The sequence below is a fragment of the Saccopteryx bilineata genome, chromosome 7 (genome assembly GCF_036850765.1).
Source record: "Saccopteryx bilineata isolate mSacBil1 chromosome 7, mSacBil1_pri_phased_curated, whole genome shotgun sequence".
Classification (NCBI taxonomy): domain Eukaryota; kingdom Metazoa; phylum Chordata; class Mammalia; order Chiroptera; family Emballonuridae; genus Saccopteryx; species Saccopteryx bilineata.
The window spans coordinates 105,505,281-105,648,681 of NC_089496.1; the positions used below are offsets into that span (position 1 = coordinate 105,505,281).

Genomic DNA, 143,401 nt, shown 5'->3' on the forward strand with positions numbered 1-143,401 from the left:
TGAAAATTGATGATCTATAGGACTCTTGTTATAATGGAACCTTATGACTTTGAGTCAATTACATGAGATGATGTCCATAAAGGGTTCATTGCAGCACTTGGCCTTGACGAGGGCTTGTTGTAAGTTACCAACTTCATCAACTATATTCTCAGCATCTCCATCCATGCTCAAACCTACTTACTGGTGCTCTCTCTGGTGTAACCTGAAAAAGCTTACTGATGAAGTATGGTAATTTATTTATTAATATATTATTTCTGTCTTCATCCTTTTCCTCCACTTTCCCCCACCCAAGCAGAATAGGAATCAGAAATATCCCCATTATATTCTCCCCTCCACTGATTTTAAAAGAGAAAAAAAGTTGTCCTAGTTTAAGGATGCAAATGGCATAGCATTGGAAGGATACTCCGAGCCCATTGGGCATGGGGTGAAATGGTAGTTTTTTAGATGTCGGAGCATTTGGTTCTTTCCAATCAAAGAGAGTCATTGTCCAGTGTGTTCAATATTCTGTATTCCACATGGTCCACAACAGATGCTTCAGAGAAGACCATACAATCCATCCACATACTTAATTCATATTCTTGTACCATGGGAGACATACTGCTGTCCCAATCCCAACTAGTCATCCATCCTTGCCTTGAATATGAAACATCCATGTCCTCCTGGTAGCTTACAGATCTAAACTAAGTGACCCCTCTTCTTCCAGGAGGGTCACCTTCTGTCCTTCTGCTTCTGGGAGCCCCTGCAATGACTCCTCATTGTGCCTGGTGGACTTTATGCTTATGGCCATTTAAAACTCCTACACCATCAATCATTTAATCATTTATTGAGGACCAGAAAGGGTGGTAGATATTAGGGACAAAGGAAGTTTGGTTTTATTATTATTATTATTCTGACAGAGGTTCTAAGCCTCCTACAGTATTTATTCTCCTATATTAAAGTTGCGTAAAAATGTGTAGGTCTCCCCTGCTAGGCAGGCATATCTTCAAATAACAATAATGCAAATATTGAAATAGCACAGAACAGCACAGAAGAGTGATTTCTTAAAGGTTATACTACATGACACTTCCACTTACATCTGATTGGTCAGAATTTAGTCTCATGGTCTGATCTAGTTGGGAGGGAAGCTGGGATATGGATTTATTTAACAGAGTGACAATGTGCCCCAATACAATTGTGGTTATGTTCTGATGAAAGAAGGGGAGAATGAATTTTGGGAGCCAATCAGCAATCTTTGTCACAAGAGGCATCAAAGAACTTTACTAAGGGCGTATTGAATTTAGATCTACGGTTATGAGCAGCTCTGGCGGCCCCAAAAGCATCGTAGGGAAGGATATGGTGCAGGGAAGGTCGGACAGCAAGGGCAAGAAAGCAGCCACACTGTAGTTGCCAGAGAACAACAGAGAGCCAAAACACGTCCATTGGATGTCACAACTAAGTGGGTATTGCAGGTGACCTTTGAGAAAGCTCTTTTATAAGTGATAAAGTGGACACTGTAAGGTCGGTGGATAATTGGGAAAGGTCAGACCCGGGAACTTTGGCTAGGACCGCCCACAACCAAGCGAGCCAAAAGAAACTTCCCAGGAGCCCTTTGGAAAAAAGCAACCGTCTGCCAGCTAGTGAGATTTCACCACTGTCATATTAGCTCGACCACCCTAGGGACCCTTTAAATATCTCCCACGGGTCACCACTTGCGACTTCCTTGGCCTCCATCTTTCCTCGGGGTCAGGGAACCTCCTCAGACGGGATGTGCACTCTGTACTCAATAAAGCCTTTTACTATTCCACACTTCGTGGCTCTGGCCCCTTCCTTCCTTCTTGGCGGGGAAAAATACCTTACAGACACAAAGATCTGGGATGACAAAATTACCAGTATTTTGTCCCTTTTGTTGATCAAGGAACTAAATGTGTTAGAGAAAAATAGATATCTGCAAAAATCAGTTGGAAAGTGCTTGTAGCAAAGGGTAGGAATCGCAGAGAACAGGGGAGGTTGAGTCTGACTAGGAGAGCCGCAGAGGAGAAACTGCAAATTGTAGATGACAATAGGCAGACAAACCGGCACATGGCCTCAAGAAAAACATTCCCCAAGCAGTTCCAATACCAGACATGGAGTGTTCTCCACTGCAGGGAAAACAGCTGTGGTTATGCTTGCTTGCCTGTTTCCCGGCTGCAAGCACTTTGCAAGATTAGTGCGGGAGCACGTGGCAGAAAGCCACCTGTGTGTAGCCCATACTACCAGATAGGTTGCTTTTAATGCTGCTGCCAGGGTCGATTTTCCCGTTTGCTTGGCCACCACGCGGAGAAGCGGGTCTCCAAGAATCCAATAAACTGCAATGGCCCAACGCCCTTTGGTTCCGCGGTTCTTCTGTGGTGTGCCGCAGTCCAACACGAACCTGCCTGGCCTCCACCACCCGCATTACAACCATACTTGGAAATCTTCCTATTAGAGCCGTGAATCTCATTCACTCTCTCCATTTCATCCACTTATTTCCATTCATGCATTGACTCTATAAACTGCGTGTGAGCGGAGACTGTCTTCACCAAGGCAACACCGGCGCATGCAACAGGGCCTGGCGTTGGTGATTGCCCTAAGTTAACTGACCAGAGGCAGAAAGGCTAAATCGGACTTTCTAGCTCTTCTTTCACCATTTCCAGCAAGGTACAGAGGCCTACGAAGTCTCCATCTGAAAAAACAAAAAACAAAAACCAGACTTGACAGAAGGAGGCGCAACACTTCCTCCAAGGTACAGCCCAGGCTTATGCACAGCGGCGGAACCTGGAAGAAAGCGGAACCAGGAGTGGCGGAACAAGGTCAGGGAAATCAAGAATGAAACCTACGTTCGGGCGGAACTAAACGGCGGCGCGGGTGGTTCCACCCGGACTACATTTGGAACGGAAGTGCCCGAGGCCACCGCTTCCGGAACGCCGGTGGGCTCCGAGATCTTGGTGGACTGCCGTGATGTTTCCTTTCACGGTGAATTTCAAGGTGTCGGCCCGCACCCTCACCGGAGCCCTCAACGCCCACAACAAGGCGGCAGTGGACTGGTGAGGGCGCCGGGTGTCGAGGCGGCCGGGCTTGGCCAAAAGTGTGTGAAGGGAAGGGGAAGTCTGTGAAAGGAACAAGAGCTTGCCCCGACTGATTAGTTTGGCCTCGCCAGGACTGGGTGCCGCCTTCCTATGCTAGAGATTTTCTTTTAAATGCTGGATTTTTGTTGTTGCTGTAAAAGGAGTAAATGCCCCGTGTGGGAACTTACCGTGTGCATTTTTGCCCTCTTCCCTGGGTCTTTGTTTCTCGCTGCTCTTTCTCCCGCACCTTCAAACATCCATTTCGCTCCCTACCTCTCCTGCGGTTTCCTTCCTCCACGCCCAGTGCCCCCGACCACTGTCTTCCTAGTGCTGCCCTCTTCTTCAGTTATCCCCGACCCTTCCCTTCCTTCACCCAGCGATGCGCCCTCCTGTCCTAGGCACCTGCTCTCACCTGTCCTTCGCTTCACGTTTACCTTTTTACTGGAAAATAACACTGTAGCTCTGAAAATCAGTAAGTAGACTAATATAAAGCCAAAGTCTAGATAGAGCGGAGGCTGCTGGACATTTTGATCCCAGCATTTGGGAGGCGCTCAGGGTTCGAAGTGGAGTAAGACAAGCAGGATGTCCTCAAAGACAACTAGAGGCGTGGGGTAGCTTTCTACTTTCTCACTGGCTCCATATGCAAATCTCTTAGAACCTTTCTTACCCCAATGAAAACCAAATTTCATTAAGCATTTTTGAGCTTAGCTGAACCTTTTATTTAAATGAGGTCATGTAAAAGGCCGACCTTTGGGCTTCAATAATAATTTTACTAATGGTATTACTTATTAGTTAGACTTATCATTTTTCTAGGATGTCTTTTGGCAAGAGGCCTCTTGCTTTGTTTTACTTAAATTTTAACGTTACTGTTTTGTTAGGGGCTGGCAAGGTCTCATTGCTTATGGATGTCATTCGCTGGTGGTAGTGATTGATTCCAATACTGCCCAAACGCTTCAAGTTTTAGAAAAACACAAAGCTGATGTTGTCAAGGTAAGTCAGATTCCACTTGGGTCCTGTAACATATTGTCTGTTCTGAAGTTTTTAATGTTAGGATCTCAGTAAGTTGTATGTATAAATGTTGAATGATTTTCCTATTTAATAATCTGTTTGGGGTTAACCTAGTATATATTTCCATGCATTTGGTTTAATGTCGATCCAGGGTGAGTTATTAAATGCTAGTTCTTAGGTCACTTTAAAGCTGATGGAAAATACCATTTCTGCCATTTGGTGGACAATGCACTCATTATTAGTTTTGAGCACTTAGCATGTGCTAAGGAGAGAAGAAGGCAAGCCCTCTCGCAGTTCATGGTCTAGTAAGGAAGGATGAAAACACACATACAGTGTGACAAGTGAGACTTGGGTAGTATGCTGTGGGAAGACATGTTACCTAGTTGTAGGGAACTGGGGAGGATCACTGAAGTCCTCATTTTAGGGACCAGTAAACTGAGGGAGGAGCAATTCAGGAAAAAAGAAGAATATACCCAGGGAAACCACTTGCGAAGGGTCACTAAAACATGGGATACACACATAGGGGTGATGGAGGGGGCGGCCAGACATTCACCTGCCCTGCAAGTGTCATAAGATCATGAAAAAAAATCGGATTTCTAAGTAGGAGGCTGATATGATCATATTTGCATTTTAGAAAGACTTCCTCTGGCAGGAGAGGAGGGTCTGTTGGAGAAAGGCAAGACGAGGCAGTGAGATGAGACTTTTGCAGCAATTTCAGCAGAAAATTCTAAGGGCCTGAAAGAAAGCTGAGGCAAGAAGGAGTCTTGTTTAGGAGCTGATTAAGAGGTAAACTTGATAGTTTTATTAGAGTAACCAACTTTAAGGGAGGGTCAGACTAGAATGATTCCAAAGTTCCTGAGTGACCAGATGACAGCCTTACAATAAGCTGAGTTTGTGGGAAGTCAGTGGGTTTAAAGTTGCAACACCCAAAATTTGCACCGCCTCAGGCAATTGCCTTATGGTCATCTGAAATTTTTGGAGAGAGTGGAGGTAGAGATTCAAGGTCTTTTATTTATTTATTTGATAGCAGCTTTGAGATACTCTGATCATAAAGTTCACCAATGTAAAGTGTAGCATTCTGTGGTTTTTAGTACAGTCACAGAGTTGGGCAGCCATGACCACAATCTCCTAACTCCAAAAAGAAACCCTGTAGCCATTAACGGTCACCCCCCCCCCCACCTTTTCCCATCCCCCTCATCCTAAGGCGATCACTAATCTTTCTATCCTGTAGATCAGGGGTCTTAAACTCGTGGCCCGTGGGCTGCGAGTTTGAGACCCCTGCTGTAGATGCACCTACTCTGGACATTTCGTGTAAATAAAATCTGTCCAGTTCTTTCACCTGGCATAATATTTTCAAGATTCATGCATGTTGTATCAGTGTTAGTACTTTGTTACTTTTTTTTATTGAATAATGTGCCACTTTATGGATAAACCACGTTTATGTATTGATGGGCTTTTTGGGTATTATGAGTAATGCTGTTATGAACATTTCTGTCCTTTTTTGTGTGTGTGAACCTGTGTTTTCATTTCTCTCGAATATATGCCTAGTAATAGAATTACTGATTCCTATGGTAACTGGTATATTTAACTTTTGAGGAACTGCCAGACTTTTCCAGAGAGGCTGCGCTGTTTTACATTCCTATTAGCTGTGTGTGAAGATTCTGATTTGTCTATACCCTCACCAACACTTGTTAATATCTATCCTTGAACTATAGTCATCCTAGTGGCTTTGGAGTGGTTCTTGTTGTGGTTTTTGTTTGCATTTTACTGATGGCTAATGATACTGAGCATCTGTTCATGTGCTCATTCGTCATTTGTATATGTTTTTGAGAAATGTCTTGTTAGTCCTTCACCCGTTTTTAAATTGTATTGTCTTATTATTGAGTTGTAAGAGTTCATGTTTTCTAGATACAAGTTCCTTATCAAATGTATGGTTGGAAGATATTTTCTTTCATTCTGTCAGTTGTCTTTCACTTTTTTGCCTATGTCCTATTGGAGCACAAAAGTTTTTAATTTTGTTATAGTTCATTTTATCTAGTTTTTTTGCTTTGTTTAAGAAACCATTGCTTTTTTCAGTGTCAGAAAGGTTTACACCTTTGTTTTCTTCTAAGAATTTTATAGTTTTAGCTCTTACATTAAGGTTCTTGATCCATTTTGAGGAAATTTTTTAATATATATAATGTGAGCTAGGAAAAAATACTATTGATTTTTGTATGTTGACCTGTGTCCTGAGATCTTGTTAAACTCATTAGCTATAGTGGATTGGGGAGGAATTTTTCATATAAAATCATGTGATCTGCCAGTAACAGTTTAGTTTTTCATTGATAATGTGTCCTTTCTTTTGCCATACTGCATTGTCTGGGCCTCTACAAAGGTGATAGGAGTGGTGAGCGGATGTTTTGTCCTGTTCCTGAGCCTAGCAGGAAACACGCAGCTTTTCCCTGTTAAGTCTGATGTTAGGTATAGGCGGTTTGATTGTTTGTTTGTGAAAAATATCTTTTATATACTCTCTCTCCTTTTCTCTCTCCCCCTTCTTCCCGCCCTCTGCCCCTCCCTCCTGTCTTTTTGGCATTTCTGCAGTTTTCATTTGTGTAGATCTAAGTTTCAGCCTGTTACTATATTCCCGCTGCCTGAAAAAGATGCTTCAAGTTCTTGAGGTATTATATCTAATATTGGTTGATTCTCTCAGTTTTTATTTGCCTGAGGATGTATGTCACCAGCTGTTTTCCTGTAGTACTTGAAAGGCATTACTCCACTGTCCTCCTGGTCGTGTAGTTTCTGATGAGGACCTCTTTGTTTCTCTGCGGTGTGTCTTTAGTCATCTGGCTGCCTGCAAGACTCTCCTTATCCTTGGGTTTCACAATTTGACTATGATGTGTCTAGGTGATTTAAAATACACACACACACACACACACACACTGCTTGGAATTTGTCTAGATGGAATTCAAGTGCTACATGTATATGTACGTATCAACCTTCTTGACGTTGGAGAAAGCAGTGTCTTTTTTTAATTATTATTACAGAGAGAGGGATAGATAGGGACAGACAGATAGGAATGAAGAAAGATGAGAAGCATCAATCATCAGTTTTTCGTTGCGACACCTTAGTTCATTGATTGCTTTCTCATATGTGCCTTGACTGCGGGCCTTCAGCAGACTAAGTAACCCCTTGCTCGAACCAGTGACCTTGGGTCCACGCTGGTGAGCTTTGCTCAAACCAGATGAGTCCGCGCTCAAGCTGGCGACCTCAGGGTCTCAAACCTGGGTCCGCATCCTAGTCCGACGCTCTATCCACTATGCCACCGTCTGGTCAGGCAGCAGTTTCTTGAGTAAAGCAGAAAAAGAAAAAATAAATTGGACTACGTCAAAATGTAAAACTGTGCTTCACAGGATACCACGAGCAAAGTGGACGATTGGGAATTGCAGTGTAAACACGGTTCTCCCCTGTGGAGCTAGTTTATAGTTCATGAGTTGGTGATAGGTTAAAACAAACTAAATAAAAGAATTACGAATTGGCATGTGGTAAATGCTCTGAAGAAAACAAGCAAGATACTGAGCTAGAGGAGAGGGGGCGGGTTGTGGCCCGGGAAAGCCGCGGCTCAGAATGAGGGCGGTTTCATTCCTGACTGTCTGAATTTGATGTCAGGATGAATCTGATTTGCACTGGAAATTTTAAGGTCTTTATTTTGAAAATTCTGTTCTCACAATATTGCTAGAAGTATAAAAAGCCTATGTTTTGTTTTAGAAAAAAACACCTGTTAACATTTCCCCCCATTTTATGAAAGAGGGACAGCCAGAGTTGTTTTATTTTTCTCTGCCAGGTTATTACATCTCTAAGTCTCCTTTTAATTAGGAGACTAGAGAACGGAAAAGCATTCTACTTAGCAATTTGGGGCTTTAGCTGTTCTGTCGCAATTAGGTTTCATGATTGTAACATTTGATAATTAGAATGCCCAAATGGCGTACCAGTGATTATTAGCATTTTATGATAAGCTGTTTTACCTGAAGTTCCCAGAATACTAAGGCTATGCATCATTTTTCATATTTTAAAGGCAGGAACATGGTGATGTTTTCAAAAATATTTTAGTTGCAACCTTAAAAATATCATAAATAATAAAAATGTCTAACTTTCAAGATGGAAACCAGGTTCCTGTTTAATCTTTCTAAATATTTTTGTAATACAGGTGTTGAATATAGTGTGGGTTTGGGTGGATGCTCTTTGAAAATTATGTTTAAGTTCATCCAGTACAAGTATTTACTTATTTTTATTTCTTTTTGATACTAGGTTAAGTGGGCCAGAGAAAATTATCACCATAACATCGGCTCGCCGTATTCCTTGCGCCTCGCTTCTGCTGATGTCAGTGGAAAGATCATTGTCTGGGATGTGGCAGCAGGCGTGGCTCAGTGTGAGATCCAGGAACACGCCAAGCCTATTCAGGGTGAGGAAAGTCTGTGCTCTGTCAGGTGTTTATATTTATCCACTTCCCTTCAGCGTGGTTTTTTTCCATTCATTCCATTTCGTCACTTCCCCCACTTAAGTAAGTGGATTATGTTTAGTGTATTCTACCAGTCTTGAAGCTAGTTTTTTTTTATCCTTATCAGGGTACTTCTGGACATATTTCCTCAAATCTCAGCTGGTTTTGGTTTTAGTAAAATGCATTAATTTCAACATCAGTCTCAGTCAAGCTTGGTGAGAAAAGTCAACCTGCTGTAAACAACCTTGTAAATGAAGATATAGTTTAAGTAAACTTGGCCAAACTGCTATTTTGTATTAGCCCTCATCACTTACTTTCTATTAATGGAGGTGATCAAAATTTTATTTTCATTTTTGTATAGATCATTTGTTTGCTTGTTTGTTGATTGATCTAAAACCAATACACTATTCTTTGGATTCAAGGCTTTGACTAAGTGGCTGTTTTGAATGAATAAATTTTTAAAATGACTGTTTAAAGATATTTATTGAGTACGTTTGTGCTACATACTGAACTAGATCTTTATCCTATTTATTTTTGTGAAAAATAACTCAAACTGCTAAGTTCTATTGAGAAATTCCACAAAAACATGAGAGTCTGACGTTAATGATAATGCCTGGGACAGTCTAAGTATCGATTGCTGCAAAGAGCCTTATATTTTCTTTAAAGTAATATTTTAGATTCCTTGAAAATTTTGATCTTGAGATTCTAATGTCCACACAGTTCGTTTTTTTTTCCCCCATTTTTTATTTTTTTGTGTGTGACAGAGAGAGACAGAGATGGACAGACAGACAGGAAGGGAGAGAGATGAGAAGCATCAATTCTTCGTTGCAGCACCTTAGTTGTTCATTGATTGCTTTCTCATATGTGCCTTGATCAGGAGGCTACAGCAGACCGAGTGACCCCTGGCTTGAGCCAGTGATCTTGGGCTCAAGCCAGTGACCTTGGGGTCTTGAACCTGGGTTCTCCGCATCCTAGTCTGATGCTCTGTCCACTGTGCCACCGCCTGGTCAGGCCACACAGCTCATTTTTATGTAAAAGAACCTTTCCTCTGTAGTCTTGACACATATACATACACACTGGTGGCAGAGGGAAAGTTAAGAGTTTAAGGATTAGTAAAAAGAAAGATCTGAATATCAAGGCCATGTTATCCAGGTCTTTCTGAAGGACGATGTCTGAGTTTCGCCTCTGTCTGGTCTTGGCAGATGTTCAGTGGTTATGGAGTCAGGATGCTTCCCGGGATTTGCTGCTTGCCATCCACCCGCCAAATTACATAGCGCTCTGGAACGCAGACACGGGCACCAAACTGTGGAAGAAGAGCTATGCCGATAATATCCTGTCTTTTTCTTTTGACCCTTTTGATCCTTCACATTTGACTTGTGAGTAATAGTTTTGTGTGGCAAGTGAGTTGAGGTATTTATTTATAATACCATTAATGCTATTCGCATAAGTTACACACACGTCGTGTATCTGAAATGTTAAAACAACTGAGCGGAGTGGAGAGGCACATCTCTAAGGTCCTATTCAGCCCCTGCAGCTCCTAATACAGCTACTAAATCATAGCGCATAGCACGGGCAAGGATTTTGATACTTAGAAATTTGAATCAGCAAGTTTGACCTTCCCGGTGTGGAACCTGTGAGTAGAATTAGATTAGCCGGGAGAGAGAGTTGCTGTGCCGTTCTAACTCAAACTTCATTAACTTTGTTTCTCTGGAACAAAGGACCTAAGTTAAAGGCTTCATTTAATCTGCCAGACTCAGTTCTTCCTTTAAAAAGCCAGCTGTCGTAATTCATGCCGTGTGTGTTGAGTGCCATAACCAGATGCGTGTGGGGAACAGAAGAGCCAAGGGGAGTTTTCCTTGCAGAGCTTTTTTTGTGCCAATGTGCTTTAGACCCTTTACTGAGCTCCTCATCCAAACTAGGTTTGTTTTTAGGCAGACATTTTTAGGACTAAATTATTTAGAAAATGGTTTATTCGATTATCCAACAGATATTTCTTGAGCTGTTACTATATGTCAGGCCTTTTCTGGGACCTAGAACATGTCGGTGGAACATGACAAGAATTCCTGCCCTCGTCACGTTTGCATTCTAGTGAGAGGGTCAGAGCCTAGACTCGGAGCATAAGGAGTTAATAAAGGCTAGTATAGTAAGAGGTTGTTAGTAGCATGACAAAAGGAAGACAGGGTAAAGGGAATGGGAGAATGGGGTGCGGGAGAGTGAGCGGGTTGTTGTGTTAGGTCGTGGACCTCTGTTGGCACTCTGCCTTTACTCTAGATACAATGAGGAGGAAAGACTGTACTTTCAGGGATCATTTCTATAGTTTGTTACTAGAGAAGAAGACACTTTATACATCCCACGGTTCAACCTGGTGCTCCAGAAGAAAGAGGAAATGTATTTAAACTGAGTAGCTCATGATGATCATAAAAAATTTGTACCATCAAATCAAATATTTGAACTTAGCTGAATGAGCTATGCAGAGCCTCTGTGTAATATATGGGGGTTTTCTTCTGTAGATTTTATATTCAAAAGAGCGTTTAGATTTTGAAGTTAGGGGATATAACAAGGGAAGGTTTTTATTGAAAATCTGTGCACTGAATTATTTGGAAGAACAAACATTTGTTCTTTCTGCCAGTAACCTTCTGGTATATTTTAATACAAAACATGAATTTAGAATGCTGATAGTGGGGCCTCTGACAAATTATAATGGACCACTGTTTCACTTCAACTGGAAGAACATTTCTGCTCTGTGGTGATTACACAACACTTCCCATTCTATGTTATTAACATTATCATTACCTTGCTCTCAGAATTGGAAACACTGTGCTAAACGTGATTGACCTTGAATCAGCGGTCTGCTTCTCTATGTCTAGTGCTCGCCAGCGAGGGCATTGTGTTCATCTCAGACTTCTCCCCGTCCAAGCCTCCGGCAGGCCCTGGGAAAAAAGTCTACATCTCCAGCCCACACTCGAGCCCAGCTCATAACAAGCTGGCTGCAGCCACGGGGGCTAAGAAGGCTCTTCATAAAGTCAAAATCTTGATCACTCAGGAGAAACCTAGGTCAGTTACAGTGTAAAACTAGCAACAACATTCGCCTGTTTATCATTTGTTCTTGCAAAAGTCAATTTTGAACCGTATTAAGATTGATTTTCTTCTTCATCCCTTCCTTTCATTTCCACTTATGAACTTACAAAAGGAAAATATTTTTTGTCTCCTTTCCTAAGAGGAGACTTGGCATTTAACGCGGCTCCTTTCTTTCCACTAATGGAGCCAGATTCCACCCACTGATATTTTACAGATTAAAATTTTGACTTCCAATTTTTACTTTTGAAAATATGAGATGAATATTCTAATATCGTGGGTATTGAATATATTTGAAATTTGAAGATAAAATCTGAATTTTCATTTTAAATACATTTTTCTGACTTCTATCCCATTAGCTGTAAAATATGGGTATTTTTCTTTTGCATATAAAGATGTTCTCATCCTGGTTAAGGGCCAGGATTCTAGAGGAGATTATAGATATATGACTCTGAAGATTGTTTAATTTTGCTCAAATTTCTCTCTCCCAGTCTCTAAAATTGTGTTTAAAAGGAGTTCACAGGGTTGCTGTAAGGATTAATACACACAATAACTTAATAATTAACATAGTGGCTGATACTTAGCATTAGTTTGGTAAAAGCTAGCTATTATTGTTCATGTCAGAAATTGCAACTGAATATTTATTTTAAGTAACTGATTTTATGAATTAGAAATACAGTGTGTCCATAAAAGCATGGTGCACTTTTGACCGGTCACAGGAAAGCAACAAAAGATGATAGAAGTATGAAATCTACACCAAATAAAAGGAAAACTCTCCCAGTTTCATACCTATTCAGTGCAGATCGATGTGGGCTCACGCACAGATTTTTTAGGGTTCCTTAGGTAGCTATCCCGTATAGCCTCTACAGACTCATCACTGACTAATGGCCTACCAGAACAGGGTTTCTCCACCAAACTGCCAGTTTCCTTCAACTGCTTATCCCACCGAGTAATGTTATTCCTATGTGGTGGCACTTCGTTATAAACGCACCAATATTCACGTTGCACTTTGGTCACAGATTCAAATTTATCGAGCCACAGAACACACTGAACTTTCCTCTGTACTGTCCACATCTCGACTGGCATGGCGGTGTGCTGCTCCGCTGTCTACATGGTGTTGCGTCATCATCTGCACATGCGCACATGCTGCCACATCATTCTACAGAAACTGGGAGGGTTTTCCTTTTATTTGGTGCAGATTTCACATTTCTATCGTCTTTTGTTGTTTTCCTGTGACCGGGTCAAAAGTGCACCATGACTTTACGGACACACTGTAGATTTCTGTCTTTTTACTAAAGTTATTCTTATATTTTTATTTTTCTGGTAGTTTTTTTGGCATTTGTTTTAAAAGAGTCTCATGTTTAATATGCTAATATTATTCTATCTAGACTTTGTGGGTAATCACCTGAAAAATATATGGTAAAATACAAGTTGCTCTACAAATACCTTTTGAATTTATATGCAAATATAATTTTTTACATGTTAAACCGTAGGCTGGTTAAGTTTACTCATTTATTCTTCACCCTGTGCCAAAATAATTTAAGATTGCTCCTTAAGTATCTTTAGAGAACTTTCCATTTATTCTTTTATTCTGTCTCAAATAAATTATTGTGTAATCAGAGTGGTTTTATACGTTGTGATATGTTGCATTTTATGTCATCTGAATCATATGTTCATCCTGAGTTTTAGGGAAATGAGTTCTTTTTCCCTTCAATTAGAAGTGCTCTGGGTGTTTTCACATACATTATTACATATACTCTTACTACAGTCCTGTGTAGTAGCACTGTTCCCATTTTATAAATTCAGAAATTGTGTCTCCCATGGTTTTGAATGTTACTCAGCTCATTGAAACAAGAAATGGCAGAGCCAGATTCTGATGCAGTCCATATCCCTCTCTCTAGTCCTCTAATCTTTATTTTAAATTTCAGAACCTTTTAATAACATTATGTAAAAATTAGAACACAACTGTATGTCTATTCCTATTGAAATATATTTTCTATAAGAAGGTTTTGTTGACATATACGTAATAATCACAAATTACTAAAATTATTTTTGAGACTTTTATAATCTTTGTATAATTTTATATATTATTTACACAGAAGAAAGTTCTGTTAGTAAAATACACTTTGTTTCAGCAAGATTTAGGACAGCGTAAATTAGGAAGGAAAGCAGAGTAGAGGAAGGACTTGTCCATTTCACAGATGACCCCTGCGCCAGTGGCCCTAATCACCCTGTCAGTTTTATTCCTGAGTCTTGATTTCAGCAATCTGGTTAGTACTTCTAATTGTAAACTAAAACTACTATCTTATGAATGCCTAATATATCATAGACTTTTCAGATCATCTTATAGACTTAATATTACTACTTTAAACACATCTCAACCTATGTGGTATTATTGTCATAATTTGGATTGTGGCCCATTAAGTTTTAGGTACTAGCCCTGTTGATCATTCCATGAACAATTGAACATTCTCATTGATAGTTTTTATGTGAAAAGTACAAAATTCAAGCCCTGGCCAGTTGGCTCAGTGTGGATGTCCCAGGTTTGATTCCCGGCCAAGGCACACAGGAGAAGTACCCATCTGCTTCTCTACCCTTCCCCCTCTCCTTTCTCTCTCTCTCTTCCCTTCCCGCAGCCAAGGCTCCATTGGAGCAAAGTTGGCCCCAGGCGCTGAGGATGGCTCCATGGCCTCCGCCTCAGGCACTAGAATGGCTCTGGTTGCAACGGAGCAACGCCCCCTAGTGGGCATGGTGGGTGTATCCCAGTCGGGCGCATGCAGGAATCTGTCTCTCTACCTCCCCGCTTCTCACTTCAGAAATATACCCCCCAAAAAAGTTCAAAATTCAATTCTTTATTAGCTTTTTCTGATAGGAATAAAGTCTTGGACTCATATCTGAATGCCTAAAGTAAACGTTTGCTTTTTTCAGTGCTGAATTCATGACACTCAATGATTGCCTTCAGTTGTCATATCTGCCTTCCAAAAGGAATCACATGTTGTTACTCTATCCTCGAGAGATTTTAATCCTTGACCTTGAGGTGAATCAAACAGTGGGTGTGATTGCAATAGAACGAACAGGAGTTCCATTTCTGCAGGTATCAACAGTTCATAAATTACCTCTCTTGATGTTGATTGTGAATGTTCTATAGAGAAAAACCAGAATCATAAAAGTTCTTCATTAGGCTTTCTCTTTTCTATTTATTTAAAAATTAACAGTGTTATGTTACATTTCCTTTTTTTTTCCCACTTTTGATTGGTTTGATTTACCCTAGAAAGTCGACTGATCTGCAAATATTTATTGAACTATTTAAGTTACATGGATAAAGACACATTTTTTATGATTATAAATGGATTTTTTAAAATGTTCATTTAGTTTTAAAACTTCAGGATTACGTGGTATATTTTTATTTCTCTGTTTTGTTTTGTTTTTTTTGCCAATACTCTCTAAATAAGATTATGAGTTTCAGAGCATATACTCTTTAATCTATTGTGTTTTAAAAATAAATGGATCATTTATTTAAAGGTAATACCCTGCTTTCAACGTGATGGCTTATTTTGCCTGCATGAAAACGGTTGTATAACTTTACGTGTTCGGAGATCTTACAATAGTATTTTCACCAATTCAAATGAGGAACCAGGTAAGTTGATATCTCACAATAATTTTAATCATATTTTCTTCAGTATTATTTTATAAAGCAAGTAACAGCCAAATCATAGAGTTCATGGTAATCCTGGCCTTGAGAAAGAATATGGTTGTACTATGGGGCATGAAAATGAAACACAAGGCCAAGAGTAATCTCTTGGTGTTACAGTAGTGCCTGTCTAGTGTACAATAAAGAAAGTAATATTTTGTAATTCCTTCTTGATCGTTTCCAGAGGCCAAGTAGATATTATCTTTTGTGAATTTTTTCTTTAGTACAAGCCCAACCTTGTATATGTACGTTTGTTATTGCACTGCTTTGACTTTTCCTCCGCTTTAGGACATGGGTGAAGAAGTCTCCGGGCCATTCAGTTGTCAGTTTCAGTCTTAACCTGGGGAATAGAAATCATGTTTTGTGAAATAATGGACTACATAATATTGAAAGTGACTTTAACATCTTTTGTAAAGTACAATTATTTTTAGGCTTATAGACCACTGTAAATTACGATGGTCTAAAGTGCACTTTATTATTTCATATGTCACTGTTCAAAGCATTTTCATTTAGAAGTATTTAAAAACAAGCTATCATGATTTATAGATATTTTGGAAATTAAACTTGGTGTATATAATCATTAAGGTAATTAGTTATCTTTATATTCTGAATAAATTAGTAATAATCATAGGGAAGCCATTTTTGACAAGTTTTCCATTAGTGAAGGAATGATAACCTTTTTAGTTGAGGTTTTATTCAGAGAAGAAGAAATACTAGTGGTAGTGACATGGATGCTTTCTGATGTTGAAAAGAAAACAATGTTGTGGTGTTAAGATCCAGATCCTGTCCAGGAGCTGACCTATGATTTACGAAGCCAGTGTGATGCGATCAGGGTGACCAAAACTGTCCGTCCCTTCAGTATGGTGTGTTGTCCGGTCAATGAGAACGCGGCCGCGCTCATCGTGAGTGACGGGAGGGTCATGATATGGGAGCTGAAGTCCGCCGTTTGCAATCGGAACTCACGGAGCAGGTAAACAAAGCACTGGGCTCGTCTCTTTGTGTTCTGTGTTTTTAAAAGTTACCAGAATCATAAAAAAATAGAAGGGACCTTTTAAAATAATAAAAATATTTTAAAATGGACACTTCGATTAATAGGGAATTATGTAAACCTGCTAGAGCTATTTTAGCTATGGGTAAGAAAAAGAGGTGGAATGCCGTGATCTGCAATTAGTAGTTTGTTACAATCACTATCATATGATGCACAGTGTAAGTGTGTAAAATCTGTAATTATTATGTCTTTGCAGTAGCTCTGGTGTGTCACCTCTGTATTCACCAGTGTCCTTCTGTGGGATTCCTGTGGGCGCGCTGCAGAACAAGCTCCCAGACCTCTCCCTGGACAACATGATCGGTGAGCTTTGCTTCCTTCTCTGGCTTTCGTGTTAGGTATTCTTTTTGAAGGGCAAAATGAATAGTCGCTGATTTGCAATTATTATAAAGTCAAAGTTAATACCCGAGAAACTAAAATTTAGAGAGCAGAGTCTCATACATTCTAGAAATGCAGTAAATATTTATTGAGGAGTAATAAAGTAACTGAGCAGAATTAGAAAAAATTATACCTTTTCAATGTACATATACCTTTTTTTCTTTACATGTTGGTGATTCTTACTTTCAACAAATTTTTTTTTTTTTCTGTATTTTTCTGAAGCTGGAAACGGGGAGAGACAGTCAGACAGACTCCCGCATGCGCCCGACCGGGATCCACCCGGCACGCCCACCAGGGGCGATGCTCTGCCCACCAGGGGGCGATGCTCTGCCCCTCCGGGGCGTCGCTCTGCCACGACCAGAGCCACTCTAGTGCCTGGGGCAGAGGCCAAGGAGCCATCCCCAGCACCTGGGCCATCTTTGCTCCAATGGAGCCTTGGCTGCGGGAGGGGAAGAGAGAGACAGAGAGGAAGGAGGGGGGGGTGGAGAAGCAAATGGGCATGTCTCCTGTGTGCCCTGGCTGGGAATCAAACCCGGGTCCCCCTCACGCCAGGCCGACACTCTACCACTGAGCCAACCGGCCAGGGCACTTTCAACAAATATTTATTTGAAGTTGAAATACTGCTTCCAACTTATTATTTATTTATTTGTACTTTTCTGAAGTTGGAAACAGGGAGGCAGTCAGACTCCCGCATGCGCCGACCGGGATCCACCCAGCATGCCCACCAAGGGGCAATGCTCTGCCCACCTGGGGCTTCGCTCTGCTGCAACCAGAGCCATTCCAGTGCCTGAGGCAGAGGCCACAGAGCCATCCTCAGCACCCGGGCCAACTCTGCTCCAATGGAGCCCTGGCTGCGGGAGAAGAAGCGAGAAACAGAGAGGAAGGAGAGGGGGAGGGGTGGAGAAGCAGATGGGGGCTTCTCCTGTGTGCCCTGGCCTGGAATCGAACCTGGGACTTCTTCACGCCAGGCTGACACTCTACCACTGAGACAACTGGCCAGGGCTAACAACTTATTTAATTATTATAGGGCTAGTATATATTAAAGGAAGAATGAAGATTTGTGATTTCAAATGTTCTACAACTAGAAATTATAAATATGCCAAGCCATGTTGATGCTTAATTCTTTTAAAATTGTGGCTGTTGTTTATAAAGGATTTTCTGTGTCATTATTTGTTCTTCTATAACTTAATTGAAAATTGATATTACTTAGTAGGTTGTTTTGTTTAAATGCTTGATAGGTGATCTGCAAGAAAGAGCATTACTTTATTAATATTTTTAATTAGAGATGACATTTATGAGGTGCCTATTACTATGGTAAGTGCTGTGCTAAATGCTCTGTATATTACCCTGAACAATCCTGCAAGGTTGGTAATATTATTTCCACTTGATGTGGAAACTGAGACCCAGAGAGATTTAAAACTCTTGCTCAGAAGCACACACTCAGTAAGTGGAAAAGCCAAAACGTGACCCTGTTCACCTTGGACTGGAGCCTGCCCCGTGGCCATGGCCTCCAGTCCAGGCTGCTCCACTGTGATCTTAGGCGGGACCTGACCTTACAGGACTCCTTATGATTCCTGTAAGTTGTAAAGTCTTTGTGCTCGATGACACTAACTTCTGTATTTAAAATTCTTTACCTTCCAGACATAAATCCATATTAGGAAGTTTAGATACATACTTGTTTTGCAAAATGCATTTTATCAGTAACACAATTTTCTTAGTTAATTGCCCTTGTCTGCACTTGATAAAAACATTAAATTGAAAAGAATTATAAACACACACATGCACAGAACTAATCAGTTAAATGAAAGATCTTGAAATTTTATGCTGTTTAAGTATCTAAGTGTTATAAATTACATTTTTTAAGAGACAAGGATAGATTGCATGACAGTTCTTGGCAGTGTAGTTCATTTAAAAGTATTAAATAAAGCTTTGTTACTGGAAAACATTTTAATTAAAACTTTTAATTAAACTTAATTTGAAATTCACTGTGTACTTAGTGATAATTGAAAGCAATTCAGCTAAATACAGAGGCCTGATTTATATTCATTGGGTAAAGGCTGATGCTTGTTAAGGCCTGACCTGCCCTACCTTGTGAATTGCCTCTGTGGAAGATGCTGGAACAGAAATATGAGTTCTCAGGAGCCGACCTCAAGATACTGAGGGTTGGTAAACATGTACCCACCTGTTGAACTTTCCATCCCTTTACACCCCGTCTTTTGTAATCAAAGATTGATATTAATTATAGGAGTGATCCTAAGAGGTCATATTATTTGCATTAAATTGATGGCCATTCTTTTTTGTGTATCTTCTGGATTTTGAAATAACGTTATTATTAAAATAACTTTATGGCCTCAAAAGATTGAGTCCCATTACCCACTCTTAGTAATTATTTACATTTTTTCCTTTCACAGTTTATATTGTGTGTATATACATAAGTACACTCATGTATTCTTTATTATGTATTTTTGACAGTGTAATCCCAGTGGTCAGTGGTGACTTAGAAAGAAAAGTTGTTTACCCTTGTTAGTAAGTGGTACTGATTTTGTTGTACTATTGATATTCACATTTTGTTACACTGGTTTTTATTGTAGCCATACTTTTAGTTTGAGATTGATAACCTAAGTATGAATATTATATCTGGAAGTTACTGCATTTAATATTTAACTCTCGATAGTTATAGGTTATATGCAATATATATTATTTTACATATAGTGTATTTAATTATAAAGCTTAAATTTTGTGATTGTATGGAAAGAGTAAGATTTGTTATTAGAAAGAGTTCTTGAATCTGTTGTTTGTGATTACTGATTTTCTGTGCACTTTTAGAAGTGCATTGATTGAAATTAACCCTTTAGAAAGTGCTACAAGGTTTCACTCTACGTAAGCTGTCCTCTCACCCAAGTCTCTTGACTTGCATTTGGTGCCCTAATACCAGGAGTTCTGGCTGAAACAGTGTTCTTAGAAGACAGAGAGGAGCAGTTCTGGATAGGGATACTCGGGAGTGCTGTACCCTTTGAGCTGTCAGCCGATGCAGTCAGTCCCGTAGCCAGGTACAGCGCCGTTGTGTAGTACAGCCCTAGGGTGCTGTCTTGTACCTTCCGGACCTGAATGTTTTTTTCTAGGCACGAAGAGTATTTCCAGTGAAATTTTTTAGACTTTGAAGATCAGCATGCCTTATAGTTACTGTATTGGTGGTTTGATTACCATCCAGGGCAGAGCGCCATTGCTGGGGAAGAGCATCCCAAAGGCTCGGCGCTGCAGGAGGTGCAGCTCAAGTTCCTGCTCACAGGGCTGCTCTCGGGGCTGCCCTCGCCGCAGTTCACGGTCCGCATGTGCCCGCCGCTGACCACCAAAAACATCAAGATGTACCAGCCTCTGCTTGCCGTTGGTAGGTAGTGGGCCTGTTTTCTTTTTCCGTTCTTCGTGCACGTTTTACATTTATGAGACAGGTGACTTTGCTAGTTACTAGAAAATCCTTTTTTATCTTTGAGACTAAAGAGGAAGAAGCTAAGTGAAATCATGTAAAATACTCACCTTAAAATATATTTCTTTCTTTCTGTCCTTTGAAGTCACCCATGGTGTTATTTATTTTTAATCACAGTGGTAATCTATCCACCAGACACAGAACGGTAGAGACCCTGGCACTAGGATCCCTTTCTGAAAGGTCGGGAGGATAGTCCTTGTGTGGTGCTGAGTCCGGACTCCTTGTCTTCCCTTGGACCATCCCAGGGTCTCTCTGTGCCTGTCATTATGTATTGGCTGACTGATTAATGTAGTCACAGTTAATAGTTAAATTTTAACAGCAGTGTTCCTTTGCTACAATTGTATATTAGAAGTTGTTTAAGGTGTCTATGGGCTCTGTAAACAAAAGATTTGCCTGTTGGATTGAAATTGCATATTTTTGTGTTGTAGACAGAAAAAATGGTCTGGGTTTCTACTTGCTGTCACATTAATTTCAGAGTAATGTGAATAATTTCCTTTAGAGAAAAAATAAACATTTTAATTTGCCATTAAAATACAAGGTTCAAATGCATTTCTCAAATATCAAAAAGTAATATATTGTTTAAAATTTTTGTAAAGATGCTGTTTGTTGGCTTCTGGCTTTCTCCCCAGGTCTGTAAACTGGTTTGTGATTTTTTTTCCCCCTGAAATGAAACCCTGACCACATTTATTTTGTTGCTGGTATGTCTGAGTTATGCTGGTATGTCAGCTCAGTGGCTGGCTTGTGAGGATTGAAGGCTCATTGGAGTATTATTATTTGGCAGTATTGTTTTTATTCCATTTTTTCATTACTATCTTCTGCAAGCAACTTGAATTTTAAGGTTCAGTAGTCCATGACCAGATTTATATAAATGCAGTAAATGCTTAATTTTTGCTTTAGAAGCTACTGATAGTAAAATCCCATAGAAATTTAATAGGATTTGTCAGTGTACAATGTATGTAGTAGGTCAGTATGCTTAATTTGTCAGGATTTTTTGCGTTACTTGAAGGAAATTATTTCTTGGGACAGCTCGATGATAAGAGCTAAGTCAGGGCCTGAGGCCTCTCTTGTAGAATAAGCTCTGTTGTACTGGTTTATGAGTATCAAGTTGTTTACTGAACTCAGTATAATGAAATAAAAGCAAAAATATAAACTAAGTGCCTCAGTGTTTGCAGATCACTAGAGAAGATGAATACTAGAAAGTGTGGCGTAGGTGATAAATGGAAACAAGTATAATACTATATTTTTCTAGAACAGTTTTACAAAATATTTCTGAAGCTTTATTCAGCCCAGTAAGCTAAAATTGAAAGTAGCCTGCCATTTTTACCTCCATTTTATTATCATTATATTCTATTGTTGTTTCTGCATTTATTGCTTTGTATGAATTCATTAATCCCTTTAAGTCATGTGCAGTGAGAAAGTGATTGTTTGACCAATGATACTGTTCACTTCTCTTGCTTAACTTATAAAAGCAGTTTGAGGATTGAAATATTACTTTCTCAAGTATGGCTGTGTCCCTTTTAATTAAATTTTAGACATTCTACCCGAGATCATAAGCTTCAGACAAAACAACTATGAACCATAATTACAGTAATAGAAATAGCAACAATCATATGCTTGCTTTGTGTCAGGCACTGTTCTAAGTGTTTTATATATGTGTTCTCATTTAATGTCCAGAAAACAGGTTATCTGTTATACACCCTGTTAAAGGGATGGAAACACATGTAGTGTGGGCAGGTAGGTGGTCAGCGTTCAGGGCCGAGTCAGGGCTTGACCTCAGGCTCTTTTGACTGCAGAATCCAGTTAACTATCTTTACCATCTCTTTGTGATGTATTTAATATAAATGACAAAACAAAAACAAAATTCTTCCAAACAAAAAATAGAACTGGTCAATGAGTTCTACTAGGAGCCCTTTTTGAAGACTAGCTATAATAAACATTCCAAATTTCAAAAAGTGTAATCTCCATGTGTAAGAAAGCTTAAAGTGCTTCTTCAAATTTTATGTGTGGCAGTAGGTTTTGAAATCTGTGAAAATCGATCCTTTGACTTAGGTAAGAGTTCAGAGCATGTGAGATTAGGCCCATTTTTGATAAGAAGGACAAAAAATTGCTGTCTTTTTTTTATCACATACCTTTGGTCCCTTTTATAAAAGATAAATGTAAAATCTTGAGAAAAGACTTGTGTTGAAAAGTTCTGGAACTCCCCCTCAATAAAGACTCTTCTGTGACCACGTCATTTTTGTAGGTACAGGTAATGGCTCTGTCCTGGTGTACCATCTCACCAGTGGGCTTCTGCACAAGGAGCTGAGCGTCCACTCCTGTGAAGTCAGGTGAGTGTCATGGTGTCGTTGACCTCACAGACACATGGGACTCCAGCAGGGGGTTCTCATCACTCCTCTCCACCGAGACTCTGCCGTGGTGATTATTTGACTGTGCACACTTGGGGTAATAAATATTCATGTCCAGCTAATGGCTATGCTAATCAAGGATGAGTACTAATTGTCTGCTTTTTGTAAAGGGCATTATGCAGTGGAGATTTCTCTCTTTTTGCTGTGCCTTGTTTCTCTTAAGGTTCAGGCTGTTTTCTTAGTGGAACTCACCATTTCCTTGCTCAGGTTTATTTAGTTTGTTTTTCATTTCTATAAGCTGCTTATGAAAATTTGCATAAAGTCATTTTAATAATCTCATTTATTTTTTTGTTTAAGCACCATCAGAAAAGGACTGCGTAACATTTATTCTTTCGTTTCGAGATGTGTGAGCTGTCGTATGAGTATGCAGACATTGTGAGGGAGGGCTAAAAGGGTCTCGGTGGCTTGTTGGCTGATTTAATGGCTGTTTTCCTTTTTATGCCTGAGTAAGGATGGAATGTGAAGTTATACATGTATGATGTAAAGTTATTAAATTACCAGTATTTTCTGATGATCTTTAACAAAAGTATTAGAAAGGCCATTTTCTGTCCTATGTACATTATATAAACATAGGTCCCATATATAGGTTAAAATTCTTAGTGATCCCCTTAAACCAGTGGTCAGCAAACCACGGCTCGCAAGCCACATGTGGCTCTTTGACCCCTTGAGTGTGGCTCTTCCACAAAATACCACATGTGGGTGCAAAGGCCAACTTAGGAGTACCCTAATTAAGTTAATAACAATGTACCTACCTATATAGTTTAAGTTTAAAAAATTTGGCTCTCAAAAGAAATATCAATCGTTGTACTGTTGATCTTTGGCTCTATTGACTAATGAGTTTGCAGACCAGTGCTAAACAATGCATTCTCCTGAGACAGTGAGTTTTCTGAATGTGCAGGGGTTAACCCAGGGGTCCCCAAACTTTTTACACAGGGGGCCAGTTCACTGTCCCTCAGACCATTGGAGGGCCGGACTATAAAAAAAACTATGAACAAATCCCTATACAGACTACACATATCTTATTTTAAAGTAAAACAAAACGGGAACAAATGCAATATTTAAAATAAAGAACAAGTAAATTTAAATCAACAAACTGACCAATATTTCAATGGGAACTTTGCTCCTCTCACTGACCACCAATGAAAGGTGCCCCTTCCAGAAGTGTGGCGGTGGCCGGATAAATGGCCTCAGCGGGCCGTAGTTTGGGGACCCCTGGGTTAACCCTTTAGGCATGGCAGCTGCGGACTGGGCTGGGCGTGTCTGGAAGGGTACAAGGTATCCTTCAATGCTCTTCCTTCAGTGCACTGTCTCCTGTGCAGCCTGGTGACTCTCTCCCCCTTGTGCGCTGCCCTTTCCGTGTCTCACTAAAGCATTGTGCTTTTGAGGTACAGCAACACAGGCTGTTCATTTTCTCCTTCCAGGAGTCCCTGCCGCCACTGCTGCTGACTTCTCTTTCTTTCCTGCTAACTTTCTTCTCTTGAATTTCCTTCTCTTGCCTTTAGTGTGGCGTTTCCTCTTGTGGCTAACACCAACCAGTCAAAGCTCTCCTTTTAATCAGCACTTGTTCTAAGGATTGGGTGAAGTATTAACACTTTGCATGCATCATTTCATTGACTCTCCACTACAGTTCAATGCAGTGGGCACTGTTATTATCCCAAGTTGACAGTGGAGGAACCAGTACTGTTGAGGAATCGGTGAGAAGTTAGATGGAATTCAGCTAAGGTTTCTCGGCTTCAGGATTGAGCTCCTATACTTACGGCATATGTGCATAGAGTAGCAGGAAATATTTTGACAATAAGCTGAAAATTTTACTGAGCCAGGATTCATGTTAGGAATTTGATACATACTTTCAGAAAATAAAGCACATTTTAATTATTTTTTTTCTGAAATTTTTAATAAAGACCTAGTAGTTAGTTTATCGGTAAGCTATTCATTTTTTAAAGTGAGATTCGTTATCCTGGGTCAGTTAGGTCATAGATGTCACTAATTACATGACTTAACACATGCTATGATAATACTTATTATTGAATAACAATGAAAGTACTTATAAATTGTTACTTGGCAGCCCTGGCCGGTTGGCTCAGTGGTTGAGCGTTGGCCTTTTTTTTTTTTTTTTTTTTTTTTCATTTTTCTGAAGCTGGAAACAGGGAGAGACAGTCAGACAGACTCCCGCATGCGCCCGACCGGGATCCACCCGGCCCGCCCACCAGGGGCGGTGCTCTGCCCCCCAGGGGGCGATGCTCTGCCCATCCTGGGCGTCGCCATATTGCGACCAGAGCCACTCTAGCGCCTGAGGCAGAGGCCACAGAGCCATGCCCAGCGCCCGGGCCATCTCTGCTCCAATGGAGCCTTGGCTGCGGGAGGGGAAGAGAGAGACAGAGAGGAAAGCGCGGCGGAGGGGTGGAGAAGCAAATGGGCGCTTCTCCTGTGTGCCCTGGCCGGGAATCGAACCCGGGTCCTCCGCACGCTAGGCCGACGCTCTACCGCTGAGCCAACCGGCCAGGGCGAGCGTTGGCCTTTTGTGCAGAAGTCCTGGGTTCAATTCCCAGCCAGGGCACACAGGAGAAGCACCCATCTGCTTCTCCACCCCTCCCCCTCTCCTTCCTCTCTGTCTCTCTCTTCCCCTCCCGCAGCCGAGGCTCCATTGGAGCAAAGATGGCCCGGGCGCTGGGGATGGCTCCTTGGCCACTGCCCCAGGCGCTTGAGTGGCTCTGGTCGCAACAGAGCGACGCCCCCTGGGGGGCAGAGCGTCGCCCCTGGTGGACATGCCGGGTGGATCCTGGTCGGGCGCATGCGGGAGTCTGTCTGACTGTCTCTCCCCGTTTCCAGCTTCAGAAAAATACAAAAAAAAATTGTTACTTGGTGTATCAAATAACTCTAAGGGCTACACTCCGCAGACAGGCTGGTATGAATGATTGCATGAATCTTCTCCTTTTTTAATACGAATTTACCCCCTTAATTGACACTTTGAAGATAATTCACCTTTTATATTCAGAGATGGTACCCAAGAAGATGCTAAAATCCTGGTTGTCTTTGTATTTCAATTAATACAATTTTAGTATAATAATTAAAAGAATGAAAAGCCATTATGAAAATTTCACGGATATGTTATAAAAACTGCTGAACCTATTAGCAGTAAACGCACTACCTTCTAGATCAGCGGTCAGGAACCTTTTTGGCTGAGAGAGCCATGAACGCCACATATTTTAAAATGTAATTCCATGAGAGCCATACAACAACCGTGTACGTTATGCATTATCCAATAAAAATTTGGTGTTGTCCCGGAGGACAGCTGTGATTGGCTCCAGCCACCCACAACCATGATCATGAGCAGTAGGAAGTGAATGGATTGTAATACATGAGAATGTTTTATATTTTTAACATTTTTTTTATTAAAGATTTGTCTGTGAGCCAGATGCAGCCATCAAAAGAGCCACATCTGGCTCGCGAGCCGTAGGTTCCCGACCCATTCTAGATAGTCACATGCAAATTAAAGGCCAACTTTTAGAAAGTTGTTTTTCTACTTTATACTCAGTGTGTTGTTTAAAACGACTTAATCTTAAGTACTTGAATCTTATGTATTCACATGGCCAGTGACTGCTAACTGCAAATAGTTGGAGCTGTCTAGTTTTTTTAAATGATGCTGTTTACTCAGGTATGCTTTAGTGAGCGGCTCTGTGTGCCTGCAGACAGGCGTCTTTGAGGCTTGTAGTCTGTGGGGAGATACCTAGAAGTAGCTGAAATGGACGGATACGTGTAGGTGTTTTTAGATGATTAGTTTGTGTCTTTGTCTACTAGACTAGATTTATAATTATAATGGCCCAGTGCTATTTTCAATATCGGGAATTATAGAACAGGAGTTTATATGGGTATCAGAACATCGATTGACTCAGTGTTGCTTGGAGTAAATTGAGTGATTTGTGGAAAGTAAAACGATCTCTGTTTTGTCTGTCCATGAATTTGCAGAAGTTAGTTTTATATAAACCTAGAATCAAGGCCTTTCAGGAAGTGTGTGCTCCCCCCCCCCCCCCCAGGGTGGAGAGGCAGACTCTAGCATCCCCAGTAGAGGTCAGCAGGCCCAGCTTGGGAACTTACAGGAGTCAGAGCCCCAGGTACCCACAGCTAGGCTTACAATTGTTCTGTAGTTAAGAATCCTACAAAACAAACCTAGGCTGACTCAGAAAATGAGCTGCTGTTCTTATTATTTTTAAAAATAAGGAATAAAGAATGGGAGGACTGGAATTGTTAGTGTCTGTTGCAAATATTGACAACTATCTTGTTATTTGGAGATAAAGTTCTAACTAGTAATAATTTCAGGTATATTGGAAATACATGGTTATATGGTTTCAAATAGAAGCTCATACTAATAGTACTTCTTAGTTAACTTGTATAATAAAATTTAGGTCAAACAAAAAGGGATTGGACTGATCTTTGCTTAATTTCTCATTATAGAGGTATTGAATGGACAAGTTTGACTGGTTTTCTTTCTTTTGCTACCTCAACACCAAACAACATGGGATTAGTGAGAAATGAACTTCAGCTGGTTGATCTCCCAACAGGTCTGTGAATTTAGACTGTTGAAAGATTCAAAGTGGTAGTCATACTGATCAAAGATACTGTCATTTATTAACATGTTCTAGAGTAATTCATTTCACCTTGGAGTTTTTTCTTATATTCTGTGCTCACGTATTTATAGCTTGTTGTTCTGTAATAGTTGTCTAGGAAAGACTCGCCACTGTTTGTATGCAAATTGTGATAACACAAGTTTGTGGTAACATGGAGTGCCATTGGCCCGAGGAGACAGTAATAAATAAATATTTCAGTTCTTTTATGTGCGTTGTTATAGATAACCAAAAGTACAGTTTTAAAATAAATCTTTGTAGTTTAGCTTTATTAGATTCTATTTCAAAATTTTGGATTTTACAGAAAACCCTTAAAAAATTTACAGGTAAGGATTGTTTTTAAAATGCTCAAATTTAAAACTTTTAATAGGCTGACTGAATGGGGAAATTTAATTTGGGAGTTCAAAGACTTTATAATAGGAAACTTCTGGTAAAGTAACTTGTTCAGAATTGTTAAAAACCTACAACCCAAAGAGTTTTAAAATGAAAAACTTGAAAATAGAATGAGGATTTCAAATTATTTTATAGCACATGGATTTCAAATAATTTTTTAAAATAAAAACGTGGTTTCTTCAGAATGGCATAGTAGTATGACTGTACGTAGATGGTTCTAACCAATGAGATGTGTGTGTAATAAAGCAGGTACATTGTTGCTCCCTTGTAGTCTCAATATGTATTTCCAGGATATAGTTGAGAACAACTACCATTGGTATCAGAGTATGCCACTAGACCTCAAGCACCCGGCTCCACCGTTAGACAGCAGACCGGCACTGTTGCATGGTCTCCCTTGTTGCATGGTAGCCCAGGGACAAAATGGTGTTTTCTAGTATCGTTTACTAAAAAAAAAAAAAGAAAAGAAAAGCCCTGTTCATTTTTTTTAGTCAGCTCAAAGTTCAGGGCTTTTAGATAACTTAAAATCTCTTTTACAATATATTTTTGAGGAACAAATTTCTAAGTAATAGACTTTTTAAAGTGAGACAGGAGTTCCTAGTTTATAGGCTCTTACAGCCTTGTCCTCCCAGGAGGGCAGCCGACCAGCAGGGAGTCAGGCAGACAGGGAACAAACACGCAGTGAATGGCGATCGTGAGATTCCCCTGATGGCACTGAAGAGTGGGGAGGCTAGTGGGCGTGCAGCTGTCTTTAAATTGAGTATGTTCTCTCTTTTGTTTAATATAAATCTCAGAAAATATATTAAAATTTATTTGTTTTGATGTAAGTTGGAATTTGCACTTTTTAACTAAAAAAATCATTTCGCTTCTTTGGCAGTTAACTAAATCTTATCATTCCCCAGTTTTAGTTTGTAGAGAAATTTTGATAGGAATATGTCACAATATTTCAGTTGAGTATTTTGCATATGGGACAAGAAATCTTAAATATCTGTAATGTTTTCCCTACTGGTTAGTATTTGTAATCATGGGACTGTTTATATTACTTTAAATAGACCAGTAGTTTTTACAGTGACAATTGCTCTTCCATGAATACACTCAAACTTTAGAAATTGATATTCCTTAGTTTCTTAAATTATTTGAAAGAAATCACAGAGGAAATTCAAGAAACTCTATAACAAGTGAAAATATCTTTTTTTCCTTTATTTAGTGAGAGGCAGAGACAGACTCCCACATGTGCCCTGACCAGGATCCACCTAGCAAGCCCACTGAGGGATGATGCTCTGCCCATCTGGGGCATGGCTCCGTTGCTCAGCAACTGAGCTCTTCTTAGCGCCTGAGCTGGAGACCATAGAACCATCCTCAGGCCAGGGAACAACTCACTCCAGTTGAGCCATGGCTGCAGGAGGTGAAGAGAGAGAGAGACAGAGAGAAGTGAGATGGGGAGGGGTGGAGAAGCAGATGGGCACTTTTCCTGTGTGCCCTGACTGGGAATCGAACCCAGGACATCCACACGCCAGGCCCATGCTCTATCATTGAGCCAACCAGCCAGGGCCAAAAATATCTTTTTATAAAATAGATATTTGAATATCAGTAATATATTTCTTTACAAGTCTTTAACTTATTTTTGAGAATACTTCTGCATTTTGATTATTAGGAACAGAAGCAAGCAGAAGAGTGAATGGGAAAATAGGGAGTTGCACAGATCAGATTACATTGGTGTGGCTTCTTGTTTCTTTCATGTCTTATGTGCATTTTCTGTACTGTTTACAATTCAAGGTCGGAGTACGGCTTTTCGAGGTGAACGAGGCAGTGATGAACCACCCATTGAAATGATTAAAGTGTCTCATTTGAAGTAAGTGTCAACCTAAAAAAATTTTGATATTACCACAGTAGAATCTCAAGGATTCTTTCTTTATCTTTAAGAAAGTGAGAATTTGCTAAAATCCATATAGAAATCTTAATGTTAGCAAATTATGACATACCACCATATAAGGAAAATAATTTGATCACAAAACTATGTTGCTGTCTTCATTAATTCTCCACTCGAAAAAGATGAGGTAACTTTCGTGTAAATCATATTCTTTAGATGGGTATATATGGCTGTATTGATATAAATCCTGTCACCCACTAAGAAAATTATGTTCGTTAAATGATGAAATTCTCATGTAATTCCACCTCAGCATGGGTTTATTTATTAAGTGAAAGAAAGCATTTTCTTTATTTACAGTTTATACCCATTTTAATACCAGTGAGTTTTTGAGTTTTTTGTTCCAAGGGAATAGACATGAAAGGCAGGATTATTAAAAATGAAGACTCAATGAAAACTAATCAAAAGACAAAAGAAAGTAGTAGTAAGCTTTCTAAAATAGTTTTCAAAATTTTATCTTTTCTAGCATCTTTACATTTCCATATAAAATTTAGAATCAGTTTATCAGTTTAACAAAAGAGCTGCCTGTGATTTTGATGGGGATTGCATTGAATCTGTAGGTCAGTGTGGAAGAATGGGCATCTTAAGTCTCTTGATTTATAAACATGGTGCATCACTCTACTTACTCAGATCTTCTTTAGTTTCAGAAATCTTTATAGTTTTCAAGTGTATAGATCTTATAAATCAGATCGTGTAGTTTGCAATAAAGACACTTTTGTGTCTTTCTTTTTTGGTCTATAGGCCTTTTGTTCTTTGCTGTACTGACTAGGACCTCCAGTACAGTGCTGAACACAAGTGATGAGAATTGCCATCTTTGCTCTGTTGCTGGATATTAGGGAAAAAGAATTTATTTATTTATTGTATTTTTCTGAAGTGAGAAGCAGGGAGGCAGAGAGACAGACTCCTGCATGTGCCTGATCGGGATCCACCCGGCATGCCCACTAGGAGGCAGTGCTCTGTGCATCTGGAGTGTTGTGCCTTTGCAACCAGATCCATTCTAGTGGAGCCATCCTAGCGCCTGAGGCAGAGGCCGGGGAGCCATTCTCAGCCCCCCCGGCCCCAGGGGCCAGCTTTGCTCCAGTGGAGCCTTGGCTGGGGGGGAGGGGCGGGGACAGAGAAGGAGAGGGGGAAGGGTGGAGAAGCAGATGGGCGCTTCTCCTATGTGCCCTGGCTGGGAATCAAACCCGGGACATCCACACGCTGGGCCAACATTCCACCACTGAGCCAACTGGCCAGGGCTAATAGGGAGAAAGCATTTAGCCTTTCAACACTAAATGACGTATTAGCTATAGATTTTTCATATATACCCTTTTGAAATTGAGGAAGTTTTCTATTCCTTGCTTATTGGAACTCTGTATCATTGAATAGGCATTGAATTTTGCCAGATTCTTTTCTGCATTTAGGGACATCATCGTGTCTGCTTTTCTATTACTAAGAGATAGATAAGTGCTGACATTTTGAACTTCGTGGATTTCTCTCTTAAGGCTCTGTTATTAGGTACATATATATTTAAACTTGTTATATCCTTTCGCATAATTGGCTTATTTATCATTGTGAAGCGTCCTTTTTGGTTTTGGTGATATTCTTTGCTCAGTAGTTCTGATTTGTCTGTTAAGTGTAGCCACTCTGGCTTTCTTTTGATTAGTGTTTACATGGTACATCTTTTCCTACCTTTTACTTGTAACTCACTTGTATGGTTAAAATTGACTTTTTGTAGACAGCATATAATTGGGGCTTGTTTTTCTGTTTGCTCTGACAGTCTGTTTCTAATTGTAGTATTTAAGTTACTTATATTAAATGTTATCCATGTAGCTTATATTTAAATCAACCATCTTGCTAGTTTCTTTTTTTTCATTTAAAATGAATTAATGCGGTTATTAATAGGCTTAATTTCTAATATGCAAAACATGAATTGTTAAAATGCACATAAAATTCTTTGAGAGAGGTCCTTAATAATTTTTAAAAATGTAAAGGAGTCCCCAGACTAAAATGTTTGAAACTTGCTCAGATGAACTGTTTGGACTCTGGTCTCTTCCATTCCGGTCAGTCTCGACTCTGCACATGTCTGCTAAATTAATAACCCTAAAAAACCAACTGATCACATTATCCCCTACTTTAAAATCTTCAGAAATCCACTGTTCTCTGCAGAATAAATTTCTGCATACCATAGCATGGCATTTTAGGTATTTTAGGTCTTTTATAATGCGATTCAGATTCAGACTTTTCTTTTTTCTTTTTTGTATTTTTCTGAAACCAGAAACGGGGAGAGACAGTCAGACAGACTCCTGCATGCATCCGACCGGGATCCACCCGGCATGCCCACCAGGGGGCGACGCTCTGCCCACCAGGAGGCCATGCTCTGCCCATCCGGGGCGTCGCTATGTTGCGACCAGAGCCACTCTAGCACCTGAGGCAGAGGCCACAGAGCCATCCCCAGCGCCCGGGCCATCTTTGCTCCAATGGAGCCTTGGCTGCGGGAGGGGAAGAGAGAGACAGAGAGGAAGGAGAGGGGGAGGGGTGGAGAAGCAAATGGGCGCTTCTCCTGTGTGCCCTGGCTGGGAATCGAACCCGGGACTTCTGCACGCCAGTCCGAGGCTCTACCACTGAGCCAACCGGCCAGGGCCTAGATTCAGACTTTAATGTTCTTTCTCAGGATGATTGCTCTCACATACTCTGCATTTCAGGTAGCGGGTTTCCCCCAAACATCCTGTGTCCTTACCTGTCTTTTGTCACTTGTAACTCTGCTTAGAATACCACTTCCCTATTGTCAAAATAAATCTTCTTTTTCATAATGAACCTTTATAGCATTTACCAGATTCTGTCTTACATTATTTACATACAAGCCTTTAGATGCTTTAATACTAGGTAATAATAAAAATGTAGCATTGCATCTATATCAGCGGTCCCCAACCCCTGGGCCGCGGACCTGTACCAGTCCGTGGGCCATTTGGTACCGGTCCACAGAGAAAGAATAAATAACTTACATTATTTCCGTTTTATTTATATTTAAGTCTGAATAATGTTTTATTTTTATTTTTTATTTTTTCATTTTTCTGGAGCTGGAAACAGGGAGAGACAGTCAGACAGACTCCTGCATGCACCCGACCGGGATCCACCCGGCACACCCACCAGGGGCAACACTCTGTCCACCAGGGGGCGATGCTCTGCCCATCCTGGGCGTCGCCATGTTGCAACCAGAGCCACTCTAGCGCCTGAGGCAGAGGCCACAGAGCCATCCCCGGTGCCCGGGCCATCTTTGCTCCAATGGAGCCTTGGCTGCGGGAGGGGAAGAGAGAGACAGAGAGGAAGGAGAGGGGGAGGGGTGGAGAAGCAAATGGGCGCTTCTCCTGTGTGCCCTGGCTGGGAATCGAACCCAGGTCCTCCGCACGCTAGGCCGACGCTCTACCGCTGAGCCAACCGGCCAGGGCCTAATGTTTTATTTTTTAAATATGACCAGATTCCCTCTGTTACTCCGTCTAAGACTCACTCTTGACGCTTGTCTCGTAAGTTTGACAATTATATTTAAAAATACCACAGTTTTTACGCCGGTTGCATTTTTTTTTTTTCTGAAGCTGGAAACAGGGAGGCAGTCAAACAGACTCCCGCATGTGCCCAACCGAGATCCACCCGGCACACCCACCAGGGGGCGATGCTCTGCCCCTCCAGGGCATCACTCTGTTGCATCCAGAGCCATTCTAGTGCCTGAGGCAAAGGCCATGGAGCCATCCCCAGCGCCCAGGCCATCTTTGCTCCAGTGGAGCCTTAGGCTGCGGGAGGGGAAGAGAGAGACAGAGAGTAAGGAGAGGGGGAGGGGTAGAGAAGCAGATGGGCGCTTCTCCTGTGTGCCCTGACTGGGAATCGAACCCAGGACTCCTGCACACCAGGCCGACGCTCTATCACTGAGCCAACCGGCCAGGGCCCAGTTGCATAATTTTATTTTGTGCATTTATCCATCCCACCCTAAAGGCCAGTCTGTGAAAATATTTTCTGACATTAAACTGGTCCGTGGCCCAAAAAAGGTTGGGGACCACTGCTCTATATAATAGGTAATGGCTTATAAAATTCTTCCATGTGTGCTCTATTTTTACCCTTATATCATTCAGTGAGGTAGGGAAGACAAGGGTTAACACCATTTTAAAGATGACTAGAATAAAATTTGAAAAGGTTACGTGGTCTGAGACTGCAACAGGTATCACGTGGCAGACTTGGTGCTGAGTGGAGAACCTGAGTCCTTTGTTTGGTACACGGGGACAGGCCTCTTCCGGCGCTGTCATGTTTCCTGAGTGTCAGCAGGACAGAAACTTCCTGTAGTTTCTCACTTGAGTTTTACCATAACTGCATAAATGTCCATTGAGGTGTAGGTAGTGGTAGCTTGTGTCATGTATGGGAAAACAGAGGGCGGAGGGTTACTGTGAGTTGTGGCCCCGGGATGTGAACTCACTCATGCTTTTCTGATTCTTTCTTCTGAGCTGGGTCATCTCAGAGCTTTCCTTCTTACGACTACTAATCATGAGGGCTCAATGACCGTTTAAATTGTCTGTGTTTAGAATGTGTCATCTCGCAATGTTTTGATTTACTGAACTTTTTATATACTATGTATGGTGAAAACTTTGGAAAAAGGGTCTTATTTAGTCATTTTGTTTATTTTAGGCAGTATTTGGCCGTTGTATTCAAAGATAAACCCCTGGAATTATGGGATGTTAGGACTTGTACCATTCTTAGAGAAATGTCTAGAAACTTCCCTGCAATAACTGCTTTGGTAAGTTGCAATTTAAGAACTAAACAGTTTATTTAGGTATGTATTATATATATGTGGTGAATATTTTTCTTTGGCTTGAATTAAAATCATTACTGCAATGTATTTTCTTGTTTAAAAGGTGTGTTCAGATAAGATGATCTAAATAATGGAGATCACTCTTATTCTTGAAGGTGTTAAGTTAATATTAGTACAGTTCCAATTCCTATTTTATTTAGATGTTTTGGGGAGCATGATAAACATGTTCTGAAATGTTTATTTAAGACTAAAGGTCGTAATAGCAAAAGTCAACCTTTGGATAAAGAAGAGAAATGTAGGATCCAGTACAGTTTACAAAACCAGGGAAATAAAAGCAGTGTTGTGTTAGCCCAAGAAGGAAATGGATGGACCAGTGTCATAAAGAGCTCATTACCAGACCCATGAACATGAACATTGGGAGCTTACCATTCAGAAAAGGATCACACAAATCCAAGAGGGAGCACACAGACGGTTTTGTAAGACAGTATTAGGAAAACTCACCTTATGGAGAAGAAAACTGGGTCTCTACCTAATACATTCAGAGGTAGGCTCCATGAAATTAAAGAGCTAAATGTAAAAAAGTAAAGCAATAAAATTATATAATCAAACTTAGAAGAATATTTGTCTTCTGGGGCAGGAGAGGACAAAAGAAGGTCAACTCAAAAGGCAAAAAAAAATGCATTCAATCACATCAAGATTAGTGCTTTCTATTTAATGAGGGACACCAATATCAAAGTTAAATATGGAAGACAAATTGGAAAATGAGATTTTCCAGTGACTAAGACCAACAGGGGACTAACTAATCCCTCTAGGAGATTAGTATTGTGGGAACTCCTGCATTTGAATAATGAAAAGACAGGAACCCAGTGGAAAGACGGACCAAGTATATGATCAATTAATGAATGCCCAAAAAACCTAAAAGGCAATGAAGGTCTATTCAAACTCATCAGTTGCTAGAGATCTGTAATGTAAAATAATGATCAGTAATATGTACCCTTTAGACAAGCAAGAACTGGCAAGCCAGCCGGAGAGCATCAGATATGGGTGTAATGTGGGTGGTGGGAACCCTTATGTACCCTGGCAGGGATGTAGACCAGAGAAGCCGTCCTGACAGCACTTAGGCAAACAAACGTCCTTCTGTCAGGATCTGGACCGCAGTGTTACCCATCATAGTGAGAGGCCAGAGGTCATCCGTGCGTCCTGTGCTAAGAGAACAGACAGGCTAAAAATTGGTGGATGCCCACGTGGCATGTTACATGGCATTGGAAACAGAGACAGAATGGCGTAGATAACACTGTACTATTTGTGTATGTTACAGATACATGCTTCTCAAACAACTATGCATCCAGAATTTACAATATGAGAGTATTCGATTAAATGCACTAAAGTAGGTGGGCATATAAAAGAATCAGTAGATAAAACGAGAGGTTTGAGGTTGCCTGTGGGTGATAATGGGCAGTGATCAGAAAGCATGATGGTCTTACGCTGTCCACCTAAGGGCGAGGGGAGGAAGGAGGGAATAGCAGAGACTGTAATTAACTTTATTATTTTCATTTTGTAAAAAAGAAAGTATCAAAAGGTTATTCTTGGAAGTTTGCCATTAAACTCTTCTACCTCAAGCTGTAATTAGAGATTAGAGGTAGCAGGAGGTACAGGTAGATTATTAAACCTTTGCCTTAAGCTCTAATTAAAATGCACTCACTCAGCCTTTCTATAAACAGGCAGATCCTAAGAACAAACTGTAGATTCGTGTGTAGTAATAAGTGGCGCTGGGCAGTGGTGAGCGTGCCCCGCTGTTCTGGAAGGACTCTGACGGAAGGAAACCGAGCAGTTCTTGGTGTGTCTGTCTTTACTTCACAGGAGTGGTCACCGTCTCACAACTTGAAGAGCCTGAGAAAGAAACAGCTGGCCACCCGAGAGGCCATGGCCCGCCAGACTGTGGTCTCAGACACAGAGCTGAGCATCGCTGAGTCATCCGTGATCAGGTGCAGCCTGCTCTTCCCTGGCACTGTCGTTTGTAACAGCCGTGTCGTGGTTGGGACCTTGACCAGTGTCATCCAGAGGCATCTCTGGGAGCAAGCTGCACTCTGCTCGTGAACGTACTTTGGTGTTTTAGTATATGCCCAGATTACTGAAGAGTTATTTAACTATTGCATTGCTTAGCAGTCAGTAACTCACACCGGGGAATTTCAGCCGGTGTGCCATGCTGCAGGTTTCTGAAATTCAAATGAATGTAACATTGAAGGTACAGAGAGATCACACTGTCATTTTGAGAAGTCTAAATTGATGTATCATTCCCATCCCCATCGCCACCAGTTTTACAAATAAAAGCACTGGAGAGAAGGATGGGTCAAGGTAGGGCCTCTCTGCTGAGGAGAGTTCAGCAGCAGAAACAGCGAGGGGTCTCTTCCTCATGTGGCATTGGGGCGCCGCGTTCCCCGTACGGGCAAAGGGGCAGCGGTTCTCTCGTGGGTGTGATTGTTTGGGAGTGGTTTCTGTTTTCCTGTTAAAAGCTCCAGCCTTTTTCTTTTTAAAGCTTCTGGACCTCCTATTAATGCTTCTGTGTTTTGGGTATATTATGGGTGTCACTCTAGGGAAATGAACTGTTTTTATCTTATTTCTGTTCCAAAGCTTGTTGCAGGAAGCAGAAAGTAAATCCGAGCTGAGTCAGAACATCTCCGCCCGCGAGCATTTTGTGTTCACCGACACCGACGGCCAAGTTTACCACTTCACGGTGGAAGGGAACTCAGTGAGAGACAGTGCTCGGATCCCACCAGATGTGAGTTCAAGCCTGGATGACCTCTTTATTAAGCATTCTTTCTTTTTTTTTTTTTTTTTTTTTGTATTTTTCTGAAGCTGGAAACGGGGAGAGACAGTCAGACAGACTCTCGCATGTGCCCGACTGGGATCCACCTGGCACACCCACCAGGGGGCGACGCTCTGCCCACCAGGGGGCGATGCGCTGCCCCTCCGGGGCATCGCTCTGTTGCAACCAGAGCCACTCTGGCGCCTGGGGCAGAGGCCAAGGAGCCATCCCCAGCGCCCGGGCCATCTTTGCTCCAATGGAGCCTCGGCTGCGGGAGGGGAAGAGAGAGACAGAGAGGAAGGAGAGGGGGAGGGGTGGAGAAGCAAATGGGCGCTTCTCCTATGTGCCCTGGCTGGGAATCGAACCCAGGACTTCTGCACGCCAGGCCGACGCTCTACCACTGAGCCAAACGGCCAGGGCTATTAAGCATTCTTATCAGAGATTTTGTTGATTCCATATCCAGTGAAGCCATACTTCAGTTGGAAAGCAATTTCAGAAAAATTTAATACGAATAAACTTTAATATTTAAAGAGATATTATCATTGATTAAACTTGTTCCATACTGCTATAAGATTATAACTACTTTGATTAAAACTTACCTTGTGCTACTCACTTTTATCCCCATAATAACCCATGAGGAATTATTATCCTTTGACACAACTGAGTGTGAGGTCACCCAGCTTGGTGACGTGGCAGGTTAATCTCAGGTGTGACTGACTCCAGCACCTGTCCTCTCTCCAGCTCAGGCATTACCTGAAGGATTTGAGTTACAGTCCAGTATCGTTTTTGGGAAATTATCAGGTTGTAAGTGTAATAGTATCGTTAATATTTACTAAGTTATATTTCTCTACCTATGTCCTTGTGGAATCCTCTAAGGTTTTGTATGTTTGTGTCAGCATGTGTCTCACAGGTTGTTTTTAATGGTTGGATTAAGAAGATGTTTTTGTTAACTAATACTACTGTAATGGTTAAGTAGAGGCAGGAGATGATTTATTGTGTATGTATATGAATTGCCATCTTAAATGGAATGTTTTAGTCAAATGCTAGCCCCATGTCTTACAAGTGGCTTGGATCTCAGGTTGAGGCAGGATGCTGGCTGGGGTGCGGCCCGCTCCTGAGACGGCTGATTTACCCGGTCATGGCACACGAATGCTGGCCTCAGTCCTTCCTCACGTGGCCCTCTCCGTAGGACTTCGAGAGTGTCCTCATGACATGGCAGCTGGCTTCCTCCAGAGTGAGTGAGTGAGTGATTCAGGACGGTGCGAAGCAGGCTGCACTGACTTCTAGGACCTAGTTTCCGGAAGCCACACTCCGCCATTTCTGCAGTATGCCATTGGTTCACAGGTCATCTAGCCACTGGGAGGTGACTACCAGGGACCTGGTATCAACAGGCAGAATTGGTGGCACCTCTCGGAGGCCAGCCAGCACACCTTCCTTAAGAACAAGTGTATGGTCTGACCTGTGGTGGCGCAGTGGGTAAAGCGTCAACCTGGAAATGCTGAGGTCGCTGGTTTGAAACCCTGGGCTTGCCTGGTCAAGACACATATGGGAGTTGATGCTTCCAGCTCATCCCCCCTGTCTCTCTCTCTTCTCTCTGTCTCTCTCTCTCATCCCTCTCTCTCTCCTCTCTAAAATGAATAAATTAAAAAAAATAAATTTGATATTTAAAAAAAAAAAAAAGAAGTGTATGGAAGGACGGGGAGTGTCAGCCCTCGCTGTGGAGGGGGGACACCCACACGCGGAAGGGCTCTCAAGCTGTCATTTCACTCTTACGTACACAGAGCACGTCAGAGCCGGACACGGCCTAGTGTGACTTATCTCCGTGGTGCCAGAATTCTTCATTGGTTTAAAAGGTTGAAAATAATAATGCAAATATGAAAGATTGATACTAGCTACAATAGGAAAAGTAACCTAACTCGAAGGCGTAGGAAGAAAAGCTGATGCTCAAGTGCAGACATGAGGGTCCAGTGCTTGTAGCTGTCCTTGGAAAACCAGTTGCTTCCTTAAAATGTTGACACTTCTCCATGAGAACCCACACGGGCCAGCCGAGCTCTTCAGCGCCACCTGCAGACCATCGGCGCCTTTTTTTCATCTCTTTACACTTGAGATCAGAACCTAGAAACCCCCAGTGACTGAGATGCCAGTTCCCCCACCCTCCCTGCAAAACAAGTGAGCACTTCTGGACGTTGACTCGTTTCCCTCTCTATATAAGTGCTTCTTGCAGGATGAGAGCTGCACCGTACAGCTCTCCAGCCCCCTCTGTGGCTGTCTGAGGTCAGGGTCAGCGAGTCTCTCTCCTGCTGGCCGGTCCTTTTTCTCCCCAGCGGGACACCGCTTCCTCAGAAGGGAGGGCGACCAGCCAAACAGTAAGGGTCTAGCCTCCGGTGAAATTAGTACAGATTTTAAAGCAGACTGTTCTTAGGGAAAGGGAAGTGAGCATCTACTCTATAATACAGCAAGCAGTGGTTTTAGGATCATTATTTTTATTTTCTGTAATTAAATATTTTCTCAAGATTATAATGTAGATTTTAGGTAGAGGTTTTGTTTATTATTTATGTTATCTTTTTCTCAAATGTAAAGTTCAACATTTGTTTTGAGGTGACACTTTCCCTCCGGATTTTGGCCTTGTGAAGTATATAAATACGGTAAAAAGAAGAGGAAGCTTGGCATATTTTACATTGTTGGCATGGAGAGTCTGTAGTTGAGTGCCCTTATTCAGACAGCTGAAAACAGTGGGCAGGAGTGAGGGGCCCTGCTCTACAGCCAGCCCCATTTCTCCTGTTTGAACATCCTAGCTTACATGTAGGCAGCGTCAGTGTTCTGCTGGGCTTTAATCTCACACTGACTCTGTCGGGACTGTTTGGAGCCACACAGCAAGGTTGTGGCTCAGCCTCTGAAAGTGCCTAGTGCCTCCTACGGCTTGGATCTGAGCAGCAAGCTCTTCGGCAGAAAAGTCTGGGACTTTTGTTGTACGGTTCTTTTAATGCCTCACTTGTCATTCTGAGCTGATAGCACTGATTTCTGGGTTAACTTAAACCTTAATATTCTAGTTTTTACAAGTTTTGAAAGTAAGATTATAAAATGTGAAAAAATTTCAAGACAACTAAGTAAATTTAAAGGCAAATTCTTAATTAAACATTGTGTTAACACGGCAGGAGAACAGAAGGAACTCTGGGAGTGTTGCTTCATGTTACACAGAATTCTCCTTATTGAACATGACTTTCCAACTTTATTAATGAATTCATTAAGACACTGATTTTTAATCTAGTTTTTCTTTTGTGTCATGACTGCTGCTGGGACTTGTGTGAATGGTGTGTGTGTGTGTGTGTGCAGTGTATTAACATCAGTGTGGCCGCCCGGAGCTTTCTTTCTGCTTACTGTGGGCCCCCTGAGGACTGAGTATGTGAGCTGTTATATTGTTCTACAAATGCAAAACCAAGACTTGACAAAGTAAGTAGAGAAGTAATTGAGCAATACTACTTACTACTTAATAGTTAATGAAGACTGACGCTTTACAGTGCGGTAGGCATTGTTCTGAGGCCTTTCTTTACCTGTATACTTTTATTAACACGAGGGGGAACTCTCCAGGTTTCATGACCTTACCCGATTTTATTGATAAAACGCAAGACATAGAGAAATTAAACAAACATGCCCCAAATCCTGCAGCAAATGAAGTGATCAAGTCCGGGCTCCAGTGCAGGCACAGACTCCCCAGCCCGGGCTCATGAGCTCCCGTGACACAGCCCTGGTGTGTCGCAGCTGCGCCCCCCCCCCCTATGAAACAGCTCTGAGCCTCCCCCAGAAGAGATTTAGTTACCCTTTTGCAATCAGAGAGAAGCTGGAGACAAGAGCTCTCTAGTAAGGGTTTCCTTTCGTTCTTTTTTTTTTAATCTTTCAATTTTCTTTAAGGTATTTATTTCTCAAAAGACATCCCTTCTCTGTAAGTCTAGGTCAGATAACTTAATGTCTATGAGGTTGAAATCTCTTTTTGCAAAGTTGATGTGCTGAAAGTAGCTCTTTTTGTAGTGTCCAAAGTTTGTTAGTGTTTAATTGCATTCATAATAAAGCAACACCATTTATAATTAAGTTTTATTAAAATATCACTTTATCACAGTCATTAAATAAAAATATTGCTCTTTTATGACAATTTGTTATTTGTTGCTGTTCTTTTCTAGGGAAATATGGGAAGTATTACATGCATCGCTTGGAAAGGTGATATGTTAGTTCTTGGAGATGTGGATGGAAATTTAAATTTTTGGGATTTGAAAGGCAGAGTATCCAGGTATGAGTTAAGAATGCGTTCTTGGGATTTGTTGTTGTTTTTTTAAGTAACCTCTTGCCATGGGTCTCTTGTCATTGAACTTGGGAGTAAGGGCCTGGGCCTCGAGCCAGCTCTGGATTGTTCCTGTCTGCAAGTGGGGCAGACAGAAGTGTGGGACATTGCTCCAGCTGTTGCTAAAGGGCACACACCCCTTTCTGTCATGTGGCCCCGGCCCAGAAAGTGAAGTGGCTCCCATCACCAGAACTTGTCAGAAACGGAACTAGAAGGGGATGTGGGACATAGTTTCTGAGGACGGGGTCTTCCCTGCTTCACCCTGGTGTTTGGTTTGTGTGTGTGTCCACAGAGGGATCCCTACACACCGAAGCTGGGTGCGGAAGATTCGTTTTGCCCCTGGGAAAGGAAACCAGAAATTAATAGCGATGTACAACGACGGGGCTGAAGTGTGGGACGCGAAGGAGGTAGGCAGAGCCTCCTGTGCGCACTTAGATAGCACGGGAAGCCGCTCCCTTCCGCGGGGGGGGGGGGGGGGGGGGGGGGCTGCGTGACGGCTTTGCCACCCTCAGAACAGTGCTCCTGCTGAACAGTTTTCCTTGCAGTGTCTCTTCCAGAGGGGACAGCTCAGCAGATGGTTTTTGTTGTTATTACTGTCTTTGGGAACTTTAAAATGCGGTCTGCCCGTGGAAGATGGGTTGCCAGACTGTTCAGTTTTGAGCTTGCTCTGGGCCTTTGCCATGGGCACCGTCTTTTTTTGACTGTCATCCAGAATGATAAAACATCTTTCTTTACTTTCTGAAAGTGACAATCAAATTCACTCTCGAAGGTTCAGATGGTGAGCAGTTTAAGAAGCGGAAGAAATGTGACCTTTCGGATATTGGACGTGGACTGGTGTACGTCAGATAAAGTGATCTTAGCATCAGACGATGGGTGTATCCGAGTCCTCGAGATGTCTATGAAGTCTGCGTGCTTTAGGATGGACGAACAGGAGTTAACCGGTATGGCATTCTAATGATTGGATGTTTTGAAATCTGTCTTTATTTTGTGTAAGAGTCTCTCTGAGGACACAGTGGCTTCTGTTCACTCAATCCTTGCTTTCTGAGATCTGAATTTAAGAAATTAAATCTTGGGTGTTTTTGCTGCTGAGATGCTGGACTCTTGCAATTACAGATGTCAGTCAAATGGCTCTCTCAGAATTTAGGAGAACTCGGCAGAGGACATGAACCTAGGGGTGAGGTGCTGCTGGCTTATTAGTGAGGAGCCTTCTATCTTTTGCACCCATTTGTCATTGAAAGGTCATTTTGGAAAGGGTTGTATTATGAATTTTGATGCCTATCTTATGACTTGTTAAACAGCCAGAACAAAATTAGATGTATTTTTAGATTTCTTTTACCAGAATGAAAAATGTTTTAGTAAAAATAACCTCATATGTAACTTTAAGAATAAGATTGACTATAGCCATCACTCGGTTGTAATGCAGTTTTTGTCTGATGAAATTCAGTGCCCATCCTTGCAAGATGCTTGTGGATAGAGTCCTAGTCCGACCCTAATTGGGGAAATGTAGGAAACTTCCCACGTGAAGTTTTCTCTAAGCATGCCTTTGGTGTCCGCTCCAGGCTGTCTGATCTGTAAAACGTTTATAAGAGGTGTGTTTAGTCATGCCCTGTGCTTCAGCGCAGAACTGCGGCTCTGGGGATTGTTGGCACCTTTGTAGGGTCCGCCTTTAGCCCCTTCAGAGACAGGGGCATTTTGCAAACCTCCTCTGTGGTGTTCTGCTCATGCTTGAGGCACTACCAAGCTGCTGCTGGGTGTTGGCTGGGCTGGGCTCACTTCCGTCAGGTCTGCTTTTGTTTGCCTCACCGTCTACCCCTGCTGCAGTGTTTGGACACCACTTCCTCCTGTGTGGCTGTGGTACCACCTGGTGATGCCAGAAGTTGTACATCACCTTCCATCATGTCCTTAAGATACCGGCCAGCTCTGCCGGCATAGCAGGACCTCCTGGTGGGGGAGCTGGCTGGTCGTGGAAATCGAAGGATATTAAGGAAATTGAGGTCACTTCAAGGGTGATTTGTCTTTTAATTTAGTTGCTAGTTCTAGGTAAAGACGTGTGGAAATGTCATCTAAATGTTTGAGAAGCTTTTCTTTGGACTTTAATTTAGAATTTGCATCTAACATTTTCCAGAGCCAAAGTGGCTTGTTCTGAAATGCACTGACTGCAGAATTAGCCCATATTTAATACCAGACTTGAATATCCAACCTGCGGCCAGATTTTAGATGGCATTGTTCTTTTAAAGTAACAAAAATAATTATTTTTATTTAACTTCTCTTGGTACAGCCGTAGCCAGAAAGGGAAAAAAATGTTAAGTAGTAATGAGGAATATCAATAAAATTGTGCATACATTATACATATCGCACTTTAAAAACTGAGAACACTGCGTAATAAAGTTAAAGAATAAAGCTGGTGGTGGTGTAAACGTGGAGTTAGGAAAAAGATGTCTGTGTATGTGCCTCCAGGTACACGCTGATTTGGTTTTAGAAAATATGTCCGAGATCATATATTTCTATTTTGGGGAATTAGAAGTATAATTTGGACTTACTGATGTCCAGGATAAAAATGAAATCATTTTAGGCCCTATGCATTGATATATCTATCATGTTTAATATATTTTCTTCAGTTCCCCTTGATAACAAGTGGAGAATATAATAAAATGCTGGGTCAAATCTCCCTGAGAAGAGCTTTGAGAGCCCTGTTCTGCCACGCCCTCTTTGTTTACATTGTCTTACGCTCCCCCAGGCAGGACTGGTCAGCCGGTGTGGGAGGCTGGAATCCCTGGTTCTGAGTTGAAGATTCCTTCTTGCCTGCTGCCTTGTTTATCAGGGTCATAAAATGGCGTAAACATCTTAATGTTCTTATTAGCAGCATCTCAAAGGAATCTGAGATGAGACTTGTTAGTACCATTCTAGTCTGATGCAGGTTCCACACACTTTCAATATGTAGTGTCGCCACAGGCTCAGAGATTTCAGTCGGACGTCCGCCCCAGCTGTGAGGGCCCCTCTGCGCACACTGTTCCCAAGTGAGCAGCTGCAGAAGGGGCTTCCAGCACCAGGGCCGACAGGGACCTCCCTCTCGTCTGCCTCTGCTTGCCAGGTCGTTGCTAGTCGTTTCATTTGGGGTATTTGGGAATGTGTCACAACTGGGGTGTTAATTTGTATCATCAATATTTTGTTCCCTGATATTTACTGTTTACACACATTCTGTGACTTGGTGCCAGCAGCGACCACTGTCTGAGGGTGACAGGGGCTGCCTGGAGGACTTGTGAATCATAAGACGCCACCTACTGGGCTGACCAGATGAGAGCGTTGAGTAACTAACCCCCTTCCTCCCGCCCAGTGCTGACTTGAGTGGTTCGGTGGTGGGCAGGTGAGCCTCGTTCTTACCAGGCTCAGCCTTGATAACTGGCTGTGAGAGAAAAAATACATTTGACTAAATGGGGGAAAAAAAACTCATAGCAAAAGAAACCATAAGCAAAGCAATATAGGAATGATAACCTGGGGGAAGTGTTTGTGTGTCATTAACAGATTGTCCCCAGGGAGGGACAAAGATTTACAAACAGCCCTCAACCATGTGAAAGGGTGCCCAACTTTAGTCATAAGAAGAAAAATAAATGAAAAAATACCAAGAAACCCTTTCTCAGCTGTCAGGATAACAAAAATCCAAGTTTAAAAACACAGTCGGTGAGGACACGCCGTCTTCTGTGCTGCCCCCTGCGCAGGCTGAGCCGGAGCGGGAAGCCCTGTGTACAGAGGAGCACCGGTGGGTACAGACCGAGTGGTAGTTAGCAGACCTCCACTGTGCAGCTCCCATTATCATCAGTGAGTCCAGCAAGGACCACTGAGTGGCTGGCAGAGGGTTCTCGGAGGAGGAAGTTCAGTCTCCCAGTATCTCCCCAACCTTACGAATTCGGAAGAGGAAACGGTGCCCTGACTAGAGAGCCCCGGGGAGTTCCCCCCTACCTGGACCCGAAGGAGACCTGACGTGCTGCTTCCTTCTGCTGGGACGCGGCATTCGTGTCAGGGATGTTTCCCCAGTCTATGCTCAGAAAACACTCAGGCCAGAGTGTAGGTCATTAGGACAACCGACTGTAAGAATGAAAACATCCTGTGAGATCAAAAGCGAAGTGGGAGGTCTGTCCTGGGGCAGAGGAGACTGAAGAGACATACCCAGGCAGCAGGCAGAGCCTTGGCTAGGCCTCAGGTTTTTGAAAAGAATGCAGCTATTGGAATATTTGAGGAAAATGGGACTTCTGAATATAGACTGCATTTGAGATAATTTTATTGAATCAGTATTAAAACTTGGTTGTGAAAAAAGTAATATTAGAATAGCCTTGGCCGCTTTCCCACTTTGAAATTGGAAAGTCCACATAAAATACTTTCTCTATGATTGAATTTATACATAACTACATAGAATGAAGTGTTCTACAGTAGAGCTGTCCAATAGAAACAGACTGTGAGCCACATTTGTGAGTTTAAATTTTCTGGTACTACATTAAAAAGGTAAAAAGAAACAGATGAAATTGATCTTAATAAAAATTTTATTTAAGCCAGTATATCCAAAATGTTATCATTTTAACATAAAATCATTATTAAGAATTGCTAATGAGATAGTGGACACTTTTTAGTGCTTGGTCTTTGGGGTCCAGTGTGTGGTCCATAGGGAGCACGTCTCAGTTCAGAGGACACATTCTCAGCTAGGAATACTTCAGTCGTGTTCAGATTTTATAAAATTTATGACTGAGAGATTAGTCCTATATCCTTGTTCTTCCAAATATTCTTAAAAGTTATCCAGTGACTTAATCAAATAGACTGCTTACAAAAATTAGGGGATATTTCACAATGAATATGAAGCGATAAAAAAAGAAGTATTTGTGTATTTTTTAGTAAACATCAGAAAAACAAGTCAAAGAAAGTTGATTATGCAAATGACATGCAAAACCAACTTTTATGTCATTGGTGAGAATGCACTGTACAAAAGGCTGAAAGTCCTGGAGTACCTGCATGTGCCCTGATCCTCTAATTTTGTGAGCAGTGTATTTTTAAATTAATTAAAATAAGAATTCATTTTCATCACTGGCAGTTCGTATTCCCAGTGATCAGTAGTCATGTAGGACTAGAGGCTGTCGCATGTGACAGCACAGTGTTAAAGCCATTTGTAAATTTGCTTCATTTCATGTAACTGACTCTATCCAAGGGATTCGTGGGGGGCTCTGCAGGACACTGCAGCGGCGTGAGGCTGAGTTCATAAAAGTCAGTGTACCCCAGAGATTGTGTCTCAGGTCAAGAGTCTGACAGAGTGCAGCCATTCAGCGTCAGAGCCCACTGTCTGGGTATTGAGGCCTTTGGGTCTTCTGTTTCTTTGAACTGGAAGTTGTTGAAGAACAGGCAAATCTTGCTTGCTGTGTCCCCAGTCAGCCAACTGCTGCATTCGGGGGGGGGGGGGGGGGGTTAGGGCCTAGATTCTAGGAAGGTAGTGCTTTTGTTCAAGGGCTGCCTTTGTAAGGGAGGCTGAGAAGATATGTGACCAGAGTGGGCCTAGTCCCTGTAGCAATAAGCTCAAGGTTGCTGGACCGTGTCAGCTTAACAGTGCAAAGACATGGAACGGTGTAAGATGATACTGGTGAGTGTGACTGTTAGTATTTTTAAATAATGAGCTATACTGCTGTCGAATTGTTGCGTTGACTTTTTTATTCAAGCAGGATTATAAACCATACAGGATACCTAAATCTTTAAAAGAGGGAGAAAAACATATTGGTCAGTTTGAATGAAGAACATCTCTCCACTCATAATGTGTCTTAAGTAGTGATACATTGGCCATACTGTTATATGTCACCAGATTTATACATAATTCTTTGCCAGCTTATCTCTAAATTGTCTGAGGCTGAAGCTTTATAGTGGTATAACAATTTTATTAAGTTGGATTTTTTTTGTCTAGAGCCTGTGTGGTGCCCGTATCTCCTTGTCCCAAGGGCCTCCCTCGCCTTGAAAGCCTTCCTACTCCACCAGCCGTGGAATGGACAGTATTCTTTGGATATTTCTCATGTGTAAGTTTTTCCATTTCTGTTGTCCTTTTAAATTTCCTTGGGGATGAAGGACACCAGTGGAAATCAGCAGTGCTCCAGGACTGAAACCCAGGCTGAGGCAGGGACTGCAGCACTCGGGGAACTGCCGTCCTGCCTCTTGTGGCCAGCCCCCCGGCTGTGCGCTCAGTGCACCTTCCGCTCTCGGCTGGCCACACGGTTGTCTCACCGGCTGAACGTGGCAGGAGTGTGGACGGGGCCAGCTGAGGCCAAGAGGAATTGAGGGCCAGGCTTCAGTCTTTTTTAATTGGCCTACTTTAAAGGTATTTTGTTTTATAAATCTCAATGCCTGGCTCATTGCAAAAAACAAATACGTCCAGAACTTCTATTTTCAGTTATTGAGTAAGCCCACAATGTTACTGACCTTGCGCCGCGTGGAGAGCACAGGTTAGGTTTAAGGTTAGAAGAGAAAAGTAGCGCGCTGATGGGCCTGCTCTCCAGGGCGGACCTGCCCAGAGAGCGCAAGTCCTGTTGACTGAGCAGAATGAGCAGACTTCTCTGGTCGTCACTAAGCTCCTTATTAACTAACATGACCCTAAACCTGCTAGTTGTTGAAGCCCACTGCTGCATTTTCTGAGTTCTTGAAAGTCAGACTTTCTTGACTCACTTTGTGGTTCGACTAAAGGTACTTGAAGCAGACATTAAAGATGATTGGTGGGTTCCTAAGCAGACTGTTGTTTTGTTTAACAATCAGGTTTTAACCAAGGACTGCAAAGAGGTTATTTCTGTGATGAACACAACTTTTTTTCTGGTGAAGAAATAAATGGTTGTAAGAGAAGAGATATTGCACTCATTCAAAATCTTTTCTGTGCAGGGATTATCCAGAAAATGAAGAAATAAAGAATCTCCTTCAAGAGCAGTTGAATTCATTGTCTAAGTAAGTACTCCAATTATTTTTTATTAGGTAAGAATGTGAGGAAGGAAAATACAGTCATTTAGGCTATTTAAAATTAAAATAGGTTGTGTTTTAGGAAACATTAGTGGCCCAAGGAGAGGCCATTTTCTGTCACCGAGGTTTGTGCGTGTGGAAGTGGTTGTGTCATAGCTACACTGACAGCATTTATCTTCGGCAAGTTCCTAAGTGTCCGGCTGCTCTGGTCTCCGGTCTGGGCAGGAACAGAGCTGGAGGAGAGCGTCCTGTGGTCTGGTGGCCTCCACCACAGATGCCCTGCGAAGCCGCCTGTGAGGACGGACACGGGCAGTTCTGTGGGCCAGCTTCCTGCTTCCAAAGTGGCTCTCCACGTGGGGCCAGGCACAGCTCTGGGGAAGATCAGTTTGCTCCCCAAGCCAAGAGCATTTAGAAGTATGTACTGGGAATAGTATTGCAGAGGAAGTAGAAAAATATGGGTCCACAAGGAGTTCTTGGTACAACCTACCACATTTTTGCAGTCTAGAGTATCACATGTAATTAAATATTTACTAAGTTGGCTGTAATAGAATGCTGTATTGATGGCAAATCAAAATTATGACTTTGTTTCTCTCTTCAGAGGTTAACATTTGTGATTAAGTGGAAAAAGAATAAAGAATATCTCTCTTTCCTCTTCCCCCCCAATTTATGAATATTCTATTTTTGCTTGTTTTAGAAATATCAGTTCATAAAAACGCTAGCCCTTCTTCCGTAAATATTTAATTTCTGGGATAGTTTCAGATGTAAGTTCTGAATGCAGCTTCTCTAAGGTATAAACTGTTCCTGGTAACTAGCAAAGTCACTTTATCAACAGTGACGTTCTCGTGCCTGTAGTCAGGCAGCTAATTGCACTGTAGTATCACAAGGAGTCAGCCACAGTCGGGGCCTCACCGACCCTGTGGTGGCTGCCAGGTGCCACTTCTCCCGTGGTACACCCTGTGCTCCAGAAGCTTCCGTAGTACCAGGGACATGGCAGAGTAACTATTGTAAGTTCTAAACATCAACTTCTGTAAGTTCTAAACATTGATTGAACTCCTTGCTTTACTGTTTCATTAAAATGCTCTTCTTGCCTTGGTCTGGATTCCCGTCTGCAGTGACATAAAGAGACTCTTGCTCGACCCGGAATTCAGCCTCTTGCAAAGATGTCTGCTCGTGTCCAGGTAACACTTTTTGAAGTATTCTGTGTAAGGTACAGAGAATTTCAGGTTAACTCGTTTCTCTTATTACCACTGTTAAGACCAAACTCAGATTTTAGAAAAGTATTTTAGTTCATGCTTTAATATGGCAATTTTGAAAGTAGTGACACAAAAATACATCTAAATGTGAAATATAGGCCTTTCCTATCGAAAAGACTCCCTCTTACATAGAGACAGCTTTTTAAAAATGTGTGGTTTATAATATTAGCTATAAGGGCATGTCCCTAAATACACTGATAAGTTATATTTAGAATCAGTAACACACTTACACTGTACAGTGTTGTCACTTATAAAAAAGACATTTCCCTCCACTCCCCAGAGAATGAGTTGCAGGCTGTCGCCAGGCTCATGTGGCCAGTTGTCCCAGAGGACTCTTCCTTAGTGAGACTCTGCAGAGTGAGGTGTGCCGGCGGCAGACAGGAGGGGCCAGCAGCCGCGGCGTCACTCCTCACAGAACGGAGAGGGCGGGGGCTGCCGGGACCCTGTGCAATCAGGCCCTGCGGTCCAGGGACAGGGCTGCAGCCCTGGTGCTCCCCGTGACACACGGCCCCTGGGGTCGGGGCCCGCCTGCCACGTGAGTCAGCGCACTGTGGTCCCCCTGCTGCAGGCTGTACGGCGACGAGTCAGAGCTGCACTTCTGGACGGTGGCCGCGCACTACCTGCACAGCCTGTCCCCCGAGAAGCCGGCCGCGAGGGAGACCGCGCCCCGGGACGGCGTGAGCAACCCACTGGACATCTGCTATGACGTCCTCTGTGAGAACGCCTACTTTCAGGTACTGGGCTCCACCTTGCTTCTGCGGCTCAGTCTGGTCGTCTCGGGGACTCTGGAAGTAAGTTCAGGCCCACATGATAGAAATGAGGCCCTTCGCACATTTGCTTAAAAAGGGCTGACCCTTGAAAAGTTTATAGTGTTTACTGAGTTTTTTAATACACACTGAAATTTTATTAACAATTATTTTTCTTTGCCTAAAATACTTTCCATTTAGGTTGATTATAATTCTCTTTTATTATTTTCTATAAATGACATACAGTATTTATTTCACTTGGTTTGAATTTTCTATTTTATATATAAAAAGGTAGCTTTGTGACTTTTTAAGTATAGATGTCCCCTGCTCTGCACAAGCGCCGCCTGCAGGAGGCAGACCTGCGCGCAGACCAGAGTGCGCTTCCCTGGCCCCGCCCCACGCCCCTCCTGCCCTGAGCCTCCGGAAAGTTGTCATCACCTTAGAAGTCAGAGTAATGTTTATTCAAGTGACACTATTAATAATAGTGAGTTTAAATAATTCAAAAGTCTTACAATCCAAGGTCAATTTTCCTTTTTCCTACCCTAGAAATTTCAGCTGGAAAGGGTTAACCTGCAGGAAGTGAAACGGTCAACATACGATCATACACGGAAATGTACGGACCAGCTCCTTCTCCTGGGTCAGGTACGCCGGCGTCCGAGCTCGTCATGATTCGTGGGGTGGCCGGGCGTCCTTGTTTCAGAGCTTCACCACTCTCTCCCTCTTGCTGTCTTTCTCTGTGTCTCCGTCTCTCCCTGCCTCTTCCTCTCTCTCTCTCTCTCTCTCTCTCTGCCTCTCTCTCTCACACACACACACACAAACAGGCGTGCACACACACACACGCGTGCACGCATCATCATAGTGTTTCTCCTAAGGTACGAGTATAAATTTAGGCTTTCTCTAAAGACAAGACCAGCAAATCTTTTAAGAAAGCGAAATGATCTGGTTGACCAGCCTGTAATTTGGGCCTCCCCGGTGCTGAATGAGGCCTGCTTTGTTCCGTATTCCTGCAGTGACTGGTGCGGAGCTGGAATGAGCAGTCGCTGTGGCACTGTGTCACCAGAGGGGGGTTGTGTCCGTCCCCAAGGGGCAGTGCAGGGCTTGTGTTTTTGTACATGTAAACAGCATTCCTGAGCAGTTTTTTGAAAGTGAAAGTCTTCTTTCAGCTAAGTTTTAGTTCTTTGTTATGAATTTAAAAGGTTATGTTGGAGGAAAATAATGAAAAGAACTTCCTTATTAGACAGACAGAGCTGTGCAGTTGCTGTTGGAAACAAGTGCGGATAACCAGCACTACTACTGTGATTCACTGAAAGCCTGTTTGGTCACAACTGTCACCTCGTCAGGCCCCTCCCAGAGCACCATAAAGCTGGTGGCAACTAATATGATTGCCAATGGCAAGTTGGCAGGTAAGGGGGCCGTGCAGGTGTGTTTGTCAGCACTTGAAAATTGGGCCCATTCCCAGCCAAGGATGAGATTATTAGGGACAGTTCCTGTTTACATATGCTGGGAAAAAAAAGATTATTGCTAGCTCTTTAGAAGACAGTTGTATAATTAATCGAGACCAGAACACTTAAGAGTGGAAGGGGGCACTATTAGTAAATAAGACGACAGGCATAAACTGGACACACCTGGGCAGAACAAAAAGTGTGAAAACCAGTGGATACGTGCGTCACCGTTTATACGTGGGACTGTCGTGCCTCCTGCTTGGGCATGTGGGGGCAAGGCTGGAAAACTGCGCTCCAGAGTGTGTCCGGCAGGTACCAGCGCCCCAGCCCCAGTGAGGCCAGGCGGGGCGGGCCCTCGGTGACTGGTCGGACGCCGCGTGGGTGCGGGCTGCCGTTTGTCTTGCAGAGGGCGTGCAGCTGCTGTGCCTGATCGACAAGGCCGCGGACGCCTGCCGCTACCTGCAGACCTACGGCGAGTGGAGCCGGGCGGCCTGGCTGGCCAAGGTGGGTGGTCCGGCGGTGCCCTGCCTGTCTGGGATGGAAACGCAGTCGTGAACTTTTCACTCCTCATTGAGGAGTTTTTTTTGGGGGGGGGGCTGCAGAGCTGCTCTACACATTTTTTCTTATAACTCTCATCCTCCTGTTCTTCAGGAACTAAGTTGCATTGTTTCCTATCGAAAGATGCAGTTCACATTGGTAACAATGAAGTGAAAGCAGTCTCCCCCTCCCCTGCTAGGGTGTGAGCCCAGAGGTGCCGTGAGGCCCCCTTGTCCCCGGCTGGGTCCTTGTCACCACTAGCCCTGGCCAGCAGCGGGTTGGCACTGTGCCAGTCAAGCAAAGCCCAGTGTTGCTTCATAGGGACAGGTCCCCTCTTGACTAGTGTTTTATACATCTAGTGCAGATACCTTTAACCGTGGGCATCTTTCTCAGGTCCGTTTAAATTCTGAAGAGTGCGCCGATGTTTTAAAGCGGTGGGTTGACCACCTTTGCTCTCCACAAGTCAACCAGAAGTCCAAGGCCCTCCTGGTCCTCCTGTCCCTGGGCTGCTTCTCCAGCGTGGCCGAGACGCTGCACAGGTAGGCGTGGAGTGGGCGAAGTCCTCGCAGCTCTGCTGCATGGGGGGGGGGGGGGGGCTCAGTGCCTGCAGGAAGGGGAACTGGGGCTCTAGGTTAACAGTTACCTCTAAATGAGTATCAGAGAAACCTTAGAGAACTGGGGACAGTTCAGCTTTGCATAGAGCAACCAGAGAGCAAGCAGTAGGAAGGGTGACAAAGTGTGTTGAGTGGCAATATCTTCCCTGAAAATCTTGGAATAGTAAAGCCCATAAGTGCTTATGGGACATTTTACTTATTTAAAAGTTAAGGAAGGCCCTGGCCGGTTGGCTCAGTGGTAGAGTGTCGGCCTGGCATACAGGAGTCCCGGGTTTGATTCCTGGCCAGAGCACACAGGAGAAGTGCCCATCTGCTTCTCCACCCCTCCCCCTCTCCTTCCTCTCTGTCTCTTCCCCTCCCGCAGCCAAGGCTCCATTGGAGCAAGGTTGGCCCGGGCACTGAGGATGGCTCTGTGGCCTGTGCCTCAGGCGCTAGAATGGCTCTGATTGCAGCAGAGCGATGCCCCAGATGGGCAGAGCATCGCCCCCTGGTGGGCATGCCGGGTGTATCCCGGTTGGGCGCATGCGGGAGTCTGTCTGACTGCTTCCCCGTTTCCAACTTCAGAAAAAAAAAAGTTAAGGGAGGTAGTTTGGGGTAAATATGGCCAAAGATCCCTTACTAACTGGAGACAGGAATGTGCATGCTTGTCCTAGCTCTGAAGGTTTCTATGTGTTTCAGCCCTTCCATACTTAAGTGTTAATAAAAGAGTGCTTGGGGTTAGGGACCTGCGTGTGCGCCTCCCTTCCTCTGTAAGCGGGGACTCAGGTGCTGCTGTAACTGACGTAGCACTCGGGGTTTGGGGGAAACGTGCAGGAATCTTTACAGAGAAACGTGCCCTGGGACGGTGCTTTGTGAATCCGCAAACCACCAGGCCTGACTCTTGTTCTGTTGAGCAGCATGAGATACTTCGACCGAGCGGCCTTGTTTGTGGAAGCCTGTCTCAGGTACGGCGCCATTGAAGTCAGCGAGGACACCGATATCCTTTGCCAGGCCGTTCACGCTGAGGCAGAAGCACGGGGGTCGAGTGGGCTTTAGCTCCCCCTGGGGCGTGCTGCTGGGCAGGAACCTCCTTCTATCAGAAAAGGTCCTGTTCCGATTCCCCCCAAGCCAGGAGGGGAGAAGTGTGCGGGGAGGAGTCGGAGAGAAGGGGGTCGCGTCACTGGCTTCAGCCCTGAGACGGACCAGGGACAGGGAGGGATTGTGAAAGGAAGGGGTCTCAAATTCCGGAATCCCTTGTTTAACTTGAAAAGAAAGTAAAAGAAGTAACTTGGGAAAGGTAGAGGCGCCTGCTACTTTAACATTAGTACTGTTTCAAAGCGGTGCACTCCATGGAATGAAAGATACACATTTACCTGGAAAAATTTATAGGAATAAATATAAAAAAGACTCACTGTTCTCCAGTGATGGTCCCATGGGGGACAAGACATGCACTTCAAAGAGATGTCGTGTGAGCAAGTCCTGAGCCTCCACAGCCAGGGACCCATTGTGTCTTCTGGTAGCAGTGGAGTCCAGTTTTTCCTTGGAAAAGAGTGGGCTTGAGAATACAGCTCCCACAGCCCCGCCTGTGCTCACGGTACTTCCTGACCTCCTACCCTGCGGCCTTGTTTCTGCATGGCAGGTGCGTGGTTTTCTGTACACTTTCATTACAGAAAATTAAATTAAGCTTACTCAAAATCACGTATCTAGGTGCTGGTAAAACTGACTCTAGTTCAGAGGAGCCCTTCTGAATATCAGAACCTGGGAGCAGGGCCATCCAGAACCCTGAGCCCTGACGCATGGAGCTCCCGCCGTGGGTCGGGCTCATTCAAGCTGTCTCGACCCCAAACTGCCAACCTTGGACTTCAGAATGCCACAGGGGTGTGCATGTTCCCTCTGTCCTCTTTCTTGTCCCAGCTTTTAGTTGTGTTCAGGTCGTGGGAGGCTCTGGGAGGATGGTGGTTGGGTCTTCTAGGAGGAGAAGCGTTGGGCCCAGCTGGTACTCAGTGTAGTGACGCTGCAGATGGAGGCATTGCCTCCCCCAAGCCAACAATAGCCCTCAGTCCCTCCTGCCAGGGGAGCCTGGGTGGAGTGTGGTCGAGCCCTCGCTGCCCTGCTGGCCCTTAACCGCGGCTCACAGAAGCTCGTCTCAGCTGTCTACGCGGATTACGCGCGGAGCTTGAAGAACCTGGGTTTTAAACAGGGAGCAGTTCTTTTTGCTTCCAAAGCTGGGGCAGCTGGCAGAGATTTACTGACTGAGCTGGAGTCCCCCAAACAGGACCTGGCTGAAGAGTGACAGGTGAATGCGTGTCAGGAAAGCTGACCTTGCAAGCCAGGTGAGGGTGTCGGTCTGGCTGTGGTCAGGGTCACAGCCAGCCTGATGGGAAGCTGACCCTCCAGGGTCCTGCGCTCTCCCCCACACTCCCGGCTCCCGGTGTATGAACGTTGACCTTGGTAGGAGCTGGTGCCGTGTCCTGTGTTAACTCAGAAAATCATGAAACCTTCAGATGTTGAAAGTGTGTAATTTTCTACTTTCGGAGAGAGAGCTCTAAGAGCCCCTGGAAGCACCAGTTTTTTAAGGGTAAAAATTCAAGTGACTGAATTGCTTTTCTCATTGATTAAAGATGTTTGGAAAATCTATAGTAAAGGCAGTTTGTGAGACCTGTTCTCATATGTGCCTATGTTTATACAATCATTTAAGAAACAAAAACAGCAGAAATACTTCACCAGTAATGATGATTTATCAAAGCATTCCTTGTTTTCTGACCTTGAAAACACAGTTGCTTATCCCCCAGTTTAAGCAGTGGCTGAATTTTATAGTTTCAGGCTCATGGGGAAATTTTAAGCTCTGTGTTTGTTCCAGTTTGTGGGGTCTTTGATATTTGAATTGTAACCCTTTCTTTGATGCGTTATGGTAACCTCCTTTTAAAATCTTTGTGCTTTAATTTTGTCTTTGTGTTCTTGATGTGCCTGTTATATATTATTGCTGATAACTTCAATGTCTATAACTCACAGAAATGGTAAATAAAAAAAAGAGGAAATTCCATTTAGGCCTTTGTGTTCTCTGCATTGCTGTGCATGAGGCCAGGCACTGTACTGTTGCTCGGCCAGTCCAGCTGCCCACCCTCCGTAGCCCCGGCCCCTTGCGGAATCTGGAGAAAAGAGGCGCCAGGACTTCTGAGGTGCAGCACAGAGCTGACCAAGCGCCACACCCAAGCGAGGGGGCCGGCCTCTGCGCTCCGGGAGCGGGGCGTGGCACAGCTGACCCAGCACCGCGCAGGCCTGAGCTCCCGGGAGTGGGGCGCAGGGCGCAGCCTGTGGCTTCTACAGGTGATGAGCACTGAGATCCATGGACAGCAAGGGCGGTCTCAGGCCAGCGGTGGCTCAATCTCCTGGAGAAATTGGGGTCCTGTAAGTGGCAGGGTCGACTTGCCTGGCTGCCTTACAGCAGGATTCCTCAAGGCCACGGGCAAAACCACTCTCCTTATGCTACTTATTTAAGTGATCGTCTGGACATATTTTACTTATTCAACCACTAACTAGTTAAAGGAAAAGGGTGCAGGTCCGAGGGCACAGAGAGGAAAAAGAGAGTATTTTGGAGATGAAATGTGCTTTGGCTTTGAGGCCAGGGCCGAGGCGTCGCCTGATGGGGCAGAGGAGCGGGCAGCCGCTGAGCGGGCTCTGTCCTAGGCCCCCGGGGTGGGAAGGCGGTCGCTGCTCTTCCAACAAGGCGAGGCCAGGTCTGCTCCAGAAAGTATCACTATCTAGGTCTTTCCATTGCCGTGAAGGTGGCAACAGGACGTTTAGTTCTTTTAAAATAGAGATCGGGGGGCACGTGGGCACACAGACCTTCCCCGCAGAACGGCCCTGCTGGGACAGCCCGCCCTCTCAGCTCTGATGCCTGGACATGTCCTCTTGCAGGAGGACAGTGCTCTGTGTCAGCGAGCCCTGAGCCCTGTGGTCGCCGTGAAGTTCACTGTCAGCGGAGGGTGTGATGGAGACAAGCCTAGAGGGCACAGACTTGTCTCTGAGCTGCAAAGGCCCCAGCCGGCAGAGGCGAGCCCACAGGGCTCTGTGGCTTTGGGAGCCTGCCTGCAATTCATTGGGCTGCCTCAAAACAATTTGTGATGAAAGAACTTTTTTCAATTAAAATACAAATGCGTGTTCAATTGATTACACTTGTGCTGGTGTTTTAACAGAAGGAAAGGCTAGGCTTTAAGGATGGGTTCTCCTGAGAACCGAGGACTCAAATTAGAGGGCCGGCTCAAAGGGACCGGGAGAGGGTCGCCCTGCGTGGCCTGTCCTTAAAGGCTCATCCCTGCGGTTTGCTCGGCCAGCCCTGGGGACCCGCCCAGAACCCACTCACCTTCCACTTAGCAGACTTCCAGCGACTTGCAGCGCTCCTATGAGTCCGTCGGACAAGTTCAGGCTTTATTCTCTGGTGTTTGGCTCCCGTGTCCAAAAGGACCAAATGAACACCACCATGGATACGTGGCTGAGGTGAGGGCAGAGTGACTGCCCTAGGGACAAGGGAAGGAAAGGGACAGGGCTCATACAGAGGCAGCCTAAGGTCAGTTGAGGCCCCAGGCACAGAAGAAAATATTGGGCCCCTTACATTAGGAAAAAGTGTCAAGTTGGGGTTTTGTGGGGCCCATTGGAAGTGGGCCCAGGAGGTGCACCCGGTGTGCCTGCCGTTAAACCTCCCTCTGGCTCCATGGGTGATTTGAGTTGATTTTTAGCTTTCCCATCTTATAAGTACGCAAAGCTGGGTGCAATTAAGGAAGAAGGCTGGTGCAGAGCCCGCTTCAGCAAGACCGGAGACAGGCAGGGGCTCAGAGAGTTGCAGCCCTTCCTCTGGGTCGAGGGTCTGTCATCACAGCCTGCAGCCCTGAGCCCGCTCCCTGCTGTTGTGTAAATAAAGTTCCCCTAGAACACAGCTGTGCCCGCTACTCTGTCGGCAGCCGCCTGTGCACACTGTGCACAGCAGAGCTAAGCATTGCGGCAGACGTCAGGGGGCTGGAACACCCACCAGGCATCCCCAAACTACGGCCCGCGGGCCGCATGTGGCCCCCTGAAACCATTTATACAGCTCCCGCCGCACTTCTGGAAAGGGGCACCTCTTTCACTGGTGGTCAGTGAGAGGAGCACTGTATGTGGCGGCCCCCCAACGGTCTGAGGGACAGTGACCTGGCCCCCTGTGTAAAAAGTTTGGGGACCCCTGAAACCATTCCTGTCCGACCTTCCCAGAAGCGTTCACCCGCCCCTACCCCAGGGCCAGACACTTCCCTGGGACACAATTCCAGACCTTCAGCTGATACTGGTCCAGATCAGCACGAGGGCCTGTGCACCCTTCTCCAACTTAGGTGCCCTAGAACCTCCCTTCAGGAGGGTGTTGTAGCTGTCACGCCATCTGGCCCCTGCTCAGGAGGTCTGTAACCGAGCAAGTGGGATCAGCTGCCTGCTGGGTTTAAAGAAACAAAACAAAAACAACAAAAACCTTGTAAAACAAGTGCCAGAGCAAAAGGAAAGAGGTTCGTTCCAGTGCCGCGACCTGGAAAAGGGTGGACTCCCGTCTCAGCGGTGGACTGCCGCAGAGGGCCGTGTCCCACCCTAGGTGGGGCCGCTCCCTTGCCCCTCTGGGCCCTATTTCGGGGTATCCAGCAGTGCAGGTGGTGACGGGAAACCTTCTTGCTGCTGACCCTGGGCCCCGGGGTTCAGGGCAGCGAAGAGGCTCTCCTCACTTTACTTTTCTCCTCGCGTCTCACTGTCCTGTAGGGGTTGTGAAGCCAGTTCCTTTCCCTGAACCACTAGGCGGTTCCCTTTCTCACCGAATCCTCATTGTGTAAAGACAAACGCCTGGATGTAAGGGATTTCACCCCATTTCCCTGTCGGCAAAACGATCCCAACTGTGTGGTGGTGTAGTAACTAAGAGAGCGTCTAGGGGCCATTTCCCCCTTGGTCAAAAGCACACAGCAAAGCAGTGTTACAATAGAAAGCCAGTTCCTCCTTAGTCAGTGGATCCTAGCTGTACACGGACCGATGACCCATCAGCTAACATTCCGCCCAGTGGGCTCCCTTCAGGAGTCAGAACAACCCCTGACGGCATGGAAGTACAAACCCAAAACCATGACCATAGAAAGACCCCAGACGCAGTGGGAACGTACGAACAAGACTTGGAGCCATAATTCCATTAAACCAAACGAGTGCTCACAAACAAGACTTGGCGTCTTATCTCCTGCCAACCAGTACCGCAGCAGTCCTAACCAGACCCAAACAGCATGAAGCCCAAGCGGCAGAGACAGCCTACCAACCGGAACCACAAATGGTATTAACCGGACCCAAGTGGCAGGGGTAACCGGCCGGCTCATCCATCCTTTGCCGCCAGCTGTCCACGATCTCTCAGCTGCATCGACTTCAGAAGGGAGCAGCGTCCCAGCCATTAACGCTACGTGGCAGTCCTTCAGAACTGCTGGCGGCTCTCTGTGATAACAAGCCCAAGCATCAGGAGCAGAGGACCCCTGGTGTACACGCTGGTTCGACTCACCCAGTCTTGGGCTCTGTCTACTCCCCCAAACCTGTTTCCTTCCATTATCCAAGTGTTTCAGGCGGCTAACTCCCTGAAAAGGTGTGCAGGGAAATTCCCCGAGAAAAGCTCTCGGCAGCTGCTGGTGATCCCCCCTCCTCCGGTTCCCGGGGTCAGCCTGCCACAGGCAGCAGGGACCTGAGCTCGGGCCTTCCGGGACTTACCGAGGTCCACGTTCCCCTTAGCTGGTTCGCCAAAAACATAACCGAACAAGTGGGTTTGGCTGCCTGCTGCATCACAAAGAAAACTAACTTGTGGACCACGGCTGGTGCAAAAGGGAAGAGGTTCATTCAGGCACCAAGACCTGGGAGAAGGGTGGACTCCCGTCTCAAAGGCCATGTGCCCTTCCTGCTCAAGCCCACGGTTCCTCTAGGGCAGTGTTTTTCAACCAGTGTACCACGTCACACTAGTGTGCCGTGAGACATGGTCAGGTGTGCCGTGGGGAAATTAAACATAGGTCCCCAAACTACGGCCCGCGAAGGCTATTTATCCGGCCTACCGCCAGCCGCCTCCATCCGACATAAACATTCCCCTCACAATCCCTCCAGCTATCAGCGACAGGAAGAGCGGAGGCATAGGGACCCGCTCACTGACCAATCACCTTCTAGGATTCATCCCAACCACTAGCGATGAACCAATAGTAGGCCGCCTCTCATCCACACCCAGGAAGGTCCCCGCTCGGGCTGCCGCGCACTTGTCATTGTGTGGCCGCGGCAAGTAGTTAAAGCTGCTACTCCTCCCCATGGTCCCAATTTCTAATCCTGGTCAGGACTGGAGGTAAATGTTGCCACCACTAGATGAAGCCTCAGCCTCAGCTGGTTATGTCTATCCTGATGGTGTATATAGATATTTGACCTTTTTCTTTTTAAAAGAGGCCCCCACAGAGGGTGATATACAATGCATCACAATGTTATCTATATTATATATGGCCTCCTGAAGGGTCATCTTCTTAAAGAGCTCAAATCTCTATATACACTATCAAAACAGACAGAACCAAGGCCCCTGTACCCAGCTGACCATGCGATTTGAACCCACAACCTCAGGGAGAACTCTAGTATTTATCAGAATCCTTACCTAGAAAGCAAACTTCTCAATCTGACAGTAGAGATGCTCTGAGGATTTATGATGTTACACAAGTACCCAACATTTTCTAAAATTGATTTTTTCCAGTCTATATATAGAGTATTCGCCAAATTGATTTGAACCCACAACCTTGATGAAAGCTCCAGTGTCTATCAGCAGGACTGTATATATAAGGGGATACATGGGACTGTATATATGAGGGGATACATGGGACTGTATATATAAGGGGATACATGGGACTGTATATATGAGGGGATACATGGGACTGTATATATAAGGGGATACATGGGACTGTATATATAAAGGGATACATGGGACTGTATATATGAGGGGATACATGGGACTGTATATATGAGGGGATACATAGGACTGTATATATGAGGTTACATGGGACTGTATATGAGGGGATGTTACATGGGACTGTATTTATAAAGGGATGTTACGTGGGACTGTATATATGAGGGATGTTACATGGGACTGTATATATGAGGGGTTATCCTTTTTTATTTAACTTTTTTTTAAATAAATGTAATTTATTTAAACTTTAAATAAATTCTAACAGGTAGAGTGTCATTTTGGTAGGTGGTGTGCCCCAGGATTTTGTAAATGTAAAAAATGTGCCGCGACTCAAAATAGGTTGAAAATCACTGCTCTAAGGATGAGGAGGGGCGGGCTTTCTTCTCTGACCAATTATGCTGCTAGCTCCTGGCGTGCTCAGTGTAAGGACCGCCCCCTGGGCCATCCTGGCCAGCGGGGGGAAACTCCCCAGCTCTCCCAGACTGTAAGGCGACAGGTCTAGGAAGGCACACTCAACAAGCCTCACCGGGCTGACAGTTCTGACAGAAAAGGCATCAACAGAGGATAGAGAGCTTTAAACCCAAAAGCGGTTTCACTTTCAGAACATTTTAAAGCAAATCTCAGTTTAATCCAGACATCTCCTAACATGTTCTGCTATTAAGACCCTCACCTTATATGAACCTTTGGACATTCTACCATCATTTTTAAGCCATAATGCTTCAGCCAGGGCAGATGGTGAAAACCATTTATGTCCTAAGCCAGAGGTAGGCACTGCTGCTGCTGAAGGGAATTCACGAGCACCCCACTTAGGGAGAGAATCCCGGGTCCGGGGAATCTCAGTGCCTGAGGACTGGGGCCTCGTAGAATCCCACGTGGATGAACCAGGAAGTGGAACAGTAACCAGATGTGACTGACGGACAGGTCTGCAGTAATAATCACATGGAAAACTCGAGGAAGTCGGTCAACCCGAAGTTTGCACAGAAACACTGTGGAGGGGGAGGGAGGCCTACGAAACAAGATTTCCTAAGGCCAATTTTGGGGGAAATGACTTTTATGAAGAACTATGTGCCCAACAACATTTAATTCTACAGGTTACTACCCCATGGTTTTCTAGAATGCATATCAACTGGGAATTTATTGAATGACAGGCCTTTGCTGGTCTTAAATCGCTGACCTTTGCCAGAAGCAGGCCAAGGAAAAATGTACCCTATCCCTTTAAGCAGCTAGAAACCTGTCCTAAAAGGCAGCACTCTAGCAAGAGCTCAGTGCCAGTTCGGCTGACATTAAGAATGTGATCTGGGCCTGTGCTACTGGAAATGCCATCGCACGTTCCCAGGGCCTGAGGGGGCCACACGCGGCCGAGCCTGGGTCTTGCTCTTTCCCTCCGCGAACCCGTTCAGCACTGAACACCGGTGCCTGAGACGTGGGACAGAGGAGCAGGGTGGAGCTGGTGATGGTGTGTCCCTGCTCCAGCTGCCTGGCCTTGGGCAAGTCGTCACCTGAGCCTCACTTATAAAATGATGACAGCGTTGTCTACCGACGGGGGTGGTTGAGAAAGATGACAGGTGTCAGCGGCAAGGGCCTGTCAGTCCAGAGGACACACCGATCCTCAGCAGCTGTGCAGAGACGTGGGCCATCATCAGCTCCACTACTCGCTGCACGGTGGGGGAGATGGTCAGCTCTCGCTCACGGCAGTCTTGGTTCCCTGGCACAGACAAGCAGGAGCAGGGCCCAGAGCAGGGAGGGAGGGAGAGGGTGGGGAGAAGGCTGATGCCTGACATCTCTGCTGGTCACCCACTCTGTCCTTGTAGGAAACTTGTTCCTGAGCAGAAAGGATATGATCTAGAGCCAGGCGGTTCCTTCTCTGGCTCTCAGGCGTCCCTAGCAGCACGCCCAGGCTGCTTCGGCATTCCTCCCTGGAATTCTCTTTCTGTGCAGCATCTCTGCCGGCCTGGGACGAAATCTCCTCTCCAGCCCAGCCCTGGCTGCCTCTTGCCACCCTACCCCTGCACATTCCTCCCCGTGGAACCTTCCTCCAGGGACTCCAGCCCTGGGGTCAGCCCCGGGGACACAGTGGAGGTGGAGATGGCCAGGCTGCCGTGTGCTGGCGTGGAGGGGACTCGGGGAGGAGACTGAGCGGCCAGGGAGCAGCCCTGCAGGAGGGTGGTGGGGGCCGGTCAGTGGTGGGCAGCAGAGAAAGAGGGACCCTCGGCAGAGTGGACAGCGTGACGGGTGGGCAGGTGGGCAGCACATGGGTCCTGGGCTCCGCCTGGGGCCGGGAGGGGAAGTGAGGCAGGGAGGCAGGCGGGCTCTGTGTGATGCTCTTGGCTCTGAGACGGGTCCCCAGGACACGGGGGAAGAGAGCACATGGGAGAGTCCCTTCATTTCTGATGACCAGATGCTGCGTCCACTCAAGGCCACGGGCCCATCAGGGACGGTCTGAACCACAACCCAGCAGGACCCGGTGGAGCAGGGCTGGAGTGCTCTGGGGGATGCCTCAGCCACGGGCAGGACACGCCCCTGTCCTCAGAGCGAGCTGAGGGACGCCCCAAGCCCAAGGCTGGTGGTGGGCAGATGGCGTGTGACATCAGCACTGGGAGGCAGGGCCACCCCGAGATGTTAGAAGCACTTGCAGCCCCCACGGTGCCTCCGCAGCTCCCTGTCTATCCCTCTCCTGGGGATGTGACCAAGTGCCAGTGTCCCCATTGGAAGCAGCGAGGTGAGGGGTGGGAACGGCAAGGATTCGGGACCACGTAACGGTGGGTCCGGGGTCTGCGCTGCTGAGCGAGTGCCCTTCGGGGAGCCCACCCTCGGCCTCTCGGGGCGAAGCTTCCATCTAGGCTCAGGGCCATGCACCGTCCGACCCTCATGTCTTCACAGTGGGTGTTACTGCCCATTTCACAGAGGAGTACGCTAAGGCCCAGACTTTGAGGGAAGCTAGATTGTCCCTGAAGGAGACTTTTGGTATTAAAACCAGGACATTCCTGTGCAAATGGGGCACTTGGTCACTCGACTTGTGACAAAACTAGGACACAAGACAGGCCTGTCTGACACCTCAGTCCCACTACTCGAACTCAAGGAGGGGTCACTTAGGGGGATCAGACCCACAGCTGAGCCAGAACCTGCTGTTTTCCACCAGGGTTGGCAGGGCACTGAGTTCAACAGCAAAGCAGACAGAGGAAGCTGGGGAGTCAGCAGGGCAGGGACCCCAAACTGGGCTTTGACCTCTGTGAGCAACGGTCTATTTCCAGTTCACTCTTTTTTTTTTTTTTTTTTTTTTTTTTTTTGTATTTTTCTGAAGTTGGAAACGGGGAGGCAGTCAGACAGACTCCCGCATGCGCCCGACTGGGATCCACCCGGCACGCCCCCCAGGGGGCGATGCTCTTCTCTTCTGGGACATTGCTCCATTGCAACCAGAGTCATTCTAGCACCTGGGGCAGAGGCCACAGAGCCATCCTCAGTGCCCAGGTCAACTTTGCTCCCATGGAGCCTTGGCTGCGGGAGGGGAAGAGAGAGACAGAGAGGAAGGAGAGTGGGAGGAGTGGAGAAGCAGATGGGCGCTTTTCCTGTGTGCCCTGGCTGGGAATTGAACCTGGGACTTCTACACGCCGGGCCGACGCTCTACCACTGAGCCACCCCAGGTCAGTTAACTCTTTCTTTTGGCATGCACTGAGCTGGTGCATGCCCCAACCCCTTCTGCTGCACTGAGGTCCTTAGCCTCTCAGTCACCACTTTTTTTTTTTTTTTTTTTTACAGAGACAGAGAATGAGTCAGAGAGAGGGATAGACAGGGACAGACAGACAGGAACGGAGAGAGATGAGAAGCATCAATCATTAGTTTTTCATTGCGCGTTGCAACACCTTAGTTGTTCATTGATTGCTTTCTCATATGTGCCTTGACAACGGGCCTTCAGCAGACCAAGTAACCCCTTGCTGGAACCAGCGACCTTGGGTTCAAGCTGGTGGGCTTTTGCTCAAGCCAGATGAGCCTGCGCTCAAGCTGGCGACCTCGGGGTCTCGAACCTGGGTCTTCTGCATCTCAGTCCGACGCTCTATCCACTGCGCCACAGCCTGGTCAGGCTCAGTCACCACTTTTAAAGTCAGGAAAAAAACTTTTTGGCTACATTTTTTTTTTTTTTTTACAGAGACAGAGAGAGAGTCAGAGGGATAGACAGGAATGGAGAGAGATGAGAAGCACCAATCATCAGTTTTTTATTGCGACACCTTAGTTGTTCATTGATCACTTTCCCGTATGTGCCTTGACTGCGGGCCTTCAGCAGACCAAGTAACCCCTTGCTGGAGCCAGCGACCTTGGGTCCAAGCTGGTGAGCTTTGCTCAAACCAGATGAGCCCACACTCAAGCTGGCGACTTTGGGGTCTTGAACCTGGGTCCTCCACATCCCAGTCCGATGCTTTATCCACTGCGCCTCCACTTGGTCAGGTATTTGGCCACTTCTTGAAGGCACTAAGACTCCATCCACCCTGGTGCCTACCTGCATGGTCTCACTGGGTCCACTGTGACTGCCAGATAAGCCCTTTGCTCCCATTTCAGCAAGACACAGCAAATGGTCATCAAATCTCCTGTTTGTTTGCATGTGCTGACCTTCCTTCCCCCTGTGAGCAAAAACAAACAGCAAAGAGTACATTACAGGGAACTTGGAAATAATCAGTAATACTGAAGTCCACTGCTTTTGTTTTCTAGGTGTGTCTGCGGTTATATTATTATTATTATTTTTTTTCCTGAAGCTGGAAACGGGGAGGCAGTCAGACAGACTCCCACATGCGCCCGACCAGGATCCACCGGCACGCCCACCAGGGGGCGACGCTTTGCCCATCCCGGCATCACTCTGTCGCGACCAGAGCCATTCTAGCGCCTGGGGCAGAGGCCAAGGAGCCATCCTCAGCTCCCGGGCCATCTTTTTGCTCCAATGGAGCCTCAGCTGCGGGAGGGGAAGAGAGAGACAGAGAGGAAGGAGGGGGGGTGGTGGAGAAGCAGATGGGCACTTCTCCTGTGTGCTCTGGCCTGGAATCGAACCCAGGACTCCTGCACGCCAGGCCGATGCTCTACCACTGAGCCAACTGGCCAGGGCCACGGTTATATTATTTTAAAGTGACATTATATGAGATGGGCTATATGTTTTACTGGTTGGTTAGGGTTGGTCTGGTTTGGGGGGACAGAAGAAAATGTTGCACATGCTTCTGGTGCTGTGCAAAGAGCCCCCTGAGCAACTCGGTTTGTGTCGCCTGATTTTCATACAGATTGCGCTCAGATGGACCAGAACCTTTTCTTTTGTGGATGGCTGGGGTCCACAGGCTCCGGAACAAACCAGAAAGTCAAATGCCAGCAAGGGTGTGGCAATCTTAGGTGAGAGGGAGACAGCAGGGCACGTGCTGGAGCCCACCTTGTGCAGGGCAGGGGAGGGGGAGTCCCAGGGCCACAGGCTCGGGAATGCAAAGCTGTGGCAGCTACTCAGGGCCGCTATTGGTACAGAAAAAAAATAAATGGGGTCCCAAGTGTCAGATCGTTTGATCTTTCCAAAGAAGCGTTAAAGTCCAAATAACTATGTGAAATATCAGGTTTTAAAATGTTGGCTTGTTTTAAAAAATAAAAAGAAAAAATCCAATGCAAGCCAAATGAAATACATATCTGGGTCAAAGCCAGGTCTCGTGCTGACAGTCTGTGACCTCCATAATCCTAAGGAGATGCTTCAGCATCGTGCTTCGTTCCTGAGCCTCACTACGTTCCTGCAGAGAAAGCTAGAAGACGTCAACACTGGGGAGCATCCTGGTCTCCCTGCACTTCCCAGAGCCCCTCTTGGACACAGTCAGGCCTCACTCCTGGTCCCCAGGCTTGTATGTACAAACCAAAAGCTGTCTCCACCCAGCGTGGTTCAGTGGGAGTATCGAGGCTTGGGGTCTGAGCATCAGAGGTTTGCGCAGCGTCCCAGGAAAATTTCATGTGAGTTTACTTTGCCTGTCCCTCTCCTGTCGTCCTCTCAGAGTGGTGGCTGACGTGCCCGTGGTGGCCACCCCGTTCAGCAAGGTCCCCAGTGGCTTCGAAAGGACCATCTTCTCAGCACAGGGGAATGGTCACCTCTCCACAGACTTCTTGAACCACTCTTGGGACCCATCTCAAGGACAGAGGAGAAAGCATGAGATGTGACATCAGGAGACCCCAGGTGGTGTCCTACCTCTGTCACTTGTTGGCTGGATGGAGCATGGCGCTCTGTGACCTGAATGTCCCCACATTTTACACTATAGTGACAGTGATGTGGATGAAACGCAGACTTCCACAAGTATTAGCATGCTTTGAGTGCAGCAAACACCCCTGCCCCTACGCTGGGTTCCTGACTTTTCCATCCCAGACGTCTCTGCGTGAGTCCCAGTTCCCCAGTTCGTCACCGCCCTCCACTGCCCCATGCTGCTTCCTGGGTCCTTGCACTGGGGCCCATTTCCCTCCTTCCCTTGTCTCTGCCTTTATGTCACCAGAACCTCAGTGGAAGGTTCTGTCACCCCAGATGTGGAATTTCGGGGCCACATCTGGTCCAGGGCATAGAGCTGGCACAGGGCTTCACTGCTTATTGGCTCAGCCTGTGGATAGGAGACTTTGGTCCTTGTAACCGACGCTGGCCCCTTAAAGGCCTTTCAGAGAGGGGAGTGGGCGGCCAGCCCCTGAGACCCCACAACTCTGCTCCCACCCCCACGCTCTGCCAGCTCTGGCTTCCCCAGTGAGACACCAGCCCTCCCCCATTTCCCTGCCCTCCTCCCAGTCCTGGCCCGCAGGGTCCCCTCTGCTCCCCCTTCTCCATCCTCCTGCCCGGAGTTCCCGGGGTCCGATTCCTGCTCTCCTGGCCGGTGGGGCGTCATTATCTCTGTAAGTGGAGAGCGATTTTTCACACAGCAAGGCCCAGAGCACCATCTGAAAGGAACGGCCATATTTTTAATAAAATCCCTTTCTGTTCAGGGTGAACGTGGAACAGGAGACAACTTGAAAGGTATGAGAATGACATAAGCCTTGGATGCCCCTGGCCCAGCCGGGTTTTAGCAGAGGGGTCTTCACAAATGAACAGTGGGCACAAAGAATGCCCTCGCTACAACACTCATTTAAAAAGCAAACTGACAAGCAACTCATTGTAGGATGGCTGGAATATAATATAATATAATATAATATAATATAATATAATATAATATAATATAATATAATATAATATAATATAATATAATATATAACAGAATATAGTTAAGAGAGGTCACACATATTGACATGGAATATTCAAGTCTCTACAACAAGCTCTTATGAGTGGTTATGTCTACACGGTGGGATTATATAGGTGGTTTAAAATGTTCACCTTATCTCTATTACCTATATTTTCTAAACTCCAACATGGGTCAGGAACCTTTTTGGCTGAGAGAGCCATGAACACCACATATTTTAAAATGTAATTTCGTGAGAGCCATACAGCAACCCGTGTGCATTACTCATTATCCAATAAAAATTTGGTGTTATCCCGGAGGACAGCTGTGATTGGCTCCAGTCACCCGCAACCATGAACATGAGTGGTAGGAAATGAATGGACTGTAATACATGAGAATGTTTTATATTTTTAATGTTATTATTTTGTTTATTAAAGATTTGTCTGCGAGCCAGATGCAGCCATCAAAAGAGCCACATCTGGCTCGCGAGCCATAGGTTCCCGACCCCTGCTCTAACAATAAAAATTGTCACATAATAAAAGTATTTATTTCTAATGTAAAAAAGTCTTGGCTTAGCAATCCCCAAACTCGACAGTGTTTTCTTGGGGCTCCCTCGGCAGCCTACCTGGGGGCCACCTGCTCCACAGGTCAAGTCATCACCGTTAAAAACCTCTCCCTCAGCTGTGCCTTCTTGCCTGCAGACCGCCAGCACGTCTTCGTCAAAGCACTCATTACAGCTGTGACTAATTAAGTCCAGCTGATCGCCTTTATGTGCAATTTCAGTTTTGCCGTCTGTCTTCCCACCGGACCGCACCAACACACCAACACGGGTAGGAACCAAATGCCCAACAGCTATGTACCAGTCTGCAGAACACACGGTTGGTGTTCAGTCAACAGTTGACAAGTGAGTGAATGAGCTCAAATCAGCGCTGTCTCGGAGAACCCAAATCCCTGCGCCATGTCCGCATGAGATGTGTCTCGCCTAAATGCAGACATCTGGGTGGGGGGGGGCTCTTTGTCACTCTGGCATGGCACACGCATCACCGAGAGCAAAGACGACTTTCCATCTGTCCCTGAGGCGTCTGTTCTCTGCAAAAGCTCCAGCGGAGCCGCCTGTGTGCCCTGGGAGTCAGTGTTCTCACCGCGCGGGGTGGACCTTCCCAAACAGAAGATGAAAACAAAGTACAGGGCAGCCTCAGTTTACGACAGTCTCGACATACGACATTTGGAGTTTACCACGCTCTCTCCCATAAAAACTTTAAAAGATGGAGACGTGAATGTCTGGCTTACGCCATTAGCACAGTACTTATGGATGATGCGGGCGAACTAGCTTGGTGGCGTGGCGGAAGAATATGCAGTAACAGGCGCTGTGAGAGAGGAAGTCAGAGCCCGCCAGCACGCTCACCTACACCACTTTGGCTGTTAAAAGCGCAAGAGTTCCGTTTGTGTTAGGCTATGCTAGGGTGTTTCCACTTACACCAAAATTCGGGTTACATCACTGTCATAAGAACGGAGCTGTGTGTACCCCGAGCACCCCCTGGAGTCCTACTCCTGTGTGTTTTCTATTGCTTAATGCAGGGGTAGTCAACCATTTTATACCTACCGCCCACTTTTGTATCTCTGTTAGTAGTAAAATTTTCTAACCACCCACCGGTTTCACAGTAATGGTGATTTATAAAGTAGGGAAGTAACTTTATAAAATTTATAAAGCAGAGTTACAGCAAGTTAAAGCATATAATAATAATTACTTACCAAGTACTTTATGTTGGATTTTCGCTAAGTTTGGCAGAATCAATCTTTATAAAACAACTTACTATAGTTAAATCTATCTTTTTATTTATACTTTGGTTGCTCTGCTACCGTCTACCATGAAAGCTGGAACGCCCACTAGTGGGCGGTAGGGACAAGGTTGGCTACCACTGGCTTAATGTCTTATAATTTAAAGGACTCACAATATGATAAGGAAGTCTGTTCTTCTCCCGGACTTCTGTTTCCAAAGAGACCAAAGGGTCTCACCTGGAGTGCACTCACATCACCTGGAAGGTCACTGAAGCACCCTGCGCAGAGCCCCGCCCACACTTTCTACTTCCCGAGGTCCAGGTGGGGCCCAAGGAGCCACCTTTCCAGCCATCCCCAGGAGGCCATGCTGCAGTCGAGGCATCTGCTTTGTAGTATCTGTGGAGGAATGGAATCACTGCCCATTCTGAGCCTCGGGTTCCCCGCGGGAAAGAGGGGACCCCTTAGAACGGCTCTGTGATGCCAGGCCCAGGCTAGGCTTTGCACCAGTTGTACCAGCCTCCGCCAGGCAGCAGAGGGCAGCAGAGATTGGGAAATGCAGTTTTGGCCCCAGGTTCAACCACCGCAATGAAACTCGGAGTTCACCCAATTTTCTTTTGTTTGAACAACATCTGTCTGGCAACTCAACGCCCCAAAACCCATTAGCCAAAGGAACAAGACCTTCCCGAATTCATTTGTGCTCTCTGTTGTGACTAGAAGAGAAGTGATGCCTTCCGTGGACGTTTGTTTATTAGAGTCATATGCTTGTAAGCGGCCTTTATAGCCCTTCTGCACACAGGGAGGGAGGCCGGCAGCCCCATGCGGCTCAGGGCCCCAGGCACTCTAGGGCACTCTGAAAGGACAGGATGCTGAACCCAGGAGGCACAGCCCCACTGCAGGGGCTCTTCCACCTATAGAGGGCCTGGCCCCGGGTCTCATCCAGCACTGCCAGGGGCGGGGGCGGGGTAGGGGGCACAAAGCCGGAACCTCTGCCCGTGGAGGACTGGGCGCTTGGCACTGACCCCTGTGCTCTGCTCCTCGCAGGGCTGCCCCCCCTGCCCCCCCCCCCCCCCCCCGTGCTCCTCGAGTGTGCTCTCATCAGACCCGGGCTCCCCTGCTGTGGAAGCAGAGGTTGGAACTCCAGCGATTCATGCAGGATGCTCAGTTCTTTCCAGGAGAAAACAGGTGCGAGGGCCAGGAGGCTGTTGGGGACCCATGGAGTGTCAGGGAGTCCCTGGGGGGGGGCAGGACGAGTGAGTGCCGTCTGCCCCTTCCCCTGCCTTAGGAGGCTTCCAGAGGCCCGTCAGAGGGAAGGCCAGATCTGCCTGCCGCTTCCGAGGGGAGCGCTGGGCCCGGGAGCCTCGGAGTGCTCAGGTGACTGGCCATGCAGAGCCTGGGCCATGGGCTTCCCCCGGGCCTGGTGTGGGAGCTGCGGGCAGGGGGCGAGGAGAGGGCCCCAGGGTATGAAAAGCTACCGGGAAGGGCCTGCCAAAGCTTTGGTTTTGACTGTGGTTTTGGGCACCCACAGCCCATCCGAGAGGGGCTTTCTCCAACCTCGTGGAGTCCTGACAGGACAGAGAGCAGCAATCCGGGATGGAGCGGGCTGCCTGGAGGTGGTGCTGTAGGCGGGGCCGCAGCGCAGGGTGCAGCTGAAGGCTGCTGCCTGGGCAGGCCCAGAGCCTTCAGGCAGCAGGCGGGCCCACTGCAGCACCTTCTTTGGGGTGGGGATGGGGGTTGGGTGGGGGGAGGGGTGTGCCAGAGGGTAGGGCAGTTCAAACGCAGCTTTCTGGCCTCCACCCACCCGGGCCCCACCCCCCCTTCTGGATCAGTGGAGTCCCCCCAAAGAATCAAATTCACAGGAACATTTAAACAGCACAACTTGGAAACATTTTTCTATTTATCCAGTCAACAGATATTTACAGCGTCCCCTCCCTTGGCACTGTCAGATTCCTGTCTCTGGTGGCAAAAAAAAAGAAAAAGAAAAAGAAAAAAAAAAAGCTATCTCTCCCCGGCCAGATTCCCGCCTTTCTCTGATCTCCCTGAAATCTCACCTCTCCAGGGGCACCTTTCCCAAAATGGCTGCCACCTCCAGGCCCTCTCCACCAGATCCCCTCCCTTAGCTCCTTCTTTGCCACATGCACATGCTAGCTCCTTTGCACATTTATTCTACTCACTGCGGTATCTCCCTGTGTGGAACAGAAGCCCCCCTATGTAAGGTAAGGGCCTGCTAGACGGAGATCACGCCTTTATCCCCGGTGTTGCTGGCATAGAACAGGCTCAATGAGTATTTGTTGAGGGATGAATGCGGCCACTTCTCCTAATAGGACAATGGGACAGGCGTCTGTTGGAGAAAAAGGACGTTTGAAACGAAGGAAGGTGTAGGTGGCGGAAACCCCTAAGCCCTGGAGACCCAGCATGGCTGGCTGCCAACCCCAAGCAAGGGACGCTGGCCCGGGAAAGGCAAAGAGGAAGAGGGACCAGCCCCCCCCCACCACCACCACCACTGGCGTCCTCCCCGGGGGAGGAAGGATGCGGGTTCAGCAGCTTCCTGGGCCGGGTCTGCACAGGTGGGAGGAGGGGGCCGCCGGGCTCCCGCGCCAGCCTGGCTGGTGCTCCGCGAGAACCCTCCCTCAGAACCTGCTTGTGCGTACTTGCTCTCTGGCATGCCATGAATTGTTTTTTGGCTGCCTTGTTAGGAGATTAAGCTTTCTTTTAAAAACATGAAAAAAAATATATCTCTAGCAAAGGCTTGACTAGAGCTGACCCCTGAGGAGGCGGCAGCAGTAACTGATGGGCACTCTATTTGTCTAATTAATCTTCTTGTCAACAGAGTTGTTCTCTGCCGGTGCCAGCTCTGACATCAGCCCGCAAGCTTGCCACACTGGTTCATACCCAACTACAAAGGCCACCTCTGACCCAGGCCTAAGCTCACCAGCCACCCCCCAAATGCTGCCTCCCGTGCTGTGGCTGGGCTGGGACCCGGGGTGAGAACAGAGAGGCCCCATACCTGCTAGCTTAGGGGAGACCCTGGGGGGATCACAGCTTGGATGAAAGGTGGGTAGAGGCCAGGAAGGAGCCTGGCTCCTCAACAGGACCCAGAGATGCTGAGCTTTATCTGCAGGTTCAACTCCGTGAGGTTCGTTCCACAGGACAGACTGCTGTCGTATCGGCTGCGTTACCTCAAGCAGCAACATAGCAAAATCAAACGCCTTCTGGATCCAGGCAGGCACATAAATGAGTCTGACCGGGTTTAGGAATTGGGGGAGGGAGGGGAGAATAGTACACTGACTGTGGTCCTGTGCAGGAGTCAAAATTTTCAGACTGTGCAGGTTTCTGCGCGAAATGGGGCCCCCTGGTGGCCACTTCCTACCTGTGCACGAGGCTTCTTAACATTGCAAGTCCTATCCCAGACTGCCCCACCACTTGCCTCAAGCTTTTCCTTCTGGTTTTAGTGTTAGCACATCACCCTGTCGATTTTCTGCAAAGCTTTCAGCACCATCTCTGCTCGCCCTGTTTATTATTCATTGTCTGCTCACGACAAGCTACTTAACCAAGATGTCTGTGGATGGGGAGGCAGGCAGTTACATCATTAGTTTCACCCACCTCTAACGGAATTTAACATTTTCAGTTATGAATATAGGCAACACATGACAGTGCCTGTGACTTTGTTACCAACAGCAATGACAGCTGTTTTCATATCACATGGCAACTGGTGCTGTTATCTTGAAATATCGTCCGTGCTCATCCCTGTTTGAAAGGACTGTAGGTAACATACTGGTCTGCAGATCTGTTACGGCAGATATTAGCAAAGAACACGACTATTTCACAATCTAAAAAAAAATATTTTTAGGCCCTGGCCTGTTGGCTCAGTGGTAGAGCGTCGGCCTGGTGGGCGGGAGTCCTGGGTTCGATTCCCGGTCAGGGCACACAGGAGAAGCGCCCATTTGCTTCTCCACCCCTCCCCCTCTCCTTCCTCTCTGTCTCTCTCTTCCCCTCCTGCAGCCAAGGATCCATTGGAGCAAGGTTGGCCCAGGCACTGAGGATGGCCCTGTGGCCTCTGCCTCAGGCACTAGAATGGCTCTGGTTGCAACAGAGCGGTGCCCCAGATGGGCGAAGCATCGCCTCCTGGTGGGCATGCCGGGTGGATCCCGGTCGGGCGCATGCGGGAGTCTGTCTGACTGCCTCCCCATTTCCAACTTCAGAAAAATACAAAATATATATTTTGTCATATATATATTTTGTCATATATATATTTTATGACGGTGTCGGTTTAATTGGCTGTTTTGTAGTCCTGTGTATCTTATTTTATCTGCTTTCAAATGTTCAGAAACAGGGCTCAGGAGCTTCACCTGACTGTCTGCCATGTTCTAAGTTATATCTTTATCCACTTCTCTATTATCAGCACGTACCTCGGGTCCCGGCACACAGTAGGTGCTTGTTACATATTTGTTGACTGAATGAATGAACCATAAAGTGAATGAGTCGTGGCATGAGCCTAAATATGACGTTGCCCACATACAATGTCTAATCACTATGTTGCACACCTGAAACTAATATAACGATTGTATGTCAACTCGGATTGAAAAATAATAAAATCCAAAAAAACCCCCACGACTTTGCCCAAGTTCAGGGACCCATGCATCCCCAAAGGAAAAGTTCCCAGGACCCTCTGCCAGGTGGGCTACTTTCCCCACGACAAACCCCCGCTCCACCAGGAGAGGCTGCAGGCTTTGTCCCCTCCTCTGAGAGTTCAGGGCTGACCAAGGAGTCCGTACGACGCAGGACCCCCGCCCCTCCCTGAAGCACTCCCTTTTCTGTTGCAGCTACAGGGCCACCCGCGTCCTGAGCTTGAGACTGGGGATGTTCCCCAAAGTATCCAGGAGCAAGTACTTCCAACATCTTCTGCATTCGCCCAACTAACCAGTAAGAAGGTCGGGGACCACCGCTTCAGATGCACTTCCCTACCTGACCACGCAATGGCGCTGTGCCCCTGGCTGCGGAACCTCCGCGCGTCTGGCAGAGGCCCCGGTTGAGGTTAGCAGCAGAGGGTCCGTTACTCATCAGGTGGCTATCAGTACCCATCAACTCCATGGGACTGGAAACCTTCCCCAGATTTGGAGGCGTGGGGACGCGGGGTGCCCGGGCACCATAAGGAGAGGCGAGAAGGGCCGGGTTCTCGCAGCCTTTGAGTGAAACTCCAGGAGCCCGGCTTTAAGAGCCTCGAACTCGCACAACCTGTTCTCAGAGGAGCCATGGCGTAGAGGCCAAGCGCCCTGTCCTGAGAACCAGATGGACTTGAATTCTAATTGCATCCCTCCCCTTCTGCCACCATGTTTCTCTTTTGCAAAATGAGGATTGAAATGTGCCAGCCAGTTTGTAGGATGGAACCAGATGATCCTGGGAAAGGCTTACCTAGCGCAGTGCTCTGCGCGCAAGTGCATTGTGGAAACGAACATCGTTATCTCCATTGACTCAGGCCGGGCGAACCTGCCTGAACGTCAGCATCCGCCCAGATGGTTGCAAAATTGAGTGAAACGCATGCGCAGCCCGTGCCATGTGTAGCCCACTCGAAAAGCTAAGGACTGTTATATTGTTCTCCAGCACGCCCTCTTCGCACGTGGGCGGACACCAAGACAGCCCGCTGCCTCTATAATGACATAGTCGCCCCAGAGCCTAGGGGTTTATGCCAGGAAATGGTGCCCACACTGTGCCAGGGTCTCCCGTTTTCCCGAAGAACGTGGGCAGCAGGGGAGCAGTACTTCTAGGAGGTAACTCGAGAGGGTGGTGCACATTCACCCCGAATCGTTGATAAACGGAGAGATTCACTCTGGGCAAACTGGTTTCTGGTTTGAAACCAGGAGAGCCAAGAGACTGCACCGAAGCCCAGCGAGGTGTTTCGGGAAGGCAGTGAGGGTCAGTCTTGCCCTTGCCGCTGTGGCTGGATGGGTCGATATCTGGTCTCCCCCGACCCCCGCAGGGTCCCTGGCCCCTCCTGGCCTGTCCTGTGTGTGCGGCCACTGGGGCGTGTAGACTCGAGCCGGCCAGCTCTGAGTCAGCGAGGGCCCAGGGTGTCCATAATTAAGAGACACAGGTCAAGAATGTAAATTCCTGTGGTTCTCAGGCTAGGGAGGTTTCCTGCAGTAACTCGGGACAATCGAAATCGAAGGCGGGGGGGGGGGGGGGGGGGGGGGGGTCTGAAAGAGCCAGTGTTGCTGTTTAAAGTGTTATCAGTTTAATGAACTGCTTATGAAGTGTTAAATGCAGGCAAGTGTAAACGCAGCATCTGGGCTTGTGTTTTATTTGTAGACTTCAAACTGGGCACCTGGCATTTTGAAAATGCCAATTAATGGTGTAAAATAAGATTTTTTTTTTTTTTTGGATCAGAATTTCTGATGTGGAGGGAGGGTTTTGTAATAGCTCCTTAAATGATCTCAAAACATACTCCAAAACACACAGGCATTCACACACAAGCAACATAACCACAAAGACATAAAAGACTTTCTTAAAAAATTAAAGAAACAGTAATTTACTGCCCTGTCCTGCCTTGTTGCACGATTTGGTGTGTTTTGCTGGAGGAAAGAATGAAGAGTTTAAAATCAGAGGTATCATCAACACAAATTTCCCAGAAGTTGCTCTAGGAAATTTGTCATTTCTACCTAATTCTTGTGGGCCAGAAAACAGACTGCTACAGGAATATTTACTGTGCTTTCATGAGAAAGATTTCCAGGCTACCCCTTGAAGCAGTGAAGTTGGATTTGGAGCAAATGGAAACATTGTGAAATTGCTTATTTTCTTCCAAAATTTGTATTTTTCGTCCTTATTTCCTGTTAAATCAGTGCCACCCATTAGAACTTTATTTTTGCGTTATACACTCAGCAGAATTTTTGCTCTGTGACTCCATTCCAAATTAAACTTTTAATGTTTCCAGGAAAAGTGTAACAAATGTTTAAATCGGTCAGAACTTAAAACTAATGAAGGATGGGGGCAGGGAGGGGAAACCCCACAACTTTTCGTCTTTGTCTTCGGTATAGACACTGCTTCTTAATCCACTTCACACTTTGGGGACTCTTATCTCTGGGATCTTGAAAGAACTGTCACAAAGCAAGAAGTCCCAGGGAAACGCCAAGATGTCTTAACTTAGAGCTACTGAAAAGTCCTGAGCAACGCTGGTTTCAGGGAAGAACAGAGGTGAGCGCAAGGTTTCTTTGACCATTTGGACTGTAAGCCTACAACCTGTTTCACAGTGTTGGAGCTGGAAGGGAAGGGTAGTCAGTCTGGAAGTCTCATTTTACAGATGCTGTGACAGTAAGGTCATTTAGCGATGAAGCTACCAGTAGAGCTGGCACCCTTTGCTGCCCGTTAACGGTCAGCTTCTGGTCTCGTATGGGATGTCTCTCTGCCAGGGTGCAAGGATGGTGTAGCTAAATGCAAGTCATTACTTTCCAGCCAATAGCACATGACACTCTTAATAAAAAGAGGGTCACCCCAAATTAATTTCCTGTCAATGTGGCCCAGCATGGCCCAAGACCTGCCTTCATTCTGCCCTGGTTTGCTCCTGCATTCCAAAGCGAAAGGCCAAGATGAGCAAGGAAAATCCAATAGAGCATTTTCCCGGGAGAACAGCTGTGAAACTGACTCACGAGGAGAGATGAGGGTACCTGGTCAACACGACTTCTGTTCAAATGAAACATGCCGTAGCCCGGAGTGCTCCTTCTAAGGACATTTTGGTAGCTTAATCTAGCCCAGAATATTCTGGGAAAGAACTGTATAAAAAACAGCATCTCCTTGAGGAAAAAGAAAATAAGATATAACATTTTAATAGCTAAATGAAAGCATCAACAGGTGGATTGCTATAACAATGCCTTAAACATGGCCGCTGATAGAGTTAATGCAGATGAAAAATTATACGTGGTAGAGGTCCGTGCGGAAAGAGAGATTAGTCCATAAATGATGTTAGGACCAACCATGTGGAAAAACTTAGAGATACTCCTTAGCTCTCCCAATATATCGAAATAAGTTCCACATGCATTTAACAGTTGTATGCAAAAATAACATAAAAATAGAGGCCATAAGTAAACTTCAGCTCTCAAGAGGAGGACTTTGTAGATATAAATGCTTCCAACTAGGTTAATAAATAAAAGATTATTGACGCTGACCACAGAAGCATGACAACTTCTAGATACCAGTAACACTGGGAAGATGTTTGGGAAAAACATCACAGAGAATTAATCCTATTATTATGTGAAAGGCTGAAATAAGACAATGAGAAGAGTGCTACTACAACAATATTAATGGAGAAGGAAGACGAGTAAGAGGAATAAAAAGTCAACAAATGTGTAAAAATACTCGTTTATGGATTAAAAATGTAAATCAAATGGATGTGCACATTGCTGGTGGGATCTCCTGCTGACAGAGACTTTCTGTAAAACAGTACTGTTAATTAAGAGCCTCAGAATGACCTTGTCCTTTTCTCATGGTTTCCTATTTCTGCAAATGCTCCACACTCAGAGAATACCATAAAGACTTATTTAAAAGGTTTCCTATTTTTCGAGTTGCTTCAACATTTTGGGAGATAGCCTGTATGCACAGAAATTACAGTTGTTATCACCCACATGGTAGACTATTACGCAGCCATTATTATTATTATTATAAATATTTAAGGCTATGGAGACATGACCATGATGTAATGCCAAGTGGAAGACTTTGAGTATGCAACCTGTACATATTCTATATTTTAAAAGACTGAAAAAAAATTTTCCCAAAGTTTTCAGTAGGAATAGTGGGTATTGGGCGTAGGACTCTTGACTGTAGACATGTTGATGCTTACAAGGGATGGCAGATATATTTCCTGCTCACCATATATCATGTGCCTAAACCCTCCCGCCTCCCTGCTTCCCATCCCCTTTGCAGATAGGTGGGGCCATGTGACTAGTTCTGGCCAATGGGATGTGAGAGGAAGTGACATGTTCTGGGTTGAAGTATAAAATAGTGAGGGGAGGTGTCCAAGTGTCCTCTTCTCCTTCCTTGGTGATCATGGAGGTCACACGTTCCAGAGAGTGTAGTGACAAGGTGTAGGTACCACCACCAACCAGCCTGCATCTTCAGGTGACTCTGTGGAGTACCAGCTCCCTTGAATATCGCTCAGCCTCTGGTCACCCCACACTGGGCATGGAATAAACATCTGTTATGTCAAGGCACTAAAGTCTTAGGGTTAATTAGTTATTAAAGTATAGTCCACTCTTACCTACTCCAATGGTGTACAACAAAAGGATAGGTCCGTGAGCTGGCACAATCTTTCAAAGGCACCTGAGTATTCCTGTCTGAGCAGACCACGTGGGTAGCCCGGGTACGAGAATTGACTCAGCTCCTGGGAAGACGTGCCACCTGACTTCCAATTCAGGGAAAATAAAAGTGGGACTGCCAATGGCCAACAAAGAATGTTTCCTTTGGACACAATGGAAGCACAATAAGTATTTGATATTTGACACAACTGTTTATTATGGGATATGTTTGTGGGTTTAAGATCATGATCAGCATGTAGAGCGTCTAAAAGCCAATGCCTGATGAGTTAGGGTGGACACCTGGCATTTCACCAGATGGATACGTAACCATGAGTGTGTACACACGTGTGTGTGTGTGTAAGCATGTATGCATATATCTATATACCTTTAAGTTCATAAGAGTGAAAATATAGTAAGTAGTGGTATTATTGCCACATTTGGTAGTTGGCCACCCAGTGGCTCTACTCCAGAAGTTCATGTCAAATAGCAAATGATTTGTTAAACAGTAAATGAAGAAAGTCAGAAAATCAAACCCAAAATGAAGAAGGCCAATCATTTATTGAAACATTAGGCAGCAAAGTATAGTTGTTAAAAGTACAAGATTTGAACTCTGATTGCCTGGGCTGGAATCTTGGTTTCATTTTTCTCCAGGGCTATGACCTAGGGTTAGTCATATAATCACTAAGTGCCTCAGTTTCCTCACTTGGGAAAGATGTCATATTGTTGTTATAAGGATTAAAAGCAATAACCCTTAAAGGTCTGTATAAGGAACATGTTTAGCTCTTTGTACTGAAAACTGTGGCTTAAAATAAAAAGAGAGTTATTTCCTTCAAAAGACCAGAGGTAGGCCGTCAATGCTGGGGTGTTGCTCAGTGTCAGGGACCAGGGGTCCTCTGAATATTCACTGGTCTGTCACTCTCAACATGTGGCTTCCACTCTATGACTGAAGATGATCACTGGTGCCACAGCCATCCAATCTTCACCGCAGCTGGTCGGCAGGAAGGAGAGAGAGACTAGAGGCAAAAGGCTCATTCTGTACATGTCACTGACCAAAACCTAGTCCTTGGGCCACATCTGGATGCGTGGGAAACTGCTGAGTCTGCAGCAACCCCACAACTTGACAGCAGCGTCGCAAACTCAGCCCTAGACAACCAGTAACAAACAGGCGTGGCTATGTTCCAATCCAATTACTTACAGAGGCTGAAACTTGAACTCTAATCTTCTGCAAATAAGATGTTCTTTTCTTTCGCATAAGTAGGTTTATAAATCTAGTAACACCTGTGTTACCTTCCTTCTAGTTTGGGACAGAGGTTATCTGTGCTGCCTCTCCACGTTTCTCAGAGCCGTCGATGGCCTTCACGTGACATGGGTGTTGAGACATAAAGGGTGTCACCTGGAGTTGGCCTCAGAAAAATGCCTGCAAGGAATCAGTCAGAGGCAGAGCAGGAAAAAAATACTGGTTAAAAAAAAGAGAGAAAGAGAAAATAGAAAAATTTGTACTGTGGAACTTGGATCCAAATTGTATAACCACCTCAGACTTTTTTCTCTTTATTGAACATCACTATATTTATTGAGTGCCTACTGTGTACATAGAAACTTTCTAGAACTCTTTTTGGAATACTTTTTGTGATTTCACAAACACGGAATCCATGAATAAATGCAGATTGACTCACGTCCATGTATTGGTAGCACCTGAAAAGATCTCAGGATGAAAACTGGTGTGCTCATTCTGGAGGGGAGGAGGGCCAGGCAGCCCTAAAAGTCTCCAGAGAAAATCGTCAGGCAAGTGAGTGAATAGTTACGTACAAGGATGCTCATGGAAGAGGTATTTATAATGTGATGGAATGCTATGCAGCTGTGAAAAATAATGAGAGCTGAATATTTGCTAATATGAAAGAGGTTCCTGTAATGTTGTAAAGTGAAATTAGTCACACAGTACACGTACCACAGTCCCAGTTCTGTGACCATATCTATTTCACTTATGATGTGTGATGCAGACATACCCAGTTTATGATATACATATATATAAACTGAGTTTATGGGTAGAATATAATCTGGAAGGATATATATCCATAAGGTAGCATGTCTGAGATTTGGAGTACAGATGAATTTAACTGTATTCTTTGTACCTGTCAGTGTTTTCTAAATTTATTTACAATACTTTTATATCCAGAAATGTTTTGTTTTCATAATGACCGGTTTTTTTGGGGGGGGGGGGCTTATTCCATGCTGGGCACCGAGTTAAATTCCTTAACTCAATTTTTTATTAAAATTCGATGAGGCAGTAGTTATTTCTATTTTATCATGTGTGATAAAAATAAAGAGTCTCAAGCTCCCCTTGCTTCCTGCTACAGATCTGGGGCTCCAGAGGGCCGGCTCCATCCCACAGGCCTTGCTGCCACTCTGGGAAGGAGACTCAGGGGCGGAGCCTCTGGCCGTGGCCCCAGAGCTCAGAAAAGTGCTGAGGCCTGGGATCTTCCCAGCCAGGGCAGAATTCCTGGGGCTTGGCCACAGGGACAGGGTGAACGGATTCAGGCAGGAATTCTTGTCTGTCTCCTTCTTTGTTTTTAAAAGAAATCGCCATGGCCTAACCTGGGTCGAGCCCTGCGTTATCTGGTTTTCTTCAAAGGCTGAGCAAAGATGAGCTGCTGCTACTTAGTTATGCGGGGCTGTTTGGAGAAAGGGATTCTGGGAGAGCCTGTGCCCAGCCCAGACCAGAACTGGTTGTCAGCAGGGCCCCTTACTGCACAGGGACGAGCTTAGCAGATGTCAGCTCATTGGCGTGAGAGTTTCTCTTGTAACCTATCATCTGGAGCATGGCTAGATCCCCAACCTGGATGTTTCTAACAGTCAGCAAATCACAATGTGACCAAAGCTGGTGACGGGAACCACGTTGGGGCTCCCGCCCTGCCCTTCGTGTGGGGCGCCCTTCCCCAGGACCAGCCTGTGCGTCCGACACTTGACAAATGCATTTTCCTTTTATTCCATGTCTTATAAATGGCAGAGTCTGCTGGGTCCGAGGCCAGAGGGGCTTGGATGCAGGTCCGTCTTCTGTGCCACATTTTGCCTGCGTGACCTTGAATTAAGTCCTTAACACTTTCTGGCCCTCAGTTTACCCATTTGAAAAACTGGGTTCAAATATTAGGTCGTTTTGATTTGTTGAGTGTTTATAAGAAATACCAGTTGGGGGTCCAGGTCTCTGTCCCACTGACGGTGGGGTCCGTTAAGGCAAACACAGGATGTGGGTGCTTCCGATGTCCAAACACCAGGATTAAAGGGCTACTGGAGTTTCGGCATCACTGAGCTGACCCCTGGTGTGTCTGTGGGCGAGAGCAAAGGAGGGGCCCCCCAAATCGTGCCACACAGGGGTCCCCTGACCTACATAAAGCAAGTCAGGACCCCCTGGGGCCGGCCGATCGGAGCTCCTCAGACCACAGGGCAGAATGAGTTAGAATTAGGCACGGTTTATGGCTCTTTTTAAGGAGGCGGTGTCTTCAAGACCCGTGTCGATGTCAGTTTCATGAAAGTTCATTCTAAAAGTCCCGGTCAGCTTCTCCATCAGTGGCTCCCCCCTCCCGTCCCAGCACCCCCGGAGTGCCCGAGGCGCTTCTGAGATCAGAGAGCGTAATTACAGATGAACTGGGCTCCCGGGAGGGCTGACAGCTTCATTAGCTCCTGTCCCTGCGCTGCTGTCTCTGCGCTGGGCCCCACACTGGCGCGGGCGTCCTGAGTGCCAAAGAACTCAGCACGAGAGCCTCCTGGCTTGTTAACACGCTCTCCTCGGTCCCTCCTGACACATCCAGGCTGCAATTAGGCCCCGCCGAGAAGGAGAGGGAGCGGCCCCTGTTTGTGCATCCGGAGCTGGCTGGCGGGAGACTTGCTTGTCTGAGCCAGCCCGAAGATGCGGCGCTCCCCGGAATGCGGAGTGGCGGCGGCCGCCTGGGCGTGCACCTGCCCGGCCCGGCCCGGGTCAGGAGGCTGCAGGCTGCAGACGTGTTTCCGGGGGCGTCTGGCAGGGCTCCTGCACCGAAGACACCTGGGGTTAAGGAAGCTCATACACCAGGGGAAAGAAGAGGGGGAGAGGGGCCAGAGATGGGCAGGGATGGCCCCTGGGCGTGAGCCACGCGGGGGGGGGGGGGACGGGGACGGGGGACGGGACAGAACTTCCCTCTGAGCACAAGCCAGGTCCCCTAGAAAGGGCTCTGTGCTTGTACAGCATCAGAAAGCAGCAACTGGAGGGACCCTCTTCAAGAAAAGTGCAAAGCCCCAAGTTGATTTCTTGGTCCTCATGACGTCCTGGTGGCTTTAGGGATTGGACTCTATCTCTGAGTTCTGGCTTACTCCTCTCCCTCCCAGCTCAGCTGGAGCTTGGAAGAAGATTCCGGCTTTGAGGCAGAAGAGAGAAGCCATTAGCTGAGCACTGGTGCCTGTCCAAGAAGGTAAGGGAAGAAGAGGAGAGTGACATCTCCCAGCCCCGCCTGGAAGGGTCTACATTGGGCTTACTTAGTACCCAGATCCCCTCCCTCAAAGACGGAGTGGAAAAACAAAACTGATACGACTATGTGTTGAATTTTACATCAACGAAGCATAACTGCTCACAAAAATGAGGGGATCAGGGAACGTGCAGATGCTCCAGTACTTACAGCCTTTTGTATAGGGTGTTTCCACCAATGAAATAAAGGTTGGTTTTGCATCTCATTTGCATAACCAAACAACTTTCTCAGACGTATCATTTGCTTTTCTGATGTTCTTATTTAATAAAAAAAAAATCAAGGCCCTGGCCAGTTGGCTCAGCGGTAGAGCGTCGGCCTGGCGTGCAGAAGTCCCGGGTTCGATTCCCGGCCAGGGCACAAAGGAGAAACGCCCATTTGCTTCTCCACCCCTCCCCCTCTCCTTCCTCTCTGTCTCTCTTTTCCCCTCCTGCAGCCAAGGTTCCATTGGAGCAAAGATGGCCCGGGCACTGAGGATGGCTCTGTGGCCTCTGCCTCAGGCACTAGAGTGGCTCTGGATGCAACAGAGCGATGCCCCAGATGGGCAGAGCATAGCCCCCTGGTGGGCATGCCAGGTGGATCCCGGTCAGGCGCATGCGGGAGTCTGTCTGCCTCCCCGTTTCCAGCTTCGGAAAAATGAAAAAAAAAAATCAAATGCTTCTTTTTTTTTATCGTTTCATATTCATTTTGAAATAGCCCCTAATTTTTGTGAGCAGCATATTACACCTAAAAGTCAACCTTCACTTTCTACTTTTATATGATATTTAAAAACATGTTCCAATATTAGGCAGGGATGAATTTTAATCCCTTTGCTAGAACAGAGAATATTTTCCCCAAATGCAAATGCTCAGGGCCTGCAAACCCCTTTTCACAGACCTGCCCCACATCCCAAAGAAAACAAGAGATGTAAGAAACACGAACCTGTCCTATCACAAAAGCAGTGCGGCCTCACAGGGCACCACAGGCCCCAGGGCCTTAGAAGGACGCCTGGATCGGGGCGTGACCCCAACCTCCGGTCATGACTTTGTCAAGAGGCCCGCAGTGCTCACACTCCACACCGGTAGCTTCCCATGCACCTGCCAGGTTCCCGGGGAGACCTGCGTGCGCAGACCTGGGCCTGTTTTCTTTGGGTAAGCAGACGGAGGGGGAGTGTTGGAGTGCGAGCTAGCTCTCCATCAATCTCCTCTAATCTCCTCGCAGTGATTCTCTGCCCCGTGGCGCCTCCAGCTCTGACCCAGACTGCATTTTTGGCCCTTGTTAAGGAAAGGTGGCCCTGTGCACAGGGGAAGCCAGAGGGACCAGACACTTGCCATATTTATATTTCAAACAAGCACTGGCTAGACGCCGCCCACATGCCTGGCAGGTGCTTTGTTTTGAGGTGCTCAGAAGCCCGCAAGGGAGACGACGAGGAAGGGAAGGCGCGGAACAGAAAATGTACAAGTGCCGCGAGGCTTAGGGAACGTGACCATCGTTCTTTAAAGGTCCTGAAGGTCGGGGACCATGCAGCGGAGGCCACTGCGGGGCTGGGCCTCTGATGATGATGGGTATCGCTGGGTCCCACTGTGAGGGGGTGGGAATCAGAGGTCAGGGACTGGGTGGGGGCAGGGGACTCAGGCTGGAGAGAAGGGACTCTGCGGGCTGCCTAGCCATGAGCAACTGGGACAGTCACGCCCAGTCTACAGAACTCCACCAGGGATCCGGCAAGGGGACTGTGTGTGTGTGTGTGTGTGTGTGTGTGTGTGGCGCAGAGTAGAGGCTGGAAAACAGAAGTAGAAAGGGAGGCCTCCCCCACTGACTGCTTTTGAGTGACATCATTACTGCGTGTCAGCCACGGCCATGAGTGGGGTCATGCCACTGTGATGTCGGTCCACTGTACCCCATAGTTCTTTGTAGCTTTTCAGCCTATAAACCAGAGGGGTTTCTACTCAAGCTGTACCTGGGTTTGGACCTAGATCCAGCACCAGTCGAAACCCCCGGGTTTGGTACTCAAGGCGTGGGCATCCTCTAGGAGCTTGTTAGAAATGCATAGCCCCAGACCCACTAGATCAGTTTTTATAGCTCACCAGAACCATGGGACTCCCTGAGGGTTCCTGAACCAAGGTGGCCGCTGCCTGGGGCGCCATGTGACCTCAGGGATGGACTCTGGCCCTCCCAGGCTCAGGCCATGCAACAGTCTCCAGGTGCTAAGCAAGGCTTCGGGTCGGGTTTCAATACTGCCAGAGGGAGGCCAGCCAGAAGGGGCTCAGTCACCCTCAGGCACACGGCGTCAGGAACCGAAAACAACCTGGGAATGCAGGTGAGCTCATGTGATGCGGAGCAGCCATAACTCGTGCCGCAACAGGTTACATGTGTTCGTTGGGGAGGCGGGCTGCACAGGTGGAGTCCTGCGCCCGTACCTGTCAGCACTTCCATTATCCATGATTATCTGGACTTTCTTACCACCTGGCCCCAGAAGGAGCTGCCACACAGCTAAGTAGAGCGAAGTCGCTGGCCTTGCACTTTGGATAGAACAGTATCCACAGAGGCAAAGAATAACCAGCTGAATGTGTATGTGTGTGTGTGTATGTGTGTGTGTATGTGTGTGTACATGCGTGTGTGTGCGCAGGCACGTGTGGGTGTGTACAGACAGGGTAGTGGGGGCTGCTGAAATACGAGCACTTGTTAAAGGGGAATTCAATTCGAGGAGATGTTCTCTGCTTTTCTGCAGATCCCAGTGTGAGAAGAGCTTCTCATCACCGGCAGGGCCTTGAGCATTTGAGAATAATAAAAAGGAAAAGTTTTGAATTAAAATTTATGGTTGAGCCTGCCTGTCTGGGAGAAGCTGGCTTAGTGGGCAAGGCTGACGCCAGCCCGGCGGCAGGAGCTGGGAGAAATTGGACACCAGCATCCCTGTAAGGGAGGGGGGTGACTCTCCCGTTGACTAGCACGATGGCCCCTGGCCACCCGCTCCCTGCTCGGGCTGCACACAGGACGCCCCTGGAGTGGTTAAAAATGCTGCTGCCTGGGCCACATGATGGACCCAGCCAATCTGAAGCTCTGAAAGTGGGGCCCGCTGGCTGAATTATTTTAATGTGACACCAGCACGGAGAACCCCCAGAGACTCCAGAGCTAGGGGACAGGAGAGGGGCTCTTCTTTCTGCCCCTCCGTCTCCCCCTCTGCTGGGAGGGGCCGTAGAACTGATTCAGGGGACGCCAGAGGGGTGACCTGAGCACGCAGCTCTTTGGAGTTTTATCCACTTATGGGGTGCCTGAAACAGATAAGGAGTCAATCTGACAAACTCATCTGTGGGGACGTGGCAGCGGGTGAGCAGCCCCCGCCACCCCCATGCCTCTGAGCAATGGAATGCTTCCGATAGACCCTGCAGGCCACGATCTTACTTTAACCTGGGTATTAGTGTTCTACCGATGACATAACAAACTATCATAAACGGCATGGCTTGAAACAAGTTGTTATCCAACAGCTCTGCAGCTTAGACGTCCAACACGGTCTTACAGGCTAACATCAGGTGTGGCAGGGTCGCCTTCCATCTGCAGGGTCGCCTCCCATCTGTTCGTCCGTTTCCCTGACTTTGCTAGCTTCTGGAGGCGGCCCGCATTTCCTGGCCCTCGGTCCCTTCATCAAGGTCACTCTGATGTCTGCTTGTCTCACATCTCCTGCTCTGATCTCGCCCTCCCGTCTCCCTCGTCGAAGACCCCTTATGACGAACTGGGTTCTCCAGGTTCGCCTTCCCACCTGCCCTTCCTACTTGCAAAATCCCTTTTGCCACGGGAGGTCATATTCGTGGGTTCTGTGGATTAGGACGTGGTCATCTCTGGGGTGGAGTATTATTCTATCTCCCAACACCCTGGCAACCGCCCTGGGAGTCAGATGTGCATTGCCCCCATTCGGCAGATGAGAAGACTGACACCTAGCCAGAGACAGGCAGCAGCAGGATAGTAAAGGTGAAACTGTATTCTCGCCACTCCCTTCCTTGCTGACACCGCAACTAGCAGCCACCTCAGGGGATCCTCACCCATCCTGACCCTCTGGCCATCAGTCTCCCTCGTCCCTCTAGAAAGCATCAGGTGCCTCCTGCCCGCCTTTGGGGTTGGTTATTGCCACACCGACGTGAGCCAGCTTTGCGGCCACCCAGCTCCTGATACAAAATGGTGTTACAGACAAACCCACAGCTGCAACCAGGTGAGGTGGGTGTCAAAACAGGGCCCAGGAAGCCAGCTGTGTCTGCGGTGGTGATCACGGTGCTGGGCTTCTCTGGTCCCCTTGAGTAGGTCAATGTACGCACAGCACCAATTGCCTTTCCCCTGTGGCACCTGTCAGAATCCCAGCATTGTACTTCTATAATTAACCTCGGTCTTTCTCAGCTGTACACTGCATGAGGACAGAAAATATATTTGTTTAAGTCTCCAGGGCCTTGTAGAGTAGATGGCATTTAGGGGATATTTAATAAAGATCTGTTAAGTGAAGGAATGCTTTGCAGCAGTGTAAGGCTTACTGATTACAACTCCTCCGTTCCTGCTGGAAGCTGCGGTCGATCGCATTAATGTTCTCAGCTACTGCCGTCCCTGCGAGAGGACTGCACGTCCCCATTCATTGACATGTGACCCCAGGGGACACTTCCCTGCTCCTGTTCCAGACTTGGCCAATGGAGTAAAGACGGAGATGACAGAAGCCATGTCTGAGAAGCTTTAAGAGTAATTGATGGCACAGCTCTGCCTCTTGTTCGCTTCTCTTTGCTGAGAGAACACAATATCCTGACCACAGGCTTCACCTTCAGGACGTGTCCCAGGATGAGAAGATCCAGGGAGGAGAGCCACAGGGGCCACCGTGTAGCAATCACCACGTGCAAGAATGAAGCTGTTGTTCCTGTAAGCCAAACAGACTTGGGGATTTTTGTTACTGACACATAACTTAAACTCTGACAAATACAGAAGTGGTACTGACATCTCAGGATGCCGCCAGCTTCCTCCCCTGCAGATGGAGACCATGCTCTGCCACCTGTGTGATTTCCAGCTGTGTGATCTTGAGAAAGTCACAAAACATGGCTTCCAATTTCCCCACCAAGACAGGAAGCTTCCTCCTAGCTTTCTGATCAGTCATTCTGAAGAACTGGACTATCATTTGACACTTGACCTTTGTCCTTAATCAGACATCTTTGCATGTGGTAGGATGGTACCAGGGAAGTCACCCCAAATTTTGAATCCAACAGTTATGTATTCTAGGTTAATTTTTTTTAATTTGTCATTTGTAAAAGTCATCTTGTCTAAAGAGGGAAATATATCACACAGCACTGGGTATGTCCTTGAGCCCAGTGGACACTCAGCAAATGGAAGTGTCCTCCCCACTTCCCCGTGCCTTCTTGGTCAGACTGAGCCCTTTGAGGTGAACTTTTTTGCTTCTCGTGTGCACTGAACCTGGGTGCTCCTGCAGGGAGGGAATAATAAAAATCCCTGGATAAAATCCTACAGAAGTGTATGCAGATGTTCATAGCAGCATTATTTACAACAGTCCAGAAGTGGAAGCAACCAAGGGTCCATCAAATGATGAACTGGTAAACAGACTGTGGTGTGTCCGTGCAAAGAACTGTTACTTAGCCACAAGAAGGAACAAAATACTGCTCTTGCTACAACCTGGGTGACCTTTGTAAACATGCTGAATGAAAGACAGTCACAAACAGCTAGGCATTGCACGCCTTTATGTTAAATATCCTGAATACGCAAGTCCATAGACACAGAAAGGCGATTATTGGTCATCTCGTCTACTGGGAGGCTGGAGAGGCTGGGCAGGGCTGGCAGGAGGGGTGAGGATGAATGGGTAAGGGTTTTTACTGGGGGTAATAGAAGTATTTTGAAGTTAGATAGTGGTGATGGTGGAAATCTGAAAACATACTAAAGAACACTGTACACTTTAAAAGGTGAATTATATCTCAATATTAAAAAAAAAAAATCTCGAGGGATGGGAAGGGATGAGTGGCCAGGGGTTGATGGCACAGGTGGGGGACATCGCCACGTCCATCCCTCTTCTCAACCCTCTCAGGGTTATCTTGCTTGGGTCTCCTAAATCTCCCTTTCTGCTGATGCCCCATGCCTGTGCACAGGGAAAGTTCTGCTTCGCTCAAAGGAAATGGTGGAGATTTTTCACAGGTTTGAGCATATAAATGCTTGAAATATGAAGGAATTAAAGATGGCGGCGTTCTGGATTTCCGATTCCTAACTCTAAAAGTCTCAAAGACAGGCCAGCTCAAGGGTCTCGAGTCCTTCCCAGCACCGGAGTTCCTTTCTGGAGCTCTGAACCGTTTCCTCCATCCCTCCTTCCCCATCACTGTGGGCCTGAGCCCTAACTGGTTGCAGTTGGTGGGAATGGCTGTCAATCAGGTTGTTGGCCCGCTCAGCATAGCATGGCACCTCCTTCCTCTCCAGACCCAGGGGGCCAAGGCATTGGTGGGTGGGTGGGAGAGAGCATGCAGAAGGAAGTCTGCCTTCCATACACCACCTCCCACCCCAGGAGAGGGCTGTTCCCTCACAATGTTCCACAACCACTCATCGATGGACCTACCACCCAAGGCCCAGAAAATTCTAACCTTCCCTTGCTTGCCAGGACAGTATAGTTTCCTTGTCCCATTTTTATTTTTTATTTTTTTTAATTTTTTTTTTCTGAAGCTGGAAATGGGGAGGCAGGCAGACAGACTCCCGCATGCGCCCGACCGGGATCCACTCGGCATGCCCTCCAGGGGGCGATGCTCTGCCCATCCGGGGCGTTGCTCTGTAGCAACCAGAGCCACTCTAGCGCCTGGGGCAGAGGCCAAGGAGCCATCCCCAGCGCCCGGGCCATCTTCTGCTCCAAAGGAGCCTCGGCTGTGGGAGGGGAAGAGAGAGACAGAGAGGAAGGAGAGGGGGAGGGGTGGAGAAGCAGATGGGCGCTTCTCCTGTGTGCCCTGGCCGGGAATCGAACCCAGGACTTCCGCACGTCAGGCAGACGCTCTACCACTGAGCCAACCGGCTAGGGCCACTTGTCCCATTTTTAATCCACAGATTCAAAGATGACCGATCCCATTGTTAGTGCATCCTAGCAAAAGGAAGACACGTTAAGCAATTACTCTTCCCTGCTTTTTTGCTTCTGTATTTTTAGATTTTAAGATCAAATAATAACTTACCAAGCCAGATTTCTGGGTGTGTTTTGAATTGATCTGAGCCCTGTGGGCCACCATGACAGGCTAAGTGGAGCGAATTGACCGGAAGACACCCACACCTAGAAGAAAGTGGGTCCGTCCAGGATCAGTTGCCCCCGCCCCGTGTGTGTGTGTGTTTTGGGGGGTCCCCTTTCTTTGCCAGGCTCCACTTACCTCTGAGAGGGTGCAGGTAGAGAGTTGGAATATGGGGACATGACTTGTTCCTTTCCTCAGAGCTTTCGAAGCTTATTTACAAAGCCCTCCAGCTCTTGGGTTGAAAGACTCGCCCAGGTATGCTCAGAGCAATCCTGGCCCCAGTCAATATTTATATCCTGGGGCCTCAGCTCAGGTGGCTTCATGAGACTCTTTGAGCTCCACTTAACTCCTGCCCATTGATCATCTGCGGGAGACCTTTGGCCCGCTGGCCTCTCTCTCTCTTTATTATACGGCGCAACTGGGAATACACTTGACTTTCAAAGGCTCTACTTGTGCCATTCAAAGAAAAATGTGCACCTCATTTTTAAGCCCTATCTTGTTCCCTTGCAAGTCTGAATAAACATTATTCAATAGTCAAAGTTACTTAAGCATCAATCATTCCCACTTCAAGGAGAAGGTAAGGGAACAAAGATGTAACAGCCCAAGAAGACTGAAATTTAACCTCCACTCTGGGTGCTTTCCAAGCTTGTTCAGATTAGTTCTTCAAAAAGGAGCCCCGGAGAATTGACGTTGCCTTTGGTTCGCTGAAATTCTCTTTCTCTCAAGGATTGCACTTGAACATGAAGCAAGTCATCTCGGAAGCCCCAGGCAGGCGGTAAACCTGGCTAGCGTGTGTATTTGCTCTCTCTCTCCTCTGGAGTAACTTACACAAACCTTTGACATTCCTGGTCCCCCTGCCAGACCCTCCCTTGGATAGGTTTCTGACCCAGCGCTCCACCAATCTCTTCCTCCAATACATCTCCCAGTTCATGAGCTTCATGTCTTTTTTTCACCTTCCTTCCTTTCCCTCTACCAACCTCTGAAAACTGAATCACCCTCCATAGAAAAATGGGCCTCTGACATGTCCACTTTTGCTTATCTCACTGACTGATGCCCATGTAGGATGTAGAGGTCCTCCTACTGTAGAGCAGAGGACAGTGATTTTCCAGGTGTGACCTCAGACCGCCTGCTCTGGACTCACCTGGTCTTGTTGAGCTTGGAGATTTCCCAGACTGCACCAGGTCTACAGAATTGGACTCTGGGAAGTGGGCCAGAAAATCTGCATGTCTAACGAGCTCACATGCAATCCTTTCTCTCAGTGAAGTTGGGGGATCCGCTGTTACTGAGAGTGGGAATCATGGCTTTGGACTCAGAAACACCCCAGCTAAATCTTGTCCTTTGCTCTTTACCGGTAACAGCTTTATTGTGATATAAACACATACCATGTCATTTGCCCATATTGTACATGCAATTCAGTGGTTTATTATTCTTTAATTAATTTATTAATTCATTCATTCATTTTTATAGAGAGAGGAGAGAGAGAGAGAGAATGAAAGAGAGTGGAGGTGGGAGGAGCAGGAAGTATCAACTCCCATATGTGTTTTGACCAGGCAGGTCCAGGATTTTGAAATGGCGACCTCAGTGATCCAGGTTGAAGCTTTATCCACTGCGCCACCACAGGTCAGGTCCAATGGTTTCTAGTAAACTCACAACATTGTGCCATCGTCATTACAATCAAGTTTAGGATATTTTTACTACTCCAAAAGAGAAGCCCTATCTCGATTAGCCCCTCAGCCTGAGCAACCTGCACTCTGCTTGCTGTCTCTATGGCTTTGCCTATTCTGAGCACTTCATCATATATATGGAAACACACAATAGGCAGCCATTTGTGTCTGGGTTCTTTCACTTAGCATAATGTTTTCAAGGTTCATTCATGTTGTAGCATGTCAGCACTTCACATTCTTTTTTATGGTTGAGTAATATTCCATTGTATGGATATACCAAATTTATTTATACTCATTCATGGGTCGACGGGCACTTGGGTTGTTTCCATTTTTCTTTTAGCTCTTATGAAAAAGGCTGCCATGAACATTTGTGTAAAGGTTTTTGCACAGATACATGCTTACATTTCTCCTGGGTATGTGAACGGGAGTGGAATTGCTGGATCCTATGGTAACTGTATCCATACCATTCCCCCCCCCCTTTTTTTTTGTATTTTTCTGAAGTTGGAAGCGGGGAGGCAGTCAGACAGACTCCTGCATGTGCCCGACCGGGATCCACCCGGCATGCTCACCAGGGGCGATGCTCTGCCCATCTGGGGCATCGCTCTGTTGCAACCAGAGCCATTCTAGTGCCTGAAGCAGAGGCCACAGAGCCATCCTCAGTGCCCAGGCCAACTTTGCTCCAATGGAGCCTTGGCTGTGGGAGGGGAAGAGAGAGACAGAGAGGAAGGAGAGGGGGAGGGGTGGAGAAGCAGATGGGCGCTTCTCCTTTGTGCCCTGGCCGAGAATCGAACCCAGGACTCCTGCACACCAGGCCGATGCTCTACCACTGAGCCAACAGGCCAGGGCTTGCATATCATTTTGAGGAACTGCCAGACTGTCTTCCAAAGTGCTGGACCATTTTACATTCCCACTAAGCAGTACATGGAAGTTGTAATCTCTCCACTTCCTTGCCAACTCTTGTTTTGTCCATCTTTTATTTATTATTATTATTATTATTATTATCGTTACAGCCATCCTAGTGGTGTGAAGAGGCCCTTCATCATGGTTTTCATTTGCATTGCTGTAATGGAGAATGAGGTTGAGCATCTTCTCATGCACTTTCTGGCCATCTGTGTATCTTCGGAGCAGTTGCATGACTTGGGGAGGTATGTAATCCTGAGCTTCCGTTTCCCTGACTAGAAAATGGAAGGGGATTAAATGAGATAATGAGCTGGGGTTCCTGCTATGTAGTAAGCATGTGAAGGTTGACCTTTGCACACCACTAATTTGAAGCACGTTAACCTAGCCAGGCTGGAACCATGATTCCATAATTCCCTTTGCTCTGTGAGGTTCTGGGTTAGAACTGACCACAGGCGACACCTGGGGTTAATTTGGAAAGCTCAAAGGGGCAGCAGCCATTCCGTGCTCTGAAGGTTAGTAGGACGCTGCGGCAGCTCACGCGTGTGGCCTCTGTTCTGCCGCGTCCTTTTGTCGCGGTAAGACAGCACATCTGCCAGCATTTTCACCAGCTCCTGCTGGATGCCTGCCTTCGACCTCTCCAGATCCTGTGCCAGGAGCCCGTGACTTCTCTGACTCAGGGCACAATTTCCCCAGCAGGTCCTCTGCGCCATCCAAGCTGCACCAGAGACAGGCTTGGGTCCCAGCTTCCCTGGCGGGTTTCAGTGGATCTGTGCTCTCCTCCCTCCATCCAGATCGCTTTCCTCACTGCGGGTTTGGCTCTCCGAACCGGCTTCTGACTCAACAGCAGAGACAACGGCCGCGCACAGAATCGCCCACCACCTTCCAGGATGGTGTGAGCCCCAGTTCGTTCCTGCGCAATGCAATCTCCCCTCCGCCCCCCGCAGGCATGCTGCCGCCAGGGGCGGGGACTCATCAAACAGGGCCCCCGGGAGTTCTTCCCAGGGGCAGCCTCAACCCACCCCTGCTGCGCTGGTTCCCCATCGCTGCCTTAATGAATTACTACCTACTTCCTGGCTTAAATCAACACCAATTTATTATTTTACAGTTCTAGAGGTCATAAGTCCAAAATAGGGTTCACTGAGTTGAAACAAGGGGGTCCTCAGGGCCTCCTGGAGGCTCCAGGAGAGACTGTGTCCTTCCGTTCCCAGCATCTCGAGGCTGCCTGCATCCTTCGGCTCCTGGTCTCTTCCTCCATCTTCAAAGCAGTGGCAGCTTCGATTCTCTCTTCCATATAATGACCCTCTTGCTTCCCTCTTGTAAAGACTCTTGTTGTTAGAGTATGCCAACCCAAATCATCTAAGATAATCTCCCCAAATCAAGATCTTTAACCACGTCTGCAGGGTCCCTTTTGCCCTGTGAGGCAGTCACAGGTTCTGAGGGCTAGGTCTTGCCTGTCTTTGGGGGCTATTATTCCACCAGCCACCTTCCCCATCCACTCTTCTCACCTTCCCCGCACTGCTCAGTGCCCCAGGATTCTGACCCGGGGGAACTGTAGCTACTGGCTCCTTGCCCTCTCCTTTCTGGTAGGGTTCAACCAAAGAGAAGCACCCGCAAAGATCAGGAAACAGAGGCATGCCTGGTCCTCCCGCACCCCAGGGGGCCTGTGGGTGACTACATCCCTCTGCAGAAGGACAAGGCGCAGGGCTTTCTGCCCAGCTCCAGCTCCAGCTCCAGCTCCAGCTCCAGCCCCAGCTCCAGCTCCAGCTCCAGCTCCAGCTCCACCCGGCGGTAACAGTGCCCCCGCCTACCTAGTCCCGAGTCCTGCACAATTTCTGGTTGGTTTCTTTACATCCGCACACACCTTTGGAAAATATTCCTGTCTGACATAAAACTGCTGAAACTATAAAGCTCTTAGAACGTAATATATGATCTTGGATTTATCAATGGATTCTTAGATAGGACCAAAAAACCCACAATCAGCAACAACAACAACAACAACAAAAAACAACAGAGCCTGACCAGGTGGTGGCGCAGTGGATAGAGCGTGTGACTGGGATGCGGAGGACCAGGTTCGAGACCTCGAGGTCGCCAGCTTGAGTGCGGGCTCATCTGGTTTGAGCAAGGCTCACCAGCTTTGGACCCAAGGTCACTGGCTCGAGCAAGGGGTCACTCGGTCTGCTGGAGCCCCCTGGTCAAGGCACATATGAAAAAGCAATCAATGAACAACTAAGGTGCCGAAACGAAGAACTGATGCTTCTCATCTCTTTCTCTTCCTGTCTCTCTGTCCCTATCTGTCCCTCTTTCTGACTCTGTCTCTATCACAAAAAAACCCCAGATAAAGTGAACTTTATCAAAATTAAAAACTTTTGTCTATCAAAGAACACTAGCGAGAAAGTGAAAAGACAGCCTGCTGAGTGGGAGACAGTGTTTGCAAATCATAGATCTGATAAGAGTCTAAGAGAGTGTATAAAACTCAATAGTAAAGAGACGAACAACCTAGTTAATAAGTGGGCAAAGGACTCAAATAGTCATTTCTCCAAAGAAGGTATACAAACGGCCAATGAGCACATGAAAAGATGCTCCACATCCTTATTCAACAGGGAAATGCACATCAAAACACAATGAGATACTACTTCCCACAGACTAGGACAGCTACAATCAAAACCAAAGGAAAATCACAAATATTGTGAGGACGTAGAGAGGGCGGAACCCGCGGACATCGCTGGTGGGAATGTAAAAACAGCGCAGCCATTCGATCATGTAAAAGTCTGGCAACGCCTCAGTAAGTTAAAAATAGAATTACTATATGACGCAGCAACTCCACTCCTAGGTAACAGGATTGAAAACAGGGGTTCAGATACAAACTTGTACATGAATGTTTGCAAGCAGCATTATTCACAATAGCCAAAAGGTGGAAACTCAGATGTACATCAACAGATAAATGGGTAAGCAGAATGTGATATATCCATACAGTAGAATATTGTTTGGCAATAAAAGGGAATGAAGTTCTGACACATGCTACAATGTGGATGAACCGTGAAAAAATTATGCCAAGTGAAAAAGTCAGACAGAAATGGCTGTATCTCGTATGATTCTATTTATAGAAAATGTCCGGAAAGCAGGCGCTGGGGTGGGGGTGAGAACGGGGAGTGAGTGCTTCACGGGTACAGGGTTTCCTTTCGGGGTGATGAGAACGTTCTTGAACTAGGTAGTGGTGACGGTTGCACAATACTGAGAATGTACTAAATGCCAATGAATGGAACACTTTTAAATGGTTTAAATGGTAAGCTTCATGGTATGTGAACAAACATTCCTTTTAAAATTATTTGAAACGTGCCACATGACTGCTACCAGGACAGAGCCCCAGGAGTCCGCCAGTCCTCCATGGAGCCGTCACTTCTACAGTGGCCCCCGCCCCCCTGAGGAGCCTACTCATCGTGGGGGCAACCTCTGTTGACTTCCGCAAGGCTCCTTCCTGCAAAAGCATGTCTTCCTCTGGGGGTGCAAATGCACCCGCTGCCGAGGGAGGCCAGCACCTCTCTGCGGCCTCGCTGACTGCGGCAGGGCGTGGCAACCAGAGCAGGTGGTTTGAGGCACAGTTTCCAGAAGTTTCTTGAGCAACATTGGGGCTGGACCTGAGGCTACCCTGGGCACTTATGACATCTCCAGTGGGGAGGCTGAGGACACTCTGTTCTGTATTCCCCTTTGGGGTTGGGTGCGAGTAGCCCAGTGACCTCACAGTATCCCAGACAACCTGCCCAGAGGAAAGACTATTTGGCTAGAGATGTGACCTGGACAGAAGGTCAGAGGCAGCCACTGGCTCAGGGTCCAGCTTAACAGAAACTTCTGTTTTCTAAATTATGTGGGTGTCCTGAGCCAGGCCAGCTTCCTTGACTCTCTCTCCACCCTTCCAGGCCCTTTACGGATGGTTGTCCGGATGGTGGCCCTGGCCGCAGCCAGACATGGCTCCCCAGGGGGGCCTTCTGTCACCCTGCCTTCCTGATTGGCACACTCGGTATGGCCAGACATACTCTCTCCTCCCAGGCACAAGTTTAGGCCAGTCTCCCCCAGTTTGTAACATACCTCCCACCCTTCATTCCAACCTGATGGCCATTTTTCTTATCACATTCACTGCTGACCTTAGTTGGTTGCATTTCTGTGTCTTTGCTCCCTGGATGCGAGGGCCAGCCCCTCTGCTCATTACGCTTGGATCCTCCCAACCAGCTCCAACATGTGAGCAGTAAGCACCTGCTTTGGATGCCCTCACAGCAGATAATTCATGTCTGCTGCAAAAGAGCCGATGAGAGGAGACCACAGAGGGGCGGGTTGTTCCTCACCCAGGACTGTTTTTCACAACGTGACACAAGTTCAAGGTTTCTGCCAGCAGGGCTGTTTCCCAATGCGCCAGAGGGGTGTGCATTTCACATGCCTGGAGAGGCCCCCGATTTATGGAGCTTTAAGATCAAAACAAGGTCAGAGGGAAAACTGCCTGACCCACTGTGAGTACAAAGTGATTTGAACTAAAATAGGTAGAGAACATGAAGATCACAGACAATGGAATTTCAGATTTAGTGTCTGCTGCTCCGTCTCCTGAAAAATGGGCAGCCTCCCAGGTCCCGAGCTTGGCTTACTCTGCACTGTCTTTCAGACCTCACTGTGCAGACTTTTCTGAGCTAAATTTCTACCTGACGGCCACAAATACTCTATCTGGAGTCACAGCACACTTCAAATGCAACATGTCTCTAATTGAATTCATTCATTCATTCATTCATTCATTCATTCACTGCACTTCTCACATCACCATCATCTCTAAACCTCTCTGCATCCTGACGTCTCCATCCCTTCCAATTCTGACTCCCAGTGGACCACAACCCCCAGCTGCCTGCCATCCCAACAGATCCCTGCTTCTCCCTGCTGCAGGCGACCCTAGTCCCAAAGTCTAACTTCTCTGAAGCCCAGCAACATGCAAGCTATCGGTGGCCACTACAAACCTTCAACTCATTAGCATGAAAACGCCATTTCATTCATTCTTCACCTGCTATGTCTTGACTGTCTATTATGTGCTGGGCATTGTGTTAGGGACTGGGATCATCACAGGGACAGAGACTCTTGGGCTCATGACCTAGTCGGGAAGGCACCATGAAGTTGTGCGGCAGGGTGAAAAGTGCTATAATAGGGAGGGAGGAGGAATATACTCTGGAGCCACAAGTAAAGACACAGGCCCCAGCCTCGGTGGTTCGAGTCTTGAGTCCTCAGCAAGGCTGAGAGGCTGTCCTTAACTGGCCCTGATCCCCTTTCCAGGCCTCTAGACACCTCGCGTGTCCCATGAAAAAACCACAAAAGCCTCTGAGTGTCTCAAACAGGCCAACCTCCTCCTACTTTGATCCATGCTTTTTGTTCATTCTTTTTTCTCCCTGGACTAACCTTGCTCTACACCTTCACGTGTCAAATTACTACTGAGTCTTTAAGGGCCATAGAAACACCACCTCCTCTCTGAAGTCTTCCTTGGTTTCAGATCACTGATCTCATCTGTTCCCGCATGTGGTACTGGAGTGGTCTGTCCATGTCTCTGTGCCATTCAATTCAGGGGCAGGCACCATATTTTGTTCATTTTTGAGAGCTCCAGAGAGCCTGTCTACCATAATAACCTACACTGAGCGGAAGGTGAAGATGAATAAAGGAAGAAGGCCCAGCAGGATTTTCTGTCTTGGCTACATTGAAACATGAAGGGGACCCACGTGGTATCCTTGTGTGCGCTGCTCCCTTGCACTGAAACCCCCTATCAACTGATGTGCTCCAGCACTAGGCTGGGAAAAGGTCGAGGGTAATCACGTGTAACCTGGGGGCCTTAGCGCGCACCTGCAGGTCCACAGAAAAGCTTCCCTGACCGTGACCAACAGCAAATACTTTGCACTCTTTCACTTCACCATTACAATCTGTGCTGTGCCCACGCTGCGACTGAATTAAGGCTCTTACAAATACACCTAACCACATCTTTCTCCCTCACATACTCGGTAAGGGGACCTTGCTTCTACTTGGGACTCATTGTTCTCTGCCATCCTTCTAAACCTGCCCTTTCTGCTTCTCAACCTCTGGCAAACTTTCCCCGCCTAACCCGGTTCTATTTGAAACGGCCATCAGCCCGGACCATGCGACCTTCTTCCCAACCCCTCCTCTGACACTTGGACCCCCCACCTTGGCTTTGCTTTGGAGAAACTTGAAAAGGCTGGTTTCCTCCATCCCCTTTAATCATACTCGGTTATCTGGATCAGCATTTTTATTTTGCATTGTTAAAACATTCTGCCTTGGATGCTGCCTTCATTGGGGGAGGGGAGAGTTGGCATGAGGATTGTTGATGATGGCTACGTTTTATTATGTGTGATGGTCCTGGGTTAGACATGCAGTTTGTCAAGCTGGGGGCTGGGGGAAGGGAGGGGGAGAAGGACATGAAATTCCATAAAGTCACAGGGCAAAATATTTTTCAAGGAGACATCAAAGCCTTTTTTTCATGGTGTCTGGCCTTGACCCCGTTTCACACTGGCAAAACACAAACTCAAATTAAAATAAAAATACCAGGCTGGCTCCATTTAGCCAGTTGGGTTGCTGGGCTAAGTGACCAATTTTATTAAAAGTCACCAAATGCAAACATTCCAAGATTTATTTTCCTTGCTTATAATTTTTCTGCCTTTCCACTGGTGGGCTGTTTATTCCTAATGATTTGGTTAGGAAAAAAACATTCGCTCATACCAGTGGAGGTCTTATATACCAAGCTGCAAACCAGAGCGCCTTTTATTGTGGAATAAAACCCCTGGAAAACAGGCTCCAGGGGGGCCCGCTGACGGCTAGTTTACAAGCATAGCACAATTGACGCCATTATAATTAGTTCCCCCCCAAAGTCTTATATTTTAGGGCAGAGATCTGAATCTTTCTCTTTGCACATGAATATCTCCGGACTAGAGCAAAAACATTATGGAGGGTGAGTCATAGACCAGCTCAGGGCTTTAAAGACTAACGCAGATCCTATAAATCTAACCCACATTCTTTTACTGGGAATGACTGACTTTTATGAAAACCGAGGATTGTAAATCAGAAACCTAAATAGCTTGCTTTGCAGCAGATAAACACAGATTTATGTAGTGGCTGAGCCCTAACTTAACCCTTGCATGGAGCCACAGAGGACCTTGGGGGGGGGTACGAGTGTAGTGGGCTGTGTGTATGTTTGTGTGTGCTTATATTAGCACTGGTATTCTTCAAGGCTGGAGTGTGGAGAGGAGACGTGCCACATGTCTGTCTCCAGCAGATGAAGATGGGTGACATGGGGAGCATGTCTTTCGGTGACCAAGCATGCTTGCTACTAATCCCCCTCTGCTGGGTGCACACAAAGCTGCCAGGAGTTGGCTCCCGGTCATTCCAAAAAGATCAGTTCGCCTTGTGATGGACACACACGTGGAGCTGACCTAGAAGGGGTGTGTGTGGGTACTCGCATGTGAGCCTGTCCGCACCTGGCTTCTGCTCCCTACCGGTGTGACCTCTTCTTCAGCACCAACCACCCCTGGACCTCGACCTTCTCAGCTGCAAAACGATGCATCTCTCTGGCCTCTTGTAAGGATTAAACAGAACAATTACCTAAGGTGTTCAGAACAAGGCTGGCTCATGATAGACACTCAACACGTGTTACACAGTGTTGTTACTATTGTTACCAGAATCCCTGGTCATGTGGACGTGGCTTCTCAAACTGTAATGTGCACACCAGTCGCTTGGGCATCTAGTTAATTAAAGCTCCAAGTCTGATCCTGTGCCTGAGAGGCCAGGCTCTAACAAGGGTACTAACAAGCTGGCTGGTGATGTTGAGGCTTCTGGTTCCTGAACATTCCGCGCCCACACCTTTGAATTGAGTAGGTGCAGAATTCAGAATTTACCAACGGTGCCTACATCCTTTCTCATTCAATTCTCCTTCTAACGTTTGCCCAGGGGGACAGATCAAGCGTTCTTCTTGTGGCTGATATTTATAGCCACCAACGTGATCCTGAGCAAAGATACAGGTCTCCAAATCCTCCCCTGCCTGAGCGCGGCGCCGTCCCTGCGGGTCGCGGTGGCAGCTGGGTCCCCGGGTCCGACCCTCCCCGCCAAGTTCTGCAGCCCAGGCACTGCTCTCGGCGGAGCCGCCCCCCTTCGCGGCCGCAGCCCCAGCCTCACGGGCGCTTCTGCGTTCCCACCCCGACTTTTACAGGGAAACAGGGCCCTCGAATCCCAGGAGAGAGGCAAGGGGCATCTATCATTTTTTATGTGGCATTTTAAAGGCGGAGGCTCCCAGGCGGCCCGGAGACAAAGGCCGGCGGCGGGTTAATGGAGAACCTGGGATTTAATCATTAACGTTAATACTAAAGCTGCCCGAGGAGCCCCCTGAGTGAGGCGGAGGGAACTGGGAGGCGCTGGGAGGGGGCTTTGGTTCAGCCATTGGGGGTGGGCATTCAGGGCATTGGGTCCCGGGCCCATCCTTGCAGGTGAGGCTTTGTGATGTCTCCAGGGAGAGTGGGGGGGCCACTCGGGTGACACCAGACTGGGGACTGGATCCCTCCCTCAGGCACTCCTGCCCCGTGAACGTGCGGGAATTACTAGCTCACTTTCTAGGCCAGACCTGAGATCCAGGTGGGTAAGCAGCCAAGATCCACGCCACTGGCCAGCTGGCCGCTGGGCGAGTCCCGGGCACACACAGGGTGAGGCCCCAGAGGCTGCGCGTCCACCCCACCCCCACCCCCACCCGCCCTCAGGCTCTTCCCAACCCCCTCCTCCGGGGTGAGGGGTCAGCTCTGACATCTGCGGGGCGCAATCCCACCCCACCCCCATCGTCAGCCTGCCCCGCCCCCAGGGCTCACACGCGGGGTCCCCTCCACCCTTATCTCATTTTAATCATTTACCTGGAGCTGGAAAGGAGCTGCCTCCTTCAGGTTTCCCGAGTGCTTGGACAACGCTTCAAGATCACACAGCCAGGAAGTCATTTCCTGTCCCGAGCTCCTCCGAAGCGCTGGCAAGGAGCCGCGGCCCTTTGACGCCCCCTGGAACAGCTGTCACACTCTCTGCTTAACAGGAGGGAGCGGACCAAGCCCGCAGCCGCCATGGCGTCTCTCTAGAATTCAATATGCAACATGATGTGTTCACTGCCTTTCTATTTATTCACTTTTAACTTTTTAAATATTGAGGTTTAGCACCGTCAGGGGCGTTAAACTGAGTGAATGACCACAAACTGAACCACCTGTGGAACCAGCAGTCAGATCAAGAAACAGAATTTGTTACTTTTGAAACTCCATACACAGAATTTTCTGGGTTTCAAGACCTCTCCCTCCCCTGTCCCTTTCCAGTCACTGTCCCCTCTCCCCAAAGCCTGACCACTCTCCTGACTTCTGACAGCATGGGTTCGATTTGCCTGTTTTCATACCAGCCCCACAAAGGAAACCACCTGGGTCCAGCTCAGCATTGTTTGTGAAACTCATCCACTTGGGAGCTAGCTGTCGATTGTTCCTCCTCACTGCTGATGAGCATTCATTGTATTTATTGTTATGGTGACTCTCCAGGTATAATACACGGATACTGGTTTTACCGTTTACTTCTGTGGATACTTTTGAAAATGATAAAGAATAAAATAATAGACTTAAATTTTTTTTTAAATTAAATAACAGTACTGGTGGAACTCAGACATGGCAAAAATAGTGAAGATGGTGCATGAATCATTAGGAGGTGGGATTTCAGATCTACTCCTTCAGGGGGATGGAGTTTCTGACCCTGCAACCTTGCCCAGGGTGGGCCGGTGGGAGCCGGATAAACCCAGCCAAGGCCCTTCATTCTCAGCTGTTTCGCAGACCAGGCGCCCTGGTGGGTGTCCCACTCAGAGCTCCCTGATATTTGTTAGAGAGACACAGGAGCCCGTGAAGGACACGTTGTTGGCTCTGGGACCTCTGCCATAACCCGTCTGCAGAGAAAGGGCTGAGCCCACCCTGTCTCGGAGGACACTGCAGACCTTTCCCAGGAGAAGATAAGACCTTTCTACCTAGGGCCCTGGCAGGGGGCCTCATGCCCCAGGCCTTGGGTTGAGAGAAATAGTTCAGATCTGGTTTAAACCAAGTGCTGTCTCCAGCTGGAGTTCTTGCAAATCCCTGCTGAGAACCTCCTGGAAATAGCACCTGGCCAAGACCCTCAGGGGCTGGAAGCAAAGGCTGCCCAGAAGAAACCTGAGCCTCTGCCTTGGGCTCAATTAGGTATACATTTCCACCCTTGTCTCCCAAGGGAGGAAAAGTCATTCATAAACCCTAAGCCAGAGGTGATACTGACTTGTTTACCTTCAGATAGTGCTTTGGGGGTCCTGTTGATTCATTAATCTTGGAGATCTGAGCACCCAGCAGTTGATGGCTCACACTTAGGAGGCGAAGGAGAAAGGCCTCTGTTCTCTCCTGACAAACCCAGACTGGAATCCCAGCTCCCCTGTCCCTTCTGCTGCGTGACCTTTTGCGAGTCCCTTAACCCCTCTCAACCTCAATTTCCTGGTCTGTAATGGGAGGTAGTACCGTTCTCCTCTCTGGGCAGTGGTGAGAATTACGTGGGCCAGGGCCAGCCAAGCATTTCCCATCGAAGCTCCGTAAGTGGTGTTAGTTTCCGTCTGGAAGAAAAAAGGAACTGGTGGAAATGTCACTGAAGCCATTTGCTTGATTTTTTATTTTTATTTTTATATTGCGGTATAATTGGCATATACCATTGTGTTAGTTTCGGGTGTACAATATAGTGATTCTGAGTTGGCATTTGCACATTGTAAGGATCAAGAAAAGATCAAATTGTTAGATTCAGGAAAGTGTGCTGGGATTGTCAGAGTGTAGACGCAGAGACAGGGAGGTAAGGATAGGGACCCTGTAAGGCTAAGAACAAAGGAAGACAAACGTTTGCATTCCATTGGTTAGAGACCCTTATCAGAAGTTTATGTTTGAAGTTCACCAATGACTTAGACCCAGCCCCTGTTGCTATGCTATGTGCAACTCCCTTAGCGAATAAGTAACCGCTATTTTTGCTTCTGTATATGCTTGCTTACTTAGGATATATATAAGGAACTAGCTGTAAGCACCAGGCTTGGTTCCCATTTGCAGCTCCTACTGAGTACGGTGTCTCCGGACACCAGGGAATTCGCCCCTGTGCAGGTGAAACTGGCCAATAAAGTTACATCTATACCTACCTCTGAAAGTCTCCGACATTTGGTTTTTTTTTATTATACCCGGTGGATGCTTCACACATATTGAGACATGATCATCACAATTAGTTAACACCATACACTGTCACCGAATTTTCTGGCCTCCATCCCTCTTTCAGGCGAACCGCAATTGGAGGGTACCCCAGGTGGCAGTCCATGCCCTCTGTCTTCCGTGTCTCCCAGGCCCTGCGGAGCTGCCACGTGTGGACTGACTAATGGGGGGGGCGAGCACATGAGAGCGGCGGGGATTGTGATTAGCATTGACAAGCGGCCAATCCTGAGGATGGTCACTGAACCTCTACTTTGCTTCCGTATCTGTAAAATGAGGCAGTTTTATTCAGTGCCTTGGCTCGCAAGATTGTAGAAGGTCAGAAAGAGACTGCATAGGAAAGGCCCAGGGGAACGGACGCGCCCTGGACAGGGGAAGGGGGCTGGTAGCCACCAGCATTGCAGGAGTTTGTAACAACTGGCAGGTTCCGTTTTGCTCTTTTAACTGCAGCCTCATTTTTTATTCACTTAAATAATTTGACCTACAGTTACATGCATTCTTTTGGGTGTACATTTCTAGTTGTATAGTGCGTCACCACCACCATGATCAAGATACGGGACCCGTGCACCAAATTATTTCCTCTGACATCTTGGTTGCCAACCTCTCTCCCTGCCCCCGCCCCCTGGCAACCGCTGGGCTGTCTTTTTCCTACAATTTTTGCCTTTCCCACACTGTTATATAAATGGAATCAGATAGTATGATTATGTGTAATACAGATGAAATATACATAGATGTTATATCAACGGAATCGCCTGGTAGATGCAGCTTTTGAGACCTGGCTCCTTTCACTTAGCAACGTGCACTCGAGACCCATCCACGTTGTTGCATCATCAACAGTTCATACAGTGCTCTCCTGTATGGAAGTACCACAGGATGTTCACCAGATGAAGGGCATTTGGGTGAGTTCCAGTTTGGGGTGATGATCAAAGAGACGTTGAAATTTATGTTCTGGGTTTTATGTGAAGCTAAGTTTCATTTAATTTGGGTAAACACCTGGGAGTAGAATTGGTGGGTCGCATGGAAATATTTAACTCCATAAGAAACTGTTTCCCCCGCCCCCCTCTCTGGGATGCATGAGAATTCCAGTTGCTCTGCATCCTTACCAACACTTGGCATTGTCCACATTTTTTCTTCTTAGCTATTTTTTTTTGTGTATTTTTCTGAAGCTGGAAACGGGGAGAGACAGACTCCCGCATGCGCCCGACCGGGAACCACCCGGCACGCCCACCAGGGGGCGATGCTCTGCCCCTCTGGGGCGTCGCTCTGCCGCGACCAGAGCCACTCTAGCACCTGGGGCAGAGGCCAAGGAGCCATCCCCAGCGCCCGGGCCATCTTTGCTCCAATGGAGCCTCGGCTGAGGGAGGGGAAGAGAGAAACAGAGAGAAAGGGGGGGGGTAGAGAAGCAAATGAGCGCTTTTCCTATGTGCCCTGGACCCGAACCCGGGTCCCCTGCACGCCAGGCCGACGCTCTACCGCTGAGCCAATTTTAATAGGTGTGTATGGACTGATAGTTTATGGTCAGGGTTTGCCAGGGCCGCCATAACAAAATACCACAGGTTGAAGGGTTGAAACAACCGAGATTTATTTTCTCATCCTTCCGCAGGCTGGAAGTCTGAGGTCAAGATGTCAAGAGATTCCTCCTTGGCTTGTAGATGGCTGTCTTCTTCCTCAGTCATTGCATGGGTCCTCCTCTGTCTGTACATATTCCTGGTGTCTCTCCATGGGTCCAAATTTCTTATTAGGACATCAATCATTGGATTAGGGCCTTAATACTAATACACCTTAAACACCAGTTTTAATGCAATCATCTCTTTTAAATCCTTATCTCAAAATATGGTTAAACACTCAAGTACTGAGGGTCAGGGCTTCAACATAGAACTTCGGAAAGGACATAGTTCAGCCCATAACAGGGCGTGCAGGTACATTTTAGCCCCAGCATACAGAATAGAAACACAAGTGAGCAAGTGGCCTCCACGTGAGGGTGGTAGAGACAATTCCTTACGTCCATCTGGCTCAGGGTGGGGTCCATCACCTTGGGACAAACTGCTGGCTGCATCCTCCGATTGGAGGTGTGAGGAAAGTATAGGCAATAGAATCAAACCCCAGCTCCCGTCCCAACTCTGCTGTTTCCTGGCCACCCGGCCTTGAGTGGCCCACCTCTTGTCTAAGCCACACTTCCATCATCGATACCAGCTGGGAAACTGTAACTGTCGCACAGCGTGATGGCGAGGAGTTAAGAGGACTATTTGTGTATAGCCGTTCCACACGCCGAGATGTGTGAGAACTACAACTTCCCTTCCTTTTTCTGATTCATTCACGCTTCTCTTTCGCTGAGCTGAAGGGAAACCCTTGGCATTTTCCCTACCTCCTGGGGTTGTGTAAAGGTCCAAGTGCTTCATAAATGTCAGCAGTCAGACTGAAAGATTCTTGGTGAAATTGGCTACTAGAGACACGAATGCGCTTGTAGATTTGTACGAGATTGGAAAACCATCAAGTGCTGTGGAAAGTTAGCCACTGGGGCCATTTGCCAAAGGTCTCAGATGTCTTCGCCTCCTGCTCTCCCAACGGACTCCCCAAGTTCACCCTCTCCACCTGCCTTTCTCAAGGAAATATGTATACACGCAGTCAGGACGAGTGAGACTGTCCTTGCCCTGAAGGAGTCGGCATGGACCTGGGGAGACAAGGTGGCAGAGGAAGAAGTGAACAAGAGACAGAACAGTCTTCTCACTCCCAAAAGCCAAGTCAGGCTGTGCACAAGTCCCAGAGGAGAGTGGCTGAAAGCCTTCCTCCCAAGCAGGGGACAAGAGGAGAGGTGCTCCTTGAGTACTTCTAGACTGGCGAGGGCATTCCAGGCAGTGGGGGCAACACCAGTGACGCTGGGGAGGAAGGAGGGCGGGCACACCCAGAACCTTTGGCCGGCACGTGGCAAGGAGGGAGGTGGTGGAGAGGAAGATGAGGAGGAGGCCGTGAGTGGCCTGTGTGCCAGATGGGGGCATCTGAACATCCTTCCTTAGGCAATAAGAAACAATTCAAAACAACTTTTAAGTAGGAATCTTCCTCATGGAAGTTGAGTGGTTTTTTTGTTTTGTTTTGTATTTTTCCAAAGTGAGAAGGGGTGGGTTGACAGACAGACAGACTCCTACATGCGCCTGACAAGGATCCACCTGGCATGCCCACCAGGGGGGCGATGCTCTGCCCATCTAAGGTGTTGCTCCATTGTGGCCAGAGCCATTCTAGCACCTGAGGCGGAGGCCATAGAGCCATCCTCAGTGTCCGGGCCAACTTTGCTCCAATGGAGCTTTGGTTGCAGGAGGGGAAGAGGGAGACAGAGAGAAAGGAGATGGGGGAGGGGTGGAGAAGCAGATGGGCGCTTCTCCTGTGTGCCCTGACCGGGAATCAAACCTGGGACTTCCACACACCGGGCCGACGCTCTACCATTGAGCCAACTGGCCTGGGCGAAAGTTGAGTTTTTGAATGAGCACTCCAGCATCTAGGAGGCTTGACTGACGTGGGAAGAGTGCTAGGCAGGTGGCCCAATGCCAGGTGGGGCTGACACCTGGATCAGAGACGAGAAAGGAGGGGCTGGTCTGGCCTTGGGTAGGGATGGAGAAGGAGAGAAGCACAGAGACCTGGGCAAGGGCAGTAGCTGGCCTGGGAGGGTGGGAGTGGGTGGAGCCTGAGAGGTTCTTATGTTGTTACATTAGCTTTCTATTGCTGTTGTTACTAATGACCACAAATGGGGTAGCTTAAAACATCACGAACATTATTTCTGTAGGATAGGAGTCCAATGCATCTTACTGGGCTAAATGCAAGGTATCACAGGTCTGCTGAAGGCAAGAATCCATTTCCCTGGTGTTTTCTTCAGCTTCTAGAGGCTGCCCATGTTCTGTGGCCCATGACCCATGCCTTCCTCTGTCTTCAAAGGCAACATCTCTCTGCCCTGTCTGTAGTCACAGCTCGCTCTGACCATCATAGCTAGGAAGGGTTCTCTGGTTTTGAGGAATCACGAGATTAGATTGAGCCCACCTGGATAATCCAGGTTAATCTCCCCCTCTCAAGGTATTTATTTGTGTGTGTGTGTGTGTGTGTGTGTGTGTGTGTGTGTGACAGAGACAAAGTCAGAAAGAGGGACGGACAGACAGGAAGGGAGAGGGATGAGAAGCATCAACTCTTTGCTGTGACACCTTAGTTGTTCATTGATTGCTTTCTCATATATGCCTTGACTGTGAGGCTACAGCAGAATGAATGAGCCCTTGCTGGAGCCATTGACCTTGGGTTCAAGCTGGTGAGCCTTGCTCAAACCAGATGAACCTGAGCTCAAGCTGGCGACCTGGGGGTTTCAAACCAGGGTTCTCCGCATCCCAGTCTGACACTGTCTACTGTGCCACTGCCTGGTCAGGCTCAAGGTTCTTAATTTAAGCACATCTGCAAATCCTTTGGCCACGAAAGGTGACATTTTCACAGGTTCCAGGTTTTAGGATATGTACATGTTCGGGGGCCGTTATTCTGCCTGCCACATTCATGTGGCCACAAGCTCCGAATCCAGTAGGAATTCTCCTCCAGCTGTGGCCGATGCCCTCATGCTGAGCCCTTTGCACTCCCAGAGGATTAGACTCAGAATTTCCTGCACGGCCCCCTCTTCTCCAAACTCCAGCCCAAGTCCTCCCGTCCGCATCCATCTCTCCATCTCTGTCTCCCTGTAAGTAACGCGAGTCCCTTCTGCTGGGCTCCTGCCCTCGTCCAGACCTCTCTGCCTCAGCCCACATTCTGTGCCCCAGATTGGCAGCTGGCTATAACCCCCCACATCCTGCTCCCAGCGATTAGCCTTCAGATGCCTGGAGTGTAGAGTGGACTCTGTGCGGTGAGCCAGGGACAGCCATGCGGGCACCCTCTCCCTGCGCTCAGGCACCCGCACCGCAGAAGGGTGGCCCTGCCTCCATCCTGCGCAGTGGCTGCCACCTCCCGGGCTCGGCGGACCGGCGTCAGCTCCAGAATTCTCCAGCATGCGAAGAGTTCATAACTAAGGAGACTGTTTCCTCAGAATGAGACCAGGACTTCTGTCTGTTCTCCAAGCAAGAGAAAGGAGCACGAGGGGCGAATGGAAGCTACGAGCTCGGCCCGACCTCACCCTCGGACTGTGTCTGTGCACTGGCTGAGCACAAACGCTCCCTTACCTTGCACCCCCGAGCCTGCCAGGGCCGCATTCCTGGCCCTTGTAGTCAGCTCGGTCCAAGGAGGCAAAATAAACACGCATAGCGATTCTGCAGGAAAGAGCTGCCCGGGGCATTTGAGCCCAGATTTGATTTGAAGAAATGTGGGAGAAACCAGTGCACTTTCCCCAAAGTTCCTGTGACCACAGCCTCCAGGGCTGTGAGGTCCAGGACAGGCACAAGTCACTCCTCCAGCACTACCTGCCACTTTGCTCCTTAGAGACCCTCAGCTCCAAGCAACCAGGTGCTGTCACCACCCGCAAGCCTGGCCTTCTCCCTCCTCCTTGGCTCTGCTCACCCTTCCCCTCCATGCAACTCAACCAACCTCCCCCAGGCTGGGCACCAGGACCCAGGGCTGGGTAAGATGCAGGGCCCAGGGGAGGGGCAGGGCCTGGACAGACCAACAGCACACTAGGGCCAAGACGGCTGGCTGTGAGAGGGTGGTGCCCAACCCCTGTGGGGGGAGAGGCAATCAGGGGAGCCTTCCTGAAGGAGGAGAGAGTTCTAGCAGAAGGGGAGGTTGCCCAAACAGACGGAGTTGGAGTCATTGTAGATGGAGGTGATGAATGGACGGAGGGGATGGTCTTGTCCACCTGGAGGAGAGCATTCCCCCTAGGCCTCCTTACCTTCCTGCCCAGCCCAAATCACACTTACTGCCCGGTGCCTGGCATAGCACTGTGTTCACCTGGCACATCCAGACTGTGTGTATGTGTGTGTGTGTATGTGTGTGATAGACAGACAGACAGACAGAGAAATAGCTCTATAGGCCCCTTCTCCTCTCCGAGCCCCCTTTGCCCCCCCCTCTCCATTACCGCCCGGGGAACCGATAGAAATGGCTGCCCTGCAGCTCGTCCCTCAAGGCCTCACACGGGTCATGCCTGGGGCCTGGGTTCTCAGCTGTGAATGTGGGTAATCATGGCATCCTCCTGGGGGAGGTTCTCAGGCCGCAGTATAAAATAACAGACACATGCAAAGCATTTAGTGAGTGCCTGGCACCCAGAAAGGGCTAAAAAGAAAGGTAGTTATTATTATCCTTGGTGGTATTCTAGTTTCAGCAGCCACTGTGCCAGGGTGCTGGCTGGCATTCTGGAAGCCCCAGGACACAGTGAGCAAAGCTCCCACTTGAGGGCAGATCCCAGGGGTGACCTGCTCAGCGGTGCCACCTCACACTGGTGCCCAGGAGGCCTCGGGTCTTCTGTGAAGTGGCCATCTAACCCCGGTGCTCTGGGAGCCCTCCTAGGACGGTGATCTGTCCCATGGCTGCCACCCCCCCCCCCCGGCCCCAGCGCAGCTCCCAGACACCCAGCAGGCAGCTCCCTGCTCTGGGCACAGACGCTGGACCCAGGGAGGCTGGCCTCTGGGCCCCGGGGGCCACTTCCTCACTGGCCAGGAGCCTCCCTGCCTCCTCTACGTGCCCACCTCCAGCGGCAGTAGACACGGCAGCAGTTACACCTGCACCCCCCCCACCCCCGCTCCTGGCAGGTGGGGGTGGCCCCGCTCCGTGGGGAGTTCTCGGGCACCTCCCACTTCACTGCTGAGCATCTTTGCCAAACCTGCCCAGCTGAAGATCCGCCAGTTCCTCCAGGGGGCGCTGCAGCAGGCGGGGCCTGGGAGGCGCTGTGGGCTGGTGGGTGGACGGATGCACCCGGGTCCACACCCTAGCATTGCCCTTGCGAGTCATGAGTCCTCGGGCATGTCACCCAGCCTCTCAGAGCCTCCCTTCCCCATGGGTAACACTGGGAATATAACAGTATTGCTGTCCACCCGCCCCCGCCCTGAGTTAGTGATCGTGAGAATTGCAGTATGTTTGTCCTTGGCCCAGTGTCTGGACTGGATCAGGGAGCAATAAATCTTTTCTTAAAAAGACCATGTGAGCCCTGGCTGTTGGCTCAGTGGTAGAGCGTCGGCCTGGCTTGCAGGAGTCCCGGGTTGGATTCTCAGCCAGGACACACAGGAGAAGCGCCCATCTGCTTCTCCACCCCTCCCAATCTCCTTCCTCTCTGTCTCTCTCTTCCCCTCCGGCAACCAAGGATCCATTGGAGCAAGGTTGGCCCCAGGCACTGAGGATGGCTCTGTGGCCTCTGCCTCAGGCACTAGAATGGCTCTGGTTGCAACAGAGTGGTGTCCCAGATGGGCAGAGCATCGGCCCCTGGTGGGTGTGCCGGGTGGATCCCGGTCAGGCGCATGCGGGAGTCTGTCTGACTGCCTCGCCATTTCCAACTTCAGAAAAATACAAAAAAAAACAAAAACAAAACAAAACAAAAAACCCCATGTGATAGACCAAAGTCACCATGCAAGTGCCAGGGGCAAAGTGCTCAAAATGGACCATCTCCTGAACCAGGATACACAGTTGTCATTGCCACTTGGCTTGGGGACCCAGCAGGTGGGAGGAGTGAAACAAGTCACTATCTGTTTCTTCCAAGGCACTAATAACCATTAGGCTTTTATTTGCTCATTTGTTCTCTAGAACAGGAAGAAGCTCCTTGAAGGCAAGGGCCAGGTGTACTTATTCTCTGTTGTAACATGAATAGACCACTAGAGGGCACACAGGACACCAGGCTTCAAAGACAGGTCTGGGTCTGCGCGTGAAACAAACTTGACATCAGGAGACAGGCAGATGCATGGATAGAGGCAGGTTCTGTGATCTTGACCCTGACAGCAGAATGGGGGAGAGTCTGGAGGCAAGGAGACAAGCTCTTCAGTTAGCTGTACTTCTGAACTAGGGTGTCCTTGGAGAACAAGGGTAGGATCAATCAGTAAGACAAGACCCAAGCCCAAGAATCTTCTAAATCACAGATTCCAACGTGGAAGCATGTATTCGTGTGTGCGAGGTGTGAGGGGTCAGCTGGTGGGGAGGGGCTGATGGCTCCCGTTTGTTGGCTGGGTGGTGCCACTTCCCAGGGGGGCGGGAGGGGGAGGGGTGGACTGACACACAGAGCACCTCTTCCAGACTAAGGGACAGCGTGCATAAGCTACTTCATCTCTAAAGGGGCCCTGAGATGCGAATATGCACCCCTGAGTTTTACACTGAGACTCTGGGTTTGCAACTTGCTTCCAAATTCTAGGGCTTTCCCAGGCTTGTCTGAAATCTCAGAGCAGAGGGGTGAGAGGCCAGGAACACTCGGTAAATGCCTTCTTGCCTTTGTAGGGGTTGTGGGGGGCAGTTAATTTCCTTTCAGTGGTTGTGTTTGCTGCCAGTGCATGTCACCCTGCTGCCATGACGACACAGCAGCAGATCCCTGCAAGATGTCCCAAAGCTGTAAGTTGTTCGTTTTAAGTTCCTAGTAGCACCTCCGCCCGTCAGGGTGGGAGCGTGGCTATGCCCCCAGTGCTGCTTCCTGCTGCTGCTGATGTCACCACAGTGGCCCAGCCCAGCCCCCCTCCACCCTCCAGGTCCCAAGAGTGATGACATCCAGAAGAAGCAGCCACAGGGACAGTGAGGACAGAGGCAGGGAACAGCCAGGGCCTTTCGTTGCCCACAGAGCCACTGTGTCCACACAGAGAAGGACACACTCCTCAGGCCGCCCAGTCCCGGGTTTTTCATGTGACACCGCCACCCCACCCGCACCCCGTGAGCAGCAGCCCAGCCTCTGAGCCTGGAACCGCTCGTCACCGCTTAGCCTCCGGCACCTCCCAGCCACCTTCACAGCCATTTTTATAGCTCGGAATGACTCAAACCTTGCCTTGTTCCAAGTGAAAGGCCAAGGAGCTGGGTCTTAAACAAGTGCCCCTTGTCCCTTGCTGGGCACCGATGACACTTCCAACCCTGCACGCACACCTCGGGCTGGCCTGCGGGCCACCGGGTCTGGGTCAGAGGCCGGCGCACCGCCCTTCCAGGCCCCCCTCCCCGATCCCCTTGAAAATGCAAACCTTCCGTGGTTAGCATGGCCCGTCAGTCAACGTGTAACAGGCAGTCAGAAACAGCATCTCTGCGGGTGGCTTCAGGGATGTGTGGCTGCCAGAGCCGCCTGAGCTGACCCGGGCTGGGGGCCGGGGCCGGGTGAGGGCAGTGCTGCCTGCCTGGGTTGCTGTTCTGGAACAATGGGGGGGGGGAGTAAGGGGGTCGTGGAGCACCCACCGGGAGCCTGTCTCCGTGCCAGGCTTTTAACATGTCTGTGTCATCGGCTCCTGGCCACAGCCCTGCGGGATGAACTTCCTCACCCCCACTGGACAGATGGGCAAATGGAGGCACATGGCTTTCGCAACTCCACCCTCCTTCCCAGGGCCAGACCCAGGATTTGAATGCGAGTCTGACCCCAGTGCCTCTACCCTTTGCCAAGCCGCTGAGACGCCCCCAGACAGGTCTCCATTGGTGGTGGCAGCTATTAATGTCATCAGGGTACATGATCTAATAAGGGGGCAATATCTTTGAGACCAGGACTGACTGGGAGGACTTCACTGCTGCTGGTTCCTGCCCCTCCCCTGTGACTCCTGGGGCATGCTGCCACCTCCAGGGTGAGGCAGATGGCCACCCTCAGGCCTCGGCCCTGCTGGGACTCTGCTGTCTGGCATCTCCTTCATCCCTGTCTCTCCACCCCTGCTCATTCATGCTAACTGAATTTCACATCTTTGCTCCCTCCCTCCCACCCCCCCACCCCCCCCCCAAGCTCCTAGTAAAGCACACAGGCGTTTCTGGACCCTTTTCCATTCTGGTTTCTCTACAAGCTGAGTCTAGATCTTTGGCACCAACTGTTGCTGCCAATGGGCTTCTTGGGCCAGGAGGGCCGAGTGCAGGTGTTCCCACCTCAGGGAGGTGTCTGCAGTGCCACCTGTGGAGCCCGGGAGGTTCTGACTCTATAAAACTACCTCAGAGCCCAGGAATGTGACTCTTAACAGGCTCCCCAGGTGACTGATGCCGGTGGTCTGGGCACTGAACCCTGAGAAGCTCTGAAGGGCACCAAGGCAAGCCTGCCAAATGATTGAATGCTGGAGCAGAGAAAATGCTTTGACAAGGGGAGTGGAAGAAACCCCTTGGAGGCGTGGCAGAGGTGGGCGGGGCGCCGGGCGCTAGCACGCATGGAGCTCCAAGCAGGCGCTGGTTGTTGGCGGGTATTTCATCCTTTTTGGACCTCACACCAGCCTGGTGAGATGAACCTGGTGAGAGCCCTGTCCACAAGGAAGGAAACTGAGGCTCAGGGAGGTTGAGAAACACACCCACGGTTTCACAGGCTGTTCGTAAAGACTGAGAATGTGGAGCCATGTCTGGCTGATCCCACAAGACTGGTTTACAAACACTGCTCTTCCAATGACTGAGCAGGTAGAGGGGCCAGACACCTACATGCAATGCCAGGCAAAATAGGAAGTCACACTGAAGTTACGGGTGTGTGGAGTATACACAGTCATGCCTGCCAAATGAGTGAAGCATGAATGAATGAATGAATGAATGAGTGAATGAATGAGTAAATGAAAAAACAAGACTGCTTTGAGACTAGGGCACCCAGTTCAAAAGGTTGCCCATGACCGCATGCTGAAACTTCCCCTCCAGCAGGTTCTTTAATCTGAAAGGTGACCCGGCCAAGCCTGCCTGATTGATAAGGCCATGCATCTCACCTGCACCTCTTATCAGCCACCCGAATCCACACAGGAAGTAGCGCTGAGATAAGGCCGGGCAGGCAATGCCAGGAATTAGTCATTTAATTTGGGGTATCCAATAGCTAGTGAGCTAGCTCCTCCTGAGTGCAAGCCCTGTGCACGAAGCAGGAAAGCAGAGGCCCACCCTTGTAGGGCTAGTAGTCTACCGGGAGCCTAGAGGGTGAAGATGTCATTGCAGAGGGGGTGAGTGGCATGGGGAGGGGAGGCTTCCCAGCACCCCCCGGGCAGTGGCCTTTAAGCTGCGCCCTTAGCGGAGAGAAGGAGGGAGCCGGGAGTTGTGATGTGAAGGGTGCAGTCCTTTCCTGCCATAACCAGTGCTGGGTAAGAAGATGCTTTTTGTTTCTGGTTTTCCTGCTCCTGGTCATAGTGGTTTTCCACAGCCCTCTGCCCAGCACTCAAGCTTAGCTCTCTCTGTGAGCCCACTACCAGCTTGAGCTCAGCTCTGCCTCCAGGAGCAAGGGCCCAGCCCCTGCGTTCACCCAGGCCTCCTCCCTGCCTGCCCCTCAGCACTCCGGACAGTGTGTGCCGACACCTCCCTGGACCAGCCTGATAGTTGGTTCTATACGTTCAAGGATTTTTGTGAGCTGGCTAAAGAAAGCCATATTAAAATTAAGTTATATATACAATTTAATGTAGTCTAGTATAGTCAGAGGTAATGAATACTCAAAACTGATTACTTCCTGGCTAGTTCATATGTCATTAGTATTCGTGCTCTTGAGGACATTTACATTACATGTCATATCAGTACAGTGGAAACACACCCTGGAAGCCTGAAATGGCTAAATACTCCAAATAGGAGTATTTACACCACAGGGATTGGTGTGAGTTACTGTTTCATTTATTGTCTCGATTTAAGAAAATGATGGAGAACTGTTAATCATACAGTTCAACATAATAAGGTGTTGTATGTAGCAGTTACGGTGTGAGTAGTAGCAAAACATTGAGGAAATATTCTTACAGTAGTAGAAAACTGCTGTCTGATTCGGCAAAGAAGTCGCTAGCATCACTGATGAATGAAGTTCCAACATACATTTTCTTGGCTTCACTTGCATCTTGTGAAAATGCCAGCCCACACGTGTTTGTTAGAAGTGTGCTCATTCCTCAGCCACGAGAGCCGCACTGCTGACGTGACCCGTGTTTACGCACTTAGCCGTGGTCTGAGATCCTGACGCTACTGCCTTGCAAATAATGAAAGTGGTGGGTTTTGCAAGAAACAGGAAGTCACACTGAAGTTACAGGTACATGGAATTTACAATTAAGATCATTTGAACATTGTGTTATTTGTAAACGGTGGGCTGTAACCCTTCCTATCAGTGTATAATAAAGCGATGTGTACGCACACTTCCTATGGTGAGCTGGGTGCCTCGCCCTTGCTTGTCTCCTGGAACCTGTGTGTGTTTGGAGAATCCCACCCACTCATCCTCTTACCCAAGGACCAACTTCCCTGCCGGGTGGCTCGCAATCCCTATCCAAGCTTCCCTTTCACGGAGTCACAGAATAAGTTTGCATTTTTTTTATTTATTTATTTTGTATTTTTCTGAAGCTGGAAACGGGGAGAGACAGTCAGACAGACTCCCACATGTGCCCGACCGGGATCCACCCGGCACGCCCACCAGGGGCGACGCTCTGCCCACCAGGGGGCGATTCTCTGCTCCTCCGGGGTGTTGCTCTGCCGTGACCAGAGCCACTCTAGCGCCTGGGGCAGAGGCCAAGGAGCCATCCCCAGCGCCCGGGCCATCCTTGCTCCAATGGAGTCCTGGCTGCGGGAGGGGAAGAGAGAGACAGAGAGGAAGGAGGGGGGTGGGGGGTGGAGAAGCAAATGGGTGCTTCTCCTATGTGCCCTGGCCGGGAATCGAACCCGGGTCCCCCGCACACCAGGCCGACGCTCTACCGCTGAGCCAACCGGCCAGGGTTAGTTTGCATTTTTTTTAATTTATTTTTTTGTGTGAGAGAGAAAGAGAGAATGACAAACAGGAAGGGAGAGAGATGAGAAGCAGCACCTTAGTTGTTCACTGATTGCTTCTCATATGTGCCTTGACCGGGGGGCTCCAGCTGAGCCAGTGATCCCTTGCTCAACCCAATGACCATGGGGTCATGTCTATGATCTCATGCTCAAGCTGGCAACCCCACACTCAAGCCATCAACCCTGCTCTCAAGTCAGATGAGCCTGTGCTCAAGCCGGTGACATTAGGGTTTTGAACCTGGGTCCTCAGCATCCCAAGCCGACGCTCTATCCACTGCACCACCACCTGGTCAGGCAGAAGTTTTTGTTTTAGAGGTGAGCTTTTCCTCTCCTCCACTTGTAAAATTTAAAGAGAAGAGAAATATAAATAATCCCTTCAGGAGACGCCCATCCCGTGAGGCCTCTGGGTAAGGGCTGTTGTAGCTGACCTGCCCTGACGCCACCTGGACGCGGCCTTTCCTGGCCATCCTCTGCTCCTGACCCGAGGAGCTCGGGCTCAAAAGTCTGGCGTGCCAGGACTGGCACCAGACCCCTTGCTTGGGTCTCCACATTGGCCACCTGGTTACAGACTTTGACCAGGAAAGGCTGGGGTGGCCATTCTTCGCACTGTTTGCATCAAGGCCCAGCTCATGTCTTTTAGGAATTTCTAGAGCCTTCTAGAAAGGATGAGAGGATTCAGTATGTCCGATCTCAAGCCCACCATTGTGGCGTTGAATCTGCATGCTATCCACCACTTCCTTTATCCTGCTGTCGCAGGCTTTCCGCTGTGATGGTAGATGATATGACTAGGTCTCCATAGAAACTTCCAGACGTACCGTAAGATGTGAGTCAGGAGTCCCTAGTGGCCGAGATGAGGCTTTTAGTTCTTAATTCAGTAACTTGTGGCAGCAGGGGACAGTTATGAGCTATAATAACTACCAAGACCCTCACAGTGCCAGGACATTTAATGTGTCCCCCCTTAATCCTTACTGAACCCCATGAGGTGGACCCTACTCTTATCCTCAGGAAACGGATGGGGACAATGGGGCTCAGAGAGGTCACTCGACTTGCCTGGCTCCCACAGCTGATACGTGGAGACTCAGGAGACGGCCCGCTGGTTCTCCCATCCTGCTGACTTGCTGCTCCCTGGTCTGTCAACACCCCCCCCACGTGGCCCAAAGTGCACATCTGTGGGTACCAGGTCCAGATGGGGCAGACCACTTGAAAGAATCATTCTACCAGGTATTGGAAAACAGGATATAAGCACAAACAAATGAAAACAAATTAGCCACTCCTCTGACAGTTTCGTCTGTGAAACAGGTGACTAAGAAGACAAAAACGAGGAAACCTGTGAGAAGTGCCCGACCCAGAGCCTGGTGGGGTCCCCTGCGATTAGTAACATGCGAGACGACACGTACAAACCCCGCAGAGGAGAGCCCGGCATACACAGCGTGTTTAGTAAATCACGTCATCCTCACTCATATTTTCTGTCCTGTATTAGAGCGACAGCGAGCCTCCCACTTCTAGAATATCCATTTGCAGGGGCAGTGCCACCATCTGCCCTGGTTTCTCCAGGACACGGTGGGCAAGAACCAGGCTTCCATGAACGAGTTCAGGATTCTACCTACAAGCTCTCACGTCATTGCTGGGGGAGGAAGATGTGCCCTGAGTTCCAAGTAACTGACTCACACGGTGTTTGAAAACAGCCATTTATAGCTATAGGTGAATGGGCAACTCACGGTTTTCAAACACTCTTGACACTTTTTTTTTTTTTTTTTTTTTTAGCCACAGAAACCTCGGTTCAAATAACCTCCCTGAGATACAAAACAGATTTTTCCATCGGCAGTGGCAGGTGAGATGGAGGGCGTGGAGGTGGGCTAGAACCTGCCTCCCATGCCAACCACGGCCCACGCCCCAGCCCCAGCTGCTGTCAGCAGACACCTCTGAAGACCAGCTGAACTATCTGGTTATTGAAAATGACTCTGTGTCCACCACATGGGACTGTTTAGGACGCCTGCGATGCCTTGTCTTATTTTAAATATGCCTCTGTTTAAGCAGAAGTAATCATTCCACGGCGATGGCAGGTTAATGGGGTTCTCTGCTAACCCCTGAAATATTGCCGATATTACTCTCCGTGGATCAAACAAGACAGATCAAAGTCAAGATTTTCAAAATTCTCTTGTAGGAGGAAATTCCTCCAGGCAAAACTTTGAGGTTTTCACAGTCCTGAAAACTCGCCTTGACTTTCTTCTGGCAACAGAAAAGACCCCTTTCTCGGTGCCAAGCAGGACTCTATTTCTTTTCAAACTATTTTATAGATTACGTGTCATTTCCTACTTTCCTTTTCATTCTCGCAGTAATTATCTCCCTTTAAGGAACCGTCTGCACAGCCTACAGTAGGCGTGTTTAGGCAGATAAGCGCTACAAGCCAAGCCAGCTGGGAGCGCGCTGTTTCAGTAACCCTTCTAAATCCCGGGACCCACGTGGGCAGCGTTGCATTCAAAGAACCCTAGCCTTGCGGCCAAAAAAGTAATTAAAAGGGAATTCCAAACCTTCTCTAAACTGTGCAGGGGATCCAAATTTAGAACTCACAGCAGCAGTTTCTTCTACTGGCCTGTCTCTCACGGGCCCCCCTGTGTCCACCCTCCCAGGTCCTTGGGAGGCCTCTCTTCCCACTGGTCCTCAGAGCCTTTCTGCGCACTCGCCCTGCACTGGGGTGGCGGTTACAGGTCTCTCTCGGGTGGGCAGGGAGGAGGTGGTGAGGATGGGACATCTGAACACTCCCTCTTCATCTTAGTAACTTTGGGCCTGACTGTTTGCTGTGTTCTACATTATATTCTTGTTATTGTCTGATTTTGTGCGATGTATAGATCCACCCAACCTGATGTACTCTGGGCCAGCTGGCTCAATGGGGCAATTTTTAGTTTTATTATCTATTTCACAAGTTTCCAGGAGCTCATATGGCAGAGAAAATCTGACCCCTGTATCCACCACAGAGTTATTATGGCCACTCATTCTCATAGGATAAAGGAGGGATTCCACGCATCCTTCTAATTGCACACAGTTACTCTGTTGCAAGTAAGGCTCACCAAAGGAGAGGAAGTTAGTGCTCAAAAAGCCCAATGATGGGCAGGTGCCAGAAAGGAAAGTTGTAAGCCCCGCCCTTTGCTCCTGTGGTGAGAAATCAGTGAAATTGTGGGAAACTGACAATGACTGGAGTAAGAGATATCTCCTGCATTTGTTAAAGACAGGCCTCTAAAAATCAGGAGTTTTCAGAAAACAACTCAACTGAAAAGGAAACCCCAATGAGCAAGTTCCCAGAACACAGTTACTCTACAGCAGCCACTTACTCACTTTAAAACGAGGCTTCAGATGTGGGAGCATTGGAGAGACAAAAGAGTTGATGAAATAGTCCTTGCTTTAAAGAGGCACCGGCTCTAAAGGGGAGGGGTCATGGTCAAAGGCAAGCAGAGCCGACCAGACGTAGCGTCGTGAGTGGTCTAGAAAGCTACTATTCTGGAAGCTTCTACATTCGAAGCACAAAGTGACAAGGACCAAGTCTTGCTATGGGTAATGAGGGTCAGGGAAAGCCACCCCAAGCAAAGAGGACCGGGAAGAACATTCCAGACTGAGGGAACAGCACGCACAAAAGTTCGAAGGTGTGCTTGGTGGAGTTAGGAGACTGTGAGTCCTCCTGGGCAGCCCGTGGGTCGAGTTGAGGATGTCCCAGGTGTCCCTGGAGGACAAGAGCAGAGTGACCTGGCTGGAATAAAAAGTTAAGATGAACAAGGAAAACTGTCACAGACACTTGACTCTGTGTAACAGAGACATCCGCTAGGACAGTGGTCGGCAAACCGCGGCTCGCGAGCCACATGCGGCTCAATCAGATTGAGGACGTTTTTAGCACAGGCCAGTTTAGGAGTACCCTAATTAAGTTAATAACAATGTACTTACCTATATAGTTTAAGTTTAAAAATTTGGCTCTCAAAAGAAGTTTCAATCATTGTACTGTTGATATTTGGCTCTGTTGACTAATGAGTTTGCCAACCACTGATAGTAGATCGGGCTCAACCACCACAACCCAGAGTGTTACCCCCTGGGTGGCCATCTTCCACGGCCACCAAGCCCTTCCTCCTGGGTCACTCAGGAGAGGGCTCAGTGATCTGGACTTGAACCAGTAGCAGAGGCCTTGGGCTTTCAAGAAACCAAAACCAGTACCTTCTAATCAAAGCCTGGGGAGCTTTGGGGAAGAGAGAGGGGAAGAGGAACCCAGCAGCACGTGCTGACCAGAGCAGGGACAAAGGCACAAGGCCGCAAGGGGCGTGATTCAGGAGGGATGCCTACAAGAAATCCAGCTTCTGTGAACAGATGGATACACAGGTGATAGAGACAGACAGGTCGGTCCGTTGATAGACAAGTCCGTGCAGTTTGTGCCATTCACTCGTCCCTTACACCCAAGAGCCTCTTGTGATTCGCTTCTGTTGTGTAGTTAAAAACAAAAAATGTGGCCCTGGCCGGTTGGCTCAGCGGTAGAGCGTCGGCCTAGCGTGCGGAGGACCCGGGTTCGATTCCCGGCCAGGGCACATAGGAGAAGCGCCCATTTGCTTCTCCACCCCTCCGCCGTGCCTTCCTCTCTGTCTCTCTCTTCCCCTCCCGCAGCCAAGGCTCCATTGGAGCAAAGATGGCCCGGGCGCTGGGGATGGCTCCTTGGCCTCTGCCCCAGGCGCTAGAGTGGCTCTGGTCGCAACATGGCGACACCCAGGAGGGTCGCAACATGGCGACGCCCAGGATGGGCAGAGCGTCGCCCCTGGTGGGCGTGCCGGGTGGATCCCGGTCGGGCGCATGCGGGAGTCTGTCTGACTGTCTCTCCCTGTTTCCAGCTTCAGAAAAAATGCAAAAAAAAAAAAAAAAAAAAAAATTTGCCTATCGCAACAAATGCTCTCTTCTCCAGTTCCCTCCACGGTGACGCTGGGTCCAAGCCAGACGGAGAGGAGCACAAACAGTTCAGAGCCTTTTCATCTGCGACCCCCACCCCCAAGCCCTCAGCAACACTCTAGCTGAAAATACAGGGAGGTAAGGACCAGGGATCATCTTCCGAGGTCCAAGCCAGGGATCCTCCACCCAAGAGGAGTATCCCGTTTCCACGCGGCGAGAGGGGCCATAAACAGTGCGAATTCCTCTCTCATATTGAATTCCTTGATGTTTGTAAAGTTTCACCTATCCTTAAAAAAAAAAAAGTGAGATTTGAAAAAGCAAATACTCGGGTCTCTGTGTACATGGACTATCCTTTTCAGCAGAACGGTAATCTCCACAAGACATTTTATAAGGAACTGAGGTCAAAGTACTATTTATTAAAAAAAAATCACCCCCTACCCTTTTACTAACTGAATTGTCTTCTTTTTAATATCAGATTACCTTTTATTCCGCTGCACTTGCTAAAGACCAGATTAGAATGGGTGCGACGAAAGAAACCACATGAAACAATGTCTGAGTTCGTTAAGAACCTGGGTTTTGGTTCTGGTGTGTGACCTTGGACAGGGCTGAGGACATCGCTGAGCTTTTATTTCTGTCTGGAAATTGATGAAGGTGATTTCGAAAGTCCTCCCTGCTCTGATATCCTATGGCCTTACCCATCTTTTCTCCCCTTTAACTATCAACATGCTTGAAGTATATAGCAGGTGCTTAATAAATATCTTGGGTGGATAAGTATAGAGTGATTCTCTGCCATGCTCAACAAAGATAATACAGTTTGAAGTGCTTTGCTCCCACTTACGTTGCTGCATGGTAGTTTGGGCGAGCACGTGCCCGTTATGGGGACAGTCACTACTGTTGCTTCACAGACCCTTGTGCCTGATATGCCAACAACCAATTAAAATCATTAAAAAAAATACCATGTGGGCCAAGCAAAATATTTCTATGACTTGTATTTATTTAGTCTAGGGAACAAATCTTTCCTGCAAGACATGTGACTGACCTCCAAATTTGAGTTTGGAAGTGGGGATATGGGTGCAGCTACGCCACGTGGCTCTGCCCAGACCCGTGTGTGCACACGCAGAGCCCTGCTTGGAGTGACCAAGCTCAACACCGAGAGTCTGTCCTCTCAGACTCGTTCCTTTCTCACACCTTCCATCTGCTTGCCCTTTTGAGCTGTGTTCTGGAATAAAGAAATTCTCTGGTTCAATCAGCCAGCTCACTGGTTCAATCTTAGGGAGCGCATGTCAGTGGGACCTTTTAATCCTGAATATCACAGTTCAACTTCCAGGATCCCTCACTGGTTAATAATAGCAGCATGTCCTTGGTTTAGAGATGTGGTGAGGGATCCTCTCTGAACCCTCTGATGACTGGACATTTTTAAAGTCTTGTTCCGGTCTATTAACTCGATTTACTCGGGGTTTAGCTTCTTCTGTTGTGGTTGTGATCCTTCTTGCATGGTGTTGGTTTTTATTCAAATGTCATGGGTCCCCTGGTTGCACGTGAAGCTATTTGTTTGCCATCCCCTGCGCCCTGTGTCCGATGCCCCTCCGGTGACCCGGGGCATTCCTCGGGCAGCGGAAGACGCGTAGGCTGTATTGTAGGCACACGCTGCCCGAGGTCTGTGTCTGAATCTGGCAATTCTCTGTACTTTCTGAGTTCATTTTTTTCGACTGAAATTTTATCTAGAGTAGCATGAAAATTTAAACAAGACTGGAAAGTTTGTTATAAAAATAGCAGCACGTAATTCTCACCCTCCGTTCTCTTGTCCGAGAAGGGGCAACCACTTTCAATCAGCTTACGATGATTCTTCTGAGAGGCTGGGTGACGTGCCCGAGGTCTCACGACTCGCAAGGGCAATGCTGGGGTGTGGACCCGAGTGTGTCCGTCCACCCACCAGCCCACAGCGCCTCCCCAGCCTCGCCTGCTGTAGCGCCCCCTGGAGGACCTGGCGGCTCTTCAGCTGGGCAGCTTTGGCAAAGATGCTCAGCAGCGAGTGGGAGGTGCCCGAGAACTCCCCACGGAGTGGGGCCACCCCCGCCTGTCAGAAGGGGGGGAACGCAGGTGTAACTGCTGCTGAGTCTACTGCCGCTGGAGGTGGGCGCGTGGGGGGGGGGGGGCAGGGAGGCTCCTGGCCAGTGAGGAGGTGGCCCCCCGGGGCCCAGAGGCCAGCCTCCCTGGGCCCAGCATCTGTGCCCAGAGCAGGGAGCTGCGGGGTGGGGGTGGGGGGTGGGAGTGGTGCTGGAGCCAGGGTGGAGCAGGGAAGGGCAGCTGTGATATATAGATCACTCCTGGGAATAGAAAAAATAAGTCAATTGGAAACACTAAGCCCGTGGGTGGGATGTGAAAACTATGGGCTTCTTGCAGGATTCCAGTTCTTCCTCTTGGGCCGTCACACTTCCTAGAGAAGGGTCTGCCGTCTGCCTGGAGGATGCTATGGTCCTTCTGCCTCAGTTCTGGGGACTGATCACAGCCCAACATTCAGCGAGGTGAACGTTCACTGAAACCCCGGGTGGCACCCCAGCCCTCAGCTGTCCCTGGTGCTCTCCGACTTTCCACCCCTCGGGCTGGGGCTCCACATTTCTCTCTGGGCAGTATTGGTGGTGCGGGCCGACTAGGGAACCAACTTCTGAAATACCCATTTGTATTTGTTGATTCATTTTGCGCCAACTTCATTCCTGCTCTTAATTCATTTGAGCTCAGTCCTGGAGGGGGTCCTGGCGGGGGTCCCAGCAGGGGGGGAGGGGGGTAAGTCCTGGCGGGGGGGGGTCTCGGTTGGGGTGAGGGAGTGGGGTCCTGGCCAGGGTCCTGGAGGTGGGTGGGGTCCTGGCAGGGGGGGTCCAGGTGGGGGTCCTGGAGGTGGGTGGGGTCTTGGCAGGGGGGGTCCAGGTGGGGGTCCTGGCTGCCCACCCTCACAGCAGCCAGCTTGCCCGAGTCCACTACCCCTGGTCCATATGCTTTTCCACATCCCAAATTTTGCCATAGTTTTTTCAGTCTGTCCTTGTGTGCTTATGTGTTAAAAAAAAACCCAAGAAAATCTCTTTATACTGATTTTAGAGGGTTTGGAAGGGAGAAGAAGAAAACACCAGCGTTGGATCCATCTTTACTGAGACGGTCCTGCCTCTCTCGAGGGTCAGCAGCTACCTGGACCCTGGCCTGTTCTCTGGACCCTGTGGCCACTCACCGCTTCTGTCTGGAGGTCAGTACTGGAAGGCAGGCCCCTGGGCAACCGCAGGTGCAGACCTCCGGGCCTCACTCACCTCCACTCCCTCGGGGCTCCCTGTTCTCAACCTCCTCCTCTTCCCCTGAGGCTCCTCCTGCCTCAGGTGAGCCGGGGTCCCCTGCAGGCTCCTCTTTTCTCTTTCCTTTTGCCCTATGTTGATCTGACCCATTTAACATTTTAAGTCATGTTGCAAAATTTCTTGTCTGCCAATGCCCTCTTATTATTTAAAACAGTTATGATTTTATTATTGAAGCATATATTTTTTTCCTGAATTTTATGAAAGTTTGGGTGGAATCGGGAATAGTTGCAAGTACTTAATAGTTGTCTTATCCAGCCCTGAAGTGAAAACATTCAGGCCAGCCCCCTTTCCCTGTCTCGGTGGTCGGGCGGTGAGCTGGAGGTTAGGTCACACTTAGAATGGTCTGTGCCACACTAAGATGATTCTTCCATATTTTCTTTTAGTACATCTCTATTATTTTCTCACATTTAAATTTTTGGTTCCTTTGAAGTTTTATTTGATGTTAGATGTACAGAGAGGTCTAGATTTAGAAAATGTTTATCCATTTGTTTAAACATTTTTGACCAGTTTTCTAATTGGAGATACACACTGAGTTAATTCATGTAGCTTCATGATGTGTATTATTATCTTATGGGATAAGTTCTCTCTCTTTCTCTTTCTTTTTTAAGCATTCTTGGCACTCTGGCACTCTGTATAAGTTTGTTCTATTAAATACATTTTTGACTAATTCGGGCAAGTTACAAAATCCCACTAGCATTTGGGTGTGCTTGCATTTATTTTTACAGATTCTTTTAGGGAGCACTGGCATTTTAATAATTATAAGCCACATTTAAGCCTCTTGAATAAACCTAAGTTATCCAGCCAGCTGAAGTAATAGTTTATTTTGAGATGTAATAACGTTGTCTCAACATCCATCTCACACCTGATAGAAGTCCCAACGCGTCCTCGGTCTCCCTGGGGCTGCGTGGCAGTGCCAGGGTTGGCTGTTTGTTTATTTTTCCCCCGGGCCAGTTCCATTTTCCTGCTGCCTTGGAATCCTTGATCTCCGCTCTGGCTCTGACCCCTGCACATCTGTCCTTTCTCCGGTCCGCACACTCCACTGGACCATCTGATCTTTCCACTGGCACCAACTCAAGGCTGTGAGCACACGAGATAGGCGACTTCAGGGTGGCGTAACATTCCGAGCTCTGGAGTCAGACTGTCTGCGTCAACAGCTAGAGTCCATTTGCAAGCTGTGCACTTGGTCCAGTTACTCAATTTCTCTTTGCTTGCACTTCTCACTGTCCTGGGAAATAGGATTTTTGCGATAACTAAATGACAAACAGTTGAAGTGTGTCGTGCATTGATCCAGAAAGTAGGTGCTCAATAAATAGGAGCTTTTAACATCATCATCACCACCACCACCACCACCATCATCATTGAAGGTTTGGAGGCTATACAAATAGATTATATTGTGATGGAGCACAAGACATGACTTTAAACTGAATAATAATGTATGTGTTTACCTTAAAAGAGCCTCTACTCATCCTCTTCCTAGAAAAAGGTCTTCACTTGCTCTTTAAGCTCCCTCTCGGGCCACTTACTTTGATGTCTCCCCTTCTTTTTTCCTGGCTTACTCACTTCCAGCCCAATCTCCCTACCTTAAATCTGGTCCATTACACAAGGCACAGGGATTATCGTTTCAAAACTAAACCAGCCCAACAAGGTTTCACAAAAGGACCAGTTCTCTCCGGAGAGGAATTCTATAGTTTCACAGCTCAAAAAACTTAACAATTATTTTTTTTCCTACTTCACAGAGTTAAGATAGCCTATCTAAAAGGTACATCTCTCCACTTTATCAAGTCTCCTTTATTGTCCGTATAGAGTGTTGTTTTCTACATAGAGCATGTGTCTGAGAGTTATATATAAATTGTTATTGGGAACGGAATTTTATTCATTACACTGTCTTGCTGGTTATTGTTAGCATGAAAGTTATTACTTTTTTGTATATTTGTTTTGGACCTTGAGAATAGTACCGTTGTTTCCAACAATTTTCTCAGTTTATTTTCCTCAGTTTTCTCTGGTATCTAATCATTTTATCTTCAAATAATAAAAATTTTGCTTGCTTCTTTGCAATACTTATACCTTTTGTTTTGCTTTATTGTGCTGGCTTGGACAGATGTTCTATATCAGTGACGATAATGGTCCGCTGAAATTGATGGATTCTACTTGCAAATATTTTGTTTAGGATTTATAAGTGAAATGAGGTCTACTGTTTTCTTTTTGGTTTCTCTTTGATAGGTTTTGGGGTAGTGTTTTTCTGGCTTTATAAAAACAATAAAAGCATTGAGAAGCACTCCTTTCTCTGAGTTCTGGAACAATTAAACATTTTTTTGTATTATCTATTCTTTGATGGTTTGAGCCATGTAGGCTGCCTGGGCCTGACTCCTTTGAGGAATAGCTTCTTCATAATTGCCTCAAAGCTTATTTAAGGTTGTCTGTTTCTTCTTGATATAGACAATTTATTATTCCTGGAATACTTGTCCACATTATCCAAGTTTTAAAATTTATTTCAGCAGTTTCACAAAGCATTCTTTTTTTTTTTTTTTTTTTTTTTTTTACAGGAACAGAGAGTGAGTCAGAGAGAGGGATAGACAGGAACACAGAGAGATGAGAAGCATCAATCATCAATTTTTCATTGCAACACCTTAGTTGTTCATTGATTGCTTTCTCATATGTGCCTTGACCGTGGGCCTTTAGCAGACCGAGTAACCCCTTGCTCGAGCCAGTGATCGTGGGTCCAAGCTGGTGAGCTTTATGCTCAAGCCAGATGAGCGCGCACTGAAGCTGGTGACCTCGGGGTCTCAAACCTGGGTCTTCCGCATCCCAGTCCAACACTCTATCCACTGTGCCACCGCCTGGTTAGGCACAAAGCATTCTTGAATATGTTAAAAACTTGCCCCTGGGGCCTGGCTGGGTTGCTCAGTGGATAAAGTGTCAACCTGGAGCACCAGAGGTCACAGGTTCGATCCTCCTGTTAGGCCACATATGAGAAGCAACCAGTGAATGTACAACTAAGTGGAACAACAAGTTGATGCTTCTCTCTCTCTCTTTCTCTCTCTCTTTCACTCTCCCTCCCTTCTTCTCTCTTTCTCAAATCAATGAAACAATTGAAAAAAAAATCTTTCCCCCACATCTGTGGTTATTTGCCCTTTCTTTTGTCTTTAATTTGGATATTTGTATTTCTCTACTCTTTGTTCTTCTTTAATTAAGGTAGACTATGACTTGTCTTTTTAGGGTTTTATATCTCCTTAATGAGTTAATGAATGATCTTGCTTTTAGGTTTTCTAGTTTAAACTCAGTGTCATGCTTTTAGTCTTTATCTCCTTCCGCTTTGTGGTTGATCTTACTCTTTCTTCTTAGTAATAAGAGCATTGACGGCTGTAAAATTTCCCCAAGGACAATTCAACTTCAGTTATTCCGTTTTGGCGCGCAGCAATGTCAGTCTGTTGTGTTAGCCAATAGGTACGGAGAGTGTGTGCAGTGTTTCCATGTTGTTGCGGAGTTACTGTTTGTTTGTTTCTACTTATTTACTTCTAGTTTTTTCAGAAAATGTGATCTACTCTTCCTGCTGTTGAAAATATGTTGAAGTAGCTTTTACGGCATAATGTGGACTTACTTCATGCCTGAGAAACAGTTAGGGTCAATAATTATTTCATAAATATTGGGAAAATAACATACATTCTCTAATTATGATATGTAACATGTAATAGATGTTATAGATGTATAGAAATATACTACATCTACTATCTACTTCTATACATATATAACATATATACATGTTATTAATTATGCTATTGTGATCACCTATATCCATATGTTTTTTGTTTGTTTGTTTGTTTGTTTTTGTATTTTTCTGAAGCTGGAAACGAGGAGGCAGTCAGACAGACTCCCGCATGTGCCCGACCGGGATCCACCCGGCACGCCCACCAGGGGGCGATGCTCTGCCCATCCGGGGCATCGCTCTGTTGCGACCAGAGCCACTCTAGCGCCTGGGGCAGAGGCCAAGGAACCATCCCCAGCGCCTGGGTCATCTTTTGCTCCAATGGAGCCTTGGATGCGGGAGGGAAAGAGAGAGACAGAGAGGAAGGAGAGGGGGAGGGGTGGAGAAGCAGATGGGCACTTCTCCTGTATGCCCTGGCTGGGAATTGAACCCCGGACTTCTGCACGCCAGGCCGATGCTCTACCACTGAGCCAACTGGCCAGGGCCTATATCCATATGTTTTAATGTCCTTGATCTGTCAAGATCTAAGAGTGATGTGGAATTTGATTTTTGTCAGTCACCCCTCTCATTTTTCTGGAGTTTATCATACAAGGAAATGTTTAAGTGTGGTCCCTGGGCCAGCAGCATCAGCAGCACCTGAGGCCGTGGTAGGCATGCGAAACCTTGAGCCCCACCCAGACCTGCTAGGTCAGAAATTGGGGCTGGCCCAGAAGTCTGTGCCGCAGGAAGCCCTCCAGAATCGCGATGCACACTCGCATGTGAGGGTCTCCCTGTGTCCCACTCTGTCCTGAGGAATTACTCTTCCTGCCCACTAGTGTGTAGAGCCACCTTTCCCAGTAACTTCATTCTGTTTCTGAAGTACTCATTCTGTACCAATATCCTGCATCATACTCTTTTCAGTTTTATAGCTAATAACCAAAGACAGGCAAATCAGAATTAGATATTATGCTTTTCTTAGTAAATTTACAAAGATTTAAAAACTCAGTAACGTTCAGTGTTGACAAGAAGCTAATAAAGTAAACATGTTCATACATTTGTTGTGAGATGTAAAGTGATACATTTTTTTTTCCTGAAAAGAAATAATGGTAATATGTCTAAAATAGCTTAACCTTTGCTTCAGTAGTCCCACCCCTAGGAATTCATTGTAAGAAAATAATCAGAACTGGAGAAAAATTTATATTTAAACTGCTTTTGGATTGCTTATTTATACTGTCAATCAATCATTTCTAATAAATAGAATATTTTTCTGGAGAAGTTATAGGTTAAATGTATGACATGTACCTACCATTATAGTATTGGACATAACAATTTCACTGCCTTAAAATTCTTGTTTCACCTATTTGCTTTTTTAAATAGAGAAGAATATAGGTCACCTAGGAGGCCAACAATACAAGAATGTCAAATTATGACATATTCAATTCAAATGAAATATTATACAGCACTAAAAATAATGTTCCTAGAAAATACTTAATGGCTTGCGGAAAAGTTCATGATGTACTACTAAGTAAAAAAAACAAATAGTATAAAAACTGTATTTGTAATATCACCCAACTTTGCAAAAATATATAATTATGTGTGCTCATGATAAAAAAAAATACTCCAAAGAGTGAAAAAGACTGAAGGCTTGACATCAGAATGTCTAGTAGGTATCCGTGAGAAGCTAACATAGATGGCAGGGTTAGGAACGCAGCCTCTGGCATAAGCCTGCCTGGGTCAGACTCATGGCTCAGCCGCCTGGAGCTGTGTGATCTTAGGAAAGTTTCTTTTCTTTGTTGTGTTTATGAAATTATCTAAAATAAGTATGCCTCACTTTTAAAATGGGAAAAAAGTAAAAAAAAAAAAAAAAAGAGGAAGTGATGGAGAAGCAAGAGGAGTGTAAAAATTCCCCACGCAAAGTGGCTGAAGCAGAAAAGGGAAGTTGTTGACACAGAATTGAAGTGGGGTTTTTTTTGTTGTTTTTTTTTGCATTTTTCTGAAGTTGGAAACAGGGAGAGACAGTCAGACAGACTCCCGCATGCGCCCGACCGGGATCCACCCGGCACGCCCACCAGGGTTTGTAGGAGGGTTGGCTTGAAGCAGGGCTCTAATAATGACCCTCAGACCCTGTTTCCTCTGTCTTTCAGTTTACTACCTGGATCTTTCCGGGCCATGGGCTTCCTCCTGCAGCGGCACCAGACCTCATGTGGTCCTCAACATCCTTCTCACTTCACAGCCAGTGAGATTTTCCATAATTCCCAAAGAAAATCTCATGTCATCCCATTGGCTCTGTTGGAGTCACATGCCCATATTTCTACCAATCAGAGTGCCAGGGAAGATACAATGCACTGATTGGCTTAAGCCTGGATCATTCAACAGCCTGAATCAAGCATCGAGTCCTTATCCACAAAACCAGAGGGAGGGACAGCAAGCAAAGGAGCAATTCTCTAATAGGAAATACTAGGTGGCAAGAAACAAAAGATGCTCTTTGTCTCTGAAAGGAGGTGGCTGCACAACTCTGCCTGCTGTTTTGAGTGCATCTCTGTAACATCCTTGTCCATCTTAAGGTTTGGGGGTCTTTGTTTTTATGCCCACAATGGAGATGGCTGTATTGATTTTTCCTGAACCGAGACTGAGCCAGGTGGTGAACAAATGCTTCTCAGTATGCTGAACCGCAGGCTTATTATAAATAGCCCTCAGTTCGTGCTTTCACCATTTCACATAAAAAGGGATTTCAATAAGTGCCCTTTCTAAACTGTCCAAGACTATTAACTGTCTGAGTGTCATTGGGAAGCATACAGAAGGTATCCCTGAGGCAGCAATCAGGGCGTAGAGGATCTTCACTGTATTTACATCATTATATGTAACTCAAACACAGTGTCTTCGATGATGCCCATGACCTCCCGTAGAAGACAGGTGTAACAATAGTCCTGCCAATTTGCTGAAAAGTTTATCATTCTTAGGATGACAGCTGGAGCTCCTCACCCCAATTCAATATCCTTGAGCTAAACAGTGTCCTCATTTTATGGCTGTTATGAAACTGTATTCTTGGAACAATGACAAACTCTTGACTCCTCTAAAATCATGGCCAGTTGAACCTACTGGGTCACTGCAATTGGCAATAAAAACTGGTTGCATATTAAGCAGATACACCTGCTTCTATAGGCATCTCTCAGGTGCCAAAGGATAGATTGATTGTGCAGACCAAGCTCCATGCACTGGGAGGCAAGAAAGGGAATGGAATTCCCCTGGGACCTTGGGCTTCAGGAAGTATGGAGCAAGCATACCTCCTGTCTGAGCAGGCTGTCGTTCCTCCTGACAGTGAAACGATCCAGTTTTCCTGGACTGTGAATATGAAGAGACCTTTAGCCCACCTTAGTCAACACTTGAAAAAGTATATGATCCTGGCAGGAACCCATAAATAAGAAGGTACTAGAACGGGCCATACGCACCTTGTCATTTCCTTAATAAAATGAGATTTCATTGCCTTGGCCCTGTCATCATCTTTATCAGGCCTGCTGCCTCTTTCTCTGTTTCTTGGACATGCAGTGGGTTGCCTGGTTACTTGAAAAGAGCCAGTTTTTTTCCAAGCAGAAGACTACCGATGTCATACCGTGTTCCTAGTGTTTACACCGTGTCTTTGCTGTGCCAGTTACTGCACTGAGTAATTCTGTACATTTTCTTGAGTCCCCCCAACAAGTCTCTATGGTAGTTTTCATAATTACCATTGTAAACAGGAGGAAACCAAGGCTCTGCCTTGGTACGTAACTTGCCCAAAGTCATCCAGCACTATTTGTGAAACTGGAGCTTTGAAACTAAACCTGCCAATGCTAAATATGGTGTTATTTCCCTTTTGTTATCAATAGCTGACAACAATGTACCAGTATTTAGGTCCTTTAAACTGAGTTTGGCGAAATTCAGCTTGGATCCATTTTTATCTCTGCTTTCCAAATCTAGCCACCTCCATGACATTACAGGCCAAATTATTGGGGTGACTAGTTGTCTGAAGGAATCTACTCTTCTCAATGCATAACTGTTCCACAGCTGTCTTCCAGAACCTTCCACAGGGGTCCTCGCCCTGAGGTGTTGGCAAAGCCACCCAAGAACAAAATCTCTCCCTTCCTCCATAAGAGCACCTCTGCCTCACCTTTGTTTGGCCTGTTTCTTGGCTCTGCAGTGCTAATGATCAGAACAAGACAGGTGTGTGACTTATGACCCCTGTGTTTACACTTATCCGATGTGAAATGCTAACAATTGCTTTGCAACTTTATATTTAGATCCCAGTACAAGGTTGGACCCAGCTGTTTAAAAAACAAATAGTTTTACAGCCCATTGTGTAGTGATGACCTCATGCAGAAAGCTGGGTGGATTTTGTCCTTGGAGGGGCTGGTGGCCGTTCCGTAGATTGAGCCGCTCCTCACACGCCACCGTGCGTGCAGAGGCGGGCCCTGTGGCAGCGGCTGTGGACTGGCCATGAGAGCCATATCTCTTTGTAAATCTTAAAGAAGAATGGGGTTGGGTTTTCCATTCTTTAACTATAGAGAAAAGGAAAGAAAAGAAAAGCAACCACTTCCTGTCGGTAAAGTCTTGTGTTTCTAGCTTTGTTAACTTCTCTCTCGCTGGGGAAAAAAAAATGCTTTTCAAGAACCACTCTATAAAGGCTGTACCCAGGATTTGGAATTGGCATTTGCAAATGTTGCCTCCAGGGATAAACTCATAAAACCACCCATTACTCTGTGGCCAGATTTTGGCTCTGTTCCTTCTTTGTACATCGAGCAGTCCTCACAGCCCTGTACTCTCTGCAGCCTGGACAGACCCCTAGTTCCTCATTTACATCCTGCAGGGGGTGGAGCCTTTCCTGCGGGGTGTCACCTCAATGGAACCCTTTCATTCATTCATTCATTCATTCATTCATTCATTCATTCATTCTTCATTCATCATTCAACCAACAACTCTTTGAGTCCCTACCGTGTGCCAAATACTGCCCCAGGTTCTGAGGACTTGAAGATAATACAAGACCCATTCAATTACTCATACTCAAGCCTACAGTCCATCCGAGGAGGCAGCAAAGTAACAAATTGGAAGGCTTTGTGGTAAGGAAGGCCTCTAATGCTTAGCACGCCAGGGGACCAGCCTAGGGGTGTTAGGCTTGGGGAAGTGAAAAAACTGGTGATCGAAGAGGGCTTCCTGGAGGAGGTAACACCAATGTGAACTTTGAAGAACATAAAGGAGGTAGCAAATGTGTTTATAACAGAAACAGCAGCTTGCACCAAGGTGCAGGAGTAAGAAGGAAGAGTGCCTTGGGCTGCAGCACTGCTGGGAGGGATTGAGAGCAGAGGGACGGAGGGAGGAGAAAAGAAGGAGGACAGGAGAGCGGAACCCAGGGCAGATCCTGATGCTGGCTGCTGTTACCACTGCCGCTGTGATAAGTTCCTTGTCAAGTTGAGTTTTTTACCTGGCCGGGTGCTTAGTTGATTAGAGCATCATCCTGATACACCATGGTTGCAGGTTCGATCCCTAGCCAGGGCACATACAAGAATCGACCAATGACTGCATAAGTAAGTGTAACAACAAATTGATGTTTCTCTTTCTCTTTCTCTTTCCCTCCCTTCCTCTCTTTCTAAAATCAATAGAAAAAAATTTTTTTTTTTTGTATTTTTCTGAAGTTGGAAACGGGGAGGCAGTCAGACAGACTCCCGCATATGCCCGACCGGGATCCACCCAGCATGCCCACCATCTGGGCTGTTGCTCTGTTGCAACCAGAGCCATTTTAGCACCTGAGGCAGAGGCCACAGAGCCATCCTCAGTGCCCGGGCCAACTTTGCTCCAATGGAGCCTTGGCTGCAGGAGGGGAAGAGAGAGACAGAGAGGAAGTAGAGGGGGAGGGGTGGGGAAGCAGATGGGCACTTCTCCTGTGTGCCCTGGCCGGGAATTGAACCCGGGACTTCTGCACGCCAGGCCAACGCTTTACCACTGAGCCAACCAGCCAGGGCAGAACAAATTTTTTAAAAGATGGGTTTTTAGACTTTTTGATCCGAGCTAAGCTCAGTGTAATTTTCATGTCCATTTCTCTTAGTATGAGATCTACTGTACTTTTCCAGAGTCCAGCTTAATGTTTAACCACAAGTCTCATGATGTCAAAGATACTACAAAACACCAATTCTGTGTTCATCCTGAAACTAAAAAGATATTTAGTTTTATAAATTACATTTTAGCATCACTGTTCATCCCAAAATAAATTTGAGGTAGTTTAATAAAAAAATAAAAAACAAACAAAAAAACTAATGAGTGAAGAAAAAGGAGGGAGTTGTTGTTTTTTCTAATCAAGAGAAAGGAAAATAGAGGCAAAGGGCTAAGATGAAAGAGAGAAAATTTTAGTAAAAGAAATGCGTATGTTCAGGTCCAAAAGTTTACTAATTTTGGTCCATGGTTTTGGCCCTGAGCTTCCTGGAAGGCAGGGCAAGAAGGAAAATATAACCAGTCAACAAATATACCTTATTCATAAGGGAAAGAAAACTTAAGAAAATCAAAGGTTTTTGGATTTTAAATCTAAGAGAAATTCACATGGTTTATCTCAAGAGTGACTTCTGATAGTCTTCTGATATAACAGATAATGTCCTCAACAAGGTCCCTAAAACAAAGGAAAAGCAAATGTTTGGCACGACAGCTATTTTGTCAATCCAGAATGCTTTCTTTGAGGTTTTCGTCTGGAAAGAGCACCCCCTTTTCTCTGGGCACCAACTCCCTGACTCTCCATGATCCTGGTGGCACCAGTAAGCACGCCTCGTCCCTTCCACTGAGAATACTGCCTCGCAACAAACCACACCGGAAACACAGAGGCGTAGGAGCATTGCTTTAGCTCACGGGTCTGTCTGCAGGTTGACGATTTAGGCTGGGCTCAGCCAAGCAGTACTTCTGGGCTTGGCTGGATCCTCTCGCAATCCTGGGGTCGCCTGGCTGTTGCTGGGGCCCCTGGGGCCTCTTGGCCCTGCTCCATAGGTCTCTTGGCCTTCAGCATGCTAGCCTGGCATGCTCTCAGGGGACAGCAGAGCTCCAGGAGCAGAAGCTGAAGTGGCACAAGTGCCTTTTCAAACCTCAGCAGGCACCCCATCTATTCACATCCTACTGACAAAACCATCACACAGCCAAACTCAGAATCAGGGCATGGAGAAGCAGACAGACGCCTGGTGGGTAAGGGACTGGCATCTAGCACAGGAGGCAGGTGACCTAGGCTTGGCCAGATGGCGGCCAAGCGGTCTTCACTGAGCCTGGTGAGGTGTTGATTATTATTTTATTTTAATTTTATTTCAAAATAATTATTTAATTTAATTTAATTTTACTTTTTTAGTGAGAGGAGAGGAGGCAGAGATAGATTCTTGCATGTGCCCCTACTGGGATCCAACCAGATCCACCTGGCAAGCCCACTAGAGGGCGATGCTCTGCCCATCTGAGGCCCTTGCTCTGTTGTAACGAGCCATTTTTTAGCGCCTGAAGCAGAGGCCATGGAATCATCCTCAGCACCTGAGGCCAACTTGCTCTAATTGAGCCATGGCTGCAGGAGGAGAGAAGAAGAGAAAGAGAGAGAGAGAAGGGAGAGGGGAGGGGTGGAGAAGCAAATGGGCACTTCTCCTGTGTGCCCTGACCGGGAATCGAACCTGGGACTTCCACAGGCAGTCCAATGCTCTACCACTGAGCCAACCAGCCAGGGTTGAGATATTGATTATTAACACATAAATCCTTGGAGGAAGAAGCTCCTGTTTCCACTGGGTTGCTCATTTGAGGCTGCAAGTAGCCACGTTCCCCAGCCATGTGTCCAGAGCAGGGGTCCCCAAACTACAGCCCGCGGGCTGCATGCGGCACCGTGAGGCCATTTATCTAGCCCCCACCATACTTCTGGAAGGGGCACCTCTTTCATTGGTGGTCAGTGAGAGGAGCATATTGAAATACTGGTCAGTTTGTTGATTTAAATTTACTTGTTCTTTATTTTAAATATTGTATTTGTTCCTGTTTTGCTTTTTTACTTTAAAATAAGATATGTGTAGTGTACATAGGGATTTGTTCATAGTTTTTTGTTTGTTTTTTGTATTTTTTGAAGTTGGAAACAGGGAGGCAGACAGACTCCCGCATGTGCCCGACCGGGATCCACCCAGCACGCCCACCAGGGGGCGATGCTCTGCCCATCTGGGGCATCGCTCTGTTGCAACCAGAGCCATTCTAGCACCTGAGGCAGAGGCCACAGAGCCATCCTCAGTGCCCGGGCCAACTTTGGTCCAATGGAGCCTTGGCTGCGGGAGGGGAAGAGAGAGACAGAGAGGAAGGAGAGGGGGAAGGGTGGAGAAGCAGATGGACGCTTCTCCTGTGTGCCCTGGCCGGGAATCGAACCTGGGACTCCTGCACGCCAGGCCGATGCTCTACCACTGAGCCAACCGGCCAGGGCTGTTCATAGTTTTTTTTATAGTCTGGCCCTCCAACGGTCTGAGGGACAGTGAACTGGCCCCCTGTGTAAAAAGTTTGGGGACCCCTAGTTCAGAGAGTCTGCTTCCTGCGCCAGTAAATGAGACCACCATGTAAAGAGAAGCAGAGGCAAGAGAGCATCCATGCAGAAAGCAAGAGCCACGTGGTGTGAAGTCCCTGCAGCTTTTTTTTTTTTAGATTTTTTTTTATTTATTCATTTTTATTAGAGAGAGAGGGGAGAGAGAGAGAGGGAGAGATAGAGAGAGAACAGGGGGAGGAGCAGGAAGCATCAACTCCCCTATGTGCCTTGACCAGGCAAGCCCAGGGTTTTGAACCGGCGACCTCAGCGTTCCAGGTCGACACTTTATCCACTGCGCCACCACAGGTCAGGCCCCCTGCAGCTTTTAATGTCCGCCGATCAGTCCAGCACCCAAACCATCCCCGAGCCGATCCCTTCTCCCACATGCTGTATCAGCTAGGACTCGAAGGCATCTGGAGCCAGTCCTCCCGGGTTTGAGTCCCAGCTCAGTCGTTGAAGAACTATGTGACTCAGAGGTGTAGTGCTTCATTTCTTGGTGCCTCAGTTTTTCTCTAAAATGAGAATAATGGCAGCCTCACCCCACAGGGTTGCGTGAAGCTTGAATATGTTTGTACAGGCAAGGACTCGGAACAGGGCCTGGCACGTAATGTGACTATTTTTGTTGATGCTGTTGCTGGGGTTTGCTTGCTTTGTGTTTCTGTCATTTGCAATGGAAAGATTCCTGGCCATCAGAGTGACATTAGTGGCTGGTATGTCATTTGGATTTGATGGAAAGACAAGGCTACCTCACATGGTAGCAGAGCCTCTAACTTCCTCCAAAGCCATTGTCCTGCCTCCCAAATGACACATCTACCCACCGAGAAAAAACAAACTGGACACTGTCAGCTCAGATTAGCTTAATCCGTGACTGGCCCGCTGGTGCTACATCTGTAGAGTCATCAGAATTGAAGGACTTGGTACTTGAAAGCAGTGTTCATGGGCATCAGGCAGGCCCACCCCTGAGCACCCCCTCCCAGATGTGGGTGAGGATTGCCCGGGCCCAGGGTGGGCTGGGCCAGGTGGCTGTGTGAGTTCGTAGACAAGAGTGTGGGAGCTGGGCTTCCAGAATCTTTCTGTGCAGCATCAGGCAAGCTGCACCCAGCCAGTTCAGGGCCCCCAAATGGACACACAAGGCTGCAGATGACCTGGACTTGCAGGGGCCGTGTCACCATCAGGGCTCCGTGCAGCCCTGCTGGAGCCCCTCTCTCCACAGCTCGGCCATCAGGCTGGGTCTGCTCCGAGAACAACAGTTTACAGTTTGGCTGCCTGCAGCCTGCCCCCACATGGGGAATAAAGCTGAGCATTGTGCTGGGCTTGCAACATCCCTCCCTTGCCAGAGTTCCTGATGTGCTTGTTACCGGGATCTGGCCTGAATGTCTCCTTTGTCGTGGACCTCCGCGTGCTGAGGGGGGCTTGCCTTCTCCGTGGCAGTCCTGGGTTAAATAAATACAGTAAAGGCAACATACACGGCTCACCACTGGAGCCGGGCTCAATAACTCAACCAACTCATGCGGCCAAAGACTGAGCCGCTGCGGCTCTGCACTCGTTTCAAGATGGATTTCTTTGTTCAGTGCCTTTGCTGGAGGACAACGTAGATAACCTGGAAGGGGCAGCATGCTCCAGTCCGGCTGCCCATGCGCTCCAGCGACACTCCTGGAAGTTTCTAGATCCTGTGAAGGTGAGCTCAGTTCAGCACAGCATGCTGACGTCACCACATACATGCACCCTCCTAAGAAAGCTGTGATTAGGCTCAGCCCTGATTTTCAGCACTTTTCCAGTGAGCTGGCAGTGAGCTTGGTCGTCACGCACCTTTACAAAACCCATAATATTTAGAAACATGCTGTGTGAGCCCTGGAGGCTTAAATCAGCCCAAGCCTGTGGATGTTCTAATGTAACGAATTACCTTCACGTGTGAATTACAGCTCTATAGGATACTCAATATGGCCAACGCTGTCTACGCTCCACTCTTTGGGGACCGCACGCTATTCCTTATGAAGTGTCTGTTTCCGACAGTCTTGTAAGAATAAAAAATACTTCTATTCCAATACCACTGCGTATGTTCAAAACATTTTTTAAAAATAGGTGAAATGGTACATTAAAAAAAATCTTTACACTCAAGGACTTTATGCTTTAAGGCCCACAGAAGGCTGAGTGGGAGGGTGCTGTCCTTTGAATCTATAAAATCAGTAAATCTCATTTTCTTTTAAAGGCAAATGATTTGTTTAATAGGCATAGCAGAGATTCTCAACCAGGGGCAATTTTGCTCCCTCTGGGGACAATTAGCAATGTCTGGAGATATTTTTAGTTGTCACAAAGTGCAGGGGTGTGTGTGTGTGTGTGTGTGTGCGCGCGCGCGCGTGTGCATACATGCACACAGGCCACTGGCATCTAGTAGGTATAAATCATGATGCTCTAAACATCCCTCCATGCACAGAACAGCCCTTTCAGCAAAGAATTGTCCTTTCCAAAATGCTACTAGTGCCCCGGCTGAGAACCAATGTGAACCTGCCTGGCCTCAGCCACTGGCATTACAAGTGCCCTTCCCCAGCCACCCCTAGTGACATCGTGCATAACTACAGTACAGTGTCCACACTAGGAAATTGACATGTGTAATGCAGGTGGCTGAGGCCAAGGCAGGTACACAAGATTCAGGCTGATGGTAGAAAACCGTGGAGCCAGCATGGGTTGGGCCATTCCATTTAATAAAGTCTCACAATGGCAGACAAGCACTCAGGCAGAGAAACCGCCTCTCGGGCAAACAGCAAAATGGCCCCTCACAGTGGCAGGCAAGCCGCACACCTGTAATCCCCCTGAGTGCACGCACCCATAGCCTTATATGGGCCATATACACACGGCGCTGCCACGTGCTCACACACTAATCAGGCAGAGGGCTTGCAGCCGGTAAACCAGCGAGCAAGCCTAACACAGCTGCCCCACAACATGGTACAATATGGCAATCTTATTTGGATTTTACCAGTTTGCAATAAGAAAACACTTAAAAATGTGTCTTCCTCCACCTCCCAAATAAGTAACTTTATTACTCTAAAAGGTGCTTTCTATGAAATGCAATGCAACATAATAATGGTCTTTCTGCTTCTAAATGGTCCCCATGGTTAAGGATGCCAGGGAAGGAAGCTACAGGTAGAAATAATTGCCTTCTACAGTCTCCCCCTCTTCAACAATAAAACCCAAATGACAAGTACTTGTTTCCAGTCCCTTCTTATTGTTTTTCGGTTTGTCAGTTTACAAGTCCCCCAGAAGTCAAGTATTAAACCTCATGACAAAATGTCACTACTTTCTCAACCTTCATGCCCCTAGCAAGGTGTGTGTACTGCGGCCACCTGGACACACTCGCTAAGGCTTTCCTGCCAAAACATACACACACACACACACACACACTCTCACACACATACACAAACACTGATACACACACTTTTTAAAATGAAATTTCTTGGGATGACACTGGTTAACAAAATTATATAGGTGCAGGTGCACAGTTCTACAGCACATCTCTGTGCACTGTATTATGTGATCAACCACCCAAGTCAAGTCTCCGTGCATCACCACTTATCATCCTACGCCCTCCTCCACCGCACCTCCGGCAATCACCACACTGTTAGCCATGCACACACACCCTTTTAAGAGTCTTTTACAAAAACAAACAAACAAACAATTAAAGGGCGTGCTGTGCCCCAGAAAGAGAGACATGCTTTTATCTCTGCTGAATCGCCGCCCCCATGACCGTCAGGGGGAATGAGCAGGGGTCACAGGACACCAGGTGCTGCCTTCATGAGCCTCGGAGAAGAGACCGGGCAGGCCCACCAGGTCTAGCTTAAGATGTTCTAGCCTCAAAAGGAAAAGTAGGAAACCAGGAGAGAGCCAGAACACGCTCTGACCGTCGGGGCTTTCGCACGGGCTTTGAGACTGCAGTCTGAGCAGGCCAGCGTCCAGTGGGAGACAGAGCCCCAGACCACGAGTCAGCAGAACCGAGTTCATATGTTGGCTCTGCCACTTTCTGGCTCTGTATCTGCAATGGACGAAACATCTGGGCTCGCCACCCCCAAGTTCATACGTGGAAATCCTAACCCCCCATGGCGATGGTACTAGGAGGTGGGGGACTTTGGAAAGTGATCAGGCCCCGAGGGTGGAGCCCTTGTGAATGGGATTAATGGTGTCATGAAAGGGACCCTGGAGCTCTCACTTTCTCTGCCATGTAAGAATCCAGGAGGTCAGCTTCCTGCCACCCGGAAGCGGGCTCTCACCAGAACCGGCCACGCTGGCATCCTCATCTCCAGAAACGTGAGAAACAGATGCTCGGCGCTTGTCAGCCGCCCAGCAGACAGCATTGTTACGGCCGCCCGAACGAAGCCGGGGCCTCGGGAAAGGCACGGAACTGGGCTTTAGTTTCTGCATCTGTAAAATGACATCAGTACCAATCCCGCTAAACACAGAAGGTGGTGGCGGAGGCCATGGACGTGCCTGAGGTGAGGATGCCTTTTGGAGGAGGAGAAACAAACAGTGTAAGTTCCTGCAGCAATAGTGAATAGAGCTACGGACACTCAGTCAACCCAGATGAATCCCCCAAATACAACACTGACCGAACAAAAGCTGCAAAAGAACGTGTATGGCGTGCTACCCCGTCCACGCTAACACGCCCAGCCGAGCAATGAGTGGGAATGAGAAGTGTCTAGTTCAGGGCAGGGGTCACCCCTGGCGTGGGAGAGGGCAGGGAGGCCGTTGGGTCTGACTGGGTGGGAATATTACTTCTTCAGTGTGGAGAGAAGGTGCTTTGGGTATTCCTTCCTTATTCTCGATACCTTCTTGAATGTCTTTAATATTTCAGAAGGCACCCGATTTGTAAAGGTTTCTATCATTGTCTAAAGATGCCTGGAGTACGGAGTAAAGCCGGTGTGAATGGGGCTCCATGACTTCGTGACCTTGGGGGATTCTGCCTAACTGCACTGTGCTTCCACTTCTCATCAGTCAAGAGCATCTCCTTCATAATCCCTGGGAGGCTCTGACAAGAGAATGACCTTGACACATAATCACCTCTCAGTAAGAGTTAGATTGCAGCTACTGCACAGAACACAGGGGACTGTATGGTCATCACGACGACTCATCGATTGACCATGGAGCAGTCCTGTGCATAAGTCATACAGAGGTTTCCATCTTCTGGCCACTGTAATGCAACCTCCAGAACGCAGGATAATGTTACCATTCCAAGCCCAGATTTATGAGCCAGAATCTTACTTGAAAAACTTGGGTCACTCCGCTGAAATAGTTTGTGGAGAGATAGTTGAACCTTTGTTTGGATTCTTGCCAGTAGCCATAAAAATTCTTTACCACTCAGTAAGGTTATGTATTACGGCCATGTAGGCATCCTGGCTATCAGAACTCTCACTTTTTGGGCTGTGCC

General features: G+C 47.3%; 1 protein-coding gene, 1 long non-coding RNA gene and 1 pseudogene across 3 annotated transcripts; 2 read left to right on the forward strand and 1 right to left on the reverse strand.

Annotated features, from left to right (window-relative positions):
- Positions 1 to 2,903: 2,903 nt before the first annotated feature.
- On the forward strand, positions 2,904 to 56,047 carry WDR11 (WD repeat domain 11). 2 transcript variants are annotated; one of them, XM_066238419.1, is made up of 29 exons: positions 2,904 to 3,041; positions 3,941 to 4,052; positions 8,355 to 8,508; positions 9,747 to 9,920; positions 11,412 to 11,598; positions 14,548 to 14,713; positions 15,142 to 15,256; positions 16,085 to 16,280; positions 16,555 to 16,658; positions 19,945 to 20,121; positions 22,460 to 22,544; positions 27,075 to 27,181; positions 29,411 to 29,486; positions 34,212 to 34,320; positions 36,196 to 36,320; positions 36,967 to 37,114; positions 41,317 to 41,423; positions 41,767 to 41,881; positions 42,244 to 42,415; positions 47,407 to 47,515; positions 48,366 to 48,428; positions 49,553 to 49,618; positions 50,262 to 50,427; positions 50,986 to 51,081; positions 51,677 to 51,842; positions 52,288 to 52,385; positions 52,812 to 52,957; positions 53,929 to 54,008; positions 55,147 to 56,047. In XM_066238419.1, the coding sequence occupies exons 1-29, from the start codon at positions 2,956 to 2,958 to the stop codon at positions 55,302 to 55,304; spliced, it is 3,663 nt and encodes a 1,220-aa protein (XP_066094516.1). In that variant the 5' UTR covers positions 2,904 to 2,955; the 3' UTR covers positions 55,305 to 56,047. The 2 variants fall into 2 exon arrangements, with proteins under 2 accessions (XP_066094516.1, XP_066094517.1); XM_066238420.1 differs by lacking the exon at positions 55,147 to 56,047 and having other exon boundaries at positions 53,846 to 53,979.
- LOC136311294 (small nucleolar RNA U3) lies at positions 10,831 to 11,010 on the forward strand (annotated as a pseudogene).
- A 25,366-nt stretch (positions 56,048 to 81,413) lies between the features above and the next one.
- Positions 81,414 to 102,597, reverse strand: LOC136310188 (uncharacterized). The gene is made up of 2 exons (XR_010726526.1): positions 102,396 to 102,597; positions 81,414 to 83,242 (listed from the first exon to the last, which is right to left on the reverse strand). It is a non-coding gene; the product is annotated as an uncharacterized lncRNA (long non-coding RNA).
- Positions 102,598 to 143,401: the final 40,804 nt, after the last annotated feature.

What these genes read in the sequence shown, in the direction of transcription:
- WDR11 (XM_066238419.1), top strand. Translation starts at nt 2,956, where the DNA reads ATGTTTCCTTTCACGGTGAATTTCAAGGTGTCGGCCCGCACCCTCACC. An exon ending in GGGCGGCCTGGCTGGCCAAG is followed by an intron (nt 52,386 to 52,811) that starts GTGGGTGGTCCG and finishes CATCTTTCTCAG; the next exon opens with GTCCGTTTAAATTCTGAAGA. An exon ending in TGAAGTCAGCGAGGACACCG is followed by an intron (nt 54,009 to 55,146) that starts ATATCCTTTGCC and finishes ACCGCGGCTCAC; the next exon opens with AGAAGCTCGTCTCAGCTGTC.